Here is a 140058-nt window from a genome sequence, read left to right as displayed (position 1 = left end):
AGCCAAGATCATGCCATTGCACTCCAGCCTGGGCAACAAGAGGGAGACTCTATCTCAAAAAAAAAAAAAAAAAAAAGCGTGGGAGGTCAAGGCTGCAGTAAGCCACAGTCATGCAACTGCACTCCAGCCTGGGTGACAGAGCAAGACCCTGTCTCAAAAAAAAAAAGGAAAGAAAAGAAAATGCTTAGGGATAAATGAAAAACAAAAACTCAACATACTAAAACTTATGGAAACCAGTGAGAGCAATGCTAAAGGAGATATTTATAGCCATAAATAAACACATTCAAAAACAACAAGAAAGATCTCAAATCAACTACCTAATTTTGCAATTTAGAGAACTAAAAAAGAAAGACAAACTAAACTCAGAGCTAGCAGAAGGAAAGATTAGAGCAGAGATAGGCTGGTTACGGTGGCTCACACCTGTAATCCCACCATTTTGGGAGACAGAAGTGGGTGGATGGCTTGAGATCAGGAGTTTGAGACCAGCCTGGGCAACATGATGAAACCTTGCCTCTACAAAAAATACAAAAATTAGCCAGGCATGGTGGTGTGCACCTGTAGTCCCAGTTACTCAGGAGGCTGCGATGGGAGGATCGCATGAACCCGGGAAGTCAAGGCTGCAGTGAACCAAGATTTTGCCACCGCACTCCAGCCTGGCCAACAAAGCAAGACCCTGTCTTAAAAAAAAAAAAGAAAAAAGAAAAGAAAAACAAAAGAAAGAAAAAAATGTGCAGAGAATGCATAAAACGAATTAGCTCTCTCTAAAAGATGGGACTATAAAATGATACAACTACCTTGGAAAAATAGTTTGGCATTCTCTTAAAAAGCTAAACATACTCCCCGCCATTCCACTCTTAGGAATATACCCAAATGAAATGAAAGCATGTGCCCACATAAAGACTTGTATATATTGTAGCCACTTTAATTGTAATAATAGCTCCAAACTGGAAATAACTCAAAAATTTATCAAAAAATGAATGTATAGGTTCATACAATGGGGTATTACTTAGTAATAAAGAATAAACACACAACAAAAAGGATAAATATCGAAATAATTATCTGAGTGAAAGAAGCCGGAGCATAAAAAGTACGTAGTCTGTGATTCCATTTATATCAAGTAGTAGAAAATGCAAACTAGTTTATAGTAATAGAAACACGGCTGGATGCGGTAGCTCACATCCATAATCCCGCACTTTGGGAATGTGAGGCAGGTGGATCACTTGAGGTCAGGAGTTCAAGACCAGCCTGACCATCATGGCAAAACCCCATCTTTACTAAAAATACAAAAACTAGCTGGGCATAGTGGTGTGCACCTGTAATCCCAGCTACTCAGGAGGCTGAGGCAGGAGAATCGCTCGAACCCGGGAGGTGGAGGTTGCAGTGAGCTGAGATCGTGCCACTATACTGCAGCCCGGGCAATAGAACAAGGATCCATCTCAAAATAATAATAAAGGCCATTTAAGGAGAATTTGTCATTTGTTTATCACTTTCTTTCTCATTTTTGTAAACATTGCTTAAAACAGGCTTCATGTGCTCATTATATAATTTTTGAAATACATATTTACTTTTAAAACTCTGAAGTAATAAGTTGATACAATTTTAAGCCAATTTTGTGATATTTTAATATCTAGTAATTCTTCTGTTAATTTGGATTGTAATGAACAATCGTGTCACAGAAGAGAAAATAATAAACAATAATGTTCTACTTGTGCAAGAATTTTGAAATGTATCCTGAAATTATATGACGGCATTTTGAAAAGATTACTCTTGACTTCCACTTTTGGTAATGTTGGAGCAGCTCTTCTGCTGAAGACAGCTAAGAAAACTATATAAAATACTTTTAAAAAATCTTTCTAGATGCAAAATATACAAAAATCTTGAGAGATTTCCAGGCTTGGGTCCAGGAAAACATGGTAATGTAGGAAAGTAAGTCTGATGCTCAGGGTTGCTTTTGCCCTTGAATTATTTGCTAATCTCTTAGAGGGAACTGAGAGACTGAGTGTTGATTTGGAAGCATAAGTGTTTGCTTATCTGGGAGAGGCAATCGTACAGTGATAGAGGAAAACATCTAGATACAGTCTGGTAACCTTTATAGACTACCCAATGCTTTGAGTTGGGGACCCTGGATGAATGTGCCATAGTGGTAACTTAAGCTGACACTCATGTGGATTGCAACCTGACTGAAGACCCAGAAATCTTTAGTCCTGAACTTAGATAAAAGTGATCCTGGATTGCTGGCGCCCTTAGGCACCTCGCCAAAGAAAATAAAATATTACTAAAGGAAAATAATATAATCCTAGGCTCAAAAAAATATTAAAAATTAGCCAGGTGTGGTGGCATGTACTTTTAGTCCCAGCTGTTTGGGAGGCTGAGATGGGAGGATGGCTTGAGCCTGGGAGGTCGAGGCTGCACTGAGCCAAAATCACACCAGTGCACTCTAGCCTGAGCAACAGGGAAAGACCTTGTCTCAAAAAAAAAAAAAGTAGAAGGAGGGAAAAAAAAGACAGAGTCTTGCTCTGTCACTCAGGCTGGAGTGTAGTGACAATCATATCTCACTGCAGCCTTGAACTCAGGTGGTCTGCCCGCCTTGGCCTCCCAAAGTGCTGAGATTACAGGCGTGAGCCACTGCGCCCGGCCCGCCTTACCTTTAAGGGTATAACATTTGGTATCTAAATTTAATGTCTGGAGGATCTGATAGATCCCCCACTGTAGGTGAGCCAGGGCTTTCCCTTCTTTCCCCATTCTAGGAGATATTTAAGTGTGCTTAGATTTTTAAATGTCCCCTGAGAAGAAAGCTTCTCTAACTTTCCTAAGACATTTTTTAACTTTTAATCCTTTTTTTTTTCTTTGAGACTGAGTTTCGCTCTTGTTGCCCAGGCTGGAATGGAGTGGCGCAATCTCGGCTCACCCCAACCTCCACCTCCCGGGTTCAAGCAATTCTCCTGCCTCAGCCTCCCAAGTAGCTGGAATTACAGACATGCGCCGCCATGCCCAGCTAATCTTGTATTTTTAGTAGAGACAGGGTTTCACCATGTTGGCCAGAATGGTCTCAGACTCCTGACCTCAGGTGATCCACCCACCTCGGCCTCCCAAAATGCTGGGATTACAGGCCTGAGCCACCACGCCCGGCCTTTACTTTTAATCTTGAAATAATTTCAAACAGAGAAAAGTTGCCAGAGCAGTTCACAGAATTCCCATACGTCCTTCACTTTGATGGTTCAATTAGTATTATACTGCAAATATTTCATATAACTCTTCTTGTGCATCTCTGTATATTTTTTTTTTCTGATGCCTCTTTATCCTCTTGTATTTCCTTAAAAAAAACAAAGACAGTGTTCTACAAAACCACAAGGTAACTGTCAAGCTCAGGACATTAACTTTGCTGTGATACTACCGTCTAAACCACAGATATAATTCCAGTTTCACTGGTCATCCCAACATGTCCTTTATAGGTCCAGAATCCAATCCAGGATCACTCATTGCATTTTGTTGTAATATATCCTCAGTCTTTCCTTGTGTTTCTTAGCTTTGACAGTTTTGAAGGGTACAGGTCAGTGATTTTATAAAACAGTCCCAATTGTGTTTTTCTGTCTCTTCATGATTGATTCAGGTTATGCACCTATAGCAGGAATATCATGCAAATGATGTTGTGCTGTGTTTTTCTCCATGCACTCCAGCAAGGGACATCCGTTTCAATTTGTCCCATTCCTGGTGGTAACTCTTATTACTTGATTAGGATATGTCTTGGCCAGGTGCGGTGGCTAACACCTGTAATCCCAGGATTTTGGGAGGCCGAGGCGGGTGGATCACCTGAGGTCAGGAGTTCGAGACCAGCCTGACCAACGTGGAGAAACCCTGTCTCTACTAAAAATATGAAATTAGCTGGGTGTGGTGGCACATGCCTGTAATCCTAGCTACTTGGGAGTCTGAGGCAGGAAACTTGCTTGAACCTGGGAGGCGGAGGTTGCGGTGAGCTGAGATCGCACAATTGCACTCTCCAGCCCGGGCAACAGGAGCGAAACTCCGTCTCAAAAAAAAAAAAAAAAAATTATATATATATATATATGCTATGTTTCATCACTGTAAAGTCATGATTTTTACTTATTTGTTAATAAGTTATTCATATAGTCATTTTACTATAAGATAGAACTTTTTCTTTTCCCCCACTTATTCAAATTGGTAAGGACTAGTAGATTCTTATTTGTATCCAGTGAGTTGAAACCCATTATTCATTATTATTTATTTTGATGCTCAAATTATCCCAGATAAAGCAAGTGGGACCACCTTTAATCCAGCTTCTGGATCCCTTAGACACATCATCATCATTCGTTGAGCACTTTTTGCTCCTGGAATACCAAGATGCTCCAAGTTTCTTTTGTAGTTTCTCTACTCCAGTTCTGAAATCAGTCATTTTTCCTTGGAGCCTGGTCACTTTTAGCGGAGAATGGTATTTAGAAACCAAGATATGGCTTAGTGGCTTAGGTGTGCCCATTGCTACTGGGGTATCATGACTGCTAGGCCTTCCTAGGGGGTACAGCTCATAGATATATGCATCACACGTGTGCACACACCCTCCCGTATTTATTTCAATATGTATCTACATACGTTAAAAACCACAAGTTCATCCAGATACCCCCAATTTGAATCCAACACCACAGAATTTACTCTAATTTTCCCCCTTTCCATCTTTGTAAGCCTGGCTCCCATTTTCTTCAGGATATTTACATATTTGTTTAATCCCCTTATATGTAGCTAATCTCCAGCCATGCCAGCCAACCACTCCTCAGCGTTGCGGGGACCTCGTGCGCCACCACCATGTGGCTGAGAGGGAGAGGAAAAGCTCTTGAGGCTCTGACTTGGTGATTCCATAGGATTCTTGTCAGCCTTTTGATGCGTTGAAGAATTTTTTACACTTCACCCATTTTTAGTTGTTTTCAACAGGAGGGTTGGCCAGAATGAAATTGCCTGCAGTATTCTCATAAGTTGAACAAAATATATTTTTATGTTTGATGAGAAGAAAAAATTGGAAAGTACTACTTTGGGTGTTGCCTGTCTTCATTTGAAATTTTGCCTGTATCTATTTTTTTTTTTTTTTTTTTTGAGACGGAGTCTTGCTCTGTCGCCTAGGCTGGAGTGCAGTGGCACAATCTCAGCTCACTGCAACCTCTACCTCCCAGGTTCAAACGATTCTCCTGCCTCAGCCTTCCGAGCAGCTGGGATTATAGCTACCTGCCAACACGCCTGGCTAATTTTTGTATTTTCAGTAGAGACGAGGTTTCACTACGTTGGCCAGGCTGGTCTCAAACTCCTGACCTCAGGTGATCCGCCCACCTCAGCCTCCCAAAGTGCTGGCATTACAGGTGCACACCACCATACCTGGCTAACTTTTTGTTTTTTAAATAAATATTTTTAAATTTTAAATAATTGAAACAGGGTTGTTGCCCAGGCTAGTCTCAACCTTCTAGCCTCAAACAATCCTCCTATCTCAGCCTCCCAAAGTGCTGGTATTACAGGTGTTAGCCACCACACCTGGCCTGGATCATGCTTAGTTGTAGCTCCTCATAATTTGCCAGCTGTAGACAAAAATCATAAAATGAACCACTTTCAATATACCTAATATGCAAATGATGGAGGAAAACAGGATAAGGTCAACTGAAATTCTCCCCTCAAAAAGGAGAAGGACCACATGGCTCTCACCAGCTTCATCAGTGTTTCTCAAACTTCGCTGTGTGTCTGAATCACCTGGAGATCTTGTTAAAACACCACGTCTGAGTCACAGGGTCTGGGGCGGGGCCTGCGAATCTGCATTTCTAATGTTTCCAGATGATGCGTTGCTGCCATCTGAGGGCTGTGCTTTGAGTAGCAGATCTCTGGAGTGTCCATCATCCTTACTCCCCTAGTCAGGAGGATTATATTATATGATACAACCAGCAAACCTTAGAGGTATTTTTAAACCTTTTATTTTTTTAATTTACAAACATACACAAGGAGAACCCCTAAGTACCACTGGGATTCACCCATCTTATTTTATAACTTTCACTGCCTCTGAACTTTTTCTTTGTTATTTGAAAGCAAATGCAACCATTATATCATTTCAGCATGCACCTCTACCAGATAAGAATAAGAAATAAAACAAACAAACAAACAAAAAAGAAAATAAGAAACATCATTATCACACAAAACTAACAATACTTGTAACACAAAATTAACAATAACTCCTTGATAATCTAATAGTCCATACGCTGTATTCTCAGCTGCACGGTTTTTGAGCCTCTTCCCAAGCAATAGTTGATTTTCCTGGTCAGCTCCTCCAGGGGCTCGGGTTTACTCCTTTTTGCTGAACACCTTCTGTTGCTGTGCTCCTTGGCCCTGGGGCTGAGTACATGGGTGTATTCCTCCTACAATCATATTTTATGGCCTGCCAATTTCCTTCTGGGGGGTGCAGGGAACAGAGGACTCTGTTTATTAATACACAATGCTTTAGAATAAGGCAAAAACTTCAGAATCACGCCTTTTGAGTCTGAGCCTTACCTTCCTGAGTCTCTCCCCAGTCCTTTAGCCTTAAGGCTAGGACAGTAAACAACAACCTGGACATGAAGCCTGGATTATCGGCCCTGCCTCCGGTTGGCAGCCCAGGTGGCCTTGTTATAGATATGGGAGTGGGTTTGCTTCAGGAGAAGCCTGTGGGACCAGGCATCTCAGTCTTTTAGCTTCAAATTCCTCTAGTTTTTTCCCAGATATCTTCCCATTGCCAGGATCTCACTACATTTTAAATCAGTGTATTAATTAGTTGTTCAATTCAGCGAGACATGTGGTTCTCTGACCCTCTGCGTCTCTAATCCCTGACTATAGGCCGAAAGGGCTTCCCCTAACAAAGGAACAGACTGAAGTACTCTGCTGTCAGGCACCCCCTCCAGCGCTCCCACCGCCCCCCGCCACTTACATGTGTCTTATCCCTCTTGTGGCCTATCCTTGAAACCCACAAGAAGTAGCCAGCACACTCTATCCCGGCATTCTCCATTGGACCCTGAATCTCAAGAGAGAATGACGTGTGGTTTCCTGGCCAGCTGCTTCATGACCAAATAGCAAGGATTGCCCAACACCCAGCCTAGAATAGGAGGATGATCCCATCCCTGCTCTGCTGGCACCATATAACAGGATTCTGCAAGGCTGTGCTGAGTTTCCAGGTTCCAAATCCTGTTAGGTAGGGCTCTTCTGGCTGTGTGGGACAGGATTCAAACTCAGCGTTTTTTCAGCCAAAAGGGGAATTGATTGGGAAGATGTGGGCATGTCACAGAACAGCCTGGTGTCGGGAAAGGCAGGAGTGAGTGGAGCTTCCTTTCCCCAGCTCTTTTCTTTTCTTTCTTTTTTGAGATGGAGTCTTGCTCTGTTGCCCAGGCTGGAGTGCAGTGGCACGATCTCGGCTCACTGCAGCTTCCGCCTCCTGAGTTCAAACAATTCTCCTGCCTCAGCCTCCCGAGTAGCTGGGATTACAGGTGCCCACCACCACAGCCGGCTAATTTTTGTATTTTTTTTAAATAGAGACAGGGTTTCACCATGTTGGCGAGGCTGATCTCGAACTCCTGACCTTGTGATCCACCCACCTCAACCTCCCAAAGTGTTGGGATTACAGGCGTGAGCCGCCACGCCCGCTACCCACCTCTTTTCTTTTCTTTTTTTTTTTTTTTTTTTTTTTTTTTTGAGATGGAGTCTTGCCCTGTCATCCAGGATGGTGTGCAGTGGCACGATCTTGGCTCACTGCAACCTCTACCTCCCGAGTTCAAGAGATTCTCCTATCTCAGCCTCCCGAGTAGCTGGGATTACAGGTGCCCACCACCACAGCCAGCTAATTTTTGTATTTTTAATAGAGACGGGGGTTCACCATGTTGGCCAGGCTGGTCTCGAACTCCTGACCTCAGGTATCTACCCACCTCGGCCTCCCAAAGTGCTGGGATTACAAGCGTGAGCCACCATGCCTGACCTCCACCTCTTTTCTTGTGGGTTCTTTTCTCCCTCTGCAGACCTCACAGAGTCACCTGGGCTTGAGGCCTCATAGAGGAGCCCTCAGTGCTCACCACACACTACAGTCCCCTGAGGAGCTCCATGACCTCTGATGCCAGGTCCACCCGGACCAATGAAGTAAGAGTGTCTGGGGTTGGAGCCTAGGCATCGTGCCCCCAGGTGATTCAAATGTGCACACAGGGTTGGGAACCATTGCACTATAGCTTCAGGCACCCAGAGGAGAAACTCTTGCAGTTCTCATTCATGATTAGAGGGGCAGGACTCTGGGGAACCTATTTAAGGTCAGATGGCCACACCCTCTGACCAGAGGCTGGACAAGTCCCTGTGGTGCCCCGGTGGATGTGCAGCACCGGCCAGGCCAGGCGCCGAGGGTCAGTCCCCCAGCAGCTCCCTGCCATTTGTGTCATTCCTCCCGCCCCTGCCCTTGACTGCAGTGTACATGGCAGTCATCTCATCTGACTTGGTTTCCGTCACTTTCCCTCTCAGAGTCAAGCTTGAAGGAGAAGCTGAGCTGCGTTCTTGAGATCTGGGGACGTGGTGGGAGATGTGGTCACAAGGCAGGTGGTGGAGGAGGCCAGAATGGAGCCGGCCAAGGAAGGTGCATGGCAGGGAAGGGGAGGTTCTGTGATGGATGCTTTCCCCAGAAGCCTGATATGCAGTGGCCAGGGAGACTCGAAGTCCTGGGAGAGGGTTTGGGGTGGGAGAGGTCTGAGCATGAAGGGGTGGGGCCAGCACATTCTGGTTCGGGGAGATGTAGGACAAAGGACTCTGGCCTTGGGACTGATCTGGGCTGGTTTCCCTACATTCCTCTCAGGCCCTTCCCCCTCTTTACTAAGGGGGGATGGTACCTGGACTTCAAGACCAAAAGCCCTTCTCTGACCGCACTGCTGGGTGCAGCAGGCAGCTCCAGCCACAGTCTCTGGGCAGCCTCAGGCTGTCCCCTCCCCACTCTGATTCTAGGGCAAAGACCTTGGACCTCAGCTGGATGCTGGGGATCAGGAGAGGAGGAATGGTAGGTGTGGAAACAAGGGGCAGGATTCGGGGTGAGCAGAGCTGGGGGCTGCAGACCTTGCTCAGGACAGTCCTAATGCCTGCAAGCTCCTAACGCCCTCCCCGCATTCCCTTTTCTACATGGGGAGCTCCTACACTGTGTCCCCTCACCTATCGCTGATCCCCAGCATCCAGCTGGAGGGCCTTCCAGGAACTGTCCCTTCCCTTAGGAGGTCTCTGGAGCACAGTAACAGGGGCAGGGTTTACTACCTTGAGGCCTCTTTCCACACCAGGGGCTCCCTGACCCTGGGGACTGCTCCTAGAGCTGGGCCAAGCCTCAGGGACAGCCTCCAGGAATGAGTGGGATCTCCTATCAAGGAGGACCTTGTGCCAAGGCCAAGGCCAGGCTTGGAAGGGGGGTCCCTAGACAGAGGGTAGGATCTCAGAATTATTTCTTGCTCAGCCCTGGATGTGCTGTGTAACCCACCCTGGACCTCTGTCTCCTCATCCTTCTGCCCAAGAGCCCCAGGGGTCAGCACTGACCACTCTGACACAGGCCCCGTCCAAGCCACGCTGAGGACAGACCGAATGACACCATGATTGGGGATAGATGTTCACTTCTCTTTCCAAAAAAATATGAAACACACAGTCTAGGTATGGCAGGGGACAGAGCCTGGCTGGGGACTGGACATTACACACCCAGGGGGCCCTTGGCGGAGGCGGGCAATTTAACAACTGGTCTGAAAGTCAAAAGAGAGACAGCTGGTTAGTGGAGTGAGCTGTGGGGTCGGGGGCAGGGGCTGTGCCTTCAGGCCCGGACATGGGTACTGGCCAGCGCGGCCAGACCTTGGCCCTCACAGCAGCCCTGCCTGGGGCCCATTCCCGGGGGCAGGGGCGCCGTGGTCCGACCTCACCATCTGTGTAGGTGGCCCCCAGCCCTGGGTGCACTGGAAGAAACTGAGACCTAAACTCAGACCCTCCCTGTCCTCGTGTGAACGTTCAGCATCCCGGCACTGCCCTTGTGGGGTTGCTGTGAGGAGCCCATGGGACTGGGGAGGGTGAAGGTTTCTGCTCACCCCAAGGACCTGGGTACTAAGGTACGTCTTGGCCACTGCTGTATCTCCAGGGCCCAGCACGTAGCAGACACCCACGCAGCTCTTCAGTGAGTAAACAGCCGGGGTGGTGCCTGGGGGCCTGTCTCCGGGGATGCATGCTGGTGCCCACCAGGCTGTGTAGACAGGACCGTGCCTGGCCATGCATCTGTGTGCGTGCCTGGGGGCTGGGTCCTGCCTCTGGTCTCTCTCTGAGGATCTGGGTCTCAGATTGCAGGGTGGGTGCTTGTGTTGAGGACAAGCTGCTCAGAGCACCTATGCCCATCCTGTGCCCCAGTGGTGCTGTGAGGCTGGCTGGATGCTGGGCAAGGGGGCCACCGGGTCGGGGCTGGCCAGGGCAGGCGGAGCTCAGACGTACTCTCGGGCAGCAGCAGAGGGTCCAGGCCGATAGGGCTGCGGGCTGCTGTTGGGTCTCTCTGGCTCCGGGCACGTGCAGCAGAGGAAGGAGCCGCCCAGCACGGCCAGGCCAGCTGAGGCCCAGCCCACGAACAGGGCTGGGCCAAATTCATACCTGCAAGGGTAGGGAGAATGGCATCAGGTGTGGCTGCCATCTCAGGTTGTTCCCAGTCCCTGCCCTGGCAGAGGAAGGGCAGAGTGTGTGGAGCTGGAGGCTGGAGCCTCACAACCTCTTCCAAATCTCCAGATAAATTGAGGTGAATGCTCTTCCTTTCTCCCTCCCCCCAGCCCAGAATATCTACACCACACAGGGTGACCCGGCCTAGGGTGGGCGTGGAGGCTAGAGGCTGGGCCTCCAGCTCCTGCTCTGAGCAACCTTGGGTTCATTTCCTGATCTGGCCAGTGGAGGGGGCATGGGATGGCCTGAGAGGTCTGCACGGGAGGAGTGGGGAAATCCCTGCCATGTTTTCTCCCAGTCACATTCTGGCCCACACAACTCCCAGCCAGGACTGCTCCCGCTGCCCTCTGGAGAAGGCCAGACCCTTCCACCTGGCACTCTGGGCTCTCCATACCCAGACCCTGCTGGCCAGGCCAGCCCTGCTCCTGGTTCTCACTGCCTTGGTGCCTTTCCACAAGGCACCCCCAGCTGGGGCACCAAGCCCCCCAGCCCGCCACTCCTGTGCCTCCCCAGTTCCTTCTCTGCCTTCACAGCCCAGTTCAGATGCCACCTCCTCGTGGGGTCTTTCCTTGACATCCTCTGTGTTGACCCCGCCCCTTGCGCCGACTCCACTGCCATGCTTTCTCCAGGAGGCCTCAGCCCCTTGCTTGTCCGGCTCCCTGGGAAGCCCCCTGAGGGCAGACAGAGCCATCAGTGTCCCCAGGACCCAGCACAGGGCCTGGCAGCCCGAGTGGCATTGGGGACTGTTGAAGGGATCGGGGACCGAGTCCTGACATGCCTGAGCTGGACCTTGCTTGGCAGACTTTGTGGCTGCAGCCACCGCCCAGGGAACAAACCTTGTACCTGAGATCTCCTCCCTCCCCCTCCCCTCAACACCTCTGCCTCCTCCAGGCATCCCTCCCAATTGCAACAGCCCAGGCATCTTTTCTCATCCTCTCTCCACCCCAAGGCCCAAAGCCCATTGGGATGTCTAGGGTTGAGACTGTCCCATTCTGTGCTCCTGGCTGGGCTGAGAAGTGAGGGAGGAGCCAAGCTGGGCCCAGGCCCTTTGCAGAGCATCCCCTTCAGTTTCCATGCCCACAGTCTTACAAGTCCTGGTTATCTCCTGAATATCAGCCTGCTTTCCACTGCTCCCTCCCTGGCGCCCCAAACCCTCTGCTCAGACCTTTGGGACAGCCGCCTTCCTGGTGTCACTCCCTCCCCACCATTCTGCACGTCACAGCCAGAAGGACTGCTGCTGCCTCCACCCAAATGAGGAACAAAATCTTCCTATGGTTGCAAGGCCCTCCACGATCTGCCCTTATTCTGAAGTTTCTTCCCGGCCCAGAATAACTGCTGCCTCCTGCAGGAAGTCATCTCAGCCCTGCTGCTACCAGCAGAAATGAAAACAGCTCAGGCTCGCTGGGCACTGTCTAGGGCCCGGGCACTGTGCCACACCCTCACCTGCATCCTGCTGGATCCTGACAACCATGTGTGAACTGGTGCTCAGGTTCTAGCTCCATTTTACAGAGGAGGAAACTAGGCACAGCAAGATTAAGTAACTTGTCCAGGTGACACAGTGCATGCAAAGCTGGGATTGATTGATTGATCGTTTGATTTTTTTGAGACAGAGTCTCACTCTGTCACCCAGATGGAGTGCAGTGGCGCAATCTCAGCTCACTGCAACTTTTGCCTCCCGGGTTCAAGCTATTCTCCTGCCTCCGCCTCCCGAGTAGCTGAGATTACAGGCGCCCGCCACCATGCCCGGATAATTTTTGTATTTTTAATAGAGACAGGGTTTCACCATGTTGGCCAGGCTGGTCTTGAACTCCTGACCTCAGGCGATCCACCCATCTTGGCCTCCCAAAGTGCTGGGATTACAGGCGTGCGCCACTGAGTCCGGCCAGAGCTGGGATTGAAACCCAGAGCCAGGGCACTTAGGTCCTTAGAGAGTCCTGCTGCACCTGGGTGCCCGTCATAGGCCTCCTGCCCCTATGGAGGGCCCCACCACACTCCTCCTGGCGCCCCCCTTTAAAGCTTCTTGGACAGCAGCTGGATCCTGTCCCCACTTCCCCCGCCAGGTGATCCAGTGGACAAAGGTCAGTGGCCCCAGAGGAGGTGAAGCAAAAGACCCAAGCCCTGGCACCCACCTGGCATTGACAGGTGTGCTTGGGTTGAAGAACTCCTGGGTCACCAGGGTGGCATACCACGAGACGGCAGTCAAAGTGCAGAGGCCTAAAGACAAAGCAGAGGGGCGCTCAGCTCTGCTCTGGCCCCCTGAGGCCACTGGGGCTGGGGCTGCCTGCCATGGCTGTGATTGTGTAGGAGTGAGGGGCACTCACCTGCCAGGATGAAGAGAGCTCCCCCGGCGATGGCGACACGGCCCTTGGCAATGGGGTTGCTGTCTCCCACCCGTGTACACTTCATGCCAACTACGCTGAGGACCATGGCCACAAAGCCCAGGAGCACGGCCACCACCATCAGGGCCCGCGCTGATTGGATGTGACCTAGGGTAGGCGGGATGACACTGAGTTGGGCTGGCGGGGATAGGGGTTGGGTCGGTGCCTGGGGTCGATGGAAGGAGCCCAGCTTGAGAGGGGCTTGAGCAGGAGCTGGCCTGGGGGGTCAGACCACCTTCTGGCAGGTGCAGGATAGTGAGGAGTGACAGCCTGGGCGTGAGGACAGGGTGTGGGGGTGAGAGTCCCCTTCACTGTCAATGCCGTTCTCCACTCGCCCTTGCAGGCTTTTCTGGTAGTATGATTCACTCCGCTGTTGCTTTCTGGCCTGGGGACTCCCTCTTGGGCTTGGCCCATCCTCCCAAGCAGCTGAGGGCAGCTCCAGGGTCCCCTCAGGTTTGGTAGATGGAAGAGCTGGGGGTATCTGAGGCCCAGCTCAACACAGCCTGAGCCCCGCAGCAACCCCTCCCCAGCAGCCATTCAGACAACGGTCACTTTCCCCTCTGCCCATGGAAGCTGGAAGCTTGCCTCTTCATGGGTGTGTGGGTCCATCCTGGGCCCTGGGGGGTGCTCAGGAGACCTGGGTCCCTCAGCGAGGCTAGACGACCTGCCTGAACTGGCACGATGGGGCTGGTTGAAGGCCGCTCTGCTCCCAGCTCCCATGGGGAGCAGATTGTCCCTGGGGGCTCCTGGGCAGATTGCAGGTGGATCACCTCCACCCCAGAGTTAGAGCTTCGGCGGTGCCTGTCAGGCTCATCTCCACACCCCAGAAGGAGATGGACTGCATGCAGACACGCCTGTCTGTGCATGCATGTGCACGTGTGTGTGCATGTGTGTTTGCATGCGTGTGCATGCACCCATATGCTGGCACACAGGCCTGGGAGCAGGACTAGGGAGCAGGTGTGCATCATACAGTGTGTGTCTGTCTACTGAGTGTGGGGAGAAGTGGATGAAGGGTCTTAACTGAGCCTTTCAAAGTGCCACAGGTATTAGTATTCCCCTTTAAAGATGAGAACATCTCAATGGGAAGAGGTTTGGTGACTGGTTCAAAGTTATAGTGACAGAGCAGGAATCTGGACCCACAGCTGCCAGACCCTAGAGCCCTCCCCTCCCAAGGGCAGCAGGCTGGCCTGGACTGTCAATGGGCACAGGGCAGTAGTGGGGGAATTGTAGAGCGGGGGCTGGAGGATGGAGCCCAGCGCAGAGAGCAGACTGTGAGGAAAACTTGCTCCAGACCCCCCTGCTGTTCCCACCTCCCATCTCCCACCCCGCCGGCCTGAGGCCTACCGTCCAGGGCGAGCAGCGAGTCGTAGAGCTTGCACTGCACTTGCCCGGTGCTCTGGGAGGCGCAGGACATCCAGAGCCCTTCATAGAGGCCCACGGCAGTGATGATGGCGTCGCCGGCATAGGAAGACTGCTTCCACTGCGGCAGGGCAGTGCTAGCAATGATGCCCACCCAGCCACCCAGGGCCAAGAAGTAGCCCAGGAGCTGGAGGCCTGAGTTGGCCATGGCCCAGGAGAGAGGACTGAGGGTCCCAGGACTCAGAGCTGGGCCAGGGTCCCAGCAGGGGCTTTGGTCATGGCCAGGTGGAGCAGCGAGAAGGAGGGTCAGAGGCAAAGAAGGAGAGGTGGTGCGGCGGCAGTGGCTGGAGCAAAGGCAGTGGCTCTGGACTCCAGAATGCAGGGGGAGGCCCAGGGGCTGGAAAAGGCCAGGGCCCGCCCACAGCAGCCGCCTAAGCCAGAGCAAGGTCCCCAGCAAAGCTCATGCCCAGCCCCCTGGGGGTGGAGGGCCGGCCCATGGCCCAGGTGGTGTCCCTGCCCCGCCCCATTCCCCAGGGATAGGGAAGGGAGGGGCTGAGAGGAATGACCCAGCTGCCCTCTGGGCCTTTCCCCACAGGGAAACCCCTTTAGGAACCTGATTCGGGTGTCCTAAAATTCGGATAATCCCTAACCCAAACACCAGCCCTGGGAGGATGGACTTTGCTCTTGCAAGGCTGATCTAACCCTTGGGGTTTTCTGCCCTTTGACTTTAGGACAGAAGGGAAAGGGATGCCGGTTTGCAGCAGGTAAAACTAGAGTTAGACGTCAAGGATAACTTTTTGGCAGGGGCTCTGAAGCTAGATGTGGGGAGGCTGAGCTAGTGGCGGGGTGTTGGGAAGAGGGGTCATGGGTACCTGGGAGCTGTGTGTGCCAAAAATCAGGGAGGCCAGACCAGGAAATATGTACTGTGGGGTCTTTTTGAGATCTGAGGGGGACAGAAAAGGGGCCCTATCAAGGCTGGGCCAGCGCTGGCTGCCGGCCAGCAAGGGGCGTGGTGGGGAGCTGGGGAGACAGCCCCGACCTTCTGGCATCAGCCTGAAGGAAGGCGGATTGCTCAGCCCCTTAATCCCCTTGCTGGCTGGCTTAGTAGCTCCTGCTGGGACTGGAACACTGGGCCCTGGCCCCCAGCTCTAGAGCAGCCTGGCTCGGAGCAGTGGCCTCTGCACATTCCTGGGGTTCAGGCTGCCTGCTCCGAGCACCCCCACCTCCCTCTTCTCTCTCCCAGTCTCTCTTGGTCTTCAGGAGTAGGGGAATGTTTAACTCTCTTCCACCTCATTAGCAATCCCCTCACGTTCAAGTGGGCCCCACTGCAGCGTGGGTGCAGGAGGAATGTCACAACCCTGCTTCCACTCCTGCCAGCCCCCCGCCGCCCCCTCCGTCCCCAACAGCCCACCCACCTTTCCTGGACTGCACTGGGGGAAGGCAGGGTCCTGCTGCAGACCCCTGCTGGCTTCCTCCCCCACAGCCCCAACCCCCCTCTGAAGGGACAAGTCCCCAGCCTGCTCTTGCATTCTTCACGTGGCTATGCAAACGAGAGGGTGCCAGGCGCTGAGCAGACAATGGCAGCCCTGTGTGCCCGCCCAGGGCGTAGGCCTCTGGTATGGCCTGCAGCTCTGGCCAGAGATGGGGGAGTGGTCTGCCGTCTGAGGGTCAAGGGTGGGCACTGCTTGACCTGTGGTGGTGCACACTGGGACCCTCTGAGGCTCTCTGTGCTGGGAGGGGAGCCTCCTCCATGCTACTGGGGCCGCAATGGGCACCCTGCGACCAGTGCATTAATTTAAGCATGTGGGCCACCGTTGCAGGCAGCAGGCCTCCTAACAGTAAGCAGACCATGGCGGAGGGAGGTAATAGACCCCCAGCCGGGAAGCAGCAGGAAGGGCTTTCCGCTTGAAACTGTGTGGTGCTGGCCCCTGTGGTCTCTCTCCCACACTCCTCCCTTTTTGAGGGAGGCACCAGGTCCAGATTGAAGGGGGCTGCGGGCAGTGACAAGATGCTCCCCAGGGGTGACCTGAATGATTGTGGCGCCTCCGGGTCCTCACTCTAAATGGTAGGTTTGCTTCATGGAGTTGTGGTGGTCCGTTAAAGTAAGCGATGTCTGGGGAGGGCAGGGGCCTGGTGCTGGGTAGCTGCTCCGCATATGCTCCTCCAAAGGCGAAGCCCTCCTTCTCTCCACGCTGGGCCTTGGCCCCTTTTCCCTGCCATCTGCAGGCACTCTCTCTGTAGGGAAGATCCAGGGGTCATTCTGGTTTCAGGGGGACCTGGGTCAGGAGCCCAGAGGCCAGTCAGAAACATGCCTCAGAGACCACGGGCCGCGGCCCCCTCCATTGACAATTTGAGGGCCAAAGAGAGAAAGGCAGCCACGGGTCCACAGGGCCACAGAGCAAGCAGGAGGCCTGCATGCTCCTCCATCCTGGGCGTTCCCAGAGCCTCTTCGTGATCCGGAACGGTGCTCTCCTCTTCCTCTGAAGTGCTTCTGTTTATCCCTTCTCTTTGCTATTTGAGGCTTTGAGTCTGTTCTACCAAAATATTCTCTCCTACCCTGACGGCCTTCCCTCATTCTTGTTCCAAAGCCTTTTGGAATTCAGATTCTGCTTCTGGAGTGGCATTCCTTAACCTGGCACAGCTTCTCCACCCAGGACACCTACCACTCCTGGTGCCCCCCTTGCAGTCCAGTGACTCCCAGGCATGCGGGGAGAACAGGAAGGCTCAGGGTCCCAGCCCAGCCTCCATTAAGAGCTCGTTGAAACTGCCCTGGGGTGGCACAGCACCCTGTGCTTTCACTCAGGCTACGAGAAGCCTACAGTTCTAGCTTTACCCCTGCCACTGAAAAGCTATGTGACATTAGCCAAATCCTCAGCTTCCCTGGGCCTGGTTTCTCCATTGAAAAGTAGGGATAATAACACTTGCCCTGTCTGATGCATGAGGGAGTTTACAAGGATCAGATGATAGGTGAGAAAGGCTGTTTGAAAGCATAAAACGCCTGCAGAACTGTGACTAATGAAAGCTCTGTTCCAAAAAGACTCCCCGCACAGTCTGCCCCTCCAGCCTTCGCACTGTGGGAGTGGGCAGACTGCCTGTGGCTGAAGACCCACTGCCACTTCCTCTGCAACAGTGCCTGACCAAGAGCCAGCCTTGCTAGGTATGTGTTGGTCATTGACTGATTGGTATGAGGATTCAATGCTTTTGCCTCCTTTCCTGTGAAAAATCGGAGACCTTTCCACTGCCCTCTCTCATTGCCAGTTAGGAGGGTCTGATTCAGTCTTTAGCAATCTAGCACCTTCTCTGCAATCATCATTTGAAATTTTGGAGTTCTTATCACCCTCCCAACTCAGAGTCTGAGATTCCCGGAACTATAAGCTTGGAATGGAGACTACTCGCCTCAGGGCGCACAGCTAAAAAGCAATACAGCCAGCTGTGTGGCCACCCCCAACGATTCTGCCTGCCCAGGCATGGCTAAGCATCCTGATCTGCAATCCCATCATATTGGGATATCAATCTTGGCATATTTCCATTCACTGCACTTAGCGCATCGTTTACCTCCTTCCTGAGGTCCCTGAGCACCTTGAGACTTTGTTAGCAGACACATTTTTTGTGTTCCACCGTCTCGCCCGGGTCCGGCGCCTCTGTGACACATGTGGCTGTCCCATTTGCCTTCTCTCCTGTGCTAACCACACTGAGTACAGGATCTGTCTCTTGATGCCCCTGCTGAGAGCTCTGCTAGATGCCTGGGGCACCAGACACCAGTGGCGTCTTCCACATCCGAATCTTCACTGTGTTTGAGGAGTTGCCTTTCATCCCCTCCAACCCTCCCATGGGCTCTCTCCTTTCTTCTCAAGCAGTCATCCTCTCATTGCTCACGCGCCCTTGCACATGCGTTACCAAACACAGACCGAAATCACGGTCGCATCTCAGCTGGGCTGCCATCATCCCATGCTTCCAGGAGGACTCGCCCCACTCTAATTATATACACTTATCTTGGGCCTGTTGCCTTGAAAACATCTGGCCTTTTGTGAGCTCAGTTAAGAGGCTGCTACCTGTATCTGTTTAGCATAGGTTGAAACTGTAAAGATCATCTGCCTTGATGTGGAAACTTCTGGAAAACCAGAATTAGGCTGATATAGTCTTCTGTAATGTTGATGTCTACCATGGGCTAAGCGTCGTGCTGGTTGCTTTGTGAGCATTCCCTTCTTCATCCGCTCAACCACCCTGGGAAGGACTGTGACTCCATTCCGCTGGTGAGGAAACACATACAGGTTCCCTAACTTGCTGGAGGTCACACAACTCCACGTGGTGGAAGTGGGGGTGTCACCCAGCTCAGTGTGTGGGTAAAGTTCATGCTCTTTGCACTAACGTGGTCCTCTCTGTACGCCGAGTGAACCACTCAAATAGGATGGCGGGGATCAACCATGGTAAAAGGAGGAGTGACTGTCTTGACTGGATCATTCCCACCAGCCAACTAACAGGCAGTGCTATCTCCCAGCTCAAAAAATAATCGTTTCCTAAAAAACAATTTTTCTTTTTTAATAGCGATATGGTCTTCCTATGTTGCCAAGGCTGGTCTTGAACTCCTGGGCTTAAGTGATCCTCCTCACTTGGCCTCCCAAAGTGTTGGGATTACAAGCATGTGCCACTGTGCTCAGCCCAGTAACCTTTTTAGTTGGAATTTTTGTGTTTGTTCTTATTTATTTGAGACGGAGTTTCACTCTTGTTGCCCAGGCTGGAGTGCAATGGCACGATCTTGGCTCACTGCAACCTCCGCCTCCTGGGTTCAAATGATTATCTCGCCTCAGCCTACCGGGTAGCTGGGATTACAGGCGCCTGCCACCACACCCAGCTAATTTTTGTATTTTTAGTAGAGACGAGGTTTTGCCACGTTGACCAGTCTGATCTCAAACTCCTGACGTCAGGTGATCCACCTGCCTTGGCCTCCCAAAGTTCTGGGATTACAGGCGTAAGCCACTGTGCCTGGCTGTTCTTTACTTTTTTTTTGAGATGGAGTCTCACTCTGTCGCCCAGGCTGGAGTGCAGTGGCGCGATCTTGGCTCACTGCAACCTCCACTTCCTAGGTTTAAGCAATTCTCCTGCCTCAGCCTCCAGAGTAGCTGGGATTACAGGCACCTGCCATGACGCCCAGCTAATTTTTGTATTTTTGGTAGAGACGGGTTTCACCATGTTGGCCAGGCTGGTCTCGACCTCCTGACCTTGGGTGATCCGCCCACCTGAGTCTCGCAAAGTGCTGGGATTACAGGCGTGAGCCACAATGACCAGCCTTGTTCTTTCTTTGAGACATGGTCTTGCTCTGTCACTCAGGCTGGAGTGCAATGGAGCAGGCTTGACCTCCTGGGCTCATGATCCTCCTACCTCAGCCTCCTTAGTATTGGGACCCACAGGTGTGCATCACCATGCCTGGCTTTTTAAATTTTTTTTAGAGATAGGGTCACCCTATGTTGACCAGGCTGGTCTTAAACTTCTGAACTCAAGTGATCCACCTGCCTTGGCCTCCCAAACTGCTGGGATTACAGGTGTGAGCTACTGAGCCTGGCCTAGCTGCTTCTTGATGCCTTTTCTCACACCTCACATCCAATCCATCAGCAATGCCTGTTGGCTCTACTTTAAAAATAGGCCCCAGACACCCCTGACAATCCACCACTCTCCTTTTTATTTGTTTTTAGAGTTGGGATCTTGCTTTCCTGTGAAGGCTGGAGTGCAGTGGGGCGATCATAGCTCACTGCAGCTTCAAACTTCCAGGCTCAAGCGATCCTCCTGCCTTAGCATCCTGAGTAGCTGGGACTACAGGCATGTGATACGTCTCCTGGCTAATGTCACCACACTCTTTCTTGACCAATCTACACCGCCACATTGGCTTCCTTGTTTTTCCTCCACCTTGGACCCTGACTTGTTTTATTTTCTACCTCAAAGGGTTTTACACACACACACACACACACACACACACACACAATTTACATGTGTTATCTGTCTCTCCTACAAAATACAAGCTGTATGAAGGTGGGGACTTGTTTTGTTCACTGCCACGTTTCCAGCACCTGGCACTTAGCTGGTGCTGAGTAAATAAATATTGATTGATGGAAGAAGTGAACACTCATGTGCAGGTTCCTACACTCAACGCCCTGTAGCATCTCAAGCACAGTAAAAGCTCTGGACCTAGTACCAGGGATGTAGCCAGAGGAGCTGAATCTCCATTTCCAGCGTTTCCTAGAGTGTGTCGTCCTGCACAGGGAGGCTGAGATACAGGACACTGAGGCCAGACGGCAGAGCAGGAAGCATGTGGCTGACATGGGGGTGACGTGCCAGAGCACTGCTGACCGCCGCTCCCTGCCAGAAGAGGATTAACAATAATCCCAACCATTCACCCAGAGCTTTACCATTTACAAAAGTGTTGTCACATCCGACATTGCATCTGGGCCATACAGCTGCCCCAGAAGGTGAGCAGAGGGAGGACTATGATCCCCATTATACAGATGACAACCCCGAGGTGCTGAAGGTTAAGTGTCTGGCCTGTGGCTGCACAGCAAGTGGTCGAGCCAGGTGCCAAGCCAGGCCTTCTCGTCCCACACCTGCCACTGGGTCCTGCCTAGAGCAATTTTTATCAAGTGAGACCTCTGGGACAGAATGGGCAAATTTCCACTGTCTGAACAAACCAAGTAAAAAAAACCATGAATCATTTATTCTTTGGTTGTCTACACAGACACTTAAATACTGTATCGCTGTCATGCAGCGGCCTGTGGAGGCCCCTGGGGGTGGCTGGGCCTGTGTCCTGAGCCCTCAGCCAGATCCAGGGGGTGCGGTGTCTGGTCATGTCCGCTCCAAGAGCAGCAGCACCATGTAGAAGGCTGTGAGCAGGGTCCCCTCGGCTGAGTGGCAGACGTAGGCTCACTGCTCTGCAGCCCTGAGGGGCTGGCCAGCTCAGAGTGCAGGAAAGTTCCTCTCCATGGGTCTAGTCACCCATCCATCTGACCTGGACGCTGTCATAGCTCATCCTTGGGCTTCGATTCACTGTCTGAGAGAGACTGTGGTGTAGGTTCGGGGGGGCCCTGCTGGGCATCCAGGGGCTGCTCCTGGGAGAGGTCCATCTCTTCTGGGCTGAAGAGCATCTTCACCAGGTCATCTGCCTGCACCCTGTCCTGCAAGGACAAACCCCTGTCCATTCAGAGAGGCCTCCGGACCAGACACTCACTGTCTCTCAGCTGCTACTTCCCAGGGGACAAGGAAGGTTCCTTAATGGCCCCAGGCTCATCTCCTTCCCAGCAGGTCCTACTCTCTGAACAAGGACAGCTGAAGTGGGGCCCAAGGAGGGAACCAAGAACTCAGCATCGCTCCTTGTCTTGACCTCTTTCCCCACCTGGATCCCGTTCACAGCAGGCCCAGGGAGGACAAGGCAATGTGACCATAATGACAGGGCATTGGAGCTGGTGTCCCAAGTGGTCCTTTCGTGTCTCAGCCACTGGCAATGCGATTGGGGAAGGGAAAGGCAAACCAAGGGCGCTCTGGGAACGGGTCACCACAGCACCAGCTGCTCTCACCCGCTCGCTGTGTCGAGGGTCCAGGGTGAACCACAGGGCGATGGCACAGCGCTGCCCCCTGGTGACAGCCTTCACTCCATGTGGGTTTTCAGTGCCTGAAGAGAATCCCACGGCTCTTCCACACTGAGGCTGCACCTCTGCCTAAGGGGGACAGAAAAGGAGGGGGGTTGCACAGGACAAAGACTGTAATCCACTCTCAGAAGAGACATGGGCTCGTTAGGGCTCACGACCAAGGGCAGCTCTTCAGGTTGGCTTCCCTAAGGCCAGAACTAAAGAGAAAGGGTGACTGGTTAGAGGAGTGATGGACACGTCTCAAAGCCCCTCTGGTTGGGGGAAGGGTACTGCCCACTGGGAAGCCTGGTTGGGTATTTTTGTCCACCGCACTTTGGGAACATCAGCTGTAGAAAAGAGACTTTTTATCTCCCAGGGACAAGGACAAGGGAGCACTCACTGTCACGGTTTTGGCATCCAGTTCAGTGAAGTAAAAGTTTCCGCCATCGAAGTCCCCATTTAGGTAAAGGATGGCGCTGGGAAAGGCAGAGACATCTCATCATGGCCCTTTCCTGCCTCCCTTTCCCCTGAGCCTTCACCTCCAGGTGCTCTCAACCAGCAGCAGGAGGGTGGCTTTGTGTGGGAGGGAAACCTTTAAGAACCTACACTGATGCCGCATAAACTCCACCTTTCCACTCTGCACCCTCGCCTTAGAGTCCCCTGTGCCCACTCACACTACTGTTCTTGTCACACCACGCTATGATTCCCTCTTTGCCTATCTTCTTATCCAGCGGGTTTGGGGGATAAAGGATTGGACTCTGGGAACAGCTAGCCCCAACCAGTGTGTGTGTGCTAGGTTGGGGTAGTAGAGTGCAGGGCACTGTGGGGCCTCTGAGGAGGGCACAGACCTCCTCACCCTGCACCTGCCCCGCACTCACCTGTAATCCCGGAAGGTGTAGGCTGGGGGCTCTTTGACACACACGAGGGTCTCGGCATTCAGGATGCAGTTGTCCACGTGGACTGGATGACTATCATCCTTCCTCTCTGCCTGGACCTCTGGGGCCAACGTCACACGTTAGCAAGGGAGCACCTCGGGAGACGGCATAGCTCTCTTCTTGGCAGGGGAGGTGTTTCCCAAAATGTGTTTGAGTCTATGGAATGCCCAATGAACTAGGGGGGTGTCTTTGGCTAAGCCACAAGCCTAGGGGTCACGACAAGTCTGCAGGCTTCCTAGGACAGTTCTTGGCAGAAGTGAGCAGGGTGTGGCAAGCAGGAATGAAGGGCTCCAACCAAGGGCAGATCCTGGGCAGAATGGCACAACTCTGGTTTGTAGCTGGACTTTACAAAATACAAAGGCCCAGGGAAGTGAGAATGAGGGGTCAGGAGGTGGGACGGACGCAGGGCAGAGTGGGTCAGTCCTCCATCAGGACTGCAGGAGATGGGGCCGAGTGGCAGGAAGCAGGGCAGAGAAGAGCTGGCTAGCAAAGGGAAAGCACGAACTTCAGTGGGGCTCTGGGGTGGGGTGGGTGGAGAAACCATGCAGGGAGAAGGTCACGAAAGGGAACAGACCGGGATCACTGTCAAATGCCAGGCAGACCACGTCTTTCCCCAACGCAAACCTTTGGCTTCTCTGTGTAGGCACTGTCACGTTGTGGTGGGCACCTCCTTCTCCATTCCCACTTGTTCAGCCAGTCACCAGGTCCTGTCCATCCACCTCCTGCACCTTCCCGGGGCCTCGCTTCTCCCTCCTCCCACTGCCACTTCCTGAGTTTAGGGCTTTGCCCTTGTCCACAGAGGTCATTGCCGACCAGCTTCCCTTTTTGGTTTGAAATCTCTCCGCACACACAGCAGCAAAATGAATCCTTTAAAAGTCAAGGCCCCACCATGTCCTTCACTACTTGATGAGGCCTCCCTGGCCTCCTGGCGCCTGTGCCTGTGCTCTCCCACCGGGGGCTTGTGACATACCCAGTTGTGTGTCTGACTGGTCCCTTTGGGTGTGCCCAGATTCTGACAGAATTCCAAACATCCTGAGGCAGAGGAAAGCCCTCTGATCTGTGCTACCTACCAACGGCCGTCAGTGCCAGAGGCCTGCTGGAGGCTCCAGTGTGACAGAGCCGGCTCTGGGTCACATGGGATCCTTGCAGCACTGGCCGAACCTCTCCCCTTCTCGGACATGCAAAAGGGAATGTGGGTGGGCGAGGGAATGAGGAATAACCTCCAGGCCACTCTCACTTGTAGATCACGCAGCTCTCTCACCAATTTGGTATTTAACAATTAGTAAAAGAGAACCTGCCACATAGCTATGGTTGAGCTAAAGGATAAAAATTCCCTTGAATGTAGCTCTCCAGGATTTGGCACCTTTCTTAGTTCCCCTGACTACCGGGCTGCACAATGCCTCCACTCCTGTGCAAACACCGTCCCACCACCTGGAGTACTCCATAATCGTATTCATCCTGCAAAACTGCCATCACTTCCTCTGGGAAGCCTTCTTTTTGTTGTTGTTGTTATTATTTTTGCTTTTAACAAACCCTTCTGTTGAGGGCTGTCTTTCAACAGATGGCAGCGAGGGAGCTGCTCACCTATGTATGAAACCTCGACCCGGAAGCAGGTCCTCTACGAATGGTTTAGTGCCAGCTTCCCCATGAACGTGCATTGTGTGACGAGTGAGGGGTGGCCACCTTTCTGGCTGCACCCCGTTTCCCTCTGGGAAGCCTTCTTGATCCCCAGGTAGGTTGACTATAACTTCCTCCATGCTATGTGGCATGCATCACACTGGGATGCCACCCATGTGTTTACATGGGTTCCCCAACTGGAGAAAAGGGACCGCATCCTATTCTCTCTCTGTCTTCAGCATCCAGCACAGAGCTGAGGTGCAGCACGCGTGGGGGGTGCTGCAGGGGTGATGAGGCCCACCTTCGATGGCAGTGCGGCACACCAGATGAGAGTAGGAAAAGTAGAGGGGCGTATCCAGGCGGAAGTAGGACTCCATGATGCGCCGCACCTTCTCCGTCACGTTGTAGTACAGGTGGGCACTCTGCAGAGGAACTTTGCCTTCTTGCCCCAGCTGCCAAAGAGACAGGTGGTCAGCTGCCCTGAATGCCTGATACAGTTTGGCTCTGTGTCCCTACCCAAATCTTATCTTGTAGTTCCCATAATTCCCATGTGTTGTGGAAGGGACCCGGTGGGAGATGACTGAATCATGGGGGTGGATCTTTCCCGTGCTGTTCTCATAATAGTGAATAAGTCTCACGAGATCTGATGGCTTTAAAAAAAATGGGAGTTTCCCTGCAGAAGTTCTCTCTTTGCCTGCTGCCATCCATGTAAGACGTGACTTGCTCCTCTTTGCCTTCCACCATGATTGTGAGGCTTCCCCAGCCACATGGAACTGTAAGTCCAATTAAACCTCTTTCTTTTGTAAATTGCCCAGTCTCGGGTACGTCTTTATCAGCAGCGTGAAAACGGACTAACACAATGCCCCTCTTTAGGCCGCCAGAGACAATGAGGACCAGGCCCATCCCACGTCCCCACATCCCCACTGAAGCTGCAGCCTCTGCTGCCCACGCCCAATACCCCTACCATATTCCTCTTCCTCCTCTCCTTCCTATCTCTCTTTATGAGCATGCTGTGCATCCTGCACAGAAGCACAGCCCTCTGGAATCAGCCTTTCTAAAGAAAGCATTCTCATAGCTTTGGCGAACAGTCTTATCCTGCTCACTTTGTTCTGATTACACTCAGTCTAACAGGATTCAAAAGTGAACCTCACTCAACATAACTCATCCTCGCTTCCTGGCAACAGGAATGTTGGCAGGGGGACCCTCTTCACCTTTCCTGCCACCAGCCCCAACTCTTCCTCAAAGCCTGAGCTTCCCCCTTCCCCACCCCTTTCTCCACACTCTAGAATGCCCAGTGTTGATCTTACCTTGAGGGCTTTGAAGACAGTGACACCATAGAACTTTTCATTGGGAGTATGTGGGGAGGTCTGACCCCGGTAGCCATCTCCTGAGGTTGCTGCCACCTACAAGGCCCAAAACACAAGGTGATGTTAGCCAGGGCAGCTGACGGCTTGAGAAGAGGTGGCCAACTGTGGCCAGGAAGAGGAAGGCGAAGGCTACCACCCAAGGGGCACTTGGTTGGGGGATGCTGGACCCTCGGGGGAAGGTGCAGTCACTGGGCTTCCCTTACGTTGGTCAGTCTCTGCAGCTCCTGACACTCGTGGTCAGAGATTACGCCATCCATCACCACCCGCTGGGAACCATTCAGGAGTTTGGAGTTCATGGTGAGACTGATGCCTTCATACAGCAGGGGGCCACCTGTAAAGCAATGACAAAACTCTAGCTAAATCTAGCAGCAGCTAGACTAAAGACTCTCCATTGGATATTGCCTCCTCGTCACAAATAGAAATTCCAGCTGTTTCCTTTTCACCAGCAGAATCTCCCACTAGGTCATTTTCAAAGGCAGAATAGTCTAGAGGACAGAACATAGAGCTGAAAGATGAGATTCCCAGTCCCAGCTCCATGACACACTGTTGGCTCTTGGGCCATGACACACTGTTGAGGAAACATCAGGAACACAATCCTAAAACATGAGCTCCGGAATGAGGAAGAACTGACTTTGACTCCTAGATCCTCCATTGATTAGCTGTGTGACCTTGGCAAGTTACTTAACCTCCCTGAGGTTAATTTTAATTAATTAAAATGTTCTCATCTGTCAAACAGCATCTACCTTAAATGTTTGATGCCAGTATAATGTTAAGAACAAGGAAGGCAAGTTAAAAGCTTAGCACAATATTTGGCACATGGTAAGTCCTCAAAAGTTTGGCTACCATGATATCATCATCATTATTCATTTAAAATAAGGATCTTGCAATCTGCATGACTCACCTCTCAGTTATAAGAATCAAGAGAAATAACAAAGTGAAAAGTGGTCTGAAAACAAAGGAATGCTGGACAAATTCATTTCATATGCTAATCGTGTTTAATTAACCACTGTTAATTTAGCAACTACAGGGCAAAGGTCAACATTTCTTTCCTACAGTTCTCATGGTGTTTCTCTGTGCTAGGGACATACTAATACTAGACACTCAGTTCAACACCACTCGATAACTGAGGCCTCAGTGTGTACCAGGAACTGTGCCAGACAGGGTGAGAGATGAATCCTAGAAGACAGTACCTGTTCTCTAACAATTATGTAAATAACTAGCACAAGACAGACCATAAATGCCCTAAGAAGTTCAAAAGAAAGGAGGGGACTCCAATCATCTGGGAGGTTAAGAAAGGCTTTACGGCAGGGCACAGTGGCTTATGCCTGTAATCCCAGCACTTTGGGAGGCCAGGGCGGGCGGATCACAAGGTCAAGAGTTTGAGACCAGCCTGGCCAACATGGTGAAACCCTGTCTCTACTAAAAATACAACAAAATTAGCCAGGCATGGTGCCACATGCCTGTAATCCCAGCTACTTGGGAGGCTGAGGCAGGAGAATTGCTTGATGATCCCGGGATGTGGAGGTTGCAGTGAGCCAAGATTGCACCACTGCACTCCAGCCTGGGCGACAGAGTGAGACTCCGTCTCCAAAAAAAAAAAAAAAAAGAAAGGCTTTGCAGGGTGTATCTCAGATGCCCTCATGGGCAGGGATGGTGGGAAGCGTACTAGGAGAGCCAGGCATAAACAGACTGGTGGGCAGTGGGCGGGCTCACAGAACAAAGTGCAGTCCTGTGTGAAGAGAAGGTGTAAACAGGACAAGAGTAGAACATTCGGTTAAGGGGCAGGCACGGAGGATGGGTCAGAGGCCAGTGTCTGGAAGACTGGCCTAGCTACCTTGTGTGGGCAAGGGCAAGGACAGGCCAGACGAGGAGAGGGTGGGTGCAGATAGGAGGTGCCAGGGCCTGAAGGAGGCCTGAGGCAATGAAAAACGGAAAAGGCTGGGGAGAGAGCTGAGAAGCACTGCAGAGCAGAGCCACAATCAGTAGGCCTTCCCAGCAGCTTGCATAAAACGGGCACAGGAGGAAGAGGAGCCAAAGGAGGCCTGAAGGCATTGAGTCTCGGTAACGGGACGAATGGTGAAAACTGGGAGAAAACAGTTTGGGAGTGGGGAGACAGGATGAGTTAATACCTACGGAAGTGGACAACACTAGTCACTCGTGTTTCTGTGACACAGGAGTCTCATTTCTTTCTTCTCTCTTTTTTTTAAAGATGAGGTCTTGCTATATTGCCCAGGCTGGATTCAAACTCCTGGGCTCAAGTGATCCTCCTGCCTCAGCCTGCCAAGTAGCTGGGATTACGGGTGTGCACCACTACATCCTGGAGTCTGATTTCTGAGCCAAAGGATGATTCTCAGTGCTCTTTCCAGCTGAAAGTCCCGCTGGTGAGTTAGGAAGGATGCCCACTGAATTTGCACCCTAAGGGTGGCTGGCTCATGGTGAGCTCTGCAATGCTGGGGTGGGGCGCTGCCTGGCAAATGTGGGGTGACCTGCCTGGCTCCCTGACAACAGCCAGACATGCCCCTATCTCTGTCCTCTCACCTTCCCGGGTCAGTCTGCTCACATCCAGTGACTCCTTGGTCTTCTCTTCCACAAGGGTCTCGATTTCCTTCATAAGGTTCCCAATCTCCTGGGAGATGCGTACGGCTGTTTCCCGTTCTGACCTATGAGCACAGCCGCTCTGAGGACTGCATTCCAGGGCCAGCCCTGGGCTCCACCCCGACTTCCCAAACTGGACCTGCCCACCCCTTGCCAGGAGTTCACATCTGCCTGGGCTCAGGAAGCCTCAAGTGCTTCATCAGACTGATCCAACCATGCAGTTTCTTCAAGGTCCTCACTTCTGTTTCTCTTGCAATCTCTTGGGAATCACTTCTTCTGGAGTCCATGAATCCTAAGTAGGTCAGGAAGAAATGAAAAAGGTAAGATGATCTACTTAATCTTCCAGGTGTCTCAATGCATAAAATAAGGCCCACAGGAGTAATCCAGCTTATCACCCTCTTCCTTTCAGGAGACAAAATGGGAGGTTTCCACATCTAAGTCCCTTCTAGCTGCCCAGTGTTCCCCTTTCATCTGTCTCTTATCCCTGCCTTGCACAGATCCCAGGCTAGGCTCAGCCTCCAGCAAGTTTTCTCTCAGAATTGCAGTGTTCCCCTCCTCCCCATTCATCTCCCCCGCTCACTCTTTCCCCGCTCCCTTCTGGCTCCTGTACCCTAGCTCACCGGATCCACAAAGGGAATTCCGAAAACATCATAAGCGAAGAAAAGCAGTTCTTTTTCCAGTAGGCTTCGCTGTCGGTACTCCTTGGCACTCTGAGGGTACAAAGGCAAACAAATCCCCCAGAACTCAGCCCTGTCTTTTAACCTCTGGGAGTTCCCCTCCGTGGCACCCCACACTGATGCTCCCATGTGACCTGAGGCCTCCTCTCCCTACCAATGCTTTCTGTCTGTTCCCCAGTTTGAGACAAAAGTCTAATTTCTGTGTCCAAGGGTTCCTCTGCCTGGCACAAGCAACAGTACCTCTGAGGTACTGGAATAACCAGGCTTTCCTTAAGAGAAAAAGCCCTGCTCCTCCCCCATCCCAACCCCCATTAGTCTCTAGGACAGATAATCTGATGATTCTCAAAAGTGGAAATATTCTTCAAAGAAGGAGAATTCCTTCTTGATTTCTATAGGAGTCCACAAACCAGGAAAAGGAATCAGGCATGAGGCAACTGACATGTTATTCATTTGATCTTTATAGCCACATCTGAGGTTGATACTAGTATGCTCATTCTACAGAGGAAGCATCTGAGGCACAGAGGAGATGTACCACTGTCTAAGGTGACACTACAGGACACGGGAGAGCAGCGACCTACAGTCAAACCCAGGTCTTCTGTTATCTTTTTCTTTTTTTTTCATAGCAGAATATGCATTTGGACAGACAAAGCCAGGTCTTTACAGTCCTAAAGCCCATGTGCTTTCTGCTCTGCCACCTGCCTCCTCTCAGACCCTAACCAGACTACGCCCCTCCCTGAGGATGAGCAGCTGCAGTGGGAGGGCCTGGCACTCTGGCCTTCCCACATGGACTCCCGGGCAAGGCTTACCCAGGGCAGGGAAACTGAGTACCTTCCGGGGTCACATCTTTCCCTAGGTGCCCTGCTAATCTCCAAGCAGCAGGAGGAGGAAGAGAAAAAGAAGACATCATCAGTTGAAATAAAACATGAGGCAGTTCAAGGAGGAATTAAAGGAGTCAATGAATCCTATGTCATCTACTATATTTACCTAAGAGGAAGAGAGACGTTTTCTCCTCAGGAGTTTACATTACTGGCTTCTGTCACCAAGTGCTATGTTATCTCATTTAACCCTCTCCAATGACCCTATAAGGCTGCTACGAAGCAAACCCCACTTCCATCCTTTATTCATTCGATGCTGATTTACTGAGTGTCAGCCATGTGTCTGGAGCTGTGCCTGCACTGGGGCCAAGCAGCGAACAGATTCCGGTCACCATTGACTGGCCACAAGCCACTGCACAAGTTACTTCATCTCTCAGATGCTAACAGTTCTCATCCCTAAAGTGGGAAGAAGAGTGCCGACCTTGCAGGGCGGCTGTGATGATTAAATGAGATGATGGATAGAGCCCACCTTGCACAGAGCTTCGCCTGGACAGGGGCTAAACAAATGTTAGTTACCTTCTTTCCAAAAGGGGACTTCTAGTTAAAAATGCTAGATTGGCCACGTGGGTTTATTTCCCCACTCCCCTCAGACTCCCCTTAATGGCCATAAGGAAGGCAGGGAAAAGGTATTAACCAAGCAAGACAAAAGAGACTGGAAGTGCCATCTTAAAGCCAGATGGTCACCATCTAGCGGCTAAAGAGGACAACTACAATGACAACCCACACGGAAGGGGCAGCAAGAGGCTGTTTCTACCGGAGGCTCTCAGACTCCAGAGCTCGGAAGGAAGAGCCTGGGTGTCTCCCTTCAGCGCAGCAGTCTTTGTGTTATACAGATATTTCTCCTGGTTTTGGAGAGAGACAGGGAAAATGCAGAAAGATGGGAGAGAACAAACAATGGCAGGAAGAAGAAGAGATGGGAAAGAAAATGGAGACAGAAAACAGGTGAGCAGAAAAAAAAAAACCCAGTATTAAGTGAAAAATGATAGATCTTGGCCAAATAATACCGAGTGTCCAAGTTAGGGGTACCAAGAGGGGAAAGAATATGCACACCGCGCAGTTCTGCGGGACTCAGAGAATAGACTTCTGGGCCCAGATAATGCTAACTGAGGCTCCTGTGTACTCCCTACACTCCCTCCCTGTGCTCCCTTCTCCTCTGAATAACAAGCTGAGTGAGTGAACTCACATCTGGCCCCGACGCTGACACCTGGCCCCTGCCCTGCACGTGCAGCGCTGACTCCCCTCTGCTACCCTACTCTTCCACCCTCAGGTCTGAGTTCAGCTGGCAGCTGTCATAACAGAAGGAAATCTCTCACCTCACGGGGGCCTATGGATCTAGTATGTTCTTCTCCAAGCATAGCTGCATAATAGGCCAAATTTTGGTTCATCACCTCGTCATTGGGGAAGAAGAGAAGATAGGTCTTGGCACATTCAACAGCCTGTGTATAATTCCCAACTGCAAAGTGGAAAGAAGAATGGCTGAGAGGAAAGAGTCAAAAGGAAAGGATCAAATCCTGGCACCAGGGACCACTTAGTGTTCAGTCTCCACAAAGCTTGAGGCAATGGCAGCATGACAAGGTGGTGCCGGCTGCTTAACATGACGGCCTGATTTCAGGGTCAGGAGTTATGGAATACACATAGAATGTGTGATTAATTTTAAGGTGAGGTGGTCAATGTCCTCAGGGCTGCCTAACAATGAAACAGAAAAGAATCAGAATTCTCTGCATGCCCACATCTTTTAAGATTTACAAATAATTCCAATACCCCTTAATATTTTGCCTCAATACACTCAATCATTAGATCAATTTCCCTGTCTTCCTACTTTCTTTTTTCTATAGATTTTCAGAAGACAGGGAAGATTACAATAGAAGATTGTCTCTTTGGCAAAATAGTTCTTGTTGATATTTGTTAGTCACCTCAATTCAACTGTAAATATTGTACACTCATCAATATGTTTGTAATGATTAGCACACAGTAGGAACTCTGCAAAGAGTTGGTTTTCTGGGTATTAACTGGCAGCCCCACAAAAGCATCAGTGCTATACCAGGGAGAGGGCTGGCAAATGTCTTCTGAGCTAGTTTAAACAGTGGCATATCCTTATTTTGCTATTAACTTTAATTCAAAAGCAAAAATAGATTACAAGTTATAGAAGGGACAAGAGATGAGGTCCTAAGTCTCCCTCCCCCAGCTTTTTGGGTTGCTGGTATTGGCTTCCTAGGCCAGTTGTTTATAACAAACTACCCAGGGATCACTTGGCATGGTGCCTCCCATAGCTACTGAAAGAAGCCAAACACCTTGAGGAAGTAAGTGGCTGTAATCCCTGCCCACCTTGCCTTTAGCTTCTTAGTTAGCCAGCAGAGAAAGAGGAAGGAAAGCAGGCCTTACTGTTATAGTAGGCAAACTGCAGATAATTATAATGCGATGGGAGGAAGTCTTCAAAGGGCTTCTCTCGACTTGGGTGGGAAGCAAGCTCGGTGACGCAGTTCTGCTTACAGCTGAGGACCTGGATATAATGATCTGAAAGGAATCAAAGAGAAGGAATAACTATGAGGTCACTCTTTAGGACTCAAATTCTGGTTAAGATGAACAAATTCAAATGGAAGCAATTTTTCATAAGCTTCTCAGATTTAATAAATTGAGGAATGAGGGTGAAGATTCCCCAATTGTATTATCAGATGGTGACCTTAGAGTTCCGGGAGGCCTGGCTGAAGGTCTGGCTCTGAACTGCACGCACCTGTGATGGCCTGGAAGAGGTCAGCGTTGTACTCAAGGTAGTTGTAGCCATCGTAGTCATAGGGCCCCTCGCAGAGGGCACGGCACTCCTCATAGGCCACAAAGTATTCTTGCAGCGCCGCCTCTAGGTGGGGCACAGCTTCCTGTGGCTGTTCCTCTGAGTAGAGTCGCACTCCCAGTCGAAATTCTTGCTACTGGGAAGAAGGAGCACTCACATGCAGGCCACAGAGAAGGAACCCTCTCTCTTTGCTCTCAGCCACCTTCACAGGGGTCCTAATTTTCCTGTTCCTCAGGTTATGGATGGCAAGGGGTGACCTGGGTACCACTATAAAATGAAGGCCTTTTGTAAATGGTCTTTACAAAACATTTAGCTCTGGAAATTTAAAAACATTTAGCTCTTTTTTTCTTTTTTTGAGACACAGTCTCACTCTGTTGCCCAGGCTGGAGGGCAGTGGCACCATCTCAGCTCACTGCAACCTCTACCTCCTGGGTTCAAGCGATTCTCTTGCCTCAGCCTCCCTCGTAGCTGGGATTACACCGTGCCCAGCTAATTTTTGTATTTTAGTAAAGATGGGGTTTCACCATGTTGGCCAGGCTGGTCTCGAACTCCTAATCTCAAGCAATCCTCCCACCTCGGCCTCCTAAAGTGCTGGGATTATAGGTGTGAGCCACTGTGCCTGGCCAAAAAACATTTAACTCTTAATCTGAATGAAAGATATCTGGGAGTTCATTATGATTTTCTTGTACTTTTCTTCCCCCCCTCCCCCAATTAGTGACAGATTCTTGGACTTTTTTTTTTTTTTTTGAGTCGGCATTTTACTCTTGTTGCCCAGGTTGGAGTGCAATGGTGCGATCTTGGCTCATCGCAACCTCCGCCTCCAGGGTTCAAGCAATTCTCCTGCCTCAGCCTCCAGAGTAGCTGGGATTACAGGTGTGCACCACCATGCCTGGCTAATTTTGTGTTTTTAGTAGAGATGGGGTTTTGTCATGTTGGTCTGGCTGGTCTCGAACTCTTGACCTCAGGTGATCTGCCTGCCTTGGCCTCCCAAAGTGCTGGGATTACAGGCATGAGCCACCGTGCCCGGCCCAGCTTCTTCCACTTTTTTGTAGGGCTAACGGTTTTCAAATAAACACAACTTACTTTTTGTTTTGTTTTGTTTTGAGACAGAGTCTTTTTTTTTTTGAGACAGACAGCCCAGGCTGGAGGGCAGTGGCGTGATCTCGGCTCACTGCAACCTCCACCTCCTGGGTTCCAGTGATTCTGGCGCCTCAGCCTCCTGAGAAGCTGGGATTATGGGCATACACCACCACACCTGGTTAATTTTTGTATTTTTAGTAGAGACAGGATTTCACCATGTTGGCCAGGCTGGTCTTGAACTTCTGGCCTCAAGTGATCCACTCACCTCGGCCTCCCAAAGTGCTGGGATTACAGGCGTGAGCCACCACGCCCGGCCGACACAACTTACTTTTTTTTTTTTTTTTTTTGTGATGGAGTCTCGCTCTGTCACCCAGGCTGGAGTGCAGTGGCGCAGTCTCGGCTCACTGCAACCTCTGCCTCCCGGGTTCAAGTGATTCTCCTGCCTCAGGCTCCTGAGTAGCTGGGAATACAGGCACACACCATCACGCTCAGCTGATTTTTGTATTTTTAGTAGAGACAGGGATTCACCATGTTGGGCAGGATGGTCTCGATCTCCTGACCTTGTGATCCGCCCGCCTTGGCCTTCCAAAGTGCTGGGATGACAGGTGTGACCCACTGCACCTGGCCACAACTTACTTTTAAAAGTCATTTTTTTTTTTTTTTGACTCTTGCTCTGTCACCCAGGCTGGAGTGCAGTGGTACAATCTTGGCTCACTGCAACCTCCGCCTTCCGGGTTCAAGCTATTCTCCTGCCTCCGCGTCAAGCAGCTGGGATTACAGGTGTCTGCCACCATGCCTGGCTAATTTTTGTATTTTTAGTAGAGATGGGGTTTCACCATATTGGCCAGGCTGGTCTCAAACTCCTGACCTCAAGTGATCCACCCACCTTGGCCTCCCAAAGTGCTGGGATTACAGGTGTTAGCCACTGCGCCTGGCCTAAAAGTCGTTCTTATATTGTTTCTAACATTCCTGTTTCATAATTAAAATGTAAGGAACCGTAAGTGCTCTATAAAATGCTATATCATCACAGACAGTCTCTCCTTTGGAACAGACTTTTCCTGCTAAACAAATAGAATAAGAACATTGAGGGATACTGTAACATTTATTGTAGTGAAAATCAAAAACATACATGACCAAAAAAATGTGACTAGTGAATTAATATAGTCTCTGCATAAGATGGACTATCTTGAAGCCATAAACAATTATGTTTTCAAATAAAACTGAAGACATGAGAAAAGACTCATGATAATAACGTTAGTTAAAAAATGATGATGGGGCTGGCCATGGTGGCTCACACCTGTAATCCCAGCACTTTGGGAGGCCAAGGCAGTAGGATCGCTCGAGGCCAGGAGTTTGAAATCAGCCTGGGCGACACAGTGAGACCCTGTCTCTACAAAAACTAAAAACAATAGCTGGGTGTGGTAGTGCACGCCTCTAGTCCCAGCTATTTGTGGGGCTGAGGCAGGAGGATCACTTGAGCCCAGGAGGTCAAGGCTGCAGTGAGCCATGATCACACCATTGCACTGTAGCCTGGACAACAAAGTGAGATCCTGCCTCAAAAAAAATTAAAAAGATGATAAAAAATGCATAAACAATATAACACCAAATTAGATGAAAAAAATTATATACGGAAGACTTAACAAATAGGGCAAAATATAAACTAGTTTTCTTAAGGTGGCGGTATTACAAATTACTTTTTGTTTTATACTTACCTACATTTCTACAATGTTATACAATGAACATTTATTACTTCTGTAATGTAATTAGAAAACAACCTTAGTAATGTCATTTAAAAAAAACAAAAAAATGCATGCCTGTAGTCCCAACTACTCTGGAGGCCGAGACTAGAGGGTCTCTTGAGTCCAGGAATTTGAGGTTACAGTGAGCTATGATCAAGCCACTGCACTCCAGCCTGGGTGACAGAGCAAGACTCTGTCTCTAAAATAAATTTAAAGAGAAAGAGAGAAAGAAAGGGATAAAGTTTTTTCACCATATGGGGTTGAGTCTCAAGATCCTTGAAGTCGGCCTCCTTCACTCCAGACATGGTTTGGTAATAGTCTAGGTTCTGCCGCATTTCCATGTGCTCAGGATTGCCCACGAAGAAGGTGTGTGCTGCGGCGACAGCTTTCTCCAACTTGTTGATCTAAGAATGAAGCAAGAGAAGGTAGGTAATGCTCACATCCAAACTCTGAACATTTGTGTCCACATGACCAGTCCACATAAACAGGAAATCCCTGCCTCCCTGAGCCCTCCACTCAGCATGCCCAGCCCCTGCCAGCCCCAGGAAGCACACCTATTGCAGGAACTACCCACGACAGATTAGGAGCACAGTGCCCTGGGCAGATTTGTAGCTCTTTCCCAAGTCAGATTTAGGGGTTCCCCAGATTATAGGAAGTAGCAATGTTCTATTTTAAAACAAAGGTCATATTGTATGGGGAGTGCTGTGAAAGACTGACTGCCCACATAATATGTTTTCATGCCAGGCGCCGTGGCTCAGGTCTATAATCCCAGCGTTTTTAGAGGCCGAGGCAGGTGGATCACTTGAGCTCAGGAGTTCAACACCAGTCTGGGCAACATGGTGAAACCCTGTCTTTACAAAAAATATAAAAATTACATGGTACTGTATGCCTGTAGTCCCAGCTACTCTGCAGGCTGAGGTGGGAGGACGCTTGGGCCTGGGAGGCAGAGGTTGCAGTGAGCCAAGATGGTGCCACAGCACTCCAGCTTGGGTGACAGAGCAGGACCCTGACTCAAAAAAAAAAGAATACATATATATATATTTCATGAATCAAATGTAATGCCTGAGCTGAAGAAATTCTGTGGCTTCAAGGATTTAGGGGTAGAGAAAAAAGAGCAGCTAACAGACTATGCCTAAGAATTTTCCTAGAAAAAAATTTTTTTTTTGCATAAAATAAAATGAATTTTTGAGACATTTAGGGAAAAGGTGGAGAGCTAAAAATTCTAAGGTCCTTTACTAAGTCCAGACATAGTATTTTCTGACTCAAAGCTCAGGGCTCATGAGGTTCAAACAAATAGCTCTAAGAAATCTGAGGGGGTGGTTGGGGGCCGTAGCTCATGCCTGTAATCCCAGCACTTTGGGAGGCCGAAGGGGGCAGATCTCTTGAGGTCAGGAGTTTGAGACCAGCCTGGCCAACATGGTGAAACCCCGTCTCTACTAAAAATACAAAAATTAGCTGGGCGTTGTGGTGCACACCCGTAATCCCAGCTTCCTGGGAGGCTGAGGCAGGAGAATCGCTTGAATCCGGGAGGCGGAGGTTACAGAGAGCCGAGATCACAGCACTGTACTCCAGCCTGGGTGACAGAGCAAGACTCTGTCTCAAAAAAAAAAAAAAAGAAATGCAAGGGGGAGAAATAGGCTACAGACCACAACAATGCCCACAGCAATGGACTCCAGCATGTCAAAGTAACACAGGTTTCATATATAGAATCCAAACAAATAAATCACTGATGATCTAGTAATTAACTATGTGGACACTGGTATCAAAGAGACCAGCCGTGGCCAGGCACGGGGGCTCACACCTGTAATCCCAGCACTTTGGGAGGCTGAGGCGGGCGGATCATGAGGTCAGGAGTTTGAGATCAGCCTGACCAACATGGTGAAACCCCGTCTCTACCAAAAATACAAAAAATAGCTGGGCGTGGTGGCGAGTGCCTGTAATCCCAGCTACTCAGGAGGCTGAGGCAGGAGAATCGCTTGAACCCAGGAGGCGGAGGTTGCAGTGAGCCGAGATCGCACTATTACACTCTAGCTTGGGCAACAAGAGTGAAACTCTGTCTCAAAAAAAAAGAAAAGAGGGCCGGGTGCGGTGGCTCACGCCTGTAATCCCAGCACTTTGGGAGGCTGAGGCAGGTGGATCACAAGGTCAGGAGATCGAGACCATCATGGCCAATATGGTGAAACCCCGTCTCTACTAAAAATACAAAAATTAGCTGGGTGTGATGGCACGTGCCTGTAATCCCAGCTACTCGGGAGGCTAAGGTAGGAGAATCACTTGAACCAGAAAACCAGAAGTCAGAGGTTGCAGTAAGCCGAGGTCGCCACTGCACTCCAGCCTGGCAACAGCGAGACTCCATCTCGAAAAAAAAAAAAAAGAAAACAAAGAAAAGAAAGAAAGAAAGAAAGAAAAGAGACCGGCCAGCAGCACATCTGGGCTTAATGACTCACTGACTGGCTGGGCAGTAGACAAGATACTTAAAGTTTACTTTCTAAACTCAGTTTCCCTAATCTATCATCTGGAGACAGCATTCTCTAGCTATCTCCTAGCATTGTTGAGAGTTCAACGAGATAATATGCAGCCTGTAATACATGGTGCTGGGCACAGATTAAGTGCTCAATAAATTTTAGGTGGTATGATTAATATGCTAAGAAAACTTATTTTCTTATCAATGGTACTAGTAAAGGCACACTAAAGGAGTCAGCCCTGGTTAGGTGACCCAAGGTAAATAACTCCCCATCTCTGTACCTCAGTTTCTTTAACTGTAAAATTAGAAATTTTCTCAGGTCTGTCCCTTTTATGGAATTACTCTATCTCTTGTGTCTTTCAGCGCTGCTCCTGCCTTTCTCTGTTCTCCCTCATGTCCTCACTCCTCTCTCCACCCCCAGCCTTCTTTACTCCCTAAGCACTGAGATACTTAACCTCCTCTCTTGTGGACAAATGCCTGTCTCCTAATCATGTGCCACCACCTTCTCCTTCTTCCAAGGCTCATTCACCATGGCTTTCAGAATAAGCATTTTAAAACCCAAATCTGAGGATGGCTCCCTGCAGTCCGCAGAATTCTCTTCCAAATCTGGCCTCACTGACCTTTCTAGCCTCCTCTCCTACTACTCCCCACACACATCTCGACATTGCAATCACAACAGTTCATTTTTTTTCCTGAATACATCGTGCTTTGGTTCTACTTTTCTCTCTATCTGGAGGAGCCTTCTTTCCTCTCCCCCTGGCAATACTTAGGACAGGCTTCAATATTACCTCTTCTTTGAAGTCTAATTTCTCTGAGATAAAGCTAGAGTCTCCCTCCTTTGTGCTCCCACAGCCCTAAGTATATGCCCTTGCAGTAGCCCTTACTACAGTAACTCTTAACAGCAAAGCAAGACAAAGCAAAGACGTTAGTCGAGTATTTAATTACTTGTACAAGAACTGGAATGCAGTAGGTATGCAATACATGTTTGTCAAATAGTTTTAGAAAGTGCTATGATGAAGCGACATAACCAAAGGCATAACGCAATTATTTTGATTTCAAGTCCAGCGCTCTTCCGAGTAACTAGGAAAAATGAGGGGAACTGTGTAGGCAGAATGCTGTGCAGGGGTGGAAATCTGAGGTCCCCAAGAGTCTCTAAGTCTTTCTTTAGGTCGAATCGAAGGTCTTTTAAACTACAGATACAACAGATACAATGCACAACTCTTTCTCCCCCCACCCCCAATACAGTGGGACTAACAACAGCATCTACCTGACAAGATATTGTGAAGATTAGGGCAAATGCGTTAATAAATGCAAACTGCTTAAAATAGTGCCTGGAAGTATGTGCTGGCTATCATCATCATCATCATCATCATCGTCACCATCACCACCACCAAACAAGCCTGGAACGCTCCAAGCCCAAGTGTACACTTGGACACATGGCACTCTGGCATTCCTAAAAATACTCATTTTCTTTGTAAACCTGGCAGACTAGCCAGAGGGTCCTCCCCCACACACACACAGAAAGGGCCAGGCAGCCCCTGCTGGCGACGTGGCAACCTCACATCCTGAAAGAGAGCTGCTGAATTAAACAGCAGGAAAAGCACCACTGGAAAACCAACCGGAAGGGAGATACTGTAGACCGCTACTAGCTTCTCACTCGGACACTTACAATGACATCAGGATGGGAGACCCAAACTGCCGCTTTAATTCCTTCCAGGAGATTTCCCAGGGAACAAAATGACCATGAGTTTTGCTTGGCCTGTGCCCTAACCCCAGGCTGGACCTTTGGGGTTAGCATCTGCCCATGCGAACTGGGCGAGGAAGGTCTCCTGCCAGGGAGCAGCTCTCCCCAGCTCCGAGGAGAGCTCCCCAGCCAGGAGGCCACTTTCCCCTCCCTGCAGACACTTCCCCGATCCCCCAAGTTCCCCAGGTCCCCTGCAACACTCCTCTCCCCAGAAGGACCCCGGCCGCCTGGCTCCGGGAAGGTCTGCACCTTGAAGTAGGCGACCTGCAGGTAATTGTAGGGGCTCCGCTTGCGGAACTCCAGCTCCATCTCTTCGCTAAGCGAGTGGGCGGCGGGCGGCCCGAGGCAGCGGCGCAGGCAGGCGGCGCGGCGCAGGAGGCCCCCGAAGAAGCTCAGGTCGCGCAGGGCGGCGGCGCCCGAGGCCTGGGCCGGGCTGGGGGACCAGTCGGGGTCCAGCTCCCACGGCAAGTCGGCGGCACACTGGGTGCGGCAGCGCAGGCGAAGGGCGCGGAGGGCTGCCCGGGAGCGCAGCGCCCGTTCCATGCTCAGGACCACCCCGGGCCAGTCCCCGCGCGCGTAGGCTGCGGTCCCCTCGGCGAAGAGCAGATCAGGCGTCACCATGCCCCATCCTGCCTCGGACTCGACCTCGGCTTGGGAGGCAGCGGCCACGAGAGCCAGCAGTGTGGTCAGCAGCTTCAACACGCGTGCCGCCATCGCTCCCCTAGACCTAACGGGACCGCCAGCCACCCGCCACGGAGGCCGGAGTCCCACCCCCGGCGAAGGCCCGCCCCCGGGCAAAGCCCCACCTCCCAAGCCGGGCGGCGCATGCCCACGAGGCTTGCACCGCCTCTTTTCCTTTCAGTCAACCCGGATCCCCCCGCTGGCCCTCAGCGAATCCCGGCGCGTCAGTCGGAGCCCCGCCTCCGAGCTCAGGCCTTGCTCAGTCGAACTGTCGCCCAGTAGACAAGAAAGACGGAAGCTCCGCCCACGCGCCTTTATGCGCAGGCTCTTCCGACTCGCCCAGCCCAGGGAGTGGGGAGGATAAGGCGCTGTCATGGAGGACGCCGCCGCGCCGGGGCGGACCGAGGGGGTCCTTGAAAGGCAAGGAGCGCCGCCAGCTGCAGGCCAGGGAGGTATGCGGGGCGGGAGTCAGCAGGGGGAAGTCAGCCCCCGCGAGGCAGCCGGTCTCGGGGCTCCGCGGGAGGCCGACGGCGGGAGCTCACGGCTTGTGTTCCTGGGTGTGTGTCGCAGGAGCCCTGGTGGAGCTCACCCCGACTCCCGGCGGCCTGGCCCTGGTGAGCCCCTACCACACCCACCGGGCCGGGGACCCCTTAGACCTCGTGGCGCTCGCAGAGCAGGTGCAGAAGGTGAGGAGGCGCGGCCGGGGCAGCGAATAACCATCTTCGTTCACGTTGTGCTCTGCGTCTTTCGGCTCAGACTTCACTACCACCTATGGTGGGGGTGGCATTTGCTCTTGTCTCCATTTTACAGACGAGTAAAGCCGACTGTCATTGTGAGTCGGTGGCCTGATTCGAATGACCTTCTGGGACCAACTGCAACTTGAGTGCCCATAATCTTCCTTCGTGGGAAGGTTTACACAACACTTTAGTGTTCATTATTTCATTTGCACTTTAGGACAGCCTTGTGAGGTAGGCAGTACAGAGTTATTCTTTCCATTTGACACAAAGAAAAAGTTCTTCGGGAAGTTTCAAGGTCCGCTTATTTTAAGCTGCTTCGCATAAGATCTTTGTTACCTGAGAGTTTAAACATCTTCTAGCAGGGCAAGGACTCCAAGTTTAGTCCTCATTAAACACAGTATTCCCAAGCCCAGTGTTTATATATGGATGGCCAAAATAAGTCAAATAAGGAGGAAATGTGAAATAATGGAAAAAACACTGGAAGTTTGGACACATGAGTATTAATCCCACTTTTGATACTAACTTGCCGTGCGACTTAAGGCAGATTACTTCTCTCTGGACCTTAACTATTTTATCTATGAAGTGAAAGGTTTGAAGTAGGAGAGCTCCAAAATCTAAAGTTTTGTCATTATTCAATGAAAAACCAGATTCCTTCTTATCTCTTATCAAGACTTCCAATTGTACACCCTCTTCAGTGTGCACAGATGGAGGGTCCTGCTGTTTTAAAAATTATGATGGCCCCTTATCCCTGTATACACTATCAGATTTGGCCTTGATTATGTTCCAAAGTCTTTGCTTTGCTTAAAATTATTTAATGTGCTCAAATTCCCTCACATCTCTTTTTTTTTCAATGATCCTAGAAATCCTTCGAATCCTTTTTTTTTTTTAAATTAAGAAAAATTCAGATACGCAGGAAAGCTCCTTTAATTCAAAACTTGGCTTGCTTCTTTTTGAAGAGCTGGGGAGCAAAGTGCAACTTTTATGGATTAAGAGAATATGCATCTAGTTAATCAGATTACTCTTATTGGGAGGGAGGTTGGTAGGGACAGAATCTTGTGCACACAACATATTCATGTGCTATTGAATGACTATCATGTTTGTTACAATGGCCTGAACAGATGGAAGAAAGAACACAGTTTTTGTCTTTCATCCTATAATCTTGTGAAATACAGAGGATGCATTATTATGCTGCCTCTGTTTCCCCAATACAATCTGTATTTGAGAAGCTGAAGAAAAAAAAACTTTAGAGACAAACAAATTGAATCAAACATATTTACTATCTAAAATGTACTTTTTGGCCAGGTGCCGTGGCTCACACTTGTAATCCCAGCACTTTGGGAGGCCAAGGTGGGTGGATCATTTGAAGTCAGGAGTTCGAGACCAGTCTGGCCAACATGGTGAAACCTCGTCTCTACTAAAAGGTGTGGTGGCTCATGCCTGTAGTCTCAGCTATTCGGGAGGCTGAGGCACGAGAATTGCTTGAGCCCAGGAGACAGAGGTTGCAGTGAGCCGAGATTGCACCACTGCACTCCAGGATTGGTGACAGAGTGAGACTCTTAAAAAAAAAAAAAAAAAAAATGAGGCTGGGTGTGGTGGCTCACGCCTGTAATCTTAGCACTTTGGGAGGCTAAGGCAGGAGGATTGCCTGAGCTTAGGAGTTGGAGACCAGCCTGGGCAACATGGTGAAACCCTGTCTCTACTAAAATACAAAAATTAGCCGGGCATGGCGGTGTGTGCCCGTAGTCCGAAGCTACTCCGGAGGCTGAGGCGGGAGAATTGCTTGAACCTGGGAGGCAGAGGTTGCAGTGAGCTGAGATCACACCACTGCACTCCAGCCTGGGTGACAGAGCAAGTCTTAAAAAAAAAAAAAGGGGGGGTGGGCTGGGTGCAGTGGCTCATGCTTGTAATCTGAGCACTTTGGGAGGCCAAGGCAGGCGGATCACGAGATCAGGAATTCAAGACCAGCCTGGCCAACATAGTGAAATCCTGTCTCTACTAAAAATACAAAAAATTAGCCGGGCATGGTGGCAGACGCCTGTAATTCCAGCTACTCATGAGGCTGAGGCAGGAGAATCACTTGAACCTGGGAGGGAGATGTTGCAGTGAGTGGAGATTGTGCCACTTCACTCCAGCCTGGGTGACAGAGTGAGACTCCGTCTCAAAAAAAAAAAAAAAAAGTACTTTTTTAGCAGGACTGACCCAGGTATTGGTGTGTGTTCAGAAAGCTCAGGAGGCCTGGTATTAAGGCATGAATTTTGGAATCTGATGTGTGTTCAGATCCTTTGCTGTTTATTATCTGTGAAACCTTGGACAGGTTGCTTCGTGTCTGTGAGTCTTAATGGCTAAAATGAGGAAGTAAGGTTATCATCTCCAGCTTCATAAAGGTGTTGTGAGAAGTAAATGAGATGAATGTAAAGGTCCTCAGAGTAGTTAAGGCCAGGGTTAGTGCTTAGTAGTTGTAGGTACTCTTCCCTTCCTTTCTTTTTTATGAGGCTCTTTTGTTTTTAAGTTGTTTGTGAAATATTTTGCATTTTTTGTGTGTTTTTTGTTTCTTTTTTCCTTTTTTTGGACCTCAGCCTAATCCATATTTTGCATTTTGTATTAACTCTTCAAAATATAAATTCAAATTTTGTTTATGAGATTTACTGCTAACACCTTAAGAAAAGGGAGGGTTATTATAAGGCCACCCCTAACCTGGAACTACCTTAGCTCTAGAAATACCTACTCTCTCCTTGGCCATATATGGCTCCTCCTTTCTTTCTTTCTTTTTTTTTTTGAGATGGAGTTTCGCTCTTGTTGCCCAGGCTGGAGTGCAATGGCGCCATCTTGGCTCACTGCAACCTTCGCCTACAGAGTTCAAGCAATTCTCCTGCCTCAGCCTCCCGAGTAGCTGGGATTATAGACATGTGCCACCATGCCTGGCTAATTTTGTATTTTTAGTAGAGGCAGGGTTTCTCCATGTTGGTCAGGCTGGTCTCAAACTCCTGACCTCAGGTGATCCACCCGCCACGGCCTCCCAAAGTGCTGGGATTACAGGTGTGAGCCACCACGCCTGGGCTTTCATTCTTGGAACAAAATGCAAATTCTTTTACCATGGGCTACAAGACTGCACAATCTGGTCTCTGCTCTCTTTTTAAACCCTGTTCTACACATTGCCCATCACTAACTACTCTTCAGCTGCACTGGCCTCAAATGCCTGCAAACTTTTTTTTCCAGCTTTTTGCATGGTCGGTCCTCTCCTTTCATTTAGACCCAAGTCAAATGTTATATCCTTAGTGAGGCCTTCTTGTCTGAAGAAGACCGTACCCTACCCCATCCAAATGACAGTATTATTAAATTGAATTCAAATACCTCTAGGCTACATATACTTTCCAATTCCCCACCACTCCCTATTATTAAACTTCATAAAAATGAAGTAGCTTTTTTACTTAACTCATTTGTTATCTTTAACCTGCTTCTATGATATAATTGTGGTTATTTCCTTCATAATAGTGCATTGTTATGAGTACATATAATATTAGCTTTAATCATCTTTACTTTTTGGTATCTATTACTCACTGGAGCTGTGCTTTAGGTAGCCACTAGCAACATTATGTCTGTTAAACACTTGTGTTACGTTGTTAGTGTGGCTGAGGAACCGAATTTTGTATTTTATTTGATTTTAATTAATTTGAATTTAAAAAACCTGATAATTACTTCAATTATTGGAACTCAAGTATATTGGAACAATTTGAGTATGTGAATCAACTTTTTCACATATAAATTTTATTAAGTTTAAATACAGATGAAGTATTTCTGATGAAAATTTAGCATCCAAATTGAGATGTGCTGTGAGTACAAAATAAACACTATATTTTGAAGGCTTAATATCAAATGCGAAATATGGATTAGACTGAGAAGGACCAAAAAAAGAAAAACAAAAAATGCAAAATATTTCATGAACAACTTACAAATAGTGATTACATGTTAAAATGAAAATGTTTTTGATATATTAGGTTAAGTAAAATGTATTAGCTGAGCACGGTGGCTCATGCCTGTAATCCCAGCACTTTGGGAGGCTGAGGCAGGCATATTACTTGAGGCCAGGAGTTCGAGGCCAGCCTGGCAAACATGGCAAAACCCCATCTCTACTAAAAATAAAAAAATTAGCAGGGCATGGTGATGCATGCCTGTGGTCCCAGCTACTCAGGAGGCTGAGGTGCAAGATTCACTTGAACCCGGGAGTTGGAGGTTGCAGTGAGCCACTGCACCACTGCACTCCAGCCTCTGTGACAGAGTGAGACTCTGCCTCAAAAAAAGAAAACAAAAAAAAAAGTATTGTTAGAATTAATTTACTATCAACGTGGCTACTAGAAAATTTAAAATTTTATATGCAACTTGCCTCATATTTCTGTTGAACGGTATTAGACTTGACTTGCCATCTTGGCAAAAGCAGGGACTTCTCTTTCCTGTTTGCCAGTACACCCAGTGCCTAGTGTGGTGTCTGACACACAGTAGCTGCCTAATATACATCTGTGGGACAGATAAATGACTCAGTTTACTTGTGTGGTTTCTGTTCACTCATAACACTGGTTTATACCTGAACTTTGCCTTAAGACTCCTCAACTAACCAGCAAATTCTCTTTAATATTTCTTAGTTGAAGTTCTAGTTTAATCTCCTCATTTCTTTACCTTAATTGTGTATAATCAGCTTTTCTTAAAAGTAAGGTGGAAGTTTTTGACAGATTTCTATTGCCTGAGTGGTAATCCTTCCCAGCACATGAATTTGTCACATTAGTCTCTCCTAGCTTTGAGAATTTATTTTAAGAAATGTCCTGGCTGGGCTCAGTGGCTCACGCCTGTCATCTTAGACCTTTGGGAGGCCGAGGTGGGCGGATCACCTGAGGTCAGAAGTTCGAGACCAGCCTGGACAACATGGTGAAACCCTGCCTCTACTAAAAATACAAAAATTAGCTGGGCATGGTGGTGGGCACCTGTAATCCCAGCTACTCGGGAGGCTGAGGTTAGAGAATTACTTGACTCCAGGAGGCAGAAGTTGCAGTGAGCCGAGATTGTGCCATTGCACTCCAGCCTGGACAATAAGAACGAAAACTGTCTGGAAAAAAAAAAAAATTTCCATTGCCTTCAGTTGCACATGACAGGCAGTCTTGTGTGTACATTATAACTCTGTTTCAGGTCCACATCATAATGCAGTCTTTTAAAATACGTTTTAAGTAATAATTAGAAATGCACATATAAATTAAAATTTAAGTGGTTGTGATGTAAATAACTGAGGAAATGGTCAGATTAACGCATACTTTCTCAGTTCTGGGGGTGTGGGGGTCACACAGAAAAACCCAAATACTTTCTATGTGTATCTAGATTTCTACCTTAGCAGATGATAAGGGCCAGATCACAAGTGTCTTTTAATTATTTAAAATCCATCCCTGATTTCACAAGTGTTTAAACATGAGAAAATGGAGACCTGAGAAATGTGTGGTGTTTGTTAGGTAAAGATAGCAGGAGGAAAAATGGATTGGTTGGAGGAGAGGATATATTCAGTATATTTGGTAGCAGGAGAGAGAGAGAGAAAGAGAGAAGGCATGTTGGAGAACCAAAGAAGTTCAGTGTAACTGCAGTTCATAGTGAAGGGGTGGAAAGCTATGGGAAATAGAAGACAGCACTTAACTCTGTGGTGTGGAGTCATGTCAGGGTGGCCTTCTCATGACAGTGCTATCTGAGTGGGGCCTCGGATGAGTGGGAGGCTATGGGGCAGTGGCGAGAATGGGAAAAATATTTTAGGCAGAAGCAAAATATTAACATAACCCTGGGATCAAGATAAGAACATCATAGAAGTCTTTTCCTCTTTCAACCCACAGTTTAGTTTTTTCTCACCTGTAGGCTGATGAATTCATCCGAGCAAATGCCACCAACAAGCTGACAGTCATAGCTGAGCAAATCCAACATTTGCAAGAACAAGCCAAGAAGGTAAGGAATGACTGTTAGACAGGCTTTCATTTTCTTTATTTAGTTCTCAGGATTGGCTGAACTTGTTTATAATCATTATGACTTTTTATGTCTTTAATACCTCCTAGAAATGTAGAGGTGTTGAGTAAAATAGAAGGAATAAGCTTAAGAGGTTAAGTATAAGTTTTTGTTTGTTTGTTTTTGAGACAGAGTTTTGCTCTTGTTGCCCAGGCTGGAATACAGTGGCATGGTCTCAGCTCACTGCAGCTTCCGCCTCCCGGGTTCAAGCGATTCTCCTGTCTCAGCCTCTCAGGTAGCTGGGATTACAGGTGCCTGCCACCACACCCTGCTAACTTTTGTATTTTTAGTAGAGATGGGGTTTCGCCATGTTAGCCAGGCCTGTCTTGAACTCCTGACCTCAGGTGATCTGCCTGCCTCAGCCTCCCTTGTTTTGTTTTTTCCAGGAAAAGGTTTCATGAGGTAAAGCATTTTAACAGGGGAATATGTTTTCATTTATAAAAGAAATGTACTTAGCACAGAAAAATAGGAAAGAAACCTAAAAGTTACCCAGGGTCATTAATGCTCAACATTTTGAAATAACTTTTTTTTGAGATAGGGTATCACTGTATCACCCAGGCTGGACTGCAGTGGTGTAGTCTCGGCTCACTGCAACCTCTGCCCCCTGGGCTCAAGTGATCCTCTAGCCTCAGCCTCCCAAGTAGTTGGGAGTACAGGCATATGCCACCATACCTGGCTAATTTTTTGTATTTTTAGTAGAGACAGGGTTTTGCCATGTTGCCCAAGCTGGTCTCCTGAACTCAAGTGATCCACCTGCCATGGCGTTCCAAAGTGCTAGGATTACAGGCATGAATCACTGTGCCTGGCTTGAAATATAATTTTTCTAAAGGCATTTTTACAGCATAGCAGCATAGTCTAATTTTTGTTTCTTCAGAATAATATGGATCTCAGAAGTGATTCATTGCTATGGGGGAGCAAGATCCTAAGCACTGAATGGTTTCCAAATTTTAATTGGGATGATCACCAAATGTGGGTGCCTGTTATCTCCAATATCTAATTTGTTACATATCTGTGATTCATAGGTACTGGAAGATGCTCACAGAGATGCCAACCTGCACCATGTAGCTTGTAATATAGTGAAAAAACCTGGCAACATTTACTACCTCTATAAACGGGAGAGTGGTCAGCAGTATTTTTCCATCATTTCTCCAAAGGTAAGAACATACATTGTTTGCCCAAAAATCTACTCCAGCCTCTGAGAAATTCTTGGTATATGTGTGAAAATGTAGACATGTGGATTGGTATATGGTTTCTTAGAAAATTGGAGGTGATGTGAGCCCAGACATGACTCTAAAAAATATACCTGTGCTTAAATTATTTCACTCATTTTCTTGATTAAGGGAGGGACCTGATGTGTAAGGTAACTGCTTTCCAAAGGTTGTTCTGACTAGTATGAAGTGAAAAGCCAAAAAAGATTGTGGCATGATTAGGAAATGAGCTCAGTTTGTTTACAGCCCTCCCTGATGGGAACTGCCTCCTTTGCCTTCTCTAGGAATGGGGGACAAGTTGTCCACATGACTTCCTTGGTGCCTACAAACTACAACATGACTTGTCCTGGACTCCGTATGAGGACATTGAGAAGCAAGATGCTAAAATCGGCATGATGGACACGTTGCTAAGCCAGTCAGTGGCCCTGCCTCCATGCACTGAACCCAACTTCCAGGGACTGACTCACTGAGAGTGGGCTCTGACAAACAGCTCTCACAGGACCTGGCTGTCAACCTCCTTGTTGCCCCCATTGTTGCCTTGAGAATTGAGGACATGTAGGTGAATCACAAACTTCTTGGAAAGAGACCCTGTGTGAATGTAAATGCTGTCATTATGACTTTTAATTGGGATGGGAATAATCATTGAGACAGAGTCACTGTCTTTTGGGATCCTCTTTGGACACAGATACCCAAGTCAGTCAGTTTCAGAGTGTTGGCCAATGTACTTTCCTTCTTCCTCTCCATCACTTCTTCCCTTAAGTTAAAGTGTTAGAGAAGACCTTCTTCCCAGAAAAAGGTTGGTGGATTGTTCTCTAGAGAGAACTGTTTTCAGTCTTTTTTTTTTAAATATATATATAACTGGTAGTATTTAACATTGGGGTTGAGGCTGTCTCACAGTTGGTGCAACTCCAGTTTAAAATTCATCTGGGAACGAGAATGTTGAGTAATGGAGGGTGATTTAAAAAACCACAACAACAACAACAACAAAACCCTTGGCTTGGCTGGACCAGAGAGTGTGTGATTCTGGGATTTCTGTGCTGTTGATGAGGTTTGTCTTGCCCCTTTTGCTCTCTCTGCCTTGCTAGAGTAACTGAGAATCTGAGGCAGCAAAGGCCAGGTTTGGGGAGAGTCAACTTTGAAACTCACAAATTTCAGACTTGGAAGAGACATTGGATGCTGCCACTAATCATTATAGAATCCACTGTGTAGTCTCCCAAGGAGGAGATCCCAGGCTCAGTCACCTGCAGCAGAACAAACCCATCTAAATAGCTACTTAACACTGTGGAAGAGAGTAAGGCAGTAGAGTGAGAAACAAGAAAAACAGCCAAATTGTTGACTGTGAGTTAACTCAGATTGAAATTCATTTTGACCAGAATTATTCAAGAACTTAACAGGGTTTTGGCAAAATTACTGTAGTTCTTATTCTGACTAGGCTCTTGTAGGACTCTACCTTCTTTCCTATCTGTTTGGTGGAATTAGCTAAGTTTATGGATTATTTAGCATGGCTATAATCTATTGCAATATGCTGTAAAAGGAGGGAGAGATGTGTACTTGAACTGACAATTGGCCAAATTTCTCTCTGTGAATGGATGTTCCTGATGCTGATCTGCTTGGTAATACCCTCCCCCGCCGCCCCCCCCGCCCCCCCGCCCCCAAAATTCATGGTCTTTCCTCATAAACTGTATTTCTTGTGAGCTGTAAATGGTCCACCTAAGGCCTAGCACAGGATGGGGCTAGAATCTAACAAGCTCACTCAGATGATACTTGGTCACTCAGTTCACATGGGAATGCTCTTTGGACTCAGCTGCAGAGGTCTTTTGCTGGGGTGCTGCAGAGCCGGATGGAAGAGACATTAGTGGTACAGTAGTGGATTCTGACTACAGAAAGTTTCCCAGGTTTTCAGAAGGTTCTGACCTGCATGATGATGACACATTTTGAATAGGTGCTTTATTAGTTACAAATAAACAAATTACTACAAACTTAATGGTTTAAAGCAACACCTGTTTATTTCAGAGCTTACAGTTTAGGAGTTCAGGCACCATTTCATTGGGTCCTCTGCTTCACGGTTTCTCTGAAACCCCGTAAGGCTGAAATCAAGTTATTGGTCAGGGCTGTTCTCATCTGAAGGCCTGACTGGGGAAGGATCTGCTTCCAAGCTCACTTATATTGTTAGCAGAATTTCTTTTCTTTCCTTTCTTTCTTTTTTTTTTTTTGAGACAGAGTCTCGCTCTGTTGCCCTTGGAGGCCTGAGTGCAGTGGCTCAATCTCAGCTTACCGCAACCTCCACCTCCTGGTTCAAGCGATTCTCCTGCTTCAGCCTCCTGAGTAGCTGAGATTACAGGCACACGCCACCATGCCCAGCTAATTTTTTTATTTTTAGTAGAGACAGGGTTTCACCATGTTGGCCAGGAGGATCTCTATCTCTTGACCTCATGATCCACCTGCCTCAGCCTCCCAAAGTGCTGGCGTTTGAGCCACCATACCTGGCCTGTTGGCAGAATTTCAATTCCGCAAGGGTTGCTGGCTTCAGGGGTTCCACTAGCTGACTGTTGGCTGGAGGTTGCCCTCACTTCCTTGCCACACGAGCCTCTATAACATGGCAGCTTTCTTAAGCAAAGTAAACAAGGATTAGAGTCTGCTAGCCAGATGGAAGTTACAGTCTCATGTAGTCTGATCACAGAAGTGACATTTCATCACCTTTGCCATAATCTGTTGGTTGGAAGCAAGTCACTAGGCCAGCCCATATTCAAGGGAGGGGGTTATACAAAGGCATGTATACCAGAAGGCAGACATCATTGAATCATTGAACAGATCCTAGAATCTATCTGCCACAGTGCTCAGTTGAGAAGAAGAAAGGAAAATTCTAGGTAAAAAAGGCAGTATTACAAAGTGGTTAAGTGTGATGGTGTCAAAGTCACAGATCTGCACTTGACTCTCAACTCTGACAAGACAGCCTCCCAGCTGGCATCCCTGCTTCCCCCTCTATCCTCTCTCCAATCCATTCTGCATGCAGTCATCAGCTTGATCATTTGAAAATGCAAATCTCCCTCACTCTTGACATTTCCTGACCTAAAGAGTGGCAGAGCAGTGATTGAAATGAGAGAAACTGCCTTCTGTTCAGTAAGATGTACTCCCTGCACTGACCACCAAGGGGTGTCATTGTTCTTTCCTGGTTAAGCCAGTTACCACACTTGGGAAGGGCTAGTGGCAATGTGAGGTGATTTGGGGCACCTCAGAATGGGAAACTAGGACCCAGTGATTATATACAGTAATCACTTTTCATGTACCCATCCATCTATTCACCTGATAATTTCATTAGTATTAAGTGCCTTCTAGGTTCCATGTTCTGGTGAATAATAGAGCTGAATAAGAAATCACAAATTTCCAGGGAGCTCACAGTATAGTAGGGAAGGAAACAAGTTAACAATTACAAGATGCTCTAAGAAGGGGTGTGATAGAGGTACGCATGGAATACTATGGAGCTCTGGGGAGGGGTTCCTTATTGAGCTTGGAGAATTTGGGAAGACCCTTGGAGGAGCTGATGCCTGCTTGGTGTTGAAAACCATACAAGTTAGAACTTTCTGGAGGCTCCAATTGCCCTTTCATAGGAAGTTTGTCTTTTGGGGGTTGGGGTAGGGTTCATTTTTGGATGGAGTTTATTTGTGAATGAAGAAAGTGACATCCATTTAAGCCATATCAACCAAAGCAGTCCTGGCAATGAGGAGGGGTGGAGTGAGATATGTCCTGGCTAGAAAATCCTTGTGTCTGAAAGCTAGGAGATAGATGAAGACAGGGAGGAAAAAACATTCCAGACAAAAAATAACATGGAAGGGACATTGACCAGAATTGATACGACATTTGGGGAATCGCAGCCAGTTAAACAGGAGAATATGGACTGGGGACTATGGGAGAAGAACTAATGGAAGGATTTGGGGAGGTTGGTAATATTGGCAGCAGAGGTTGGGTAGAGGGAAGACAGGAGCTTCCATCCCTAATCAAGGCAAGGGATGATGGGAGTCTGAATTAAGCAGTGGTAGAATGAGAGGGCCTGTATTTCACCAATTACAAGGTGTACTTTCATCCCCCCACATTTTGGTGTCTGTCAAACTTGGACACTTCTAAAAGTCAGCGGCATGTCACAGTTTAAGTGGCATTTTTTTCTTTCTTAGAGCTACATAAAAGAATCATAAGCCAGGCGCAGTGGCTCACGCCTGTAATCCCAGCACTTTGGGCGGCTGAGGCGGGTGGATCACGAGGTCAGGAGATGGGAGACCATTCTGGCTAACATAGTGAAACCCCGTCTCTACTAAAAATGCAAAAAATTAGCCGGGTGTGGTGGCAGGTGCCTGTAATCCCAGCTACTCGGGAGGCTGAGGCAGGAGAATGGCGTGAACCTGGGAGGCAGAGCTTGCAGTGAGCCGAGATTGCGCCACTGCACTCCAACTTGGGCAACAGAGCGAGACTCCGTCTCAAAAAAAAAAGAATCATAACAGATAGCATCTTACATTTCATGAAGCATGGCACATTGAAAGTACAGTCAATTGCCATCTTGTTAATAAAATGTCAGAGGGATTAGAGGAAAGACTCTTAGATGATGCTTGAATTTCTGGCTTGAGTGTCTGCATTGAATAGTGGGGATCCCCTCAACAAAATTTGCAGGAGGAGGAGGACATCCCTGTTATTTTCCAGAATAATCAATGATACTCTGTGATATTGATAATCCACCTTGTTGGCCCTTACCAAGTTACTGGGTGTGAGTAACAGCTGACTGTAGGTCCCTTTCTCCACCCTAGTGCTCTGGAAGGAGGAAAGGAGAGCTGGCTTGTATCTTACTTTCTCAAGTTATCAGTCCACAAACATGAAGAGTATTAGTGTTACAGATACAAAGATGATAACTACTGTCTAGTGAGCCTTTATTCTGCTAAGTATCCATTATCTCTTTTAATCTTCACATAACCCACCATCAATGAGGTATATAGTATTCTTATGTTACAGAGCAGGAACATCTCAGAGATTCTGAAACTGGCCCATGGTTATACAGATGGGAAGTGGTAGAGGTCAGATTCAGACACAGTCCTGTTTGAGTCTGACCATAACCTTAATCCTGTTTGGGCCAATTAAGACAGTCATAAAGGATCTCAGTATAGAGCTGTAAAGAAGTTAAATCACAAAAGTGATAAAGTAAGTTTTTTTGTTTTGTTTTGTTTTGTTTTGAGACAGTCTCACTGTGTTACTCAGGCTGGAGAGCAGTGGCTCAATCATAGCTCACTGCAGCCTTGAACTCCTGGGCTCAAGTGATCCTCCTGCCTTAGCTTCCCAAGTAGCTAGGACTACAGGTATGCACCAACATGTCCAGCTAATTAAAAATTTTTTTTGTAGAGATGAGGACTCACCATGTTGCCCAGGCTAGTCCCAAATTCCTGGCCTCAAGCAGAATAAGATGTTTATGTGAGATACTATAGGAGTAGTTCACTTGAGCATTTAGTGATAGGTATGTAGAGGATGTATATCAAGGTATAGAGAAGTTAAGTAACTTATTTAAGGTCATACAACTTATAAACAATTGAGCCCATATCTCCGGCATTAAAGCCTGGATATAGAACCCCCATCAGAAGATAGGGTTCATTCGTTCCTTTAAGGAGCTGGAGCTTGGGAGGAAGGAGCTACAGCGTGCCTGGAAAAATTTCATTTCTGTAGTCTTTAAACAGCATTTGATTCAGTGGAGCAGTCTGTACTTGAAAGCTTTTTTCTTCATTTTGATTTGTAATATTATCATCTCCTGCTTTTCTCTACTTCACTGACTGTACCTTTTCTGTGTCCTGATCCTCCTCTTCCTGACATCTATCTTCTGAGGCCAAGTCTATGGCCCCCTCCTCTTTATCTCTACTAAGTGGTCTAATCCATTCCCCAGGCTTCAAATGCTGTCCATACGCTGCTGACTCGCATACATATCTCCAGCCCTCATCAGTCCCCAAGTTTCATGCACACTTGTTTGTCAAACAGCCTTACTTGATATCTCTACTTGACTTGTAGTCATTACAAATTTAACGTGTCCAAATCTAAACTCTTGAGTTCATCCCCAAAACCTGTTTCACCACCAGTCCTCTGTCTTTCCATCAGCACCTGTCTCACACTATTGTGGCAGCCAAGAACCTAAGTCATTCTTGATTTTTCTTCTTCTCCCCATACCAGTCAGCAAGTTCCAGCTCTGCCTTCAAAATGTATTCCAAATGTGACTGCTTCTCTTCTCCTCACCCCTTTCCCCCTTAGTCCAAGCCACCAACACGTCCAGCCTGGACAATGCAGTAATCTCCTAACTTGCCTCCCTGCTTCCACAGAGGCTGTCAGCATCATCTTTTAAAATTACAAGGCTGGGCGTGGTGGCTCACGCCTGTAATCCCAGCACTTTGGGAGGCCAAGGCGGGCGGATCACGAGGTCAGGAGATCGAGACCATCCTGGCTAACATGGTGAAACCCCGCCTCTATTAAAAATACAAAAAATTAGCTGGGTGTGGTGGCGGGCGCCTGTAGTCCCAGCTACTTGGGAGGCTGAGGCAGGAGAATGGTGTGAACCTGAGAGGTGGAGCTTGCAGTGAGTGGAGATCACGCCACTCCACTACAGCCTGGGCGACAGAGCGAGACTCCATCTCAAAACAAACAAACTACAAGCCAGATCACAACACCTCTGTTTAAAAAAAAAATCCCAGAATTTCTCATTTCTTCCCTAGATTCTATGTGATCTGCCACTCTCAGGACTCAGCATGTTCCTGCTTTGCTGACCTTGCTGTTCTTCCCACACACCAAGCTCACTGCTGCTCATTTACATTTGCTGTCTCATCTGCTTGGAGCATTGCCTCCAAGATCTTTGCAGATTTGTGTCTTCTCATCCTTTAGGTCCCTGCTGAAATACCACTTCCCCGATGACCCTATCAGAAATACCAGCCCTTCTCACATTAAAGTGGTTCTGATTCTGCTTTGTTTTCCACAGCACTTAGCACAACCAGAAATGATTTATGTTTTGCTTCTGTTTATAAGTTCTGTGATTATAAGTTCTGTGAGGACAGAGACTGTCTTTGTCTTGTTTACTGCTGTCTCTAGCATCTAAAATAGTGCCTGGCGCATGATAAATACTCTTAATAATGAATAAGTGGGCCAGGCATGGTAGCTCATGCCTGTAATCCCAGCACTTTGGGAGGCCAAGACAGGCAGATCACTTGAGGTCAGGAGTTGAAGACCAGCCTGGCCACCATGGTGAAACCCCCATCTCTACTAAAAATATAAAAATCAGTTGAGTGTGGTGGCGGGCACCTGTAATCCCAGCTACTCAGGAGGCTGAGGCCTGAGAATTGCTTAAACCTGGGAGGCAGAGGTTGCAGTGAACCGAGATTCCACCACTGCACTGCAGCCTGAGTGACAGAGTGAGACTCCATCTCAAAAAAAAAAAAAAAAAAAAAGAATAAATCAATGGATGGACATCTGCAGCTCTGCACCTATATCCTGCAAAGGATCCAAGTCAATGCAGTTAATAGAAATATAATGTGAGCTACATGTGTGATCTAAATTTTTCCAGTAGCTACATCAAAAAGTAAAAAGTGAAATTAACTTTAAGAATACATTTTATCACTGGGTGCAGTGGCTCATGCCTGTAGTCTCAGCACTTTGGAACTCTGAGGCAGGAAGATCACTTGAGCCTAAGAGTTCAAGACCAGCCTGGCCAACATGGGGAGATCTCATCTCTACAAAAAATACAAACATTAGCCAGGCATGGTGGCGTGTGCCTGTGGTCCCAGCTACTTGGGAGGCTGAGGTGGGAGGATTGCTTGAGCCTGGGAGGTCCAGGCTGCTTTGAGCCATGATCATGTCACTGCATTCCAGCGTGGGTGACACAGTGAGACCCTGTCTCAAAAAAATAAATAAATAAATACATTTTATCTAACCCAACATATCCAAACTATTAGCATTTCAACAAATTACTAAAAAAAATTATTTTACATTCTTTTTTAAACTAAGCATTCGAACTTTGGTATGTATTTTATACTTAAAGCACATCTGAATTCAGACTAGCCACCTTTCAAGTGCTCAGTAGCCACATGTGGCTGCTGGCTACCATATTAGCACAAGCGTAAGTAGCCTAACTTACTGTTCCTGTTCTGTACTTCCTGTGAGATCCAGAATGAAGGAAGGTAGAAACTTCTGTTAGGGGGGTATCTTTCTCAGCTACCCTGCTTCCTTCCCCTCTCCTGAAGGAAACTTTGGGGATGTCCAGGCTAATAGATGTATGATCATATCCTTAGATTAATAATGCTAATAATTGAGCTTCGACTCTCTGTCAAGCATATAATCTCATTTAATTCTGACAACAATCCCATTTTGCAGATTAGGAAACAGGTTCAGAAAAAGTAACTTGTTCACATTTATATATCTGGTAAGTGTTAACGCTGGAATGTAAACTTGGTTTAAAGGTAAGCTGGTATAATCACTATGCTACAGTTTTTAATTTGCCACTCTTTTTTTTTTCTCCGATATGGAGTCTCGCTTTGTCGCCCAGGCTGGAGTGCAGTGGTGCAATCTCAGCTCACTGCAGCCTCCGCCTCCCGGGTTCAAGCATTCTCCTGCCTCAGCCTCCCGAGTAGCTGGGACTACAGGCACGCACTGCCACACCCGGCCAATTTTTTTTTGTATTTTTAGTAGAGACAGGGTTTCACCATGTTGGCTAGGATGGTCTTGATCTCCTGACCTCGTGATCTGCCTGCCTCGGCCTCCCAAAGTGCTGGGATTACAGGCGTGAGCCATCGTGCCCGGCTACTTTGCCACTTTAATGGGCCACGTGGCAGGGAGCAATGAAAAGAAACACATGGATGATCAAAGGAAGCTGGCCTGACTCAGGCTGGGGCGTGTATGTAGCAAACCTTTTGTTGCCTCCACCTGGTTTCTCACACACCCTAGGTCTGACTTTGGTATCGCTGTTTTCAGGTCTCAGCTCCACTAATTATTAATGGTGTATTCTTCAGTAGAATCAGCTGTCTGATCCACTATTTCCTGTTCTGTAGGATGGGAATGCTAACGCTAACCTCAGGGTAGCTGAGAGGTTCCAGTGAGATGATAAGAATGTCTGTACAACATGTAGCCCAGTACTTGCTGCGTGGTGTTCTCCTCAGAACATGCTCGGTCTCATACTCCTCTTTCCCGGGCTGGCTGCAAGGAGAGGCAAAGTGTCACTTGACCTCCTAGCTCCCTTGCCCTTTTATATTCTCCTGTGGGTTCCTCACAGTGATCCCTGCTCCAGTGTCGCTTCCGGTGGGCTGGTGAGGATGGGGCCCTGTCTGAGAACCCGTGCCTGAAATCCTTACCCAATACCAAAAAGTTTCTTTCTGTAGCACGTTGTCAGCCCAGCTGCCAAAGATAGTCACCTCTGAGATGCTCTTATCCCCTCCCTCTCGCTGCTCTCACCCCTGGAAGTCCGTCTCACATGGGCTCCTGAGGGGGCTCCTTCTTCCCATCCCGTCTGTTGCTCACCTGCCTCCTGCCCTGCAGGATTGCAGATCCTTCCTCCACAATGCCTGCCAGGTTACTCTTCCTGAAACAACCTGACCACGTCACCTACCTACTGAAAAACTTTTCTTCAGGAATTGAATCCAAATTCCTTAGCTTGTCATTCATCCAAATAGTATTCCTATGTGCCTATGCCCTTCCTATAGGCACAGCGAACAGTAGCGAAGCAAACGTACAAGCAGCCCTGCCCGCGTACAAGCAGCCCTGCTCGCATGGAGCTTACCTTCTAGGGGCCCAGGAGAGGCTGGGCCCAGCATCCCTGGACAGCCTCGCCTCCGCAGCGCATTTCCTGCACCACTCCGGGCCCACGCGCCTGGGCCGCCGTCTCCACCGTGAAACCTTCCCAGCCTGGCCCAGGTAGAGGAGAAGTCCCCTTCCCCGGGACTCCTCCATTCCCCACCGCCCTCACTACAAGACCTGGGCTCCCCTGGAAACTGAGGCCCTTCTCCCCGACTACAGACCCGCAACCCCTCCCCTGCTCTGGGGATTGTGAGCTAAGAGCTAGGGTGGGAGCGAGAGGCGCTCCTCGCCAGGGCTGGCCCCCTCCACCGCACAGGAAACGGGGCAGGAGGGTGGACCCCCATCTCATGTAGGAATGCCTTGTCCCCAGGGTGAGCCCCCAGGTGAGCCTCCGCGGCCGCGTGGAAGGGGTGAGAAGCGCCGCTGCCCGGGTGCTGTCGGCGACCAGCCCAGCTCCATCTTCCCGATGTGGTCGCGGCTGAAGCCGGGCCTGGGCAGCCTCGGGACAGCCAGAGTGGGCCAGGGGGACCACGTCGCGTCCCCAGAGGCCGGCCCTCCGTCGGAGGGTTTCCAGCCTCCAGGAAAGGAGCGGGGGCTGGGAGGGGAGGGGAGAGGGTCTGTAACTGGCATGAGCGGCGGCGTCGCCGTGCCTGTGCCACGCGTGTCGCCGGTTGGAGAGCTCCGCCTGGATGGTTTCACTCCGCGGAGGCGCCGCCCTGCCACTCAGTTAGAAACCTCAGAGCCATATTCAACTCTCCCCTCCTCTGCAGCCCCACTGCCACAACCCTGCTTTTCTCCTCCTCACGTCCACCCTCCTCGCCCCCCCTCCCCCGTCTCCTGGCCGGTTTCCTTTTCTGCAGTTTGCCGCCTCCAAGCCGCCCTGCGCTCCCTGCCCGTGTCTGACAAAGACTCTGCTCCCTTACTGAACACCACAGTGCCCGCCACGGGCTGCCACTCAAGGTCACATCCGCACGACCACCCCCTGCAGCCTACCTGCCAGTGTCATCTCTGGTCACCCCTCTCTCCCAGGATCCAGCCTCCTCATCGTGCTTCCGCACCTGCGGTTCATTCCCTGGGCCAAGAATGTCCCTCCTAATTCTTTGTTCATCCTTAGAGACCCTGATAAATGTCACCACAGGAGTGGAACCTTTCCCTGCCCCACCCCAGACTTAGTCTCTCCACAACAGCTGGCACATCCCCTTGTCCAACATTACACTTGTCCCTACACACAGCTGCCTCCTCTACCAGACTCTGAGCTGCTGGAGGGTGTGGCCTGGCTCTTGTTCTTCTCCTCATCCCCACACACACACAAGGCCTGGCACAGAGCAGCCATCAGCAATAAATAAACAGCATTTAAAAAAATAAGTAAGTGGAAGACCAAAAGAACTGGGTAGTTGCTGGGTATGCGGAAGGGGCTGGACTGTTGAGCATTCATCTGAGGCTTCTCGGAGGCCACACTGGGCAGGGTTAGATGGAGGGTCAATAGATTTGGTGCAGCGAGAGGGCCTCAGGGAAGCACCAGAGTGACCTGTGATGTTAATTTAACAAACACAGAACAACGTCTATTGTCAGGCCTCATACTGGGCACAGGGACCTCGGCCAGCACTCAAATTGCATTCCCTGCAGGAAAGCCAGTGTAGGCGGTGCCAAAACAGAGTGCCAAGTGTCACACGGTAAGCACAAGAAGACAAGACCATACAGATGAGGGGCACCTAACGTGCTTGGGGGGGATGTCAGAGGGGCTTCCCAAAGAGGAGCACCACCCAACCCAAGTCCAAAGGGAGGTTCTGAGAAGGGTGGGGAGGACTGAGAGGAAGCTGGGAGAGCTGAGCAGGGCTGGCACACCAAACGCAGGAGTTGGACTCCATCCTGAGGGCATTCAAGAAGCTGGGGAGTGATCAGATCACCTGCAGGCTCGTGCTGTGCCAAGCCTCAGCCCTCACCCCTCCTGGGAGCCTTCTCACCCCGTGGCAGGCTGAGCCCCTTTTTGGTGCTCCCTTAGTAGCCCAGTCACCTCTTTTCTGTGCAGGGTTAGGTACTGCGGCTAAACTGTGTCCCTTGGTCTTAATATTTTGTGTCCCAAGCATCAGGCACCACATCTTGCCCCTGGCCCAACATTTGCTGAATGAATGAGTAGTTCCTTATTTCTGTTGTCTTCTACAGCCCTTACTCTCAATTCCACATCCTTTCACACCTGGGACCCATGCATTCTGCTGCAAACAGCATTTAATTGGGAAAGAGGAGACCCAAATCAAATCCTGGCTCCACCATTTACTGGACAAGTCACTTAACTCTCCTGAAACCTCAGTTTCCCCATCTGTAAGATAAGAGACCACTATGAATAGAGTCTAAGTCTCCACATGTATGCAAGAGACTCATTTCCTTGGATAGGTTGTAAACTCTGTGATGGCAGGGACCAAGGTTTCTACCAGCACCCAGCTCAGGCAGAGTATATAACCAATGCAACATTCAGTCCTCTTTGTCGGTAGACAACAGAGCACAGGGGAAAGAACACTTAAGGCAAAATTGTAAGTTTTGTTCTGCCACTTCTGGTGTGACCTTGAGCTAGGTTCTTCCCATCTCTGAGTCTTCCTTGCTTTACCCGGAAAGTAGGGATAAGAATCCTGGCCTGACAGTGCTCACAGGGCCAATGGAAATCCTAAATGTGAAAGTGGTTTGTGAATGGAGGAGATAATGAAAGAGATAATATAGTAGACAATTGACCATTAATTAAAAATTAACCAGTGTGAAGTAGCACAGAGGCAGCAGCAATGCTTGACAGCTGGTAGACAGACCCTGGGCACCTGCTAACTGTTTCTGAGCAGCAGACACTGGGATGTTTGATCTTGCTGGGGTCAGCCCAGAGACCCAGGAGAGACCACTACAGCGGGTTCATGGGGAGGGAGTATGCAGCAAGTCCTTTGTCCCCTTCCCTCACCAGATTTCCCTGGCTTGCATTGCTTCTTGTTTTAGGTTTGGAGGGGCTCTGGCATAAGAAGGTCTTAGGAATCCCAATGGCTCTGGCCATGTAGCTACTGATCCCCTTTGGTGAGTGAGGCTGGCCCATGGAGGCAGTGAGCCCAGCAGTGCTGCCCTGATAAACTCTAGTCCCAAACTCCAAGTCCCAGGTGCTGGCATCTTGGTTGCAGGTTTACGAGAAAGGACCATGGTTTGTCTTAGCTCTTGTCCAGACCAGATGGGCCTGGGGCTGAACAGAGGGGCTGGATGGAGGCAGAGCTGGAGGTGAGATTAATCCTCACCTCTGAAATGGGTGAGGATTAAATGAGAAGACAGATCTGGGAACACCTTGAAACTTGTTTATTTTACTCAAATGCAGGATCTATTTGTGGCTGGTATGTTTACCCCAACCAGTGGGGCTTCTCAGTTTTGGGGAGGAATGGGGCTCTTTCTCCAAGAGACTCAGTTTGACAAGCAGATTGAGTGTAAGGTGTACAAATGTGGTCTTAGAGTGAAAACAGAGACAAGACAGGCTGTGAAGATGGGCAGGGCCAGCCAATTCCCTGTTGTGGGAGAGACTGGGAGAGACTGGGAGCACTGTGGGGCCTGGGCTGGACGGGCCCGCACACACAGGGAGGCTGCTGCTGCCTCGCAGGCCTGGCCATTGAGCTCCCTCACTGCCACATCCCACACACCTCCTCCTGCTGAAATCTATGCTCCTAGCAGAAGAAACACCAGATTTAGAATCAAACAGATGGGATTTGGTTCTACTTACTGTATGACTTTGAGCAAGTATCTTCCTTTCTTTTAGCCGTAGTTTCCTCATTCATAAAATAGGGGAGAATTCTAGCACCATCTCCTGAGGTTGTCAGGATCTGAGAAGCAGACATGGGGATGGGAACATAGTGAAAAGATCTTTGTGAACTATTCAGTACTATACACTTTTTTTTTTAGACAGAGTCTTGCTCGGTCACCCAGGCTGGAGTGCAGTGGTGTGATCTCGGCTCACTGCAACCCCTGCCTCCTAGGTTCAAGCGATTCTCCTGCCTCAGCCTCCTGAGTAGCTGGGATTACAGGTGTGCACCACCACACCCAGCTAATTTTTGTATTTTTAGTAGAGACGGGGTTTCAACATGTTGGCCAGGCTGGTCTTGAACTCCTGGCCTCAGATGATCCACTTGCCTCAGCCTCCCAAAGTGCTGGGATTACAGGCATGAGCCACCATGTCCAGCTACACATTCATTTTTAATCTGCCGTCTCTTCCCTTGTGGGAAGTAGGCCTGCTCTTCTGACTGGGACCTGTCAGAACCAGGACCTTGAGGCACCTCGGCTGCAGCCCTGTGCTTCAGAAGGAGTGAGCTTGGACTGTGGGACAACAGGGCTTCCTGGCACTAATTCTCTCTCAAGCCAACCCTTCATCAGTGACAAGGGCCCACCTCTTAGATGGGAGAAGGGCCCATATCCCCTGCGTTCTGGGCCATGGGGCTCCAGGAGAGTCAGCATATGGACTGGAGGGATGTCTGCACTGCAGGGCAAAGGTGCAGTCGGAGAGGGAGTGGAAACTATGCTTGTGTTGGTTCACCCACTCTGCTATTGAGCTTTCCCAAGACGCTGGATCCTCAGCACCTTTGTCTTCACCTCCTGAGTCTCCTTCATCTACCTCCTGTCTCCCTTAGTCCAGCCAGTGAAACAGAATGTAGGGAGGGTGCCATTCTGGGATGAGATCTAGTGGAACAGTTCCCTGGGAGCCTCTTCTGGGACTCCTTAACCTTGGGAACCCTTTGTCCCTCTCTCTTGGGCCCCAGGTAAGGGTACCAGTTTCTTCCTGAGCCATGACCAGAGCCATTCCCAGATAAATGAGGTTTCCTGGAAGGATGTTACCAGTGCCTTATCTCTGACCAATATGGTGCTGGGGCTCTTCTCCATCATCTTCAGCTTCAGCAGGTAGGTCTGGGGCCCAGCAAGCTCTTAGCCAAGAGCTGGAGCCAATGGCATGAGGGAAGGAGAGGGAGAGTTTAGAGAGCAGGCACTGAGGCATAGGAATCCACGGTGTACCCAGGGAAAGTGCAGTGGCTTAGGAGTCAAGAGGCCAAGATCCCATACTCAACTGTACCAGTTCATACCAGCTATGGCAGTCTAGAATGGTTTTTATGAGAAAGTCAATAGATTCTGTTCTGGTGGCCCTTATGCAATCTTTGGGTAGGCCACAGTTCATATTTTCTAATTCTTAGATCATATGACCTGGCAGAATATTTGAAATTAGCACTGTTCTGGGAGGTCCGAGACATGTATATGTTCCCCCGAAATGTTGTAAGCAAATTCTATTTCTGTAAGTTGAATCCCATTTCAATGTTTTTGGGATGTCAGTCCTTTAAAGATAAATCCTTTATGATGCAGGTAACATCTCCTAATCTACTTGATTGTCTATAACCATCAGCAAGTGACTTCTCTTTGGATTTGTTTCTCATCCACAAAATAAGATGACTTTACCTGATGATGTTTAAGCCCCCTTCCAGCTGGAAATTTTTGTGATTCTCTAAGTCTTGGTTTTTGGAGTATAATAACATAGGGCACACCTACAGCAGAAAATTTCTTTTTTAAAGAAACTTTTTTTTTTTTTTTTTTTTAAGAGATGAGGTCTCACTATATTGCCCAGGCTGGTCTCAAACACCTGGGCTCAAGTGATCCACCTGCCTAGGCCTCCCAAAGTGCTGGGATTACAAACGTGAGCCACTGTGCCCAGCCCAGAAAATTTCTATCTTCTTAGTTCAGCCTAATTTTCTAAGAGTGTTGCCATGATGGTGCCCTGAGTATTTTTATTTAGCTTCAGTCCCCTTTAGATACATAGGACTAGGTCTAAACAAAGGAAATGCTGTGGTAGTTTGGAGACAGCTGAGGTCTAGGTCAGGCCCTTTGCTTCTTCTGGGTTGCCTAAGCATTGTAATCAGGGTGCAGACTTGAGAATGGGCCTCTCAGGGCAGGTTTGCTTGGAGCTGTGGTGGCAGCTTTTAGAGGGACCTGGGAGCGGGTGCTGGATGGAGGCACAGAATCAAGAATGTGGGGTCTGAAAGAGCTCATGGAAATCATTTAAAGCATCAAAATACATGAGACAAAAACTAATAGAACTGAAAGGACAAATTGATGAGTCTACTATCAAGGTTGGAGATTTCCACACCCCTCTATCAGAAACTGACAGATCCAGCAGACAGAAAATCAGCAAACACATAGTTGAAGTCAGCAACACTATTGGTCACCTGGATAAAATGGACATCTATAGAGTACTTCATCCAACCATGCAGAGTACACATTCTTCTCAAACTCACTTGGACAGATCACATTCTGGGCCATAAAACATACCTTAACAAATTTAAAAGAAGTATACTCTCAGACCACATGGAAATGAACTAGAATTCAATAACAGAAAGATAGCTGAAAAATCCTGAAATATATGGAGATTAAACAACACACTTCTAAATGACACATGGATAAAAGAAGTCTCATGAAACATTAAAAATGTTTTGAACTAAAAAAAATGAAAATATGATTTATCAAAACTTATAGGATGCAGGGCAAGCAGTGCTTTGCTTTGAGGGAAATTTATTGCATTGAATGCATATAGTCAAAAAAAGAAAGATTTAAAATCCATAATTTAAGCTTTAACCTTAGGAAACTAGAAAAAGAAAAGCAAACTAAATCCAAAGTAAGCATAAAAAGTAAAAAGTAAAAATCATGCCGGGCGCAGTGGCTCATGCCTGTAGTTCCAGCACTTTGGGAAGCTGAGGCTGGTGGATCACTTGAGGTCAGGAGTTCGAGACCACCCTGGCCAACATGGTGAAACACCATCTCTACTAAAAATACAAAAATTAGCCAGATGTGGTGGCAAATGCCTGTAATCCCAGCTACTTAGGAGGCTGAGGCAAAAGAATTGCTTGAACCTGGGAGGCAGAGGTTGCAGTGAGTGGAGATCACGCCACTGCACTCCAGCCTGGGCAACAGAGGGACTCCATCTCAAAAAATAAAATAAAAATTAGAGTGGCAATCAGAGAAATTGAAAACAAGAAATTAATAGAGAAAAATGAATGAAACCAAAAGCTGATTCTTTGAGAAGATCAATAAAATCGATAAACCTCTAGCCAGGCTAACCAAGTTAAAAAAAAGACAAGAAAGAAATTACCAATATCAGAAATGAAACAAGGGCCATTACTACTGATTCCACAGACATTAAAAGGATAATAAAGGAATGCTATGAACAACTCTATGCCCACAAATTTGATATCGTAGCTGAAAATAATCCCTTAAAAGATATAAGTTACCAAAACTCACACAAGGAGAAACAGGTCATCTGAATAGGTTTGTATCCATTAAACAAATCATTTAGCACACACTCCTCATTTTACAGATGGGGGAACAGGCCTAGAGATGGGGTAGTGATTTACCTAAGAATTCATAGGGAGATGGTGGTGGAGGCTGGGCTAGAACCTAGGTCCCCTCTGCCATCAAAAATGCCTGGAAGTTAGAGTTGGAAGGGATCTTAGTGATGTTCTAGGGGGTTTGGGGCACCCCTTTAAGACTGTAGATTGAGTTTGTGAGGGATGTAGGCATGTGTGTGCATGTGTGGTGCAAAAAGCAGCATATATCAGAAAGGATGTGAGTGTGGGGGACATGAGAGATGTGTGTATGTGTGCAAGTGTGGGAGGCGTGTGGGAAGTATATTAGTGTATACTAATATACTAATTGGGGTGGGGGGAAGAGTCTCCAGTGGAAACTGCAAAAGTGCTTCCCTGTTTGGGCTTGCTGGCCTGCACTTTAGGAAACGCCACTATGCCTCCTGGATGCTCCTGGTCAGCTTCCTGTTGGACGTGGCAGTCAGGGCAATGACCAGCCACATCAACATCTGCTCCAAATTGGGTGAGTTCAGGCCCCAGGCCCCTAATCCTTGCCCCCAGTAGCATCCATCTGGGGTCACCCCTTCATCCATCCTCTAACATCCTGCAGGCCTTCATCAGGCATCCACCCCTGTTCACACCCCCCTGAGAGCAGCAGCAGCAGCCCTGGAGCAGGAGTTCAGGAGCCCCGCGGTCCAGCTCCAGCTCCTCTGCTGGCTCACTTACTGACCTTTGGGCAGTCCTTGTCCTGGCTTTCAGTTTTCTCATCTGCCCTGCTTCCCTGTTCTGGGCCCATCCAGGTATTGGAGTGGAAGTGGGTAGGGGTGGGGTGAGAGGAAGTTGGCAGAGAGGAGATGAAAATTAAACCAGCAGAGCAGCTGGTTTAAAATACAGTAAAATGCTTCCATGTAAGATTTAGCTTGAAAAAAGTCCCACAGCTTATCAGTTTGTATCTGATTGTAGTCCAAGCCTTGCATGTTAAGGGATGGGAAAACTAAGATCTGAGGGGGAAATACTTGCCCAAGGCCACTGGCCAGCGCAAGGCAGAGCCAGGAGGAGATCCCGATCTTTGATCTGAAGACTGCCCCAGAGGAGAAGCTGTTGCTTTCTGGGACCTCAGGACCCCTCTTGTCACTACCCCAGCTCCCCTACTAGATGGGGGCTAAGGTGCAAGACGTGGGAGTATAAGTTCTTCTAACCTTGGGCCCTCTGGGGCAGGAGCTGAGCTGAATGACTTTGCCGTCTTCACCACCTTCGGCTTGGCCTCCGCTCTGCTCCTAGGCGTGGATGGACTTCTGAGTGGGATCCTGGCCATCATCTATGTGTCAGCTGCTTCTTTCCACTTGTCCTTTTATTCATCTGGTGAGTGGAACCAAGATTGCCTTAGAAAAGAGGGCAGGGGAGCATAGAACGGGGGGTTGTCGGATGCCAGAAGCCTGGGGTGCAGTTACTGACTCCTTTTTTGGAGCTTCTCTTCCTTCCTCCTTGCATGCCCCATGCCCCATGCCCACTGAAGGCTGCAGGCTGCATTGGCAGAGCCCTGGGCTGGGAGGCAAGGGCCTTCATTTCTTGGAGCAGCTGTGCCTCTTTCTCAATGCATGACCTGTGACCTTTGGATGGAGCACATTGATTCTTGGACTAGAACTGGAGGTTGTATTCCAGTTCCTCAAAACAGATGGAGAAACCATGCTCCAGTGAGGGAAATTGTCTTGCCTACGGTCACAAAGTGAGGGAGAGCAGATACAGCACAGGGCTTAGACTAGCAGGTCTCAAAGGACCCTTTCAGCAGAGACTTCCTAGGAGCCAGGGCACACCCTGGTCCTAGCTGGCTGCCTGCTTTCCCTTGGAAAACCAATGTAAAACCCATGCATCATCTTTGTGAATAAACGATTTTCAGCCTGCCACTGCCTTTGGGTTTAAGGGAATATTGTATCCTGGGTAGGGGAATACCCAAAGAGAGAGCGGCTTGCTTCATTTTGGTATCTTTAGAGCACAGGGAAGCAGCTAATCTCCAGTGTTCTTCCTGGCAGGAGTCCCCTCCATATACAAGGGTCTACCCTGCCCCTATGCTTCCTGCATCTTGGCTTCCACCTCCCTTCTGACCAAAGGCAACAGGTTCATCCTCTGCTGCATGGCCTCACTCATGATTCTCTTCATGATGGACCAGAGCTACTATCCATATGACAAAATCCTGGAGTCTGAGAACTGGAAAAAATTGGTTTATATAGGAGGTGAGTGAAAATGTCACTATGGCCAATTTGTTATCACTGTTGCTTATTGCCACTGTACCTCACCCCAGCATTTTTCTATCTCCCTTATTCTGCTTTATTTTTGCCCATAGAACTGATAATCATCTGACATATTTACTAGTTTCTTATTGTCTATAAACACTAAACCTACCCCCAATAGAGGACTCTCTTTTATTCATGCTATTAATATAATCCCCAGTGCCTAGAAGTGTGTCAATCACATCGTAGGTGCTCAGTATATACTTGCTAAATGTTAATAAGTTCAATAGAGATTTAGGAAGCACCCACCGTGTGCCAGGTACTGGAAATCAAATTGGTAAACTAGGCAAACAGTCCCTGCCTCTGAATCTAGAGCCTGATCACAGGGGAGACAGATATCAAACAAATAATCACAGAAATATCTAGAAACACATAGTTTTACTGTATGTATTATGCAAGTGCAGGGTGCTCTGAGAGAGTGTCAGAGGGTGACCTACTTCAGGCTGGGATGATCTGAAGGGAAGAAAGGATCCTTAAGCAGGTGTCATTTAAGTGAGACCTACAAGAGGAGTGGCCAGGTGGGGATGGGGAGGTTCAGGAGGTTCAGGCAGAGGAACAGTATGTTGTGATGGCTTTGAGGCCACAGGGGCTGGACACATTAATGGAGCAATGTGGCTGAAACTTGCTGAGACAGCCAGTGACACAGACTGAGGCCATGAGGTGAGCAGACCTGGCAGGATTTGGGATTTGATACCAAAGACAAATGAGGAGCCTCTAAAGGGATTTATGCAGGGAAGTGGTATGACTGGAGCAGCAGTTTTCAATAATCACTTTGACTGCAATGTGGAGAATAGATTGTAGGTCTGAGAGGTAAGGAGGAAAACAAACTTTTTGTTCAGATGAGAGGTCATGGTGGCAGTGGAGATAAAGAGAAGTGAATGGATTTGAGATAAATGTTGGAAATAGAATTGACATTGAGGAAGGAGGAGACATGAATGACTCTTAGGGTTGGGTTTGAAGTAACTGAGCACTGGGTTCCAGGCCCTGAGTTCCTGGTCACACTGGGGCCTTGCAGAAGTCTCCCTAGAGCTTCCCCTGATTTAGGGCTTCCTTCAAGGAATATCAGTTTTTCTTCTCTTAAAATGTGCTCCTGTAAACAAGACAAACAACTGTGGGGATACAGAGTTCCTTCCATTATTCCCGTGTGAGTCCCATCTAGTTTATAGGGTCTTCGGTTTCATCCTGACCTTTCCCTTAAGTTTTATACCTTTTGTAACGTTAGCACCAACAGCTCTTTCAAAGCTCCAGGAGCTGGCTCCTCCTACGCCTTAGGTGGCAGAGGCAGAATGGTGGAGAAGCTTCTGGGTTTGGAAGCTTCTCAGGAAGACCTGAGCCCAAGTTCTAACTCTAGCACATATTAGTTGAACTTGGGCTAATACCTCACTGTTTTAAGCTCAATTTTATTCATCTGTAAAACGAAGCCACTAATCCCTACTTTGCAGGATTTCTGAGATTAAATGAGATAATAAATATAAATCCTCTGGCACAGATGTGTCCATTTCTAGCCTCACCCTTCTCCTCCACCTCCCCTTCTCCTATCTCATAACAGTAGTATTGCTTAGTGTTCTTCGCTTCTGCAGATACTACTGATACCCCTCTTCTCAAAATAAACCACATACTTGGCCTCAGCCTTCCTCAGATTGTCCTGCTGTGTGAGTAAGGGAGGAAACTGCACCTTACAGATTTTGACAACAGTTAATACCAGAGCCCTACTGGGTAGAATTCAAAATGGTTTCTGTGGACGTTCTTCTTATTTGGAGCGCAGCCAGTCGCCTTCTTAGACTGAGGTCCCTACTACCCCACAGAGCTTCGTACGTCTGAGAACTGGCCTGTGACCAGCACTCTGAGACCTTATATGATATACTTTTTTTTTTTTTTTTTTACAGAGAGTACCCCAAAATCATACATATATTGTAGAGAGGGGTCTCACTCTTTTGTCCAGGCTGATCTCAAATTCCTGGACTCAAGCAATCCTCCTGCCTTGGCTTCCCAAAGTACTGAGATTACAGGCATGAGCCAATGCGCCAGTCATGTACTTTCCAAGACAACTCTGGTTTTCAGTATTGTCTTTTTGCCTCAACAGTCAATGACTATTCTTGAAATGCAGTATTCCAAAATGCCCATGCATATCCTTAACTGCTTCTTACTCCTAGAAGTGGTCTTCTATCAGATCATATGTTCTGATTTCTCTTACAGGATACATGGTGATCATTCCCATGGAAATACCATTGGCTCATAGTCTCTTTGTCCTCTTTTTGAGCTCCCTGAGGCAGTATGTCTGGTTTTTAAGAGTTAAGCAGAAGTGGGTTTGAATCAGGACCTTGCAAGGGTTACTTCTGTTTCTTCTTATGAAAAACAGACTTAGTTCTAAACCACGGGATTATTGTGAAATGTAAATGAAAAAAAATGTACACATCTAGCAGAATGTCTAGTGCAAAATAGATATTCCACAAACGTGAGTGCTCTTTTGCCTTTTGGTGGCGAATCTGAGTTGCAAATTGTGTTGGGAGTCCCCAAGACCACCCCTGAGAAGACTCACAGGACTCAGCTTGTTGTACTCATGGCTAAGATTGATTTCAGCAAAAGGATGTAAAGCAAAATCAGCAAAGGGAAAAGGTGCAAGTTCAGGGGAAACCAGGTGCAAGCTTCAGAGAGTCCTCTCCCAGTAGAGTCACACGAGATGCACTTAATTCCTCAGCACTGAATTGTTATAATTGTTATAAAGTGTTGGCTACCAGGGAAACTGATCAGAGACTCAGTGCCCAAGTTTTACTGGGGGATGGTCACATCAGCACCCTGTGCCTACCAGGTACCAAAATTCCAGACTCCCAGAAGGAAAGCAGGTGTTAGCACTGTGCTTATATGAACAGTCTAGGAACAGTGAGACACTCTTATCAGTTGGGGAAAGTTTTATGTTGGTCTAGGGAACTGTTTACTATTCAAGTTTCCAGCCATCAGCCAAGGGCCAGCCTAGCAAGAAGGCCTTTCTGAGGATAGCAGTCTCAGGCCTGCACGTAAACTCTTTTCTGCATACATATCATATTGCATTGGTCATTATCACGTTAAATTTAAAACAATGAGGTAGTTTTTTTTTTCCTAACAAGGGTTTTTGGTTTTTGTCTTGTTTTGTTTTGTTTTCCCTAACAAAGGCAATTCAGATTTATTATTGGCTGAAACTTCTGATGTGAATTTGACACAATGGAACCTGAGACTGCATTGGGCTATACTTCTGTAGTTACTTACCTATCTCTATTAAACTGAACTTGAAGACAGGGCTCCTGTCTCTTTTTGTTTGTTGCTTAGGCACTGTGGGTGAAAAATAAACAATGGGAGGGTGGGGACGGGAGAGTAGAGGGTAGAGAGCATAGAAGACAGCTTCCTAGAAATTGAGTGCACTTTTTCTTCTTCCAGGTGTCATCATGCTGTTTTTCTCCCCATTGTCTCTGTCTGCTTTTTACTGCCTGATGTGGTCGCTCTCGTACATCTTCTTTCCAGATGCTCTGTGGGGCAAGGCAGCCTGTCTTTCGCCACAGCACTGAGGAAGCTAAACAGCTCTACCAGCTCCTGCCGGCCTCTGTGGGGTTTGTGTCAGCATATTGGGTCAAGCCTGCACTAAAGCGTTGTATGTGCCTGTGTTCTCATATACTAGATATATGGTATGTCTGTTGCCATGAAGTGAGCAAACCAAAGTAGGGTCAATGACCTTCACATCTTTCTCTTTATTCAGGGTTCTGACTCCCTTGCGGACAATACTTGTTTATGTCACGTAGAACAGAATATCCCCCTGCCTCAAGCTCAGTGTGGGCTGGGTTTGGGTTCCAGCTCCGTTACCAGCTGGGTGACTGTGTGCTACTAAGGTCCATCCCTTGGAAAGGAGTGAGAGCCTTCAGAACTGGTATTGGCCTCGGCCTCAGCCCTGCCTGGTGGGGCTTCCTGAAGCATTTCTTACTCTTGCAGACTCTGGCTCTGAGAGTAGAGCTAATCACAGGACTCTCTTGTTGCCCAGTTTGAATGTGTGTAGGATTTTGTAACTTAAACATTCTGTATTTTAATAGTTCAAAGCTGCTGCCTTTTGCTTTTGTTTAGCAGTTAGAGACATTGGTGACACAGGGCATCATCGGGCTTGCAGGATCTCGTGTGGATTTTCTTTCCTACACTGGAAACTACTAAACCCTAGCTATTCAGATGCCACTTCATATTCTAAAATCCAAATCAAATAGAAATAAACAGTACTGCATGGCAAAGTTGTACCTTACCGAGAACTCAGGTCCACTGAGCCCCCAGTGTAGACAGACATTCCACCTCCCAGATCGTGGAAAAAAGGATTGATGGCTGGTTCTGCTCCCCGCTCAGAGACTGTGCCAGAACACCTTCTACCCTGGATATAACTTTTTTAAGTTTCCAGAATAATGTATGTGGTAAATATACATCTATTCTCAAATTAGATGTTTAAAAATAAAAACCCAAAGTAAGATTTGGCTGTAACAGAATAGATAGTGCCCTCCTGTTAAATCATTCATATGTTCCTAGTTAGATGGATTTGCCTGTGTCCCATGACTTTATATCTCCTTCAGTTTAGGTTTTGTATTTTTGCTATCTGCCATAGTGCCTGGCACTCAGAAATGTTCACTTTGTATATGAATTGATTTAGTTGTGGATTCTAGTAAGTTACATACAAGGTTACTACAATGTGGTAAGAATTTTACAAATATACATGGGCTTAGACATTTCAATATGATGTCCTTCAGTGCTGTACATTCATTTCAGTGTAGTGCTGTACATTCATTTCAGTGTGATGCTCCCCTTAAAGCATTTTAGGAACTCCAATTTGAAAATGATCTTCACATAAATTCTTAAGGACCAAGCAGCTGTAACAATGCCTGAATAAATAGGTGCTCAACACCACCACCACCAAAAAGCGAAAAACATGTTTTATTCTGAACTGACTAAATTTTTTCCAAAAACCTAACATTTGAGATTAGCCAATTATATCCTATTATTAAATCAAATTAGGTATCATATTTGGACTCAAATGACTTGTGGCTGTTTCTAAAATTTGAAACTATGTTAAAAGGAAAAAGATGCAATTCTGAAAGAGAATTTCCATGTCCATTTTAAGTGACAGCAGCAGAGTTAAATATACAGACCCCCAGGAGGACAGCTTTGAAAAGTAAAATACCCAATTGGATGTGTAAATTATGGCTTGATTGTAACGGCAATAATTCATACTTAATTGCCTCCAGTTTTTTTTGTAAGTTAATGACACTAGGATAGTTATAGGTCAACTGACAGCTGGTTAACAGAGGGATCTGTGCTTCCTTGCACCTCTCTGAGAGTATGGTTATACTTCTATATGGGCTTGAGGGTCTCAGATACTAAGGCTACTCATTCAATGCCTTCACTTCCTCAGATAGTGGTTTTCTAAAATAGAATGTCTCTTCTTGGGCTTCCTCTTAGGAACAAGGGAGAAGGCCAAGACTTTAAAATCTGCACTTCTCAAATGAATACATGAAGCCAGTGGGGTTTAGGCAGTTCTCTTTGTCCTAAACTTGAGAGAGTGTAGATTTCCCTCCTGGTCAACTTCTAGTCCCTTCTTCCTAACCTGAAGTCCTACTTCTGTGTCTGGTAAGCAGAATCAAGTGACTGGGAATTCTGCTACTCTTTTAGCCCTGACCTTGAATAAAACGTTTAATCTCTCTAAGCCTATTTTCTTATCTGTAAAATGGAGGATTTACTTCCTTTCAGGGTTGTTTTGTGGATTGAACAACCGTGATGTTTTATGTGGATGAACGTAAGACACCTAGAATAATGAATGGCATGTAAAATATGTTAAATAAATGTTAGATGGCTTTCTGTCCCCTCTAGCCTTCTTCTCTTCCTATATATACATATTTCAATTTAGAAAGTAATAATAGTTAACATTTACTATGTACAGTAAATGTATAGTTAACATTTACTATGTACAGTAAATGTATAGTTAACATTTACTATACCATATAACTTACTATGTGTCAGTAACCGTTCCTTGAATTTTACTATTTTACATAATCCCCTAAACAATCCAATGAGGTAGGTGACCACAGGTTTTAGGTCAGCAGTTCTCAAAGTGTGGTCTGTGGACCCCTGGGGTTCCTGAGACCCTTTCAGGGTCAAAACTGTTTTTTTTTTTTTTGTTTGAGACGGAGTCTCACACTGTCGCCCAGGCTGGAGTGGAGTGGCGTGATCTCAGCTCACTGCAAGCTCTGCCTCCCAGGTTCAAGCAATTCTCCTGCCTCAGCCTCCCGAGTATCTGGGACTACAGGCACCCGCCACCACGCCTGGCTAATTTTTTTGTTGTTGTTGTATTTTCAGTAGAGACGGGTTTCACCGTGTTAGCCAAGATGGTCCCGATCTCCTGACCTCGTGATCCGCCCATCTCGGCCTCCCAAAGTGCTGGGATTACAGGCGTGAGCCACCGTGTTTTCTTAATCCTAAAACTGGGACTAAAATGTCACTCTGATGACATTTTTGCTAATGGAGCAAAGCAATGGTGAGCAACATGCCAGACATTCTGGTTTGAATCTAGGCAGTGGCCCTAAACAGTACTGCTAGTTATTGTACTTTTCACTGCTGCAGGCTCACGGTAAAAAACAAAAAACTGAAGAATGTCATGATGAAGTAGTAAAAATTATTAATTTTATTAAATCTTTACCCTTGAGTACACTTCTTTCTTTTTTTTAGACGGAGTTTTGCTCTTGTCACGCAGGCTGGAGTGCAATGGAGTGATCTTGGCTCACTGCAACCTCCACCTCCTAGGTTCAAGTGATTCTCCTGCCTCAGCCTCCTGAGTAGCTGGGATTACAGGTGCCCGCCACTACACCCAGCTAATTTTTTGCATTTTTAGTAGAGACAGGGTTTCACCATGTTGGTCAGGCTGGTCTTGAACTCCTGACCTCAGGTGATCCACCTGCCTTGGCCTCCCAAAGTGCTAGGATTACAGGTATGAGCCACCGTGCCTGTCCGAGTACACATCTTTTTAATATTCTGTGGAATGAAATGGAAAGCACACATAGAACATTCCTGCTGCATACTGCAGTGAAGACGGTTTTCTGGAGGAAAAGCACTGGTCTGAGTTTGAGCTGAACTCGCTTCTTTTCTTATGAAACACCAAAGGACGATTGACAGACTAGGGTTGCTCAGACTTGTCCTTCTGAAAATATAAACAGAGAGAGCCTGTTGCTTCAAGAAATAGTTTTTGTTGCCAAGGATAAAATTTAAGCTTCCAAGTGAAAAGCAGAATTTTGGAAAACTTGTATCCAAACTCACTGTCACTGTGCATTTGACACTTTTCCAATACTCAGACTTTTCTGGTGAGATCAGTGGGGATATTAATGAATAAATATTTCTGACGTTGTGTAATGCAATGTGGTAACATTTGGAAAATCTGCATAACTCGGTGAACCAACATTTTCTAAATGATCAGTGCACGATGTTACAAAATCATGCATGGGTGAAAGATCTGTTCATAGGGAAAGATGCAAAGACCAAAGGATTTTAATGTAATAAAGTACAAAAAGATCACTGACATGCTATCAGATTCTATATTGCAACTAACCTTTAAGAAACCACCACTCGCTGAGTTTTGGTATAGTATTAAAGATTATCTACAATGATCATAAAAGGCTATTAAAATACTCCTCCCTTTTCTAACTACATATCAATGTGAGGCTGCATTTTCTTCATATATTTCAACCAAAACAAGATGAGAATCCAGTATACAGAAGCAGATATGAGAATTCAGCTTTTTTCCATTATGCTGGATATTGAAGAGATTTGCAAAAATGTAAAACGATGCCACTCTTCTCACTAAATGATTATTTTTGAAATTTTTTCACAAAAACGTTATTTATGTTATCCTATAATGGGTTACCACTTTTAAATGAATTAGTAAATATTTTTTAAGCTTTTAACTTCTAATAAAGCAAATATGATACATACAACAATTTTTAGAGTATATAAAACCCCTGAGACCAAAACACTTAAGAATTATTAACTTAGGGGCCGGGCACGGTGGCTCGTGCCTGTAATTCCAGCACTTTGGGAGGCTGAGGTGGGCGGATCACTTGAGGTCAGGAGTTTGAGACCAGCCTGACCAACACAGTGAAACCCTATATCTATTAAAAATACAAAAATTAGTCAGGTGTGGTGGCGGGTGCCTGTAATCCCAGCTGCTCGCGAGGCTGAGGCAGGAGAATTGCTTGAACCCAGGAGGCAGAGCCGAGATAGCACCACTGCACTCTAGCCTGAGTGACAGAGCAAGACTCCATCTCAAAAAAAAAAAAGTATTGACTTAGGGAGATTAACACTTGCCCACACAATCACCAAGTAGTGGATCTTAGAGTCAAACCCAGACAGCTTGACTTCCAAAGTCAGTGTTGTCATTATTGGTTTTAGATGTAAAGCTTCAAAAATATCTCTGTACCTTTGAGAAACTGGGGATGGACCACATCAGGATGAGGGAATTCTGGGCAGGTAAGCAGAGATGATATGTTCCTAGTTTTCTTTGACTATGCTTATAAGACCCTTAGCATTCAATGTTATTCCAATTATGGACACAATGGCCTCTGGACCCCTTACGCTGGTATTTCTTAGAGGTAGAAGATAAATATTTTTCTTTCTAAAATGTGAATAAAAGGCCAGGTATGGTGGCTCATGCCTGTAATCCCAGCATTTGGGAGGCCAGGAGTTTGACACCAGCCTAGGCAATGTGGCGATTCCCCATCTTTACAAAAAAATTTTTAAAAAATTAGCTGGATGTGGTGGAACACATCTGTAGTCCTAGCTACTCGGGTGGCTGAGGTAGGAGGATTGCTTGAGCCCAGGAGTTCAAGGCTGCAGTGAGCCATGACTGTACCACTTGCACTCCAGCCTGGGTGACAGAGCAAGACCCTGACTCAAAGGGGGGAAAAAAAACCAGGAAGGGGGAATACAAAGGTGACCCATTGCTGTCTTGGTTCAGGCATCCTCTTGTATCTCGATTTTTTTTTTTACCACAACCCACAGTAAGGAATAATTTTTATGTCAAATGCAGTATACACATTCATGTGTATGTAAGCCTAAAACAAAAGTTTCACCAAACAATATCCTTACCACATGTGGTAGTTTTTTTTGTTTGTTGTTTTGAGTCTCGCTCTGTCACCCAGGCTGGAGTGCAGTGGCGCGATCTCCACTCACTGCAAACTCCACCTCGTGGGTTCATGCCATTCTCCTGCCTCAGCCTCCTGTGCTGAGACCAGCTCGGTAGGGGAGACCCTAACCCAGTGGCACTAGAAGAATTAAAGACACACACACAGAAATATACAGGTGTGAAGTGGGAAATCAGGGGTCTCACAGCCTTCAGAGCTGACAGCCTCGAACAGAGATTTACCCACATATTTATTAACAGCAAGCCAGTCATTAGCATTGTTTCTATAGATATTAAATTAACTAAAAGTATCCCTTATGGGAAACGAAGGGATGGGCCGAATTAAAGGAATAGGTTGGGCTAGTTAACTGCAGCAGGAGCATGTCCTTAAGGCACAGATCGCTCATGCTATTGTTGGTGGCTTAAGAATGCCTTTAAGCGGTTTTCCACCCTGGGCAGGCCAGGTGTTCCTTGCCCTCATTCCAGTAAACCCACAACCTTCCAGTGTGGGTGTTGTGACCATCATAACATGTCACAGTGCTGCAGAGATTTTGTTTGTGGCCAGTTTTGGGGCCAGTTTATGACCAGATTTTGGGGGGCTTGTTCCCAACACTCCTGAATAGCTAGGACTACAGGCACCCACTACCACGCCTAATATTTTTTTTTGTATTTTTAGTAGAGACCGGGTTTCACCCTGTTAGCCAGAATGGTCTCGATTTCCTGACCTTGTGATCCACTGCACCCGGCCCCACATGTGGCATTTTCTAATTTGTTATTTCATTAAAAAGAAAAGCTGGTCATAATTTACTAAACTGATTTTACAACCACCTGTGCCCTACTAGAGTGTTTCTCCATGACAAGAATATACCCAAGGCTAAGAGATGTTAATACAAGCAGTTCCCAACTAAGAATCCTTCCAGACAATGATCATGTCTTTCCTGGTTATGTGAAATCTGAAAACATTTCCCATGAAACAATCTGAAAGGTGGCTGGGAAGGGAAGTAACATTTTCTGAGTGCTATGGTTTGAATATGTCCCTCCAAGTTCGTGTGTTAGAAATGATCCCCAATGCAACAGTGTTAAGAGGTGGATACTTTAAGAGATGATTAAGTTATGAGGGCTCTGCCATCATGAACGATTAATGCTGTCTGTTATTGCTGGAGTAGGCTAGTTATCTTGGGAGTGGGTTCCTAATAAAAGGCTGAAGTTTGGCCTCCTTATTCCTCCCTTGCCCTTTCACCTTCAGCCACAGGATGATGTAGCAAGATGGCCCTCAGCAGATGTGGGCCCCTCCACCTTGGACATCCCAGCTTCCAGAACTGTAAGAAACCAATCTCTGTTCTTCATAAATTACCCAATCTAGGCCAGGTATGCTGGCTCATCCCTGTAACCCCAGTACTTTGCGAGGCTGAGGCGGGTGGATCACTTGAGCTAGGAGTTTGAGACCAGCCTGGGCAACAAAGTCAGACCCTGTCTCTACAAAAAAATACAAAATTAGCAGGTGTGGTGGTGCAAGCCTGTGGTCCCAGCTACCCAGGAGGCTGAGGTGGGAGGATGGCTTGAGCCAGAAAGCAAAGGTGCAGAGGTTGCAGGGAGTCGAGATCGTGCCACTGCACTCTAGCCTGGGCAACAGAGCCAGACCCTGTCTCAAAAAACAAACCAACCAACCAACCCACAAAAACCAAACCCAATCTGAGGTTTTGTTATAACAGCACAAAGTGAACTAAGACACTGAGTATCTATTACATACATTATTTCTCAACAACACTCCTGAGAGGAAGAAAATATCATTCCATTATGTAGATAGGAAAAGTGCAGTTCAGAGAGGATAAATGGTAGTTGGGTACCCCAGGTCATTTGGCTCCAAAACTGCTCTTTTTAGCATATGACAGTATTTCTGTATGTTTACAGGGACAGCTCCCTCCAACCCCCTACTTCTCTGAAAACACAAAACTCCATTCAACCAAATTTAGCAGGATGCTACAGAACCTAATTACCATTTGTGGAAATAATCTATGTAGAGATTATCCTTAATTATAACTTGGGCTATAAAAACACATTGTCCACAATGGTAGAATGTTTAACATCCCATTAACTGCCCAGTTTACTCCTAAAATATGCCAGAGCAATGGAAAAGTATTCTCAGTGACTTCAGAGGCAGCAGGGAGAAGAGAAGACAGGGACAGCTTGAGGTGTTTCCAGCATTTCCAGCTTAGAGGAAAGCAGGTGGCAGTGGTCTGGCTCTTTGCCCCATCTGAGTGGTATTTTTTCAGCTCTCTTAAGTCCTCCTCCCCCTACTCCCAAGGAATTTCTGGAAATGAAATATCCTGGAAGAACAATCTCTTCTTTTGCTCAGCATTAAAATAACTCTACAGCTAAGCATTCAGGTATGAACTACCGTTCTTGATACAAACGTCAGCAGCAGAAACAACCTTACATTTCTACACCTAAAAATGGCAGTTGAATGGCGGAGGGCTGGTGGCTGGTTTCTGAGGGACATCTGAATACTTCCACCATAAATCCATTTCTAGGTCTGATAAGGCAGCCACCAAAACAAAAAACAAAAAGCACCTGCACTCCCCTCTTGCTGTTGATGCAAGCCTACTGCTAGCTCTCCACATCACCGGTGAGGGAATCCTAGCTTCAGGCCTCTAACCCTGACTAGTGACTCATCTGGGAGTAAAGGGGTCACATATTTCTATCTGTGTGCCTACAAACTAGAAATCAGCAGGGTCTGCAAAGTTTTAGCCCCAGGAAGAATGAAAACCGGAAGCAGTCATGTTCTTTCTCTCCTCTCTGCCAAGCTCCTGAAGAAGAGAGGGTGCCTTCTGCTCACCTCAACTTTTCTTACCTATTACATTACTTTGTACTCCATTTTCTACGGCTAGGCACTTGCTAATGAGCAAATGAACATTTTATTAGTATTTTATTTGTATTTTTGGAGAAGATAGAGTTTCATGAGAAACACTGATTTTTCTCAAACAATAGAAAAAGTGTTTTTTTGTGTGTGTTTTTTTGTTTTTTTTAAAAAACCCAAAACACAAAGCCACTGTCTTAGAAGAAAACAAGTCTCTTCAGCAAGCATGCGGCCAATTCAGATTGGAGGGACCAGTGAAGTTAGAAGTTACACACAGGAAGTGAGTTCAGATTTATCCACAAATGTCTTCTGGTCTAGTTCTGTAAGGCTCCAAATGGGCCATCTCAGCTTAAAACTGGCAACACCCTCTCAAACAAAGCTCTCAGGATCCCATCTGGTTTGAACCTGGGGCCTCATTCTCCAGGAGGCTGCATCTGTTTACAGAACTCATCAAACTGCTGCTGCTCCAGTTCTGTCATGACTCTGTTGAGGGCATAGATCTGAATAAGAGAAAGAGATACATCTGTTAGCAATGGAAGCAGCTGCACAACGCATCTTCTGACATAACAGGTGGTGCCTTCTGAAAATACCAGAATTTCACCAGTAGTGGTAATGCAGGGACAATGCTCTGGGAATAGGAAAGTTAGATATTAGTTCCATCTGGAGAATCAAGAAAGCAGCAGTGATGCTGGTGGCTTGATTTGGTCTTTAAGGGCTTAGTAGGATCCCTTAAGAAGAAAACAAGTCTCTTCAGCAAGCATGTGGCCAATTCAGATTGAGGAACCAGTGAAGTAGAAGTCACATATAGGAAGAGCAGATTTATCCACAAATAATCTGGTCTAGTTCTGTAAGGCTGCAAATTGGCCATCTCAGCTTAAAATCTATCATGGGACATGACAGGTGGTGGGGGAGGATATTATGTGTAAATAAATATAATGGAAAAGTATAGAGTCTGTTCTGGAAACTTCAAGTATGCCAATATAAAGGATATTATAGAGTAGGGGTTGGGGAGCTGGAGAAAGCAAGAAAATTATGTTGGGGTCTTAAACGTCATGCCAAAGAATCTGGATTTTATCTGGCAGATTCTGGAGAGCCAGCAAAGATAAGTGTGCAGGGGAGCAATATGAATATATATATAGTATATATAGCTTATATAAGTTATAAGTAGAGTATATATATAATATATAAGCTATATATACTATGTAGCTTATATATACTAATATATATACACTATACTTGCAAACCTGACATGACAGATCCTCTGCCTCAGCCTCCCGAAGTGTATACATATATATAATAATGGTATATATACTATATAGTATATATAGGCTATATAGTGTATATAAGCTATATATACTGTATACAGTATATATATAAGCTATATACACTATATAGCTATATATACTAATAGTGTATATATACTATATATAGTATATGGTATACTTGCAAACCTCTGACATGACAGATCTTCCCACCTTGGCCTCCCAAAGTAATATACTACTAATAGTATATATACTATATAGTATATATAGTATATATAGCCTATATATATAAGCCATATATATGTACGTACATATATAGCTTATATATATAAGCTATATATATATATATATATATATTTCAGACAGAGTCTTGCTCTGTTGTCCAGGCTGGAGTGCAGTGGCATGATCTCAGCTCACTGCAACCTCTAACCTCTGCCTCCCAAGTTCAAGCAATTCTCCTGCATCAGCCTCCCAAGTAGCTGAGATTACAGGTGCCAGCCACCAAACCCGGCTAAGTTTTGTATTTTCAGTAGAGACAAGGTTTCACCATGTTGGCCAGACTGGTCTCCAACTCCCGGCCTCATGTGATCCTCCTGCCTCGGCCTCCCAAAGTGCTGGGATTACAGGCGTGAGCCACTGTGCCCAGCCATAAGCAACGTGATTCTATCTGTGCTTTAGGAGGCATCTGTTACGACAGTCCAGAAAGGAGGTCGTGGGAATATCGTCTACAGCAGGCAGTGGTGATGGAAAGAAGATGGCAAGAGACATCCTCAGGTGAAAGGCAGGGTAACTACACCTTATTCCTCATCTTTCTTTATCCTTAATTAATCCACCCACTAAGAACAGAAACAGATCACAAAACTTCCTAATTTGTAGAAGAAAAAAATGAAAGATAGAGAGTGTGTGTGTGTAGAGGAGCCATAACTTGATTAATTGAAAAGACAAGGAAGGGGGAAAAAATGAAACTTAGAAGTGGGACAAATAGAAAATACAAAATAAGAGCAGAAACGAATGAAAAAGCAACCAAACCTACAATAGAGAGGATCACCAAGACTGCAAGATGGTTCTTTGAAAATACTAAAAAACACCTTGCAAACCTCTGACATGACAGATCAACATAAAAGGGAGTGGGCACAAATAAACATTATTAGGAACTAGAAAGAAGACTTAACTACTGACATAACAGAAATGAAAATGAAACATTATGAACTCTGTGCCAACACATTTGACAACCTAAATGAAACAAGTTCCTAGGAAAAGTAAAATGATCGAAACTGACTAGAAAGCTTGAATGATCCTGTCATCTTTAAGAAAAATGGAATTCTACACAGTGATGAAAATAGTTACTAACACTACCACAAATGATTCCTGAAACACAGAATGCGGCTGATGAAACTGGTAAATTTTATGTATATTTTACCATAATAAAAATAAATAAACTTGAATGGTTAAAAAAATGCTGAGTGAAGACGGCCAGTCACGGTAATATATATAAAAGTTCAGAAACATGCAAAACAATATATTGTTACACTACAAAATATTTAGAGGTACACAGACAGTAAATTAACGTAGAACAGCAAGAATGATTAGCATAAAATACAGCAAAGAGGGTACTGCTGGTGGGAAGGGTGAGGTACATGACCAGGAAAGGGGTACACAAAGCTTCCCAGTTACTGGTCACGTTCTATAGTTGGGTGTTTTATTCTTAAGCCACATACACACATTATATAAATATACTTTTAACACAACACACACACACACACACATTTTTTTTGTGAGCAGTCTTGCTCTGACACCAGGCTGGAGTGCAGTGACCTGATCTCAGCTCATTGCAACCTCCGCCTCCTGGTTCAAGCGATTCCCTTGCCTCAGCCTCCTGAGTAGCTGGGACTACAGGTGTGCGCCACCACGCCTGGCTAATTTTTTGTATTTTAGTAGAGACGGGATTTCACCATGTTGGCCAGGATGGTCTCGATCTCCTGACCTCGTGATCTGCCCACCTCGGCCTCCCAAAGTGCTGGGATTACAGGTGTGAGCCACTGTGCCCGGGCCCACATATATACATATATATTTGAAAACCTCTGCTTGCTTCATTCAGTAAGTATTTACTGAGCATTTTTAATCTGCACATTACTGTGCTAGGGACTGAGACGCAAATTAAATAGCTTCTCAGAGACCTCCAGATCAAGGAGGCAAGATGGTAGGAGAAAGAAGAGACTCACAATGGGTCAGGGTGTCCAGGCCAAAGAATGACTCTCGGTCAAGAAGGAAATGGACCCTAACAGTGTCAAACGGTGCTTCCACTGCCAATGTGCCTTCCGTTCCTATTCACCTCCCACATCTCTCCTTCGCATCTCACTTTCTGGAATCTGGCGTCTGCAGAATTGAATAGAAACTGTCTCTTCTCCCCACAAAGGGTCTTGCTGCATTACATTCCAGGCAATAAAGATTAAAAACAAAAAAAAAAAACAGGATGGGTGCGGCGGCTCACACGTGTAATCCCAGCACTTTGGGAGGCCGAGGTGTGCGGATCACTTGAGGTCAGGAGTTTGAGACCAGCCTGACCAACATGGTGAAAATCCATCTCTACTAAAAACATAAAATTAGCCAGGCATGGTGGTGGATGCCTGTAATCCCAGCTACTCGGGAGGCTGATACAGGAGAATTGCTTGAACCTGGGAGGCGGAGGTTGCACTGAGTCGAGATCGTGCCACTGCACTCCAGCCTGGGTGACAGAGCGAGACTCCGTCTCAAAACAAAACAACACCACCAACCAACCAAACAGAAAAAAACAGCAAGGCAGCTGTAGGGGGCAAGGCAAAAAACAACAGACAAAGGTCAGAAGATGTTTAGACCACAGGCCTGCCCCTCTTTAACTACAGGACTCTACTCACATCACTTTAAAGTGAGGATAATACTGCCTACCTCACAAGGCCATATATTTTACATATCGGATTAACCAAGGCTAAATGGGAGTCACAACAACTCCTGCTTTGGAGCCCTGGTGTGAGGACTACATGTGGCTATGCATGTGTAGGCTTGGCTCGGTCCTGGCACGTCTCAAGAGCTGCACGGGGCCAGCTGCTGCCAGAGTGCAGCAACGTTGCATTTCAGCAGGTCAACAGGAACTCAGCAGTTGTTCAATTTAGGGTCCACACAATAAGAGCAGGCTGCCTGCTTGGAAACACAAGATTATTCCTGATCGTAATCACTGCTATTTATCAAATGCTTCCTCTGCCAAGTACTGCGCTACAGGCTTTACACGTGGTATTTCTATTCCTTTTAATGGTCTTCTGAGGTAGATGTTATCCTCATTTTACCAAGGAGGAACTGATGAACTGGGGGTTTAGAGAGGTTAAGTATCTTGTCCAACGTCACATGGAAGAACTGGGATTTATGGAGGAGCTGAGATTTGAAGTCAGACAAATAAATTTAACCTGTAGAACTTTACAGAAGGGTGTCAATAAGGGCATGAACAATGTCCTCAACATCTATCCTTACAATATGCACAGAGGACAGTTTCATAGGGCTGTTTTTTTAAAAAACGGATTTTAACATAATTACCATGTGTACATAGACAACTAAGAATAGGGAAAAACCCCAAATTAATGTTTTAACAAGTTACAAGCTGTTACTAAAGACAATATCCTTGGATTAAAAAAAAAAAAGAGTACAATAGAGGAAGTCTCTCATTCAACCTAGCAGTTTAACCAATCTCTTTTAATAAATCCAGCACATTACAGTGGTATAAATTTATCTTTCTTAACACTCCACATAAAAACATGTGTGTCCTCTCCTACATTTAATCATTAGTAGTCTCTAAAATGGTAAAATAAATGGAATTTACACTAGCAAATGAAAGCGCAAATTTGTACAGCTAGGCTCGGCAGCAAAAGTGAAGAATAAGAATGAAAGGTGAAAAGCTGGCGGATGCCATGCGGAGCGAGGACTTCCATGAAGGTCCGTGCCTGCGGCCAAACACAGTCAACATGCCACCATTTTCTTGTTGCTCTTAAATGAGCAAAACCAAATTTCTTTTTTATTTAATGAAATATTAAATCTTTATTTCCCCCTAACATAATTTGTGATCAAGTAGGACAGAGGTTAAGTCCCAGCATCACTGGGGACAGTAGCAACATACAGACTTCAGAAACAGCCTTGAATCATCAGTAACATCCTCCCCTGGTAACGTCAGAAGGAATGCATCTAATGACAAATTTGCAATGTTGTCACATTGTTCCAATTTATTTGATTAGTTTATCTGGAAAAACTTTATACATTATTTAAGACAACAGTAAATTATTTTCTTGCTCTGAAAAAATAATGTTTTTTCACATTTTAAAACCTTTTAGTATGCTTTTGCAAAAGTAGTTGCAAGAATGTGACAGCTGGGTTTGCAGAATGTCCATGTACAAGTTTGTATTTATAAGAAACTGGTAATCTGCCTATAATTTGCCTCTACAAATAGAGCTCTTTACAATAATATTTTTTAAAAAACAGGCTGAAACTTTTCCCCTATTCATTCTACTTGTAGCAAAGAGGTACTTACTTTTCAAGTATTACACGGTAAAAGGCAAAAGTTTTTTTGCCGATTTTAAGCTGTTAAGCTTTAAGACCAAACTATTTATGTGAAAAAAAATCATGCCTAGTCAGTCCTAGTCAATCATTTTATAGCCAAATGCTCTTGTCTTTTAAATAATGCAGAAAAATACTAATTTGCTAAGAAAGAGCACACTGGAAAAAGCCATTTTAAAGTACTGAAGAATGAGGAGTATTTTTTTTCTACTGACGAAAATTATTAGGAAAGCTATCCTGTCTGTTGTCTTTAGCTAGTTTAAATAAATCTTTTCAAAATGATGGTCAAGAAATCTTTAGAAAACTGGAAGAAGGGATGCTCTTTTACAGCATGAAAGGAATTCCATTAATTATAGAAATTCTCATTAAATTTTGACTTTGGTTCTTCAGAAAAAATACGCATTTAACTTCTGCAGTCTGTTGTGTTTGAACACCATCTACCTGAGACAGGGGCCCAAGCGCCCCTTCATCACGAAAGGCCAAAATTGGATTCAAAGGAATTTCTGGGCTCTTACTGTTAGTGACATCTAATCTGGATGGTTTCGATCCAATGGGTAAATTTTTAATTTCTTCAAAATTTTCATTCTGAACAGAGATACTGCATTTTCATTTGGTTTTCCAAATTGGGGGTGCTCTCCACAGTCACTTTTGATTGGTGTGAGGTAACTACATATGGGCTGGCAACTGGTTCTCCATTTCCCAGAGCATTTGTTGTACACGGAAGTGTAGATAGCTCTGTTCCTCCAGTGAGAGCTCCCTTGGCTATATCACTATTTCTCTGATCAATGGTTTTCTTATCTGTAGCTTCTGTTCTCCTGCTTCAGGGCTGTTTCTTATAGCAACCCTCATATTGTTCACCAAAGCACAATGCAGTCACATCATCTGGGGACCCGGATCCAGGTGGGAATGGGAAGGTAAAGGACCACAGCTCTCAGGGGGTCTGCCTTAACCCAAAGGTAGATTTCAGTTTACAGATTAACTTCAAATGCACTAGTAAGTTTACTTATTATGTTTACTGCCTCCCCTTGCTGGAATGCAAGATCCATGAAGACAGGGATTCTTTTCTGCTTTGTCATCATGTGACTCAAATTCCTAGAACAGTGCCTGGCACATACTAGCAGTCAATTTTTTTTTTTTTTTTTTTTTGAGACAGAGTCTAGCTCTGTCGCCCAGGCTAGAGTGCAGTGGCACAATCTCGGCAACCTCCGTCTCCTGGGTTCAAGCAATTCTCCTGCCTCAGCCTCCCGAGTAGCTGGGACTACAGGCACGCGCCACCACGCCCAGCTAATTTTTGTATTTTTAGTAGAGACAGGGTTTCACCATGTTGGCCAGGATGATCTCAATCTCTTGATCTCATGATCCGCCTGCCTTGGACTCCCAAAGTGCTGGGATTACAGGCGTGAGCCACTGCGCCTAGCCAATATTTAATGAATGAATCAGATTAACAAAAATTAAAAGTTGATAATATCGGCCAGGTGCAGTGGCTCACGCTTATAAGCCCAGCACTTTGGGAGGCGAAGGCGGTGGTGCATGCCTATAATCCCAGCTACTCAGGAGGCGGAGGCAGGAGAATTGCTTGCACCCGGGAGGCAGAGGTTGCAGTGAGCCGAGATCGTGCCACTGCACTCCAGCCTGGGTGACAGAGCAAGACTCCGTCTCAAAAAAAAAGAGACTCACCATCAGAGAAATGCAAATCAAAACCACAATGAGATACCATCTCACACCAGTTAGAATGGCAATCATTAAAAAGTCAGGAAACAACAGGTGCTGGAGAGGATGTGGAGAAATAGGAACACTTTTACACTGTTGGTGGGACTGTAAACTAGTTCAACCATTATGGAAGACAATGTGGTGATTCCTCAAGGATCCAGAAATAGCAATACCATTTGACCCAGCCATCCCATTACTGGGTATATACCCAAAGGATTATAAATCATGCTGCTATAAAGACACATGCACACGTATGTTTATTGCGGCACTATTCACAATAGCAAAGACTTGGAACCAACCCAAATGTCCATCAATGATAGACTGGATTAAGAAAATGTGGCACATATACACCATGGAATACTATGCAGCCATAAAAAAGGGTGAGTTCATGTCCTTTGTGGGGACACGGATGAAGCTGGAAACCATCATTCTCAGCAAACTATCGTAAAAACAAAAAACCAAACACCGCATGTTCTCACTCATAGGTGGGAACTGAACAATGAGAACACTTGGACACAGGAAGGGGAACATCACACACCGGGGCCTGTTGTGGGGTGGGGGGAGGCGGGAGGGAAAGCATTAGGAGATATACTTAATGTAAATGACGAGTTAATGGGTGCAGCACACCAACATGGCACATGTATACGTATGTAACAAACCTGCATGTTGTGCACATGTACCCTAGAACTTAAAGTATAATAATAAAAAATAAAAAGAGACTTCATCTCAAAAAAAAAAAAAAAGCAATGTGGCAATGTCTAGTAAAATTGAGAATGTACCCAGTAATTTTTCTAGTTAAATACCCTATAGAAATTCTAAGGCAGGTGCCAAAGGAGACACCTAAAAGCTTTTCACTACAGCAATGTCTGTAATAGCAAAAAATACTATAAATAATTTAAATGTGCATCCCTGTAAGAATGAATAAATATACTAAGTAAAATGGATGCATAAAATAGACTATTATAAAAATTAATGAGAATAAACTAGATTCTTATATTGGCATGAATAGTTCTAAAAAACATAATGTAAGCAAAAAATGCAAAATAAAATGCAGGAATTTTATTAATGTAAAAATTTAAAATACTATTGTATATTGTTCAAGGATATCTATTAATATATTTGAATGTAAAAGTATTAAAAAAAAGTAGTTGTCCATGAGGAGGTAAAAGGATGTAAGACAGGAAATGAACAAAGCAGACAGATAAACAAAACAAAGAGGGAAAAAGAGACCAACAAGATTTTCCCTGACATTAAATACTAAAATAAAATAATCATGTCTGTATGTGGCTCAATATTGGCAGGGTAAAGTTTAAAGCTTTTTATTCTTAAGTTGATTGTAATCGTTGAGAGAACAAAGGAACACACTGGTGAGTTTAAAGCTTGGGCCTCTACCTGGCATGAGCAGCTACTTTCCGCACCAAATCCAGAACATCTGTACTGGGGGTGTCTGACACTTGCGTGCTCTCTCTCATTCTGACCCCTTCTTTCCCCTCACGTATCATTTTTTTTCCTTTCTTCCTTCCCTTGGGTCTCTTACCACAAAAGCTGCGCACCAGACTGGGGTTCTGACACTAACTTGGCATGTGATTCTGGGCTGCCACCTCACCATTCTGAACCTCAGTGTTCTCCCCTCTAAACCTGGGAGAACACCCATCCTGCCTGGAGGTAAGTACGGCTCGCTGTCAGTTCTCCTTTCTGCTGTTTCTCTATTCCAGCATCATCTCCAGCAGACTACAGGCATACAGAGCCTCCGCCTTAATCTCACCTCTGCTCTTTGTCTCTGCTTCAGCTCCTGCTGGGCTGATTTCTGTTTGGCCTTCTCAACTCTGCTGACAGATTCTTTAACTTTGGTTTTTTCTTTACGTGCAGGTGGATCCATGGCTTGACTTCTGTATATTTCTTAGGAGGCTCTGATCTGGGTGGTACAGAAAGAGGCAGATCTTAAAAACAAAACAAAACAAAAAATACCCTGCCGGTTACTCCTCTAACCCTTTAGCTCCGCCCCATCCTTTGCCAGGTGAGGCAGAGTGGTGTGGTGGCAAGGGCGCTGGATGTGGGGGAGTAGGAACCGAGTACCAACGCCACAACTTCGCTGGGTGTCCCTGGGCAAGTCTCCTCCCCACTCTGAGCCTTGGTTTTCTGTCTGCAAAATGGGCTAACAGTGTCATCCTAGCCTCCCTCCAGGAGCTGCTGTGTGCGGGTGAAATGCGAAGACCCCTGTGAAAGCGTTGCCCACTCTGCGGCGTGCGGCACCCAGCGCGGAACCGTCCTAATGGGACGCTGAGACCCACAGGGCGCCCAGGGTTTTCCCACCGCGGCCGGCGTAACTCTGCCGCAGCAGCAGCTCCTGGGGCCAGGGGGCCGGGCCCCATCGCCAGCCGGGCCCGCCCCCCGCCGCCCGGCCCCCGACCCCGCCCCGGCCCGCCCGGCCCCAGGGGACGGCCCCCGCCTCCTGCCGTCTTCCCTCTCCTGGAGGAAAATGGCGGCCGCTGGAGCCGCCGACCGAGGGGCTTGGGAGTCTGTACCTTTCCCGACCGGGCCGCTGGAAGTTGGAGCCTCCGTCGAGTCGCAGACAACGCCTCCGGGAGGGTAATCCTCGCCTTCTCCCGACCACTCGACCCAGCGATGCCCGCCCGCCGCCCCTCGTCCTGGGCGGGGCCGCGCGCCGGTGGGAGGGGCGGAGGGCCGAGCGCCAGGAGGCTTCCGCCCGCGGGAGCGGCCGCGCGTGCGCAGAGAGGATGTCTGGAAAACCGCGTAGAGGGCGGGGCGGGGCAAGCCGGTGCCGGGGCGGGGCAGGGGCGGGGCCACGCCGTGGTGGGTGGTGTTTACGGCTAACAAAGGCTGTTTCCCGTTATATTTTCTGCAACAGCTACTAGGTTTTAGAGGGTGAGATCTGAATCCTGGAATTGGAATTGCTCAGAATTCGAATTCCGAGGCTCAATTTCTTAATTCGAAAAGTGGGGATTGATGATTGCCACCTTCTTCATTCGTGAGTTTATTGAGAGGATCAAGTGAGATCCCTTTTGCCACAGTGCTTTGAAAAAGGAAATCTTGACAGAAGTACCAGTAGCCAGTATAAATACAGAGAACATTCACGTTCAACTGATTACCGAGGAGATGTAAATTAAAACAGCTGGCTGTAATTTTCCGTGTATTACATTAGCAAGGATTGACAAAAATGATAATAGCTACCTTACATTTGGGCTTACTATATTCCAGGCACTGTTCTTACAGCTTCACATTTATTAACTAATTCCTCATAATAAGTGTATATAATGTATACGTATATATTATTATCCCTATTTACACATAAGGGAACAGAAGCACTGAAAAGTTAAGTGAGTTGTCCCGGGTCACACAGCTCCTAAGTGCTGGAGCAAGTATTTCAGCCAGGATTCATAGGACAATGGCCTTATCCAAAGTGAAACCCTGTTTGGGTCCACTATTTGTTCTTCTATCAAACTGGCAAGAATTGAAACAACTGACAGATGTTAAGCAAGCAATGAACTCAGCCCAGATGGACACACGCTTCCAGTCAAACTGTAAATAGTTAACAGCCTTTCTGGAGGTCAGTTTAGTACTAGGTATCAAAAGCCTTAAAAGTGAGCACAACCCCCCAAAAAGACAAATACTGCATGTTTCCATTCATATGAAGTATCTAAAGCAATCAAAGTCTAAGAAACAGAAAGTAGAATGGTGACTGCCAGTGGCTAGAAGAGAGGGAAAAGAGGAATTGTTTAAAGGGTATAGAATTTTAGGTTTGTAAGGTGAAAAAGTTCTAGAGATCTGCTGCACAATGTTTATTTTTTATTTATTTAATTAAAAAAAAATAGATGGGATCTTGCTCTGTCACCCAGGCTGGAGTGCAGTGGTGCGATCATAACTCACTGCAACCTGGGCTCAAGCAATCCTCCCACCTCAGCCTCTGAAGTATCTGGGACTACAGGCACACACCATCATGCCTGGCTAATTTTTAAAAATTTTTTTGTAGAGATGGAGTCTCACTATGTTTCCCAGGGTGATCTGGAAATCCTGGGCTCAAGTGATCTCCTGCCTCAGCCTCCCAGAGTGCTAGGATTACAGATGTGAGCAATTGCGCCCAGCTTTTCCAAAATTTCTACAGTTAAACATTTATACTTTAGCCATAAGAGGAAAGTACAATAAATGTCTTTTTTAAAACCCTATACAAATGCTGATTTGATTATTATTAGTAAAAGTAACCAAGTTAGAGTCTGTTTCAGAAATCTTGATGTAGTACTGGTATTTTACATTTGTGTCACATGATATGGTTTATAATGTTCATATAAGCTATGAACTAGATTACAGCTGGAGACAGGGCAGGACCTTTAGAAGCCAGCTAAAAACAGACCAGCTATAGGGAATGGAGGAGTGGAAAAGCCACATGGAACACTGGAAAAGTAGTGGTGCCACTGAGCCACTGCTGAAAGTGGAGAAGGTGTGATGAGTTGGTTTGGGAAAGGGTGAGGAAGAGGATAAGTTAGGAGTGTGTGTATGTGTATGTGTGTGTGTGTGCAAGAGAGGGACTGAGAGAGAAAGAGCTAGATTACGCTTCAAGTGGCAATAGGCAAGAAGAATTGTCCAGTGAGCAATTACAAGATTCCAGAAAAGCACAGAACTGGAGATACCAGTTTGGAATTCTTCATTCTTTATCGGGAAGGTGAAGGTTGGAGCCAGGAGGGAGCGAACGTTGAGGCTGAACACTATCAAAGTCCCCTCTCTGTTCTTTCCATGAGTTTATGCTTTGTCTGTCTCTTTGGTGTCTACCAGTGGACTCTTGGCCAGGCTGCAGAATTTCCTGGTTTGTTGAATGACTAGCAAGAGTTTATAGTAATATAACTAGAATATTTTTACAGTTGAGGTATATACTACACTAAGATTACATTCACTTTACTGAATAACATTTTTTCTAGAGTCAAAAAATTATCTATTTTTATTTGCTTAATGATCTATGCATCCCTTGTTTATTTTTTATTTTTAGAGATGGGCTCAAGTGATCCTCCCACTTCAGCCCCTCAGTGGCTGGTACTACAGATGTGAGGCACCATACCCAGCTATCTATGCATCTATTGTTAACTCCTTCACAAACTCTCCATTGGAGCTATAAAATATCTCTTGATCTGGTCACATGAACCAGGTCATTTACCAGTGTCTTTTTTTTTTTCTTGGCAACATCCCTCCTTAGACTCATCCTCTCTTTGCTCCAAACTCCTCTGCTTAGCCTTGCTTCACAGCCTTGTCCTACGATTAGGGACCTAACCACATTCTGGGGATTCTCTTCTTGTTTCTCCTGTGCCGAATCCCCTGCTCTCTGGATCTTATGTTTTTCCATTCTTGGTTTATTCTCTCATTTTGGAGGAGTATGTTCTCCACTAAGTCCCCAGAAGGGGTTCATGGAAGGTAAATTTTTGAGTCCTTGCTTGTCTAAAAATGGCTTTATTTTCTTTCATCCTTGAGTGACAGATTTCCACGTTGGAAATTATTTTCCCTCAGAAGTTTAACGGCATTGATTCATTGTCATCTAGCTTCTCATGTGACTACTCTTGAGGAGACTGATTTATTCTGACTTGTGTTACTTCCCATATATTTTGTTTGTTAATTTGTTTAGGATATTTTTCTCCTTTATCCTTGATGTGCTGGACGTTCATAATAAACTGTCTTGTAAGTATTTTTCATTCATTATGCTAAGCACTTGGTGGCCCCTTTCAATCGGGAAACATAGTCTTCAATTCTGGGAAACATTCTCTGTGATCAGTTTCTCCTTTTTTTTTTTTTTTAAATTTATTATTATTATACTTTAAGTTTTAGGGTACATGTGCACAATGTGCAGGTTAGTTACATATGTATACATGTGCCATGCTGGTGTGCTGCACCCATTAACTCGCCATTTAGCATTGGGTATATCTCCTAATGCTATCCCTCCCCCCTCCCCCGACCTCACATCCTTTTTTTTTTTTTTTTTTTTTAACAGATAGAGACAGGGTCTCCCTATGTTGGCCAGGCTGGTCTTGAACTCCTGGCTTCAAGTGATCCTCCTGCCTCAGCCTCCCAAAGTACTCGGATTACAGGCATGAGCTGCCGCACCCAGCCAGTTTCCCTGTTTTTAAATTTTTCTTCATGTTCCATTTCCTGGTTCTGTTTATTCTACTTTACAAGAGATTTTCCTGAGCTGTATCCCCTGGTTCTTCTATTGAATTTTTTCATTTCTGCTACAAAAATGTTAATTTCCAAGAGTTTTTGTTTGATCCCCAACTTTCCTTTTTGGTAGCCTCTTGCTCTTATGTTATGGATTCAGGATCTTCTCTTATTTCATATTTCTGAGGATTCCAATTGTAATTTTCTGCTGTTTTCTTCTGCTTCCTAGATCATCTCTATTGTTTATTTTGGTCTCTGGCTTTCAAGTTGGAGCTTATCCTCAGACAATAACAGCTACCATTGAGTATCAGCCCCTATTTTAAATATTTTGCATGTTTTAGCTAATTTAATCCTTACAACAACCCCGGGAGGTAGAGCCACGCCCTGGTCCCTCCCATCCCAAGCCTGGAAGGTTCTCAGTTGAGAATCAGCTTTCTTTTTGCTGATGTCAAGGGTTGATGTCAGGAACCCTGTATCTGATGTTTCCCCCAATCCTGCCTCCCTCTGCAGGCACCTGGGTTAGAGTTCAGTTTTTCCTAGATCTATTACTAGTGAGCCCTCTGCTTTCCTTCATTAAAAAAATGTATTGACATCTCATTGCACAGTTACTTACTGCCCTGTTCTTTTTGTCCTTATAGGCTTTTCCTTTTGCACTCCAAGATTGTCATTTTAGATCATTTTAGGAGGTAACAGAGATAAGCATTTGTGTTCAATGAGACATGTTTATTTAACTGGAAATCCAGAGCTCTCTCTTTTTAAGTCAGGAAGCATATAGACCAAAAAAATTACAGTGATTATTACTAGATTCTGAGATTACGATTATGAGTGATATCTTTATCTATGTCTGTATCTATTTTTCTCACTCATAGAGTTAGAAGTCTAAAAAGAACATTTCAGATAAGAAACTCATTTTATGATGTGATTTAGATTATCTGATAAAATACTTCTGGAGAAAGCAGTAAAAATATTAATTATGACAAGTTATAAATTGGTACAATTACTTTGGAAAACAATTTAGTATCATCTATAACCTGGCAATACCACTTCTAGGTATATAGTCTGAAAAACGCTTTACATTTAAAAATTATTGAGGACCTCAGAGAGCTTCAGTTTATACGAGTTATATTTTTTGAAATTTTCCATATTAAAAATTAAAACTGACTGAGTGTGGTGGCTCATGCCTGTAATCCAGCATTTTGGGAGGCCAAGGTGCGAGGATCACTTTAGGCCAGGAGTTTGAGACCAGCCTGGGCAACATAGTAAGACCCCATCTCTACAAAAAAATTTTAAAAAATAGCTGAGCTTGGTGGCATGCGCCTGTAGTCCTAGCTGCTAGGGAGGCTGAGGCAAGAGGATCACTTGAGCCTAGGAGTTCAAGGCTGCAGTGAGCTATGATTGTGCCTTTGCACTCCAGCCTGGGCAACAGAGCTAGACCCTAGCTCTAAAAAAAAAAAAATGAAAACAGAAAAATTAAATATAATTATTACTTCTTTTAAAAATAAAAATAATAAATTACATAACAAAACATATTTATGAAAAGCAACTTTTTTGAAACAAAAATATTACTGAGAAGAGTGGCACTGCTTTATATTTATATAAATCCTTTTTAAAAAATTAATTAATTTTTTTTTTTTTTTAAGATGGAATCTCACTCTCTCGCCCAGGCTGGAGTGTGGTGATGTGATCTCGGCTCACTGCAACCTCCACCTCCCAGGTTCAAGCAATTCTGTGCCTCAGCCTCCTGAGTAGCTGGGATTATAAGCATGTGCCACCACGCCTGGGTAATTTTTGTATTTTTAGTAGAGACAGGATTTCACAATGTTGGCCAGGATGGTTTTGAACTCCTGAACTCAGGTGACCCGCCTGGCTCAGCTTCCCAAAGTGCTGGGATTACAGGCGTGAGCCACCATGCCCAGCCCTAATTAATTTTTAATTGACACATATGGTACATATTTATGGGGTACAGAGTAATATTTTGATACATACAATGTGTAGTGATCAGATCAGGGTAATTGGCATATTCATCTCAAACATTTATTATTTCTGTGTTTTGGGGACATTCAATATCTTTTCTTCTTTATTTGAAACTACATAATATATTATTGTTAACTATGGTCATCCTACAGTGCTATAAAACAGTAGAAGTTGTTCCTCCTACCTAGCTGTAATTTTGTGTTATTGAACAAATCTCTCCCTATCCTCCCCTTTCCTCTCCAGCCTCTAGTAACCTCTGTTCTGCTTTTCACTTCTATGAGATTAACTTTTTCTTTTTTTTTAACATCTAACTATGAGTGAGAACATGTGGTGTTTAACTTTCTGTGCCTGGCTTATTTCACATAACGTAATGTTTTCTAGTTCCATCCATGTCACTTTGAATGATGGGATTTTATTCTTTTTAATGGCTATAAATATTTTAGATGTCTGGCTTAATAGAAGACAGCTGTATTCTCAAGCCAGCTGTATCTTTCAGTCTGCTGCAGTGTGTTTTGTGGTTGAAGTGTATGCAATTGGAAAAGGAGCATTTCAATAGCTTTTTCAGATAATCGTGGATATTCTTTGATAAGACACCAAAACTCAGCAAGTGGTAGTTTTTTAAAGCTTAGTTGTGACATGAAATCTGAAACCATAGCAATGACCTTTTTATACTCTATTACAGCAACACTCACAGTTTTTTCTTGCATTTTGAATGAATGTTTTACCCATGCAGGGTTTTGTCAACACACCCATTGGTCATTTGGAAATTGCTGAGTCACTGAGTTATACAGATCTTCTAAATGTTGACACATTTCATTATACAACATCAAAAAATCACATTTATTAATACCAATACCAATCTCATCAGAAAAGTCTTTTGCTATTGTGAGGGTATCAAGCAGCAGATAAAAATCTTCCAAAATTCTAATCTTTGCTCAAAAGATTGAATGTTCTCATTGACAACAAACACTGTCAGTTGCTTTTCCTGAAGTGACAGGTGCACTTTATTCATTTTAGAGAAAATGCCTGCCAAATACCCAAGTCTGAATAATTATACTTTGTCTTTCAGCTGTACTTTCAGGTAAGAATGGTGCTCCATGAGTCAAGCGATTACTTCAGCTCACAACTCAATCACTTAAGGTTTTTTCCTCGAGAAATTCATCATACTTTGATATGCAGCATAACTGTTTATGCATCCTTCCCATTTTGTCACACAAACTATTAAAAAGATGTGTATCTAAGAGTTGAAATTTAATAAAATTTGTAACTTCTACTACAATTTGGTGCCACTTCCTGATTTGTGCTAGCTGTTTTACCCACTATTGCTTTTGCAGTGTCCTTGAAAATGTCAATACCGTGAAAAAGGCAAATAACATCTTTATTATGATGAATGTAGTTTTAACCTGGATGATAGGGCCTCAGGGACTTCAAGTGTTCGTGGACCACACATTAAGAACTGGTGCTCTAGAGAAATTCTTGCACATGTGAGCAGGAAATATCTATCAAGAATGTTCAGGGCACGAGGCCGGGCGCGGTGGCTCACGCCTGTAATCCCAGCACTTTGGGAGGCTGAGGCGGGCGGATCACAAGGTCAGGAGATCAAGACCATCCTGGCTAACACGGTGAAACCCCGTCTCTACTAAAAATACAAAAATAATTAGCTGGGCGTGGTGGCGGGCGCCTGTAGTCCCAGCTACTCCAGAGGCTGAGGCAGGAGAATGGCATGAACCCAGGAGGCGGAGCTTGCAGTGAGCCGAGATGGTACCACTGCACTCCAGCCTGGGCGACAGAGCAAGACTCTGTCTCAAAAAAAAAAAAAAAAATGTTCAGGACAGTATTATTTATAAAAGCAAAAGCCCAGAAACAACCCACATTTCTATCATTAAGGGACGAGAGAAACTGTTGGTAGATTTATATAATGGTCTACTATATAGCAGTGAATGAATATCCTAGCGCTCTGTGAAACAACCTGGATTAATTTCAGTGTTCAGAGTGTGAGGTGTGAGACAAGTCCTTCAGTTCAAGAGTGTATTTAGGAAGTAATCCCAGGAAGCAGAAATGGGAATGAGCAAAAAAGGAAGAAAAGTCAATAAAAGCTGCAGTATGGAGCTACTTACCACTGTGAACCCATTGGGAACACTCGGAGGAATCCTGTCGAATACAGCTCAGAGCTGAAGGTGCAAGGCTGGAGCATTTTGTCTTGACTCCCCTCACTGTTGTTTATGTCTCCAAGGTGTTAGCTTTGGTGAACTCCTGGGCTGCACAGCCTTCCAAGGCTTTGTAGAAAGCCCCAAGACAGGCAAGCAAAAAAATGCCATGGCCTATGAGGTGACATGCTAGCAGCTTGCCTGCAAGTCTCAGCTACACCAAAATTGGGTGGGCTGAGGGGACATGGTGTGGGCCACCACAGATGTCTGCTAGACTCAGAAGCTAATGTTGAATAAAAAAAGGGAATAATTGGGAATTATGTACAATGGGCTCCATCTTTATAAAGTTCAAAGGACATAAAAATGTATAATGTATTGTTAATGATATAATTATGGAGATTATGAATATACAGCTAAGGATATTATGAAAGCAAGACAGGCGGGAAGCGTTTATCACATATTGGAAAACAGCTTGCTTATCAGAAGGCACATGTCAGGGTGTAGCTGGAGATAAAGATAGTGAGTTAAAGAAGGTGGTTAATTGGTGGATGTCTTTGAAACCAATCTTCCAATTTACTCTGATTTGAAAAGTAAAGGGGGAAGGTTTTCAGAAAGAATGTGATAGGATCAAAACGCATCAAAGGGAATTACTGTTGGCAGCATTGGAGGGAAAGGGAGCGGAGGGGCAAACGTCCCTTCTACCCAGTCAGTCATACTCAGTGGTTCCCTCACTTTTGGGAACCTCCTCTTTGCTCTGTTCTTTTATCAGGGGCAGACAGACAGGGTGTGGCTTGCTGGTTTACAGGGACAGCGAGATGGGAGTTCTGTGGGGGCAGAGAGAGCCCTGGCCTCTCATATTTCATAAAATATGAACTTTTCCCGGCCCACATCCCTAGGCCTTCCTGATGCGCTTGCCTGCTCCCTGGTCTCTCTGCATGGGGAAGTAGTGTTCCCAGCTTGCAAACTCCAGCTTTGCCTGTGAGGGGAACAAGCGTCCCTGATCCAGAAGGTGGTGAGTCCTCCCCTCTCTCTTCATGCTTTTTAGTCCTTTAACTTTCTCAGGATCCTCAGGTTTGGTAGAGAAATAATCCCCTTTCTCCTTACACACAAGAACATTTTCAAGGGTGAAATGGGACAGTTGTTAGCCATCGCTAAAGAAACACAAAAGGAGACAAGTGACAAGATTGCTGGATGGGTTTTGTTGAAGTACTCTTATTTAAGTAGTATTGTCATCATTATTAAATTACAGCCAACATTTATTTAGCTCTTACTATTTGCTAGACCCTGTGCTGTGTGCTTTTAGACTGATCAATTGCAGATTTGCAGGGTCATATTAAACTGCTTGGGATTGTCAAGAGAACATCTGTTACAATCTTTTTTCTGATTTAGAAGTTTTAAAAATTAAACTGTTTCAAACTTAAAATGTAAATAACTGCCATGTTTCCAACATGTGTAGTGGAAAAAAATGGTTAGTATATGAAGAATTTTGCAAACCATTAAGAAATAAATGTCCCAATAGATAAACGAACAAATTACATAGACAGGTAATTGACAAAGTCCAAATAACCAGTGAGTAATCAAAGAAATACAAATTGAAATGAAACACCATCAAATAAAAAAAAAGAGATGGCATTTTGTTACTCATAAAATTGGCAAATTTTTTTTTAAATGATAATATCCAGTGATGGTAAGGTTGTGGGAAAACAAGAAATTTCATATGATACTTTGGTAAGTTGATATGACTTTCTGGAGGGCAATTTGTCAGTGCAGATGAAAAGTCTTCCCATTTTAAAGATGGGAAACTTAAGGCCTAAGAATCTAAGTGACTTGCTTAAAGTTACAAAGTCATGGCTGGGCGCGGTGACTCACGCCTGTAATTACAACACTTTGGGAGGCCGAGGCGGGCAGATCACGAGGTCAGGAGTTTGAGACCATCCTGGCCAACATGGTGAAACTCCATCTCTACTAAAAATACAAAAATTAGCTGGGCATGGTGGTGCGCGCCTGTAGTCCCAGGTACTCTGGAGGCTGAGGCAAGAGTATTGCTTGAACCTGGGAGGGGGAGGTTGCAGTGATCTGAGATCGTGCCACTGCACTCCAGCCTGGCAGCAGAGTGAAACTCTGTCTCAAAAAAAAAAAAAAAAAAAGTTACAAAGTCACAGAGCAGTAAGGGACCAAGCCAAGACTAGGACTAAGCCGTCTGATTCTAGTCCTCAATCCACTGTCACTTATAGCAATGTTTATAATAGCGATATATTGGAAAACAACCTAAATGTCCGCAATATAGAATTATTTTAAAGCTTTTACATCTTGTATCCTAATTTGTAAAATTCAATGTCCATGATGGAATCCTAAAGTCATGTAAAGAAGATTTGATTTGCTTTGGGAAATGCACATAATGTGGCACTTGGTGAAAATATCAGGTATCAAAACAGTATATAAAGTATTTATTTATTTATTTATTTATTTATTTATTTATTTAAAGACAGGGTCTTGCTCTGTCGTCCAGACTGGAGTGCAGGGGTGCGATCATGGCTCACTGCAGCCTCAACCTCCTGGGCTCAGGTAATCCTCCTACCTCAGCCTCCCAAGTAGCTGGGACCACAGGCACATACCACCATAGCCAGCTGATTTATTTTTGTATTTTTTTGTAGCAACAGGGGTTTGCCATGTTGCCCAGGCTGGTCTCAAACTCCTGGGCTCAAGCAATCTTCCCACCTCTACCTCAAAATGCTGGGATTACAGGAGTGAGCCACTGTGCCCAGTCACAGTTTTTGTTTGTTTGTTTTACAAAAAGTTATGTACATGCATAGAAAGAATATTAATAGAAACATTATCTTTGGGTGGAAGAATTAGAGATGATTTGAAATTTTTGTCCTTGTTTTGGATCATTTCCAGATTTTCCTACAATAAGTAAGACAGAAAAAGCCCCAAACTGTGGCATATACATTGAACTTTAGGAAGTGAAATCATATTTTATATTTGTTGGGGAAAATTTCTTTGTAAAGGAGTTCCATGATAATCACTCGGTAAAGTGGGGTGGTCATTTGCTCATTTTATAACTCATGATACAGGGCTATGCAGGCATGCATTCATTCATCTGTTTATCCATGTTTTACATTCTATCTGCTTCCAGAAAGGATCCTGGCAATTCACTTGCATGGTACCCTGAAGTGTGTACGATTGCCTTTCCTGTTCTAAGTGTAAAAGAGAATAATACCTACTTTTCAGAGATGTTGTCAGTACTGAAGACAATATATATAGAGAACCAACAAATGCAATAAATAAGAACTATTATTGATTTAGAGCAGTATTATAATTAGAAACATTTATGATTTAGTGTTACTTCACAGCCATTAATAGGATGTTGACTACTATAATATTGATATGTTACATGTTAGAAGAGATGGAGGAAGGGGCCATCCTGGCAAACTAGGTTAGAAGAATAAATCCTGGAGGTCAGTATGGTGACCAGATGGTTCTTACATCTGTGTAAGAAAATATGAAAAAAAGGACCTGGTAGCACTTCTTACATAGAGTGACAATCTAGCAGAAGGACTTCATTTGCTTTTTATTTCCAGCCTCTGGTGCAAATCATTTTACATGTATTTTCTTTGATCCTTACTATAACCCTATCTATGAGGTAGGTACTATTATTAACTTCATTTCATGTGTGAGCAAGAGGAGGTTTGGAGAAGTAAACTAACCTGTCTAAGGCCACCAGCTAGGAAATGGCAGAGCCAGGACTTGAACCCAGGCTGACTCTAGAGCTCATTCTTTTTTTTATTTTTATTTTTTTTTGAGACAAGCTCTTGCTCTGTCACCCAGGTTGGAATGCAGTGGTACAATCATGGCTCACTGCAGCCTCAACCTCCCAGGCTCAAGTAATCCTCCCACCTCAACCTCCTGAGTAGCTAGGACTACAGGTGCATGCCGCCATGCCAAGCTAATTTTCTTTTATTTTTTGTAGAGATGGAGTCTCACTATGTTGCCCAGGCTAGTCTCTAACTCCTGAGCTCAAGTGATCCTCCTACCTTGGCCTCCCGAAAGTGCAGGGTTATGGGCGTGAGCTACCATGCCCAGCCTAGAGCTCACCTTCTTAACCACTTCATAGATTGTCTGAATCTTGGAATATGGGTCCATAGAGGTCTCCTCCTATTCGATTTCAGGCAGCCTTGGGTTAGCTTGGAGCTCTGGGTCACTCTGAGCATGTCCACTCAGGGTGTGCTTCAGAGTCACTAGAAAGTTGAGGGGTTTTGGGATTGGGGATAACTCCAGGGAATCCTGGGCCCTACTTCCACCTTCAACCATAACTGATAAAATAGAGAGCTTTTCTCATTTACTTAACTACTCTTGTCCGGTTTTTGAGTAGCTAGTAACCTATAGGAAAGTGGGTGGGACAGTCACAAAAAAATGTGTCCTAATGTGATCCTAACCTCACTATGACCTAGTGCTATGTGGTCATTTGATTAGAGGGGTATGTTGTATAAAATATGATTTAAAGAAAAACAAGAACAACCCTAAACCAGTGCGCTTTTTGCCATGAGAAACCAGAATTGGGTGTTCAAAATGAGAATGTGTTCAACGCTAGCTTCATCTTCAGTTTCCCAGTCTCCCTTTGATACCTCCTCCGTGTGTCACGACCTTTTCCATAACCTTCAGGGACTGGGCCTGCTGACTTATACAAAACCCTCCCCTTTGGAAAGGATTTGAACCTTGGAGAGAATTTAAGAGATGAGTTGCCTTTTCCTAGAGTATTTACATTTTAAACTTTATGCTTACTTGTGGCATGAGAGATTCTGTTTCCTGCTAAAGCAATTTCAGGCAGTAGCAAATAGGTGAGGAAAGAGCTTTACAGGAGGAAGTCCTTTAAGGTCTCCCTGTGATTCATGCACACGGTCATCTGAACCTGCTAGGGATAATTTTCCTCACTTAGTAATAATAACAACAACTACACACTTACGAGCACTTGTTCTGCCAGGCATTTGTGGCCAGTGCCTGGCAGGCAGTATCTTTTTGAACCCTCACACTCATCTGTGAGGACAGTTTCCCTTCATAGATTAAGAATCCGAGGTCCAGAGATGTTATGCAACCTTCCTAGGGACACGGAGCTAGTAATAGGCAGAGCTAAGATTTGAACCCAGGTCTTTCTAGCACCAGACCCTGAATTTGTCGGATTAGTGCCTTCAGGATGACATGGAGGGACCTCACTGCCTTGATCTGTTATTTATCAAGAGTCAAACTTGAAAGGGCTGTCAGGGAAACCTCCAGGCTGCATCTTGGGCAAAGATTGGCTTGAAACAGGCATTTCCCAAGCCTGGCCTTGGACACCAACTGTAAAAAGAGGCCATTACTGGTGTTTCCTTTGTTAGTTCTGGGTATAAGTTCTGGATCCTCACTCATCTCATCTGCACTGACATCCTCACTCACAGCATTTAGAGACTTAACACACCAGCCTCTGTGTGAGCATTTACCTCTTTCAACCCTCGCCATAATCCCACAAGGAGGCACAGTTCTTTTACCCATTTTGAAGATGAAGAAACACAGTCTCAGAGAAGTTTGGTCACAATATCACAAGGAGGTAAGTAGCAGAGCTGGGATTGGAGCCCCGGCCTTTGTGATCCCAGAGCACCAGCAATACCGTCTCGGCCTCAGCTCCTGGGTTATACCCTCTGTCAAGCCAAGCCCATCAGCCTGCTTGTGCTGTCTCCCTCTGTCTGTCCTAGTTCAGATGGAGATGGCGAGTTCTGCCGGCTCCTGGCTCTCTGGCTGCCTCATCCCTCTCGTCTTCCTCCGGCTGTCTGTGCATGTGTCAGGTAGGAGTTTCTGATCCTCTTTCCCTGCCTGGTACATGTGATATTGGTGTCCCCAGAATAAGGAAGCTTGGTTGGAAACATTATGTCTTTTGGGGTTCTGTTCCCCTGGCCCTGGCAATCCTTTCCAGAGTCCTTCCTGAGCTCTGTCCATCCCCAGGATATCCTCTTCCTCATCCCTTCCCAAGCTTTCTCCTGCTCTCCCTCCCAGTCAGACTTGTCTCTTTTTTTTTTGTCCAGGCCGCACAGGGGATGCCGGCAAGTTCCACGTGGCCCTGCTAGGGGGCACAGCCGAGCTGCTCTGCCCTCTCTCCCTCTGGCCTGGGACGGTGCCCAAGGAGGTGAGGTGGCTGCGGTCCCCATTCCCGCAGCGCTCCCAGGCTGTTCACGTGTTCCGGGATGGGAAGGACCAGGATGAAGATCTGATGCCGGAATATAAGGGGAGGACGGTGCTGGTGAGAGATGCCCAAGAGGGAAGTGTCACTCTGCAGATCCTTGACGTGCGCCTTGAGGACCAAGGGTCTTACCGATGTCTGATCCAAGTGGGAAATCTGAGTAAAGAGGACACCGTGATCCTGCAGGTTGCAGGTTAGAAAGGGTTTGAGGTGCCCAGGGTCATTTGTTGCAATTGGACAAGCTCAATCAGGACCTACTTTGTCTCTCTATGTCTAGACTTTTCTTTCATCTGCAATGTAGTTTTTACTTGCCAAGATGGCTCAGCCTTACCCAGCCATGTCCATTGATCTCACCTGAGGCTGTGAAGCTGGCCCAGGCATTTCTGATAAGGAAGGAACTCAGACTTTGGAAAACACTGTACAATGCAGGTCCTGGTTAAATAGGGCTTGGAGGCTCAGATAATAGCTTTTCCTCCCTGGGTCATCTTCCTATGCTCCATTATCAAGGAACTCATTACATGGCTGTAAAGAAATGTCTTCAAGGGACAGATCCCCTGCTATGACAAGGATTTACTTAATGGGTCCTCTCCTGGGGTTCCTAAGAACGTAAAGGGTTAGGAACGGAGACATAGTGTTTTTTTTTTGTTTGTTTGTTTTCTCTCTTTTTTTGTTTTTTGTTTTTTGTTTTGAGATAGGGCCTTGCTCTGTTGCCCAGGCTGGAGTGCAGTGGTACAATCATAGCTCACTGTAGCCTCGACCACCTGGGCTCAAGTAATCCTGCCACCTCAGCCTCCCAAGTAGCTGGGACTACACGTACACCACCATGCCTTCTTTTTTTTTTTTTACTTTTAGTAGAGACAGGGTCTCCCTATGATTTCCAGACTGGTTTCCGATCCAGCAGTCCTCCCCGCTTGGCCTCCCAAAGTGTTGTCATTACAGGTGTAAGCCACTGCACCCAGTTTGAGAGTGTTCTCAAACTAGCTTCAATATTTTTAAAAAAACAGTCTACCGAAAATCAGTCCACCAAAAATCAGTCTACCAATATTTAAAAAAATCAGTCTACCAAACCAAACCCAACTCAACCCAACCCAAACCATGTCTTTGCATTTGCTTGAATGACACTGGCTTCACGTGGTCACATGCTGATTATCTTTTGGTCATAATTTGAAGTTGCACACCATGAAGTGGGGATGAATCAATTACTTTAAAACACTCAGTAGTTGGTAGACAGACTTTCCAAATTTGGAGTCCTTTGGGGGTGAAAATTAATTTTTTTTTTTTTTTTTTGAGATGGAGTTTCACTCTTGTTGCCCAGGCTGGAGTACATTGGCGCAATCTTGGCTCACTGCAACTTCGCCTCTTGGGTTCAAGTGATTCTCCTGCCTCAGCCTCCCGAGTTAGGTGGGATTACTGGTGCCCGCCACCATGGCCGGCTAATTTATTTTTTTCTTTTTCTTTTTTTTTTTTTTTTTGAGACGGAGTTTCGCTCTCGTTGCCCAGGCTGGAGTGCAATGATGCTATCTGGGCTCACCACAACCTCTGCCTCCCAGGTTCAAGCAATTCTCCTACCTCAGCCTCCCGAGTAGCTGGGATTACAGGCATATGCCACCACGCCCGGCTAATTTTTGTATTTTTAGTAGAGATGGGGTTTCTTCATGTTGGTCAGGCTGGTCTCGAACTCCTGACCTCAGGTGATCCACCCGCCTCAGCCTCCCAAAGTGCTGGGATTACAGGCATGAGCCACCATGCCTGGCTGAAAAGTAATTTTTAAAAGGGGACCGAGGTGCCCAAAGGAATCTGAATCATGTGATACAGTTATTGCTATGGGTGAATTTTTAAATGTCTGAGAATAAAGCTAGAGCCTGGCTTATCCCATTGGGAGGAGTGTGGGGAGAGGGTGGAGAGAGGACAAACATTCAAGTTCCATTAACAGCTGCCCCTGTTCATCACAGGTGGCTGTGGGGGAAGAGGGCTCTGGCCGGGACCACACCCTGGCGGAGGCCCTGCTGGTGTGCAGATAGGTGGGATGGTTCCCAGAGCCCTGGGCCAAGTGGAGAGAACCTCAAGGCAGGGTACTTCCATCCCTGTCAGAGGCCCACTCTCTGGAAAAAGCTGGGCTCTTCCAAACAGCAGTGTCTAGCAGAGTCAGGGACAGCACACTGGGGAATGTGTCCTGAACCGTCCACAACATGGCCCTTGGCCAAGAGAAGACCACAGCTGTGGTCATAGCAAGTAAAAGCTGGGGTGGAAACAGATTTGAAGGCGCTGGTGGTTCCAGAGGAAACTCCTACCCTAGTAGGAACTTCTTGAGGAATTTTCAATTTTTTTAAATTCTAAGAATAAAGCATGTATATTGTAGAAAATTTGAAAAAAATCCAAAATATTTAAAGGAAACTGAAAAATGGCCTATACTAGCTTAAATTAGAAAGAACTGCTGCTAACATTTTTGTATCTTTCTTGCAAGACTTTTTTGTATATATGTATCTCTGAGCATGTATATGTTTACACATGTGTATTCTTGTGCCCAGGATTTTTTTCCACTTATGATGTCATGAGCATTTGTTTTCTTTGCCCATGTCCCTAAGTAATATGATTTTAAGGGCTGCATTGTATTTCACCATGTGGCTATAGAATCATAAAATTAATCAAAGCCCTGTTTCTGGGCATCTGGATGCTTTCCAAATTTTCCTCATATTATAATTAAGGGTGCAATGAACATCTTCGAACATATTTTGGAAAGTGATTTTGATTTTTTTTTTTTCTTTTTTTTTTTAGAATGTGCTTCTGGAAGTAGAATTAATGGGTCCAAGGGTTCGAACGTTTTACTTATTTTTTCTTTTTTATTTATAATAAAGTAGAGTTCTCACCATGTTGCCCAGGCTGGTTGGAAACTTCTGAGCTTTAGTGATTCTCCTGCTTCAGCCTCTGAAAGTGCTAGGATTACAGGTGTGAGTCACCACACCTGGCCTGAACCTTTTAATGATCCTTGAAACGAATTGGAGACCAGCCTGGCCAACATGACAAAAGCCTGTCTCTACCAAAAAAATACAAAAATTAGCCAGGCATGGTGGCATGTGCCTGTAATCCCAGCTACTTAGGAGACTGAATGCTTTATATGACTGACCTCTTTAAATCTCTCCAAACCTCAAAGAGATAAGGAGCCCTGTCATGCACACATTTTACAGATGAGGGACAATGGGCTTGGAGGGGCTCAGTCTCCTGCTTCGGGTCACACAGCATTGAGCAAGGACATACCCCTGGCTTAGGCTCTTAACCACTTCTACCCATAGCCCGCTTCCACTCGTTTCCTCTCTATTTCCTCTTTCTTTTCCCCTTTCTCTCCTGCCTAGGCTTCAGGCCTACTGCTGTGGCATCATAGAAATTGCTTTGCCCCCGTGGACAGTGCTCAGGGCAAAGAGGTTGCTGCCTGCTCTTCTAGAGCAGAGTGAGGATTGACAGGGGTAAACAGGCAGGTGCTCCTGGGAATACTGGAGGTGTGTAGTGAGGAGAGTGCCTTCAGTCCTCTGAAGTCCCAGGCTTATTTTTCCATTGAATTATAGGGCAGGATGAGACTGTGGTCAAGAAGTTTGTTTAAGTCATCATCTTGAGGCAGGACCATCCAAACCATTCCCAAGAGAGGAACATCTCAGTTTTTTGTTTTTTTTTTTTTGAGATGGAGTTTCACTCTTGTCACCCAGCCTGGAGTACAATGGCGTGACCTTGGCTTACTGCAACCTCTGCCTCCTGGGTTCAAGGGATTCTCCTGCCTCAGCCTCCTGAAGAGCTGGGATTACAGGCGCCCGCCACCACATCTGGCTAATTTTTGTATTTTTAATAGACACGGAGTTTCCCCACGTTGGCCAGCTGGTCTTGAACTCCTGATCTCAGATGATCCTCCTGCCTCTGCCTCCCAAAGTGCTGGTATTACAGGTGTGAGCCACCGTTCCCAGCCTCAGTTATCTTTAATGCCATCCAGGGCTTGAGTTACCAAGAGAAGCAAAGAGCCTCTTGGCCGGAGGTCTCTCCCTTAGAGGTGATGGAGACAGTTGGGATGTGCCGGAGCCGCCTGCCATCTGAGGCATGCCAGAAGCTCTTAGACATCTCCCTGAAGTCAGTCGTTGGTGGTTTCTGTTTCAGCCCCATCTGTGGGGAGTCTCTCCCCCTCAGCAGTGGCTCTGGCTGTGATCCTGCCTGTCCTGGTACTTCTTATCAAGGTGTGCCTTTGCCTTATCTGGAAGCAAAGAAGATCAAAAGGTAATTAAATGGTAAGGGAGCTCAGACTGGTAGGAAGTGGGACTATGACTGCTCTGGGAAAGGGCCAGACGGAAGTAGATGTAGACATGACACTTGTCCATAGGTTGGGGACACTGCAAGTTGGCTGGGAGAAAACTGGTAGAGCCATGCCCTGGGGACACACATTGCAAAGGGAGTTCAATAAACTGCAGAAAGACCCCTGGGCAGAGCTGTAAATTCTCATCCTTTGAAAAATAAGAAAATAACCGACTATGCCAGCCTTCTAATTAAGAAATGAATTACAGCCTTTTAATAAAGAAATCCAATTATATCCATTGGATAAGACTCTCATATAAAATGGTCACATTTCACAGGATCTCAGGGCTGCAAGGGACTTTGAAAGTCACAGTCATGTAATCCAACACTCCTGCCCTTATCTGATGAAGACTCTCTAATCCTTTCAAATGCCCGCTTACCTGCAGTGACAAGGAGTCAGTCCTACTCAGGCAGCTTGGGGCATCTTGGGACACTTGTGCCTGTTAGAAAAAGCCCTTCCTAAGCTGAGCTGACATTTCTCTCTCCCTTTTAGAGAAGCTTCTCTATGAACATGTGACGGAGGTGGGTAAGTGTTCTTGGCTGGGGAGCAGGGGAGATGTTTCTTTTGTTGTTAATTTCTGTGCCCCCATACCCACTAACCTGGATTCTGTTCCTGAAAATTCCATTATCTGCTATCCTTAGTGGTGGTGGCAATGTCTAAATCCGTTGCTTCTAGTTTTTACTGCCTCTTACTTGTAATAGCTTTGCCTTCCTGTATGTTTAATGATTTTTGCCTGTGAGCTCATTGCTTTATCTTACTCTGTGGGAGTCGAGTAGGTTGAACATGGGGGAAGCTTTTATTTGTTCAACAAATACTTGATAATTATCTGCCAAATGCCCTGGACAATACTAGATTCTGGGGATGCAATAGTGAGTAAAAGCAGACACAGTTTTTGCCCTCCTGGAACTTTCAGTGTAGTCAGGGAAATGAGATGAATTAAATAGTTAACACAAATAAATGTATACAAACGCTACACAAGAAAGCTCCTGGTTCTGTGAAGGCTATGACCAGAACGAACCAACCAAGCTTGAGGTTTGAAGGTGTGAAGTTTGTCCTGAAGGACTAGAAGTCATGAGTGAAGAGGGAATGGAAAACAAGCCACCGCAGAAAGAACAGCTTCAGAGAGAAGCATGGTCGGGGAAAGCAGCACTCACTGGGGAGCTGAGGAGGTGCAGGAGCGAGGGGAAAAGTGGCAGGGGTGAGGCTGGGGAGTTAGGCAGAGCTGAGCCTCCTGAGGCCTGGTGGGTCACATTCAGCATTTTAGTCATTCTCCTAAGAGCAGTGGTAAAGCAAGGAATGGGGATATCAGATGGAACTGTGCTTTGAAAAACTTGGCCGGGCGTGGTGGCTCACGCCTGTAATCCTAGCACTTTGGGAGGCTAAAGAGGGTGGATCACCTGAGGTCAGGAGTTCAAGCCCAGCCTGACTAACACGGCAAAACCCTGTCTCTACTAAAAATACAAAAATTAGTGGAGCATGGTGGTGCGTGCCTGTAATCCCAGCTACCCAGGAGACTGAGACAGGAGAATTGCTTGAACCCCAGAGACGGAGGTTGCGGTGAGTCGAGATCGTGCCACTGCAATCCAGCCAGGGCGGCAGAGCAAGACTCTGTTTTGTTTTGTTTTTAAAAAAAAAACTAAACAATTCTCTCAGGCTGCAGAGGTTAGTAGAGACTAGAGGGAGTAAGACAGGATGTGGGAGACAATTTGGGCTGCCATTTCTGTTGTCCAGATGAGAGTTGATTGGAGACCGGATCAGGGAGGTGGAGGTGAAGATAGAGGTGGACAGGTCCAAAGGCAGGTAAAATCAATAGGAATCAGGGACCCTCAAGGCAGTGGCAAAAAATCTCATTATCTTTTCCTTTCTTCCTCTAGACAATCTTCTTTCAGACCATGCTAAAGAAAAAGGTAATGATATAAAAGAGTAAGGGGTAGGGAACAAAAAACACATTCTTTATTTTTCTATGTAAATGTTGACAGTCATTATTATAAGTCTATTTTTATAATACTGTACACATATGCACACATATATCCTCCATTGATATTATTGGAATTTAGTTTGCAATGTCAAGGGGCTATGGAGCTGGTGGTAGTGGGTGAGGAGGTGCCCAGGTCAAAATTCATAGGCCTAGATTACCATAAACTCCCTTCATTAGCCTTTCCGCCAATCATTTTAAAAAGAAGTCTACATATTATTGAAAAGTATATTAATGTGGTCATATGGGATGTATGGAAATTTCAAGAATCCACACAACCTTTGCATAGAGAGGTGGTGTGATACAAAGGAAGGGTCGCAGGCTCTGAGGTCAGTGACACCTCAGATCATTGGTCTGCCACTTAGGTTTTGGTTTCCTCATCAGCAAAATGCAGATAACTTCCCCTTACCTGATTGTTTTCAGTGTTAAAACAGGCAACCTTAAAAAAAAAAATCTGTCACAGTGCCTGGAACTCCTTTTCCTTATTGCCATTTTGTCTTCATTAATTTGACATTTACTGTGGGCCACTGAGTTGGACACCTGGTTGAAGTCTATCTGGGAAGACAAGTCACTGGCTCAGATGACTCCAGATTCAATGATTTCAGTGTCTCCTCTCTTCCCTCCTTACATTTCCTCCAAGCCGGTGCAAGTGTGGCGTGTATCTGGCAGACACTGGCTGTTCTGCTCAAGCGGAGAGGGAACAGTGTGGGGTAAGGGAGAGGGCCTCCGACTCAGGAGTCAGACAGACTTAGATTGAATCCTGCCTCCTTGGTCACTTACTAGCTGGAAGACCTTGGGCAAATTTTGTGTCCCTTTGAACCTCAGACCACCCCCCTATAAAATGGCAATAATAATTCTAGGCACCTCACATTATTGAGAGGATTCAGTGCCTACTTCAGTATAAGCACAGAAGACAGTAAATGGAAGCTGTTAGTAGTGGAGATGGTAACAATAAACCATAAGCTCCTTACGAGTCGTGTCGTATTTGGCTGCATTGCTCCAATGCCTAATGCCTAACACATGCCCAGCCCTTAGCACAGGGACTGGTGGTGGACTCAGGATGTATAACTTCAATTGTCCGGCAGGGCCAATGCTGGGTAGGAGGAAATGTGGGCCACATGGCCCTCCAGAGAAGCCGCAAGTACTCCCTGGAAACATGTCTCATACACATATGTCCCCAAATCTTCTGGGACCTTCAATTTGTGAAATTTATAACCTCAGGGGAGTTACTGTGGAGAATAATAAAGCCATATTAAGAAGTTCATGCTAAGCCTTTAGCTAGTTTTACACCTTAGATACCATAAACACTGGGCTATAAAAGGACAGCAGTGCATACACTCATGTACTGCAGTTACAAACATATAGAAACACTCATGCAGACAGCAGAAATGAAACCAGACAGATGAAAAGGAGGGGAAGGGGAAGGAGGAACCAAAGTCCCAGGCAGGCTGGGTCACTGGGACAGTGTCACCAGCACCATCAGATTTCTGGGTCTGAACTCTGGGACACGGAGCTGGACTAGGGACATAGAAGCGTCACCATCATTTTAATCTTGTGGGGTGGAGTGATGAGGCTTCCACAGCTCCGAGGAAAAAGAGGCAGGATCTGATCACTCACTCTTCTCTCTCTTTCTGGTTTTTAGGAAAACTCCATAAAGCTCTCAGTAAGTTCTGCTCCTCATCCATGGCACAAGCTCCTTCTGCTGACACCTTTGCTTTAGGATGAGCATCTCAGTTTCACTTCCTAGGGCAGAAGGGAGAGGGTACTGGTAATTCAAGCCACGGGGACTGGGGCTTTCTTGGCTCTCGAAGGCCTCTTTTCTCAAGTATTCTCTGCTCCTCTTTCCTGCACAACTGTTATTTAGTCTTTAAATGGAAAACATTTCACCAAGAAGAGATAGATGCACCTCCCATAGGTAAAGCCATCTGGAAGTCCCTTTTATCACCCAGGCATGACATTTCCTTAGATGGGGTCCAGGAGGACGGGATCCTCATTAAACTGAATATGCTGGAGCAGTACTTCTCCATCATTTCATGTGTGAGGACCTCTTTTTAACATTAAAAAAAAATCTGGCCAGGTGCAGTGGCTTATGCCTGTAATCCCAGCACTGTGGGAGGCCAAGGCGGGTGGATCAATTGAGGTCAGGAGTTTGAGACCAGCCTGACAACATGGTGAAACCCCGTCTCTATTAAAAATACAAAATTAGCTGGGTGTGGTGGTGCATGCCTGTAATCCCAGCTACTTGGGAGGCTGGGGTAGGAGAATCGCTTGAACCTGGGAGGCGGAGGTTGCAGTGAGCCGAGATTGCACCATTGTACTCCAGCCTGGGCAACGAGAGCGAAACTCTGTCTCAAAATAAAAATAAATCTGTAGACATGTGACATATCTATGCATTATTATTACATTGAGAAAATATACATGATCACAGAGTCCAATACTCAGTGATAGTTTTAAATGAAGTAATATTTCCTACAACATCTACATACATTTATGTTGTCATTACCTGTAGGTGTGAGATGTGTTATTTATTTAGCCTGCAGATAAGGTTTGGCTCACATAGGAATTTGCTGATCCTCTGCAGTATCTTTGGGGATACTCCCATGGTCCACAGCTGGGATCTATTGCTCTTGCAAACTCTTCTGGGGAAGTTCCAGGGTATGGCTACTGAGTATCTATCTGCTCATGGTTGGGATGGGACCGTAGCATTATGGGAGGGCCTCTACATAGAGGCCCTCCTTCTGATTTGCCAAATTGTTTTCATTCTTTAGAGAAACTCCGGAGTGAACTGAGTAAGTTTCCCATGTTCTTGTAACTTCCATACCAACTTATCTCCTGTTGCCCTAATATTTGCAGTGATAGCTCATTCCCCTTGTTTCTTCTTTCATAGAGTTGAAAAGAGCTGCAGCAAACTCAGGTGAGATGCACTTTCTCCACATTTGACCACCACCCTACGGGAGTTGTTGATGTCTCCAGTGCTTTATTGATCCCCTTTTCTCATTTTTCAGGCTGGAGAAGAGCCCGGTTGCATTTTGGTAAGTTATACCAATCAAATAGGTCCATATTTCAGAGCACATCCTCCTTATGGCTTTGTAACCTTAGATTTTGTTCCATTCCTCTGGAATGCATGTAATTTAAAAATTTGTAAATCAAATCTGTATATCTGCCTATCAAATTAAAAAAATCTTTGTGATCGATCTTGAGGTCATATTTAGATTTAGAAAGTATCCCCTCTTTTAGAGCACTGATAAATATTAGGTTTGGTCTTCTTAAGGGTTTTCTGTGATTTTTGAGATTTTTCCTATGTTTATCAGTTATTTGTATTTCTTCTTTGTGTGACTTGTCTGTTCCTTTCTATTTGGGCTATTTTTTGATTTGTGAAGACTCTTTCTAGATAAAGTATATTAGCTCTTTGTCATATTTGTCACCAATTATTTTTCATTTGCACTTCCTTATAGTATTTTTCTGATGCATAAGTGTTTTATTTTTACGTAGTCAAATTCATTCATCTTTTTCTGTGTAGTCTCTTCCATGCTTTCAGGTTTGGGAAGTCCTTCCTATCCCACAACCAGATAAATAGCCACTGCTTCTGCCTCTTTCTACACATATGCTTTTTCTTCTTTCTCTGCAGACCAATTTGCTCAGGGGTGGTGATTGAGATTGTCAGAGAAGAAGGGAATGGGTTGAGCAGATGCCCCAACAATATATATTATGAAAAGATTTGCACCTCTCTTTCAATGTATTCCTAAATAGTTTGCATTTTTTGCTGCTGTTCAAATGGGATCTGTTTTTTTCACTGCTTTGGGATCCTTATCAATTTTCTAGGCTTTTATCCTCCTCCTGTTCACACCATCTTCCTTCAGGCAGAGTACAACAAATTATGAGTTGGCCACTCGAGAGAACTCCAGGTCACCTTGGCTGGCATTCTGGGAACTTACAAACCCTTCTGTCTCACATTTACAGTCTGGCTTATTGCCACCACCTCAACTGCATATGGTTTATGGACTTAACTCTCCAAGAAGAACCTGTTTCCTGTATTTGGGGAAGGAAGGAGACTCACTGTGACACTCATAATCCACAATTTTAAGGAAGACTCCTTCTCTTTATATTAACATTTAAAAATAATAATTTAGTCCTACCTACTTGGGAGGCTGCAGTGGGAGGTTCACCTGAGGCCAGGAATTCAAGGCTGTAGTGTGTTAGACTGCATGCCCATGAATACCTACTGCATTCCATCCTGGGAAACATAGTGAGACCCTGCCTCAAATAAAATAAAATAAAATAAAATAAAATAAAATAAAATAAAATAAAGCAGATAATTACAAGTAATAATTTTAGGTGACAAAATGAACATCATGCACTCACTGTAGGAATGAGGTACTATATCATGAGTTCATCAAGTCTGCACAATAGCTCTACCACACAGGTTCTGTTACTATTTCCATTTTACAGATACTATATCATGAGTTCATCAAGTCTGCACAATAGCTCTACCACACAGGTTCTGTTACTATTTCCATTTTACAGATACTATATCATGAGTTCATCAAGTCTGCACAATAGCTCTACCACACAGGTTCTGTTACTATTTCCATTTTACAGATACTATATCATGAGTTCATCAAGTCTGCACAATAGCTCTACCACACAGGTTCTGTTACTATTTCCATTTTACAGATGAGGAAACTAAGGTTCAGAGATGAATAACAAGCCCAAGGTCACATAACTAGCATGTGGCAGAGCTGGGATTCAAACATGCTATGTGGCTACAGGATCTAACAACAAACCCTGTATTTATCATCATACATTTGATTATTTTGGAACATCAAAGACAAAGGTGGTGTCTTACTCTGTTTTCTGTTGCTATAACAGAATACCCAAGACTGGGTAATTTATCAAGGAAAGAGGTTTATTTAGCTCATGGTTCTCAGGGCTGGATGGTCCAAGATTGGGTGACTGTATCTGGTGAAAGGCTTGTGCTACTTCATAGTATGGTGATAGTTGCTTCTGGAAGAATAGAAGGGCAAGTGAGTGCCTGCAAAAGCAGAGAGGAGACAAAGTGCCCTGACCTGCTTTATCATAACCCACTCTCCAGAGAAATAAACCCAGTCTTGTGAAAACTGCATTCATCCCTTTGTGAGGGACCCAAACACCTCCCACTAAGCCCTACCTCTGAACACTGCAGCAATGAGGGATTAAGGTTCCAACACGTGAACTTTTGAGGGACACACTTAAATCATAGCAGGTAGTTATTTCCTAAGGATTAAGGCAGCTTCACAGACGGATGAAGAACTTTTTCTTCTATTACTTAGTAATCGACCAGGAGACCTATTCTTTGAAAGAGAATATTCTTTGGTTCCAGTACACATGGTGGGGGCGGGAATCCATGAACTAAAATAGGCTAATGACAGTGATGGCAGACCTAAAGATTCTTTTTCCCTCCAAAGCCATCCCCAAATCCCTTAAGACCTAGGCTTCCAAGCCTCACCTGTCTGTGTCTCTTTGCAGTGGCAGTGACCCTGGACCCAGACACAGCACATCCCAAACTCATCCTTTCTGAGGACCAAAGATGTGTAAGGCTTGGAGACAGACGGCAGCCTGTACCTGACAACCCCCAGAGATTTGATTTCGTTGTCAGCATCCTAGGCTCTGAGTACTTTACAACTGGCTGCCACTACTGGGAGGTGTATGTAGGAGACAAGACCAAATGGATTCTTGGGGTATGTAGTGAGTCAGTGAGCAGGAAGGGGAAGGTTACTGCCTCACCTGCCAATGGACATTGGCTTCTGCGACAGAGTCGTGGGAATGAGTATGAAGCTCTCACATCCCCGCAGACCTCCTTCCGCCTTAAAGAGCCTCCACGGTGTGTGGGGATTTTCCTGGACTATGAAGCAGGAGTCATCTCTTTCTACAATGTGACCGACAAGTCCCACATCTTTACTTTCACCCACAATTTCTCTGGCCCCCTTCGCCCTTTCTTTGAACCTTGCCTTCATGATGGAGGAAAAAACACAGCACCTCTAGTCATTTGTTCAGAACTACACAAATCAGAGGAATCAATTGTCCCCAAGCCAGAAGGGAAAGGCCATGCTAATGGAGATGTGTCCCTGAAGGTGAACTCTTCCTTACTACCCCCAAAGGCCCCAGAGCTGAAGGATATAATCCTGTCCTTGCCCTCTGACCTTGGCCCAGCCCTTCAGGGGCTCAAGGTTCCTTCTTTTTAGGGATATGCCACATTACCTGCTCCCATCACCATCCAGCCCAGCACCCTGGACTTCAGTCGCCTGGCCCAACCCCATGATTATGGAACGTCTCTTCACCTTAACCCAAATCCAGACCCTTTTGTGGTTTCTATTTGTACCAATTTTCTCCCAGGACCCAGTTCTGAAGCTTACCTTTCTTCTAAGGAATTGAAGTTCCCAGTGATCTGGAGGGAGGATTCCTGGAAACCAAACAATCAGTTTAGGTGTAGGTGGAGATGTTGAATATGTGTTACCAAGATACAGCACAGGTTCAGGGAAAAGAGTTCTCTACTCCAGGGGTTATTTAGAAGACACTTTCTCTGCATCAGCCTGCCCTCAAGCTTTAGTCAAGAAGTTATGGCCCCCAGTCCCTGACTTCTTACTTATCCCATTGAGGACTGCCTTTCTCTCTTTCTCTCTCTCAGTTCTGGCCTCTGCCCCCCAAAGTCAGCTTTCTAAAAGCAAGCATGTTTTAGACCACTCACTCTTTCCCTCTTCCTTCAGGAATGAGTTGGGAAAGGCTGATGAGTAAAACATACCATCCTTTTCTATTTTCTTGATGCTGTTTATGATGTAGTTTGCTGATATCCAGAGCTAATGTACATGCTTTCAAAAGTTAATCTGCCTGTTGATGATAACTAGGTACAGGGACTTTAAACACAGTTGCTATAATCCTGAAAAGCCTCAGGAGCACATCAGGGAGCTGGGAAGCACAGCTGCAGAGAGGTCAGCTGTGTATTGCCCTCTGACTTTGGCCTAGACCTTCAGAGGCTCAGTCTGTTGAGTCTGTTGTGACTGTCTTATGAATCAATCTGTTGTGCCAACCCTTTCTGAGATTCAGACAGGCCCAACTAGAAAAAGTGGCACTTTTAACCACCAACATAGAAGCTTTTTTCCCCCCCCACAAGACCACTGTACTGGAATACTTGACTATTTGTGTAGCAAACAGCCTCTTAGGTTGGAGAGTATTAATTTCAAATAGGAAGTTGGTAGACTAGGTGTGAGGATGAAATAATGACCTTGATTTTTGGGTGTGTATTGCAGAAGCCTAGTCACTTTCAAGTCACACCACATATGCGATCTGGCCTAATCGTGGAGATATTGGTTATCAGTTTGCAGATGAATACACAGTTCTATCCAACAGAACTGTATGTTTCTGTTTGTCAGAAGTTCTCCATTAGTTCCTGTATTAGTCAAGGTTTTCCAGAGAAATAGAATCAATATATATTGGGGCAGGGGGGTGGTGGTTATTATAAGGAATTGGCTCACATGATTATGGAGGCGGTTAAATCCCAAGATCTGCAGGGTAAGTCAGCAAGATGGAGTCCCATGAGAGCTGATGGTTTAGTTCCAGTCTGATGGCAGCAGGCTTGACACCAAGGAAGAGCTGATGTTTAATTCAAGTCCGAAGGCAGGGAAAAAGCTGATGGCCCTGTCCAAAGGCTATTAGGCAGGAAGAATTATCTTAGTCAGGGCAGAGTTAGCTCTTTTGTTCTATTCGGGCCTTCAACTGATTCAATGAGGCCCGCCCACATTTGGGAGGACGGTCTGCATTACTCAGTCTACTGATTTGAATGTTAATGTCATTGAGAAACACCCTCACAGGAACACTCAGAATAATGTTTGACCAAATAGCTGGGCATCTTGTGACCCAGTTAAGCTGATACATAAGATTAACTATCACAGTGACTCAGTGGAATTTTTTGTTTGCTTTTGTACAGTTTTAAAATAAAAGTTTGGTATTTGTGTTTTGGTATGCTGTTATTTTCATTGCGAAAGAGGAGTTGTGGGGAAGGTAAGAGATTGGTTTCCAAAGAGCTTTGAGTCCCCCAAGGCAAGGTTTAGCCACCCTTCATACTAAAGCCATAGTTTTATTCCTGAGTCTGCTCTCTAGTATTTTATTTGATCAATTTATAAACAAGTAGTGTTCATCAGGCACACATTTTTCACTCAACCATATTCAGTTCCAAACATGCATTCCTGAATATCCCAATCTTAAAACTAACTCACATTGTCAACTTGTGGAGGCAGAATACATACATACATATACACATACATGCATGAATATACATATAATATACACACATGTATGCATACATACACATATACTCATGTATATATGTATGTGTATATATACATATCTGTATTATATAGGTGTATATATGTATATGTATTTAGCATGTATGCATGTGCATATGTATACATACACATGTATGTATAATACATATTCACACATGTATGCATGTATATACACATATGTATACATTAATGTATATATGTGTATATGTATATACACATGTATGTGTATTATACATGTATATATGTATATAAATATCAGTCTACTGATTTGAATGTTAATGTCATCAAGAAATAACTTCAATATATGTATGTATTATAACCTTACAACTATATACAACATACATACATATATATGTATGTATATATGTATACACATACACATGCATGAGAATATATGTATGTATGTATAATATCCTTACAGTAATTCTGCCAGGGATTTTATCGGGGAGGAAATTGGTACTCCAAATGGCTAGGCGGTAGAGCCAGAGTTTTATACTTGGTTTATCTAGCTCTGAAGGCAATGCTCCTTGTTCTTTGCACTGAAACATTGTGCAGATACGAGAAGCCTGTAGTTTACGTATTTCATTAGCCTTTATTTTAAAAAATAAAACCTGAAAAAAAAGACCTAGTCCTAGATACTTTGGTGATCTTGTTGTGTCTGGATTGATGAACAAGTGTCAGGCTTAATTAGGGATGCATGCGGAACCCGGGAAAATCCCTGCTCAGGGGCTCTGGGAGACCTGGAGGTTGATCCTTGAACAGGGTACTTTTAGCTTCTCCGATAACGAGATTGGGTTATTTTATCTCTAAACTCCCTTCCAGCTCTACCCTCCTTTGATTTTAAGTTATAAACCTTGAGTGAGGTGCCAGACTCTACGCTTCGTTGGACGTCTACAGGACAGTCAATGGTTACCAACCCAAAGTAAAGAAGGAAATTTGAGTACGTGCTCCCTTGGAGGTTGGGTAGGTTAGCTATACAGATTCAACAACTTCCCAGACGAGTGGCCCTGAGACTTGGGGTTGAACGCGCGAGCACGGAAAGAAATCCCACCTTAGGACGGAACCCAATCTCTTCAGCTCCTTTCTAAACTTCCCAAGTTTTCTGAGTCTACCCGCTTCCTTAGGACTACAACTCCCAGCATGCCACGCCAGAGGTCAAAGCTTATTGGCGGTCCCGCCAGGTCGCTTGCGTTGTGGCAGTCATTGTAGCCAATGGAAATAAAGAATTATCCTAAGAAACCAATCCTGGAGTAGTAGGGCGGATCCTTCCTGGGTTCCGGCTCCGGCTCCAGCTCCTTCCCTCGCCTACAGAGGCGGCGCTGTCCCTGACCGAGCGGCGGGAACGAGGTGGGTCCGGGTTGGGCCCGAGGTCGCGGGGGGAGGCGGACACGACTTCGCGGGAAACTCTGTACACGGCCACTTCCCTCTCACCGAGGATTTGGATGCTGCTGCTTTGCTCCCTGGACCGAGTGGGAAGCCAAGGGACCTTGTGATCCCTCCGCCGCGACCCTCGGCCCTGGCCCCCGGCCCACGCAGCCAGGTGGCTGTCCCTACCCCATTCCCCGGCCCTTCTGTTAGGTTTGAGTATACAGCCTTCCTGCCGCTGACCATACGTTTAGGATCAGCCCCTCCTCCTCTCCCACCCCTCCGGCCCCAAGCCCGCCGGCAATCTCTGAAACCAGCTCTTGTCCCCTTGGGCCTCCGCCATTGGCTTCTCCCCGCCCCGCAATACACAACTCAGCTCTTGGGCCCTGGCCCTATGACACTTCTGGCAGCCTTTGCTCCCTCTTCCCTGACCGTCTCCTGCGACCCTCTGACTTCGTTGGTCCTCCTGTATCTCTGAGCCGTTATCTAGCTTCCCTGTACAATTACCTTGTTAGCACCTTGCTCTTGGTCTTTCATAGCTCCTCCCTCCTCTTCCTCCCTGCAGCCCTTGACTTGGCCCCAAAGACCTGTAACTTCGGACCTCCATACCGCACTATGGCTTGGCCCCTTCCCTTTAACCTAGGCCCTTCACCTTCATCATCTGTGATCACTAGCCCCATCTTCTTGGCTCTTAACTTCTTAGACCTGGCCCCTTCTCCACTTCTCAGCCCCTTCCACCCTTGATTCTCTCTGTGCAGCTGAGCCACCAGCAAGACAAAGCCCAATAGACCCCTTTTCCCCCCAGATCTCTGCAGTGTGGTATGAAAGTGCCTCTGTACTTCAGCTGCACTGTCTTCTCAGTAGGTAGTTGGCTCTCTATCTCTGCAAGTCCCAGTCTTACCCATCCTGCAAATCTTAGGTCAAATACCTAACTCCTCCGTGAAACTGCTCAGCCCTGATCTCATCAGGGAGATATACCTGTATCATGTGAACTTCAGTGGTACTGTTTTTATTTCCTTCATTCCTATCTTCTCTCCTTTTTTCCTTCAGTACTAGTATAATGGTTAAAAGCACTGACTTTGAAGTGATGGGCATAGGCCCCAGTTCTGCCACTTACTTGCTGTGTGCCCTTGGGCAAGATACTTAATTTCTCTGAGCCTCAGCTTTCTCATCTCTAAAATAAGGATGATGTGAAATGAAATTAGATGATTCATATATGGTGCTTAGTCCACAGCTTAGCACTTCATATGAGCTTAAAAAAAAAGTTAATAATGTGCCAGGTGCTGTGTTAGACACTGAGGAGTGGGTACAAAGGTGACTAAGGCGCAGTTCCTGCCCCTGTCCCCTGAACTTAACTTTCCGCATTGTGTGACAATTTCTGGAGTTCACGGTCTGTTTCACTACACTGTATCACAAACTGTGAGTGGTAATCATAATCCTAAATCCTTTTGCTCTTACATTGACCTAGCATCCGGCCCAGGGTAGAGCTGGAGCTTGGTAAATTATAGGTTCTCAGAATAGCAGTTTTGGAAGTGAGTGGAAGCTGAATAGCTCATTGCATAGAGATACTGTAGCTGTAGGTCAGATGGGAGCAGGGCAGGGGGTGGGGGATGGGATGGTGGCGTGAATTAAGATCACATCCTGTCACTTATGCATTCAAAAGACATTTGAGCACCCAGCTTTATGCTGCAGAAGGAGATTACTAATATGACCCAGTCCCTTTCCTCAAGTTGCTTATAAACTACTAATAGAAACAGACATGTTCTACTTGTAGTGGCAAACCACTACAAGCCAAGCACAAGATTCTGTGACTGCATAAAGGAGAAAGTAGGCAGGAATCAGGAGATTGCTAAGGAAAAGTGGGTGAGACAGTTCATGGTTACTTGTGTGCCATGAAGACAGAGCTGGTGTTTTATTCAACTCATTCAACAAATACTTATGAAGGATCTACTGTATATGGCTGCCACTACTCTAGGAGTTTTGGTTACATTGGTAAATTAAAAAAAAAAAAAAAAAAGAGACACCAGCTCTCATGGAACTTATGTTTTAGGGAAGCAGACAATAAATAATAGACATAAAGAGAATATCAGAAGGTAAGATGTGCTGTGGGGCAGGGGGACTGGGAGTGTGGGAGTGATTTTAATTTTTTAAAGGATGGTCAGGAAACAGTGTCTAAGTATCAAGGAATAGTTTCTCATGTTTACTTGCATTTTTGGAAGTAAAGCAAACCAATTATTTTTCATATTCTTATCTAAATTCTTCAAGGAACACTAACAGGGATTGGTAAACTACAGCTCACCTCCTGTTGCTTTAAATAAAGTTTTATTAGAACACAGCCACACATTCCTTTACGTCTTGTCTATGGCTGCTTTCATGATTCGTGATACAGTGGCAGAATTGAATAGTTACAGCAGATACCCCATGGCCATAAATATTTACTAAATATTATCTGGTCCTTTACAGAAAAAGCATGTCAATCTCTGGTTCTTAAAGAGTTGAGGTTCTGTCTGTATTTCACATTTTAGAAGGTTATGTATAGTTTTATGCTATTTTTAAGTTAAAGGTTTTTTCTTAACGAGATCATTTAAAAGATCTTTTTCTTGTATTCTTCACAGGGCCTGGACGTAGTGTCTTCAACAGTTGTAACAGCAGCTGCCATTTGCTGAATGACAGCATGTGTCACACACTCTGCTGAATATTACAGGCATTTTTTCCTAATACAAAGTCTTGTAGTGTGGGTAGGTATCACAATTTTAGTGATGAGGGAGTTTAGGCTCAGAGTGGTTGAATAATTTGCAGAGAGTGATAAAGATAGTATGTGTCACAGTTGTAATCCAACCCTAAATGTAGTCAGTACCCCTTTCTTTATTCTGTGTTTCTTTTTTCCAGAAATACTTGCAGACTTGAAGGAATTATCAGTCTTTCATTTTCTATCATCAGTGTCTTATGATAGTTTGTGCTTCCCTCCCTCATCCCTTTGTTCATGTCACACTGTTCACCAGCCCACTCTGCTGAAATGTCATTATTTCTTCAAGGCGCGGAGGAAATGCTACCACTCTCATCAGAGGTACTTCTCCCCCCAACTCTTTCTCTGTCTTTGGCTGTAGGAACCCAAAGGTGTCTGTGCAGCTTAGCACACATTTACTGATGTTTGCACAAATCAGGACCTGTACTGGGCACTCTTATGTGTTTAGTTTTGGGGTGGGGTGTGGGGAGTGTGGTTTGTGTATCTGTGTCTGTGTTTATCTTTGTGTGTACTTGGTATGTGACTCTGTGTCTGTGTGTGGTATATGGGCATATGTGTATAGACATGTATGTAGCTATATATGTGTGTGGCTGTGGTATGTGGCTATATGTGGTGTGAGTGTGTATGTAGTGTGTATGTGTGTGGTGTGATAATATATGGCTGTGTGTGGTGTGTAGGTGTATGGCTGTTGTGCGTGGTATGAGAATGTGACTGAGTATGTCTGATATATGAGTATGACTGTGTCACGTGAGAATGTTGCTTTGTGTATGGTGTGAGTGTGTATGTGTGATTCTGCTTGCTTGTGTGCATGCATGCATGTGTGGGTGGGGGTGTGGGTGGGGCTTTGTGTGGTGTTTGAGAATGTAGTGGAGGGCACTGACTGATAAGATGAAACACAGCCCAGGCCCCGCAGTAGGTCCTAGAGGTCCCAGATGTTTACTTGCTAGATTCTGGTGTGGTCTGGAGAGGGGTAGAGTGGCAGAAATCTCAAGAAAAGCCAAAGCTGGGCCTTGTCACCTAGGAGAGCCTCAAGATATAGAGGTTTTGTTTTGTTCATTTTGAAAGCAGGCATATAGGTGGATACTTGTAAGGAAGGTTTTTCAAAAAGGATTAAACATAAAAAGAGTTACAGTTAACTTACAGTTAGGCAGAAAAATTCAACTTATCCCAAAATGAAAGCTCTTTTACTTGCCCACGAATTATAGTCTGGATTGTTATTGCTTAGTGGTTTCAAGAAGAGTGACATTATTCAAATGGCACAAATATCATCTGGTGGTGGTGGACAAAGCCGGTGCCTTCTTTTTGCTCTGGTGGGTAGCTTTAAATATCTCTGAAAGTTTGTCACTTAAAAGGTAGCAAGTAAAGGTATTCTATGCAAGTATTCCAGTTAATTGAAGTTATTTCTAATGGATGGTCCCATGGGGAAGGTATATACCCTTCAAACTAAACAAAAGATTCCCTGTGATCTGGCCCAACCCAAAGAATAAAGGTGTTGGCCATTTGTGTTCATTCTCAGGGTTCAGAGATGGGCAGTGAGAAGGAGCAGAGTCCAGAACCACACCTGCCTGAGAAAGGGGAAGGGGGTAAGCCTTGGAGAGTGGATGACTCAGAGGGTTCTTGGATCCCACCTGGGGAGAAGGAGCATGGGCAAGAGAGCCTGTCGGATGAACTGCAAGAAACTCATCCAAAAAAGCCATGGCAGAAAGTCACTGTCCCGGCTCGAGAGCTGGGGGACCCCATTGCTCATTCAAGGCATGAGGCAGATGAGAAGCCCTTTATATGTGCCCAGTGTGGCAAAACCTTCAATAATACCTCCAACCTGAGAACACACCAGCGGATCCACACTGGTGAGAAGCCTTACAAGTGTTCTGAATGTGGCAAGAGCTTCTCGAGAAGCTCCAACCGCATCCGGCACGAGCGGATCCACCTGGAAGAGAAACACTACAAATGCCCCAAGTGTCAGGAGAGCTTTCGGCGGCGCTCAGACCTCACCACGCACCAGCAAGATCACCTAGGCAAGCGGCCATACCGCTGTGACATCTGTGGCAAGAGCTTCAGCCAGAGCGCCACGCTAGCTGTGCATCACCGGACCCACCTAGAGCCAGCACCCTACATCTGCTGTGAGTGTGGGAAGAGCTTCAGCAACAGCTCCAGCTTTGGCGTGCATCACCGTACCCACACGGGTGAGAGACCTTATGAGTGCACTGAGTGTGGGCGGACCTTCAGCGATATCTCCAACTTTGGAGCACACCAGCGGACCCACAGAGGGGAGAAGCCCTACCGGTGCACTGTGTGTGGGAAACACTTCTCCCGGAGCTCGAATCTCATCCGCCACCAGAAAACTCACTTGGACGAACAGGCTGGGAAAGATTCCAGCTGAAGGAGAGCCCCATTTAGAGTGAGGGAGAGAGAGTGAGAGACCCTAACCTATTGGAGGAAGATCTTTAGCATCTTTTGCTGCTACCGTGACCTCAAGCCCTTCATCCCACTTTGGAGAATGGTTTTGTATTGCCTCTGAAGTCAGGATCTCAGGAAGTCCTGAGAAGGGACTCTGGAGTAAAAACCCTTGCCTCTTTCCAGGCCAGTTTCTCGTGTTGGAAAGTCAGAGGACCCAGTCTTGGCTTTACTTTCTTGGGGTGAAAGAGAAATAGGGTAGGCTCAGAATATGCTCATGTCATTAAGGCAGCAGTCCCCCTGGCCTTTGAGGAAGTACCTATGAGGTGGGTGTCACTGTCTGAAGGTTCTCCAAATTGTCTGTGAACTGCTTAGGTAGGAGTGCACTGCAGTGTCCTGCTTGTTCCCACCTGTTGTGCCCCAACTTTGCTTCTAGATCTCTGGGGTGGGAGGAGTGACCTTCTCAACAGAAGGGGCCTCCTTGGTCTGGAGAAGAGATCTGAGCTCCCGCCTTAGAAATGAAAGGGAAACCCTCAGGGAGCCATGACCCAGGGACCTTCACACTCCGCCATGTTTGTTACTTGTTATCCCTCCCCCAACCTGCCTCTGTTTTCCCCAGAGTGATGAGCAGTAAAACCCTTCAATGAAAAGGACCCGTGTACTTATTTGGGAAAGTGGGGAGCTGGGGAGATTGTCCCACTGAACCCACTCTGGAAGGGAGTTGAAGTCTAAGAAAGACAGATGGGTAGATGCTCTGAAAAGCGAAGGAAAGCAGACTGAGTTTCTGGGGCCTTTGAGGAGAAGGGGGAAAGGAAAGAAACTAACATTAATTGAGCATCCACTACATGTGATTAATTCTGTCAGTCACATTTACATTCATTATCTTATGTAGTTCTCACAGCAACCCTCAAAGGAATAAGAAGAGGACATGGAAGTGAGGGAAGATAAAGTCACTTGCTGTGAAGTCATACAGCAAGTATGTTGTGGAGCAGTGTTCAAACTTGGGCCTTCCTGACTGCCAGCTGTTGCTCTTTTCACTGTATTTACCTTTTGGCTTCTGAAGGAGGAGCCACTTAGGAGACTTCCCTGGAGGTAGGAGCCAGTGTGGCCTCTTAATATGGCCTTGGACCATTTGCTCTGTGGCAAGTCAGTACCAAGTATGAGAACCTTTTCAACTTTATTTTATTTTGAGGTCAACTTTATTTTATTTTGAAACAGGTCTTACTCTGTCGCCCAGGCTGGAGTGCAGTGGTGTGATCACAGCTCACTGCAGCCTTGATCTCCTGGGCTCAAGTGATCCTCCCACCTTAGTGTCCGGAGTAGCTGGGACTGCAGGTGCACACCACCACACCTGGCCTCAATGTTATTGACTGAGCACTTACTCTGTGCCTAGGAAAAATGGCAGTGACAGGGAGTAGGGGGTGAAGGGTGGGATAAGGTAAGAGAAATCTTAAAACCCATAATGAGAGTCTTTGCTTTTAGTAGCAATAGTTTAGTCTCCAAGGCTGGAACAGCTTAGCAGGGATTATGTCTGGTTTCCTGTCCTCCTGGTTTAGGCCTGGCTCCACATGGCAGATTTCAGTGTTTTCTACATGGAAGTTTAATGTTCACCCAGTTTTCCTCTAACAAATACAAAAGAACCCTTCCTCTAACAAATACAAAAGACCCCTATCTACCTCTCTTGTGAATCTGGGGCCCTAGTCTTCCAGAGTGAGGGGTCCTCTTCATTTGTAGCCAGTTGGCAGAGTGTAATTCTGGCACCGGGCTTGGAACTGACATCACCCATAACTTTACCTAACATGGGGACCCTGCCGTTCACCTGGAAGAGATGTGCTAGGAAATTTACACTCATTATTGAACTCTCACAGCAACTAAGAATGACCTGCATTTACCATATGTAGAAACAGGCTGATAGAGAAAGTGACTTGCCCACGGTTACAGTAAATGCAGAGTGTAGGACCTGAACTACTGCCCAAATTCAAGTCCTGTATTTTGTCCAACTATAAAAGACTTCCCAAATGATTCCTTTACATTTATAGAGTACTTTACTGTTTACCAAGCACTTTTATTTCATACACATTTTCCAATACCTTGAACATCTCCACACAATATATTTTAAACATAGTCACCCAAACTTGTGTGTGTGAGTTTGCACACATCCTAATAATAAAGATCACCATCTTTTAAATACCTACGAAGTGCCAATTATTATACATCTCTTATCTCTAATCTTCATACTATCCTGTAAGGTAGTAATATCCCCATGTTCAAGGCAAGAAAATTCTGTGAGGTTAAATGACCAGACCTATTGGCAGAGTTGGGACTTAATTCAGGTATGTCTGATTCCAAGGCCAAGCTCTTCATTATACCCACAATCAAGCTAGGTCTACCGATCCCCTCTCAGTCTGGGAAGCTTGTTCTGACTCCTTCCTGACTTGGAGACGTTGTGACGACCACTGTGACGTTTTTTGTTTTTTGTTTTTGAGACAGTTTCGTTCTGTTGCTTAGGCTGGAGTGCAATGGCGCGATCTCGGCTCACTGCAACCTCTGCCTCCCAGGTTCAAATGATTCTCCTGCCTCAGCCTCCCAAGTAGCTGGGATTACAGGCATGTGCCACCACACCCAGCTAATTTTGTATTTTTATTAGAGACGGGGTTTCTCTATATTGGTCAGGCTGGTCTCAAACTCCCGACCTCAGGTGATCTGCCCGTCGCGGCCTCGCAAAGTGCTGGGATTGCAGGCGTGAGCCACTGTGCCCAGTCCCCGCTGTGACTTATAAAAGTGTCTGCTGCCAGTTGGGCCTACGACCAATGTACCAGGCCCCTGCTTTGATCTTGGAACATAACTCCCCAGCCAATCTCACTTGTCCCTTTTTTTTTTTTTTTTTTTTTGTGAGATGGAGTCTCACTCTTGCCCTGGCTGGAGTGCAGTGGCGCGATCTTGGCTCACTGCAACCTCCGCCTCCTGGGTTCAAGCAATTCTCCTGCCTCAACCTCCCGAGTAGCTGGGATTACAGGCATGTGCCACAATGCCTGGCTAATTTTTGTATTTTTAGTAGAGATGGGGTTTTGCCATATTGGCCAGGCTGGTCCTGACCTCAAGTGATCCACTTCCCTCAGCCTCCCAAAGTGGTGGGATTACAGATGTGAGCCACTGTGCCCAGCTCACTTGCCCTTTTTTGACCCTAACTTACATGCTAAGATTTTTTGTGTTAGTCAATGCTTTTGAGTCCTGACTAGTCCATTTATTCACTCTCTAACTTCCTTTTAAACTTTATTTTCTCCTTCATTCCCCTTATTTTTTCCCTTTCTCCCTCACTCCATCTACTCTTTCTTCTCTTCCTCTCCCTCTTTTCCTCCTTCCCTCTTTACTTAGTAACTTGTAATACTGACATTGAAGACAGTGTGGCCCCAGATTTCTAGTGCAGGAGATTGCCACACAAATCCAGAGTTGCAATGCAGGATGATAGGTATCATTACAGTTGTACCCAGGATGCTGTAGAAGCTGGGGGAGTGCCTTAACCTGGCCTGTACTGGACAGTGGGGCCCAGAAGTGAGTAAGACATAGTCCTTCCTGGCTTGGCACGGTGGCTCACTCCTGTAATCCCAGCACTTTGGGAGGCTGAGGCGGGCAGATCACAAGGTTGGGAGATCGAGACCATCCTGGCTAATACGGTGAAACCCCGTCTCTACTAAAAATATAAAAAATTAGCCGGGTGTGGTGGTGGGTGCCTGTAGTCCCAGCTACTCAGTGGCTGAAGCAGGAGAATGGCATGAACCCGGGAGGCAGAGCTTGCAGTGAGCCGAGATTGCGCCACTGCACTCCAGCCTGGGCGATTCCATCACAAAAAAAAAAAAAAAAAAAAGACATAGTCCTTCCTGCAAGGAACGCAGAGGAAGTGAAACCACTCTGAGCAAGATGCTGGGGGAACACAAGTGGGAAGGGTTAACTTCACAGGAGAGGGGAGTCTGAAAAGATGATTGAATTTGGTCTGAATGAATAGGTGTTTATAGCAGAAAAAAGAGAGGAAAAGGAAAGCTTATTTCAGGCGGAAGGGAAGGCTTAGTGTTTTAGGAAATAATGAAATGTTTGATAGTGTGCCGTGTGTGAGGAGGAGAGGAGGCCCTTGTGTTGGATGCCAGGGTAAGAAATTTTGGACTGTGGACAATAAGGAATTTTAAAGCTGGGGAATGACATGAAAACATTCACCCTTTATTTAGGAAAAGCACTTGGGCTAGTGTGGAGGATGAACTAAAGGGGGATGAGTGATTTGGAAACATGCTCTGTGTGTAAACCAGTTGCCAGTTAGGACCCTTGTGATCCACAGAGAGTTCTGTATGATTGCCTCAGAGCATTGCCACTTCCACAAATGGGAAAGTTCAAACCTTCCATACAATTTCTGCAGATTCCTGGGGTTTATGACCTCATAGTCTCTTGCCTGAGATTCCTGTGATCTGTACAAACCTCTTCTATTTTGTCCCCATTAGTCCTGTCACAGAACTCAGCTCTTTTGATAAGTTTAGAATCCTTTCTAGAGATTGAGGATCTTAGTGAGGAGTTACATTAAGGCACGTCAGTAGCTTCCTATCCTGTCATCTCTGCTTGCCTCCCCACCCTCTCTCTGGATTGCCACAACAAGACTATGGTGCATCGTTGTTTTTTGTTTGTTTTTCTGAGATAGAGTCTCCCTCTTGCCCAGGCAGGAGTGCAGTAGTGTCATCACAGCTCACTGTAGCCTCCACCTCCTGGGCTCAAGCAATCCTCCTACCTCAGCCACCCCAGTAGCTGGGACCACAGATGTGTGCCACCACACCTGGCTAATTATTTATTTTTGTTAGAGATGGGGGTCTCACTGTCAGGCCTCTGAGCCCAAGCTAAACCATCATAACCCCTGTGACCTGCACATATACATCCAGATGGCCTGGAGCAACTGAAGAACCACAAAAGAAGTGAAACAACCAGTTCCTGCCTTAACTGATGACATTCCACCATTGTGATTTGTTCCTGTCCCACCCTAACTAATGAATCAAACTTCTGACAGTCCTCCCCTGGACAATGAGTCTCAGGAGCTCCCCACCAAGCACCTTGTGACTCCCACCCCTGTCTGCAAGAGATGTCCACCTTTAACTGTAATTTTCCACTACCTACCCAAATCCTATAAAACTACGCCACCCCTATCTCCCTTTGCTGACTCTCTTTTTGGACTCAGCCCACTTGCACCCAAGTGAAAATAAACAGCCTTGTTGCTCACACAAAGCCTGGTTAGGTCTTTTCACACAGATGTGCGTAATATTTGATGCCAAAAAACCCAGGACGGGGGACTCCTTTGGGATACTGGCCCCATGTCCTCGCCCTCACTCCATAAGGAGATCCACCTATGACCTCAGGTCGTCAGACCAGCCCAAGGAACATCTCACCAATTTCAAATCGGGTAAGCGGTCTCTTCACTCTCTTCTCTAGCCTCTCTTGCTACCCTTCAATCTCCCTATCCTTCCAATTCCGGTTCTTTTTCCTCTCTTGTAGAGACAAAGGAGACACATTTTATCCATTAACTCAAAAACTCTGACGTCGGTCATGGATTTGGGAAGACAGTCTTCCTTTGGTGTCTGATCATAGTGGGGATGCCTGCCTTGATCATTCACCCGCATTCCATTGGTGTCCGATCTCCACGGGGACACCTGCCTTGATCATTTACCCACACTCCCTTGGTGGCAGGTCAATTGCAGGGACGCCTGCTTTGCCTGCTCACTCACATTACAGCCCAGGACTCAGTCAGGGATCCCTACTGGAAGCCTGGTAGGTGCCCACCTCCATTTCTCCGTGTCTCTACCTTCCTCTTTAAACTTACCTTCTCCATTATGGGCAATCTTCCACCATCCATTCCTCCCTCTTCCCCTTTAGCCTGTGTTCTTAAAAACCTAAAACCCCTTCAACTAACACCTGACCTAAAACCTAAACATCTTATTTTCTTCTGTAATACTACTTGACCCCAATACAAACGATCATAGTTCCAAGTGGCCAGGGAATGACACTTTCGATTTGTCTATTCTATAAGACCTAGATAATTTTTGTCAAAAATTGGGCAAATGGTCTGAGGTGCCTTACATCCAGGCCTTTTTTACACTTTGCTCCATCCGTAGTCTCTGCTCTCAATGCAACTTGTCCCAGATTTTCCTTCTTTCTCTCCTGTTTGCTCATTCAGTCTCCATCCCAAGTTCAGAGTCCAAATCCTCCTTTTCCACTGACCCCTCTGACCTCTCTCCTCTTCCCCTGGATGCTCCTTGTCAGGCTGAATTGGGTCCCAATTCTTCCACAGCCTCTGCTCCCCAACCCTATAACCCTTCTATTACACCCCTCCTCACACCTGGTCTGGCTTACAGTTTTGTTCCATGACTAGCTCTCCCCGACCTGCCCAACAATTTCCTCTTAGAGAGGTGGCTGGAGCTGAAGGCATAGTCGGGGTACATGTGCCTTTTTCCCTATTGGACCTCTCCCAGATCAGTCAGCATTTAGGCTCTTTCTCATCAGACCCCACTAAATATATACAGGAATTCCAATATTTAACTCAGTCCTACAATTTAACCTGGAGTGACTTAAATGTCATCCTGACTTCTACCCTCTCCCCAGATGAGCGAGAAAGAGTTTATACCCTAGCCCAATCTCATGCTGTTGACTGCCGGCGTCATGAGCCAGGCCTCCAAGAAGGCACGGCAGTTCCCCAGGAGGATTCCTAATGGGGATACCAAACAGGCTCCCAAGATACAGCTAGGCAAGATTATGTGGTCTCTTGCCTAGTTGAGGGGCTTAAAAAGGCAGCATACAAAGTTGTTAATTATGACAAACTTAAAGAAGCCACCCAAGGTAAGGACGAAAACCCAGCTCAGTTCATGGCCCGCTTGGTGGCTACCCTCAGATGCTTTACAGCCCTGGACCCAGAAGGGCCAGAAGGCCGTCTTATTCTTAATATGCATTTTGTTATCCAGTCCACTCCTGACATTAAGAAAAAACTCCAAAAACTAGATTCCAGCCCTCAAACCCCACAACAAGACTTAATTAACCTCGCCTTCAAGGTGCTTAACAATAGAGAAGAGACAGCCCAGTGACAACGTACTTCAGAGCTGCAACTGCTTGCCTTCGCTGTAAGACAAACCCCAGCCATGCCTACGGCACACAAAAACCTCAGAACAACAAAAGTGCAGCCTCCAGGCACTCCTTCAAAACCTCCTTATGGACCTTGCTTCAAATGCCAAAAGCCCGGCCACTGGGCCTCGGAAGGCCTGCAGCCCGGGATTCCTCCTAAGCCTTGTCCTGTCTGTGCGGGACTCCACTAGAAGTCGGACTGTCCGACTCAGATTACAGCTGCTCATGGACCTACTGGAGCAAAAACCCAAGGCTCTCTGGCTGACTCCTTCCCAGATCTCCTGGGCTTAACAGCTGAAGACTGACACTGCCTGATCATCTTGGAAGCCCCTTGGACCATCACGGACACCAAGCTTTGGGTAACTCTTAAACAGTGGAGGAAGACAGGAATGTCAGGCCTCTGAGCCCAAGCTAAGCCATCATAACCCCTGTGACCTGCACGTATACATCCAGATGGCCTGGAGCAACTGAAAAATCACAAAAGAAGTGAAACAACCAGTTCCTGCCTTAACTGATGACATTCCACCATTGTGATTTGTTCCTGCCCCACCCTAACTAATGAATCAACCTTGTGACATTCCTACCCTGGACAGTGAGTCTCAGGAGTTCCCAACCAAGCACCTTGTGACCCCCGCTCCTGCCCGCAAGAGATAACCACCTTTAACTGTAATTTTCCACTACCTACCCAAATCCTATAAAACTGCCCCACCCCATCTCCCTTTGCTGACTGTCTTTGTGGACTCAGCCCACTTGCATCCAAGTGAATAAACAGCCTTGTTGCTCACTCAAAGCCTGTTTGGTGGTCTCTTCACACGGATGCATGTAACACTCACTATGGTGCCCAGGCTGGTGTTGAACTCCTAGGCTCAAGAGATCCTCCTGCCTCAGCCTTCCAAAGTGCTGGGATTACAGGCATGAGCCACTGTGCCCAGCCTGCATCTTACTATATACATGGTGTCTTACTATCACCATTGATTTTTTTTCCCCACATTGCAATAATTACTCCAAAATTGCAGTGTGTCTTACAATTAATGTTTTGGATTAAATGAAATATCACATAAGAAAGAGATGAGATGGTGATGTCAGCAAGATGGTGCAATAGGAGGTAGGTGTCATCCTCCATTTCCCCCACAGAGACACTGACTTAACAATATACAGACCAAAATACCTTTATTTTGGTAGAATTCTAAAAACCAATTAGGTTTTACTACCCCAGGCAAACACGAAGCCAACAAGAACCACACTGAAACAGGTAAGGAGCCGTTTCACTTTATCTATGATTGTCCCTTCCTCAAACCAGCACAGCTCAGCTTGGGTCACAGGTTCTTCCTTGGGGGAAAGAGAAGAGCAGAACATACATCTAATGTTCTGGTCTTTTGGAGGGCTGCCCACGGACTGGTTTCTTCTCTTGCCTAACTTGATGTACTAATGGAACTGGAATACTCTGGATGCCTGGGGGCCACTGAAACCAAGGGAGAATGGGGTTGGGAAGTACATCTTGCTGCAACACTAGAGGGCCTGTAGTGCCAGAGACAGAGGTCAGCACACTCAGCACAATTGAGAGAAGGCTACCAATTTGTGGTTTCTCTCTTGGAAAGGAAGGAGAAGAGCAGAATATGTGTTAGTATTCTGCCTTTTGGGAGAACTGCCTAAGGGACTGGTATTTGTCACCAAATTTGGGGTGCTAATGGGGAGCCAACATAATTTCAATGCCTGGGGGCCACTGAGCACAAAGGAGAGCAGGGAGACTTGCTGCAGTACTACCAGAGAACCTGCAGTACTTCAGACAGACACTAGAAAGAACAGGAAATTATGCACTTCTGAAAGTAACAACAAACTGGCAGAGGTCTGTAATTGGGAAACAAGCATGAGCCCAGAGAAGTAACATCCCCTCTGAAAGGATTAGGAGTTTCCCAGAATCTATCTTGGCTGCTTGTTGAAGCCAAGACCTTATTGAAGGTCTTTCTCTATATGAAGCCAGTCTGTGAAAAATCAGAAAAACAATGTGTGAATGAAATGAGAATGTCAATAGAGACAGAAACAAAGAACCAAACAAATTCTGAAACTGAAGAATACAATAACTGAATTGAAAAATTCACTACAGGGGTTCAACAGCAGACTTAAGCAGAAGGAAGAATCAGGTAACTTGAAGACAGATTGAACTTAGTGAGTGAAAAAGGAACAACAACAACAACAAAAAGAATGAAGAAAAGTTAAAACATCCCAAGGGATTTATGGGACACCATCTAGTGGATCAATATTCATATTATGGGAGTTCCAGAAGAAGAGAGAGAGAAAGGGATTGAGAATGTAATTGAAGAAATAATGGCCCAAACTTACAAAATCTGAGGAATGTAATGGACATCCAATCCCAAGAAGCTCAGAGAACTCCAATTAAGATGAACCAAAGAGGCCCACGATAAGGAGCACACATTACAATCAAACTGTCAGCAGTTAAAGACAAAATCTTGAAGCTAGCAAGAGAAAGGCAAGTCATGACATACAAGGAAACTTTATAAAATTATCAGAGTTTCTCAGCAGAAACGTTGTAGGCAAGAGGGAGTGTAATGATATAGTTAAAGTGCTGAAAGAAAACACACACACACACACACACACACACACACACACACACACACCCTGCCAAACAAGAACACTACATCCAGCAAAACTGTCCTTCAGAAATGAAAGAGAGGCTGGGTATGGTTACTCATGCCTATAATCCTAGCACTTTGGGAGGCTAAGGCAGGAGGATTGCTTGAGGTCAGGAGTTTGAGAACAGCCTGGACAACATAGCGAGATCCTGTCTCTACACACACACACACCCACACACAAAGCTGGTATGATGGCATGAGCCTGTACTCCTAGCTACCCAAGAGGTTGAGGTGGGAAGATCACTCAAGCCCAGGAATTTGAGGTTAGAGTGAGCTATGATCATGCTACCACCTTCCAACCTGGGTGATGGCAAGACAATGCTTAAAAAAAAGAAAAAAAAAGAAAGAAAAACTTAATAAGATAAGCAAAAGCTTAGGGAATTCATCCCCACAACACCTGCCTTACAGGAAATGTTAGGGTGAGTCCTCAGGTTTAAACTAAAGGATGCTAGACAGCAACACAAACAAGTACAAAAATACACAACTCACTAGTAAAGGTATATCTGCAGATAAATACAGAATACTGTAATACTTTAGTGTTGGTATGTAAATCCCTTAATAACTGGTATATAAGCCCGGGTGCGGTGGCTCATGCCTGTAATCCCAGCACTTTAGGAGGCCGAGGCAGGCGGATCATAATGTCAGGAGTTTGAGACCAGCCTGGCCAATATGGTGAAACCCCGTCTCTACTAAAAATACAAAAATTAGCCAGGAGTGGTGGTGGACGCCTGTAGTCCCAGCTACCCGGGAGGCTGAGGCAGGAGAATCGCTTGAACTGGGGAGGTGGAGGTTGTAGTGAGCCGAGATTGGACCACTGCACTGCAGCCTGGGAGACAGAGCAAGACTCTGTCTCAAAAAACAACAACGACAAAAAATAAGTGGTATATAATTTAAGAGAAAAAAACATAAAAGCTCTAAAACTGCATTGATGCATACAAAATATAAAAAGATGTAATTTGTGACATTGATAAAGTGGGGGAGAGGTAAAGAAGTAGAGTTTTTGTATGTAATTGAAATTGTTATTAGCTTAAAATATATTGTTATAAGGTGTTTATGTAAACCTCATGGTAGCCATGAAGAAAATATCCATAGAAGAGGCACAGAAAATAATCAAAGCAAGTCAACACACACAAAAGTCAGTGAAACACAAAGGAAGGGCACCAAGAGAAGAAAGAGAGACAAAATAACTGCGAGACAGACAGAAATAATAATAAAATGGCAATAATAAGTTCTTTCCTATCAGTAATTACTTTAAATTTAAGTGGATTAATCTCTGCCATCTAAAGACATACTGTAGCTGAATGAATAAAAATAATCCTGGTTTCTAGTTCCAGTATGAGGAGCTTAGAAGTCACCCCTCTGTTTTAGCAGTAAGTAAAAGCTGAACAAACTGAAAGATCAACAACTCTTCTTAGATCCGTAAAAGAAGTGAGGTCACAGGGCAAATCATTGCCCCCCAAATTGGAGAGACAGGTAGATACAGAGAATCACAACATACCAGAACAGAAACCTGTGTGGAAACCAGTGCCAGGGTAGGAAAACCTAAACTGTAACTGATGAACTTCTGGAACATTTGGAGAGCTCCCAAGGGACTGGTACTTGAAATTCTGTAGAGCTCCTTGTTTCATTTAGGACTTTCACTCCATTCCTTTTCTGAGAAGTGTCTTTCTCTTTCTTAGCAGCGAAAGGAACTAGTCTGTCCTTCCTGGTTTTCTGTTAAACCAAGCCCGTTGCATTTTAGCTCCTTCTTGAATTCCAGCCAGCTGAGACTTTCTTCTGGAATAAGTCTCAGAGTTAAAAACGTCAGAGGACTGCAGTGTCCTGACACCAGCTAGAACCAGTGATGTGGCCATGTTTCTGGCACCTGAGACCACTCAGTACCCTACACCCCAGGGAACAGACAGCCCAGCACATCAGGGAGATTGCCCCCAGGACATAGGGAGCCAAAGTTCATGCCCCTCAGAGTTTGAGAGCTGCCTGCTTAGGGCCAGCATCACTGACAGCAACTCTGTCCCCTTTAGTAGAGGGGCCACACACTGCCTGGGGGCCCAAGGACTGAACTGCTTGGGGCTGCTGCTACCACTACCACCACTGGGGCCAGTGTGCATGCCATCTTGGGGCCAAGGACCAGCCTACCAAGGGCAACCATCTCTACAACCAGCACCTGTGCATGCTGTCCAGGGACCAGAGGACAATCCATTTAGGGTGACTGCTGCCACTACTGATACTTGCATGCACTGCCTGGGGATCTGAGGACTGGCCCACACAGAATCCATATCTACAGCAAAGCTTCACCACAGCCTTCACAAACAACTGCAGCCTAAGCCAATGAGGAACTTGGAGACACTGGTGACACTGATTACAGCTGTAGGAATCATACAGACGCTACACTATAATGCTCACTCAGAACCAAAGCTAAACAACCCTAACCTATTGATACTATAGATACATCTACAGGAAAAAGTCTTCTCCTGTGAAAGCTACTTCATAAAATTGGAAGAAGTGACTATTATACTAGATGCATAGATATCAACATAGAGACACAAGAAACAAACAAACAAAAAAGGCAAGGAAACATGACACCTCCAAAGGAACACAATAATTATTCAGTAATAGACCCCAAAGAAAAGGAAGTCCATGAAATGCCTTAAAAGGGATTCAAAATAATGATGTTAAGGAAACTCAGGAAGCTGGGCACAGTGGCTCATGCCTGTAATCCCAGTACTTTGGGAGGCCAAGGCGGGTGGATCACCTGAGGCCAAAAGTTCGAGACCTGTCTGTCCAACATGGCGAAACCTCATCTCTACTAAAAATACAAAAAAATTAGCTGGGCATGGTGGTGCATGCCTGTAATCCCAGCTACTTGGGAGGCTGAGGCACAAGAATTGCTTGAACCCAGGAGGCAAAGGTAGCAGTGAGCTAAGATCCTGCCACTGCACTCCAGCCTGGGTGACAGAGTGAGACTCAATCTCAAAAAAAAAAAAAAAGAAAAAAAAAGAAAGAAAGAAGTCTATATGACATATAGGACACCATCAAGAAAATAAACATTTGTATTTTTGGTATTCCAGAAGAAGAGATGGCAAAGGCATAGAAAACCTACTTAATGAAATAATCACTGGAAATGTCTCAAGTCTTGAGAAAGAAATATAGACATCCAGATATGGAAAGCTCAAAAGTCTCCAGATAGATTCATCCCCAAAAGGTCCTTTCTGAGACACATTATAAAACTGTCAAAAGTCAAAGACAAAGAGAATTCTAAAAACAACAAGAGAAAAGCATTAAGTTGTTTATATAAGGGAATTCCCATCACACTAACAACAGCATAAACCTTACAAGCCAGAAGAGAAAGGACTCATATATTCAAAGTGCTAAAGGAAAAAAACAAAACAAAACTACTAGCCAAGAATACCCACCAAAGGTATCCTTCAGAAATGAAGGAGAAATAAAGTTTTTCTCAGATAAGCGAAAATTGAGGGACTTCATCACCACTAGACTGGGCCTGTAATCCCAGCACTTTGGGAGGCCGAGGCAGGCAGATCACAAGGTCAGGAGATCGAGACCATCCTGGATAACATGGTGAAACCCCGTCTCTACTAAAAATACAAAAAAATAACTGGGCGTGGTGGCGGGCGCCTGTAGCCTCAGCTACTCAGGAGGCTGAGGCAGGAGAATGGCATGAACCCGGGAGGCGGAGTTTGCAGTGAGCTGAGATCACGCCACTGCACTCCAGCCTGGGCGACAGAGCAAGACTCTGTCTCAAAAAAAAAAAAAAAAAATGAAATGCTTAAGGGACTCCTACATCTGCAAGCGAAAAGATGATATCAACAGTTGTGAAAACACAGAAAGGTATAAAACTCACTGGTAGAGTTGATATACAAATAAAAAAAAAATCAAACATTATCACTACAGAAAACCACCAAATTGCAAGGATAAACAATAAGAAAGGAGTAAACGATATATAAAACAATCAGAAAACAATTACAAAATGACAAGAGTAAATCCTCACCTATCAATAGCAACCCTGGATATAAACGTTTCAAATTCCTCAATTAAAAGATATAGAACAGCTGGATGGATTTAAAAAAAAAGAAACTATATGCTGCTTACAAGAAAGTCACTTCACCTTTAAACATATTAATAGACTGAAAGTGAAGGGATGGGAAAAGTTATTCTATACAAATGGAAACCAAAAGCACGCAAGAATAGCTATACTTTTATCAGACAAAATACACTTTAAGTAAAAAAAACGGAGACAAAGGTCATTATATAATGATAAAGGGATCAATTCAGAAAGAGGATTGTGAATATATATGCATACAACACCAGAACACCCAGATATGTAAAGTGTATTAGAGCTAAAGAGAGACCACAATACAATAATAGATGGGGACTCCAACACCCCACTTGCAACATTGGACAGATCATCTGGACAGAAAATCAACAAGGTAATATCAGAATTGGAAATTCATTTTTCTGTTTTTTTCCTCCTTCTTCCTTTACATAGAAATATGTTTTTCTATGTTTAACTTTATCTATTAACTTTTATCTATAGTTGGTTTGATTTTTCTCTCTTTTTTTCTCTTTCCTTTTTTATGACCACAAAGATCCAGAAGATATCTACAGTTGGTTTGAAAGTTATATTTTATACTTCTGGAGGTTTCCCCTAACTTACCTACACTCACATTTATACTTTTTACATACATAATCACAAGGTCCCACAATAGGCTGTCTGCAAGCTGAGGAGAAAGGAGAGCCAGTCCAAGTCCCAAAACTGAAGAACCTGGAGTCCAATGTGTGAAGGCAGGAAGCATCCAACACAGGAGAAAGATGTAGCCTGTGGTCATTTCTCCAGTGCCAGAATGCATAATTGGCATAGACATACTTAGCATCTGGCAGAACCCCCACATTGGCTCCCTGACTGGTAGGGTGAGGGCTATTATGGTGGGAAAGGCCAAATGGAAGCCATTAGAGCTGCCTCTACCTAGAAAGATCAAAAATAATATGGCATCCCTGGAGGGATTGTGGAGATTAGTTTCACCATCAAGAACTTGAAAGATGCAGGAGGGGTGATTCCCACCACATCCCCGTTTA

General features: G+C 45.9%; 7 protein-coding genes across 25 annotated transcripts; 4 read left to right on the top strand and 3 right to left on the bottom strand.

The window, feature by feature from the left end:
• Window positions 1-7703: 7703 nt before the first annotated feature.
• CLDN19 (claudin 19) lies at window positions 7704-14795 on the bottom strand. The gene is made up of 5 exons (XM_054496759.1): window positions 14421-14795; window positions 13020-13184; window positions 12828-12912; window positions 10483-10635; window positions 7704-9752 (listed from the first exon to the last, which is right to left on the bottom strand). Exons 1-5 carry the CDS (start codon window positions 14641-14643, stop codon window positions 9704-9706), a joined length of 675 nt encoding a protein of 224 aa, XP_054352734.1. The 5' UTR covers window positions 14644-14795; the 3' UTR covers window positions 7704-9703.
• Window positions 14796-21116: 6321 nt separating this feature from the next.
• On the bottom strand, window positions 21117-40877 carry P3H1 (prolyl 3-hydroxylase 1). Of its 3 annotated transcripts, XM_054492101.1 has the most exons (15): window positions 40176-40877; window positions 35970-36122; window positions 32843-33032; window positions 32494-32625; window positions 31425-31564; window positions 29180-29269; window positions 28799-28851; window positions 28503-28624; window positions 26168-26295; window positions 25905-26000; window positions 24899-25049; window positions 22924-23041; window positions 22446-22521; window positions 21995-22135; window positions 21117-21595 (listed from the first exon to the last, which is right to left on the bottom strand). In XM_054492101.1, exons 1-15 carry the CDS (start codon window positions 40638-40640, stop codon window positions 21440-21442), a joined length of 2211 nt encoding a protein of 736 aa, XP_054348076.1. In that variant the 5' UTR covers window positions 40641-40877; the 3' UTR covers window positions 21117-21439. The 3 variants fall into 3 exon arrangements, 2 of the variants coding, with proteins under 2 accessions (XP_054348076.1, XP_063513180.1); XR_008503215.2 differs by lacking the exons at window positions 21117-21595; window positions 21995-22135; window positions 22446-22521; window positions 22924-23041 and adding exons at window positions 23048-23287; window positions 23605-23847 and having other exon boundaries at window positions 40176-40703; XM_063657110.1 differs by lacking the exons at window positions 21117-21595; window positions 21995-22135; window positions 22446-22521; window positions 22924-23041 and adding an exon at window positions 23048-23847 and having other exon boundaries at window positions 40176-40703.
• C1H1orf50 (chromosome 1 C1orf50 homolog) lies at window positions 40839-50555 on the top strand. The gene is made up of 5 exons (XM_054492122.2): window positions 40839-41059; window positions 41178-41293; window positions 47225-47311; window positions 48391-48522; window positions 48861-50555. Exons 1-5 carry the CDS (start codon window positions 40981-40983, stop codon window positions 49044-49046), a joined length of 600 nt encoding a protein of 199 aa, XP_054348097.1. The 5' UTR covers window positions 40839-40980; the 3' UTR covers window positions 49047-50555.
• A 7981-nt stretch (window positions 50556-58536) lies between these two features.
• TMEM269 (transmembrane protein 269) lies at window positions 58537-96972 on the top strand. Of its 7 annotated transcripts, XR_010124791.1 has the most exons (10): window positions 58537-58751; window positions 63132-63270; window positions 66137-66234; window positions 66930-67073; window positions 67742-67942; window positions 71411-71580; window positions 78409-78483; window positions 81960-82067; window positions 89112-89231; window positions 96763-96972. XR_010124791.1 is itself a non-coding variant. In XM_063657122.1 (6 exons), exons 1-6 carry the CDS (start codon window positions 58724-58726, stop codon window positions 71536-71538), a joined length of 675 nt encoding a protein of 224 aa, XP_063513192.1. In that variant the 5' UTR covers window positions 58537-58723; the 3' UTR covers window positions 71539-73700. The 7 variants fall into 7 exon arrangements, 6 of the variants coding, with proteins under 6 accessions (XP_063513192.1, XP_054347998.1, XP_063513190.1 ...); XM_063657122.1 differs by lacking the exons at window positions 78409-78483; window positions 81960-82067; window positions 89112-89231; window positions 96763-96972 and having other exon boundaries at window positions 66993-67073; window positions 71411-73700; XM_054492023.2 differs by lacking the exons at window positions 78409-78483; window positions 81960-82067; window positions 89112-89231; window positions 96763-96972 and having other exon boundaries at window positions 71411-73700.
• Window positions 80072-90299, bottom strand: SVBP (small vasohibin binding protein). Of its 4 annotated transcripts, none has more exons than XM_054492051.1 (3): window positions 90092-90299; window positions 89332-89481; window positions 80072-80519 (listed from the first exon to the last, which is right to left on the bottom strand). In XM_054492051.1, exons 2-3 carry the CDS (start codon window positions 89443-89445, stop codon window positions 80433-80435), a joined length of 201 nt encoding a protein of 66 aa, XP_054348026.1. In that variant the 5' UTR covers window positions 89446-89481; window positions 90092-90299; the 3' UTR covers window positions 80072-80432. The 4 variants fall into 4 exon arrangements, with proteins under 4 accessions (XP_054348026.1, XP_054348035.1, XP_063513223.1 ...); XM_054492060.2 differs by having other exon boundaries at window positions 90023-90284; XM_063657153.1 differs by having other exon boundaries at window positions 89332-89506; window positions 90092-90284.
• Window positions 96973-98834: 1862 nt separating the features above from the next.
• Window positions 98835-118341, top strand: ERMAP (erythroblast membrane associated protein (Scianna blood group)). The gene is made up of 11 exons (XM_054492086.2): window positions 98835-98849; window positions 103567-103656; window positions 103894-104241; window positions 108186-108302; window positions 108871-108903; window positions 110253-110285; window positions 111996-112016; window positions 113122-113142; window positions 113241-113267; window positions 113359-113385; window positions 115859-118341. Exons 2-11 carry the CDS (start codon window positions 103572-103574, stop codon window positions 116572-116574), a joined length of 1428 nt encoding a protein of 475 aa, XP_054348061.1. The 5' UTR covers window positions 98835-98849; window positions 103567-103571; the 3' UTR covers window positions 116575-118341.
• A 1600-nt stretch (window positions 118342-119941) lies between these two features.
• Window positions 119942-125826, top strand: ZNF691 (zinc finger protein 691). 8 transcript variants are annotated; one of them, XM_054449127.2, is made up of 4 exons: window positions 119942-120018; window positions 122652-122774; window positions 122926-123103; window positions 124299-125826. In XM_054449127.2, the coding sequence occupies exons 3-4, from the start codon at window positions 123020-123022 to the stop codon at window positions 125160-125162; spliced, it is 948 nt and encodes a 315-aa protein (XP_054305102.1). In that variant the 5' UTR covers window positions 119942-120018; window positions 122652-122774; window positions 122926-123019; the 3' UTR covers window positions 125163-125826. The 8 variants fall into 8 exon arrangements, with proteins under 8 accessions (XP_054305102.1, XP_054305131.1, XP_054305160.1 ...); XM_054449146.2 differs by having other exon boundaries at window positions 119995-120211; XM_054449156.2 differs by lacking the exon at window positions 122926-123103 and having other exon boundaries at window positions 119953-120018.
• Window positions 125827-140058: the final 14232 nt, after the last annotated feature.

Source organism: Pongo pygmaeus, chromosome 1 (assembly GCF_028885625.2).
Source record: "Pongo pygmaeus isolate AG05252 chromosome 1, NHGRI_mPonPyg2-v2.0_pri, whole genome shotgun sequence".
NCBI classification, from domain to species: domain Eukaryota; kingdom Metazoa; phylum Chordata; class Mammalia; order Primates; family Hominidae; genus Pongo; species Pongo pygmaeus.
Note: the sequence above shows the minus strand (reverse complement) of the source record. Positions and strands in the feature narration are given on the sequence as shown.

What these genes read in the sequence shown, in the direction of transcription:
- C1H1orf50 (XM_054492122.2), top strand. Translation starts at nt 40,981, where the DNA reads ATGGAGGACGCCGCCGCGCCGGGGCGGACCGAGGGGGTCCTTGAAAGG. An exon ending in TCGCAGAGCAGGTGCAGAAG is followed by an intron (nt 41,294 to 47,224) that starts GTGAGGAGGCGC and finishes TCTCACCTGTAG; the next exon opens with GCTGATGAATTCATCCGAGC. An exon ending in TTTCCATCATTTCTCCAAAG is followed by an intron (nt 48,523 to 48,860) that starts GTAAGAACATAC and finishes TGCCTTCTCTAG; the next exon opens with GAATGGGGGACAAGTTGTCC.
- ZNF691 (XM_054449127.2), top strand. Translation starts at nt 123,020, where the DNA reads ATGTCACACTGTTCACCAGCCCACTCTGCTGAAATGTCATTATTTCTT. An exon ending in TGCTACCACTCTCATCAGAG is followed by an intron (nt 123,104 to 124,298) that starts GTACTTCTCCCC and finishes GTTCATTCTCAG; the next exon opens with GGTTCAGAGATGGGCAGTGA.
- P3H1 (XM_054492101.1), bottom strand. Translation starts at nt 40,640, where the DNA reads ATGGCGGCACGCGTGTTGAAGCTGCTGACCACACTGCTGGCTCTCGTG. An exon ending in GATCCATAGGCCCCCGTGAG is followed by an intron (nt 29,270 to 31,424) that starts GTGAGAGATTTC and finishes TTGTACCCTCAG; the next exon opens with AGTGCCAAGGAGTACCGACA. An exon ending in AGATTGCAAGAGAAACAGAA is followed by an intron (nt 28,625 to 28,798) that starts GTGAGGACCTTG and finishes CTGTGCTCATAG; the next exon opens with GTCAGAACGGGAAACAGCCG.
- CLDN19 (XM_054496759.1), bottom strand. Translation starts at nt 14,643, where the DNA reads ATGGCCAACTCAGGCCTCCAGCTCCTGGGCTACTTCTTGGCCCTGGGT. An exon ending in CTCGCTGCTCGCCCTGGACG is followed by an intron (nt 13,185 to 14,420) that starts GTAGGCCTCAGG and finishes CGCCTACCCTAG; the next exon opens with GTCACATCCAATCAGCGCGG. An exon ending in AGCACACCTGTCAATGCCAG is followed by an intron (nt 10,636 to 12,827) that starts GTGGGTGCCAGG and finishes CTACCCTTGCAG; the next exon opens with GTATGAATTTGGCCCAGCCC.
- SVBP (XM_054492051.1), bottom strand. Translation starts at nt 89,445, where the DNA reads ATGGATCCACCTGCACGTAAAGAAAAAACCAAAGTTAAAGAATCTGTC. An exon ending in AGCAGAGACAAAGAGCAGAG is followed by an intron (nt 80,520 to 89,331) that starts GTGAGATTAAGG and finishes TCTCTTATTCAG; the next exon opens with ATCTATGCCCTCAACAGAGT.
- TMEM269 (XM_054492012.2), top strand. Translation starts at nt 58,724, where the DNA reads ATGCCTTGTCCCCAGGGTGAGCCCCCAG. An exon ending in TCCCCAGGGTGAGCCCCCAG is followed by an intron (nt 58,752 to 63,131) that starts GTGAGCCTCCGC and finishes CTTGGGCCCCAG; the next exon opens with GTAAGGGTACCAGTTTCTTC. An exon ending in CTTGTCCTTTTATTCATCTG is followed by an intron (nt 67,074 to 67,741) that starts GTGAGTGGAACC and finishes TCTTCCTGGCAG; the next exon opens with GAGTCCCCTCCATATACAAG.
- ERMAP (XM_054492086.2), top strand. Translation starts at nt 103,572, where the DNA reads ATGGAGATGGCGAGTTCTGCCGGCTCCTGGCTCTCTGGCTGCCTCATC. An exon ending in TGAACATGTGACGGAGGTGG is followed by an intron (nt 108,904 to 110,252) that starts GTAAGTGTTCTT and finishes TTCTTCCTCTAG; the next exon opens with ACAATCTTCTTTCAGACCAT. An exon ending in AAAACTCCATAAAGCTCTCA is followed by an intron (nt 112,017 to 113,121) that starts GTAAGTTCTGCT and finishes TTCATTCTTTAG; the next exon opens with AGAAACTCCGGAGTGAACTG.